General features: G+C 45.8%; 112 non-coding genes across 112 annotated transcripts; all 112 read right to left on the bottom strand.

The window, feature by feature from the left end:
* Positions 1-13106: 13106 nt before the first annotated feature.
* Positions 13107-13178, bottom strand: trnaq-uug (transfer RNA glutamine (anticodon UUG)). The gene has a single exon. It is a non-coding gene; the product is annotated as a tRNA-Gln (tRNA).
* A 1881-nt stretch (positions 13179-15059) lies between these two features.
* trnaq-uug (transfer RNA glutamine (anticodon UUG)) lies at positions 15060-15131 on the bottom strand. The gene has a single exon. It is a non-coding gene; the product is annotated as a tRNA-Gln (tRNA).
* An 892-nt stretch (positions 15132-16023) lies between these two features.
* Positions 16024-16095, bottom strand: trnaq-uug (transfer RNA glutamine (anticodon UUG)). The gene has a single exon. It is a non-coding gene; the product is annotated as a tRNA-Gln (tRNA).
* A 416-nt stretch (positions 16096-16511) lies between these two features.
* On the bottom strand, positions 16512-16583 carry trnaq-uug (transfer RNA glutamine (anticodon UUG)). Its single transcript has one exon. It is a non-coding gene; the product is annotated as a tRNA-Gln (tRNA).
* A 395-nt stretch (positions 16584-16978) lies between these two features.
* trnaq-uug (transfer RNA glutamine (anticodon UUG)) lies at positions 16979-17050 on the bottom strand. The gene has a single exon. It is a non-coding gene; the product is annotated as a tRNA-Gln (tRNA).
* A 404-nt stretch (positions 17051-17454) lies between these two features.
* trnaq-uug (transfer RNA glutamine (anticodon UUG)) lies at positions 17455-17526 on the bottom strand. The gene has a single exon. It is a non-coding gene; the product is annotated as a tRNA-Gln (tRNA).
* A 412-nt stretch (positions 17527-17938) lies between these two features.
* On the bottom strand, positions 17939-18010 carry trnaq-uug (transfer RNA glutamine (anticodon UUG)). The gene has a single exon. It is a non-coding gene; the product is annotated as a tRNA-Gln (tRNA).
* A 415-nt stretch (positions 18011-18425) lies between these two features.
* Positions 18426-18497, bottom strand: trnaq-uug (transfer RNA glutamine (anticodon UUG)). The gene has a single exon. It is a non-coding gene; the product is annotated as a tRNA-Gln (tRNA).
* Positions 18498-18916: 419 nt separating this feature from the next.
* Positions 18917-18989, bottom strand: trnaq-uug (transfer RNA glutamine (anticodon UUG)). The gene has a single exon. It is a non-coding gene; the product is annotated as a tRNA-Gln (tRNA).
* Positions 18990-19408: 419 nt separating this feature from the next.
* Positions 19409-19480, bottom strand: trnaq-uug (transfer RNA glutamine (anticodon UUG)). The gene has a single exon. It is a non-coding gene; the product is annotated as a tRNA-Gln (tRNA).
* A 419-nt stretch (positions 19481-19899) lies between these two features.
* trnaq-uug (transfer RNA glutamine (anticodon UUG)) lies at positions 19900-19971 on the bottom strand. The gene has a single exon. It is a non-coding gene; the product is annotated as a tRNA-Gln (tRNA).
* A 416-nt stretch (positions 19972-20387) lies between these two features.
* On the bottom strand, positions 20388-20459 carry trnaq-uug (transfer RNA glutamine (anticodon UUG)). Its single transcript has one exon. It is a non-coding gene; the product is annotated as a tRNA-Gln (tRNA).
* Positions 20460-20863: 404 nt separating this feature from the next.
* On the bottom strand, positions 20864-20935 carry trnaq-uug (transfer RNA glutamine (anticodon UUG)). Its single transcript has one exon. It is a non-coding gene; the product is annotated as a tRNA-Gln (tRNA).
* Positions 20936-21346: 411 nt separating this feature from the next.
* On the bottom strand, positions 21347-21418 carry trnaq-uug (transfer RNA glutamine (anticodon UUG)). Its single transcript has one exon. It is a non-coding gene; the product is annotated as a tRNA-Gln (tRNA).
* Positions 21419-21837: 419 nt separating this feature from the next.
* Positions 21838-21909, bottom strand: trnaq-uug (transfer RNA glutamine (anticodon UUG)). Its single transcript has one exon. It is a non-coding gene; the product is annotated as a tRNA-Gln (tRNA).
* A 419-nt stretch (positions 21910-22328) lies between these two features.
* trnaq-uug (transfer RNA glutamine (anticodon UUG)) lies at positions 22329-22400 on the bottom strand. The gene has a single exon. It is a non-coding gene; the product is annotated as a tRNA-Gln (tRNA).
* Positions 22401-22788: 388 nt separating this feature from the next.
* Positions 22789-22860, bottom strand: trnaq-uug (transfer RNA glutamine (anticodon UUG)). The gene has a single exon. It is a non-coding gene; the product is annotated as a tRNA-Gln (tRNA).
* Positions 22861-23767: 907 nt separating this feature from the next.
* On the bottom strand, positions 23768-23839 carry trnaq-uug (transfer RNA glutamine (anticodon UUG)). Its single transcript has one exon. It is a non-coding gene; the product is annotated as a tRNA-Gln (tRNA).
* A 415-nt stretch (positions 23840-24254) lies between these two features.
* Positions 24255-24326, bottom strand: trnaq-uug (transfer RNA glutamine (anticodon UUG)). The gene has a single exon. It is a non-coding gene; the product is annotated as a tRNA-Gln (tRNA).
* Positions 24327-24741: 415 nt separating this feature from the next.
* Positions 24742-24813, bottom strand: trnaq-uug (transfer RNA glutamine (anticodon UUG)). The gene has a single exon. It is a non-coding gene; the product is annotated as a tRNA-Gln (tRNA).
* A 416-nt stretch (positions 24814-25229) lies between these two features.
* On the bottom strand, positions 25230-25301 carry trnaq-uug (transfer RNA glutamine (anticodon UUG)). The gene has a single exon. It is a non-coding gene; the product is annotated as a tRNA-Gln (tRNA).
* A 404-nt stretch (positions 25302-25705) lies between these two features.
* Positions 25706-25777, bottom strand: trnaq-uug (transfer RNA glutamine (anticodon UUG)). Its single transcript has one exon. It is a non-coding gene; the product is annotated as a tRNA-Gln (tRNA).
* Positions 25778-26193: 416 nt separating this feature from the next.
* trnaq-uug (transfer RNA glutamine (anticodon UUG)) lies at positions 26194-26265 on the bottom strand. Its single transcript has one exon. It is a non-coding gene; the product is annotated as a tRNA-Gln (tRNA).
* Positions 26266-26680: 415 nt separating this feature from the next.
* trnaq-uug (transfer RNA glutamine (anticodon UUG)) lies at positions 26681-26752 on the bottom strand. Its single transcript has one exon. It is a non-coding gene; the product is annotated as a tRNA-Gln (tRNA).
* Positions 26753-27170: 418 nt separating this feature from the next.
* trnaq-uug (transfer RNA glutamine (anticodon UUG)) lies at positions 27171-27242 on the bottom strand. The gene has a single exon. It is a non-coding gene; the product is annotated as a tRNA-Gln (tRNA).
* A 416-nt stretch (positions 27243-27658) lies between these two features.
* trnaq-uug (transfer RNA glutamine (anticodon UUG)) lies at positions 27659-27730 on the bottom strand. The gene has a single exon. It is a non-coding gene; the product is annotated as a tRNA-Gln (tRNA).
* A 404-nt stretch (positions 27731-28134) lies between these two features.
* Positions 28135-28206, bottom strand: trnaq-uug (transfer RNA glutamine (anticodon UUG)). Its single transcript has one exon. It is a non-coding gene; the product is annotated as a tRNA-Gln (tRNA).
* Positions 28207-28622: 416 nt separating this feature from the next.
* trnaq-uug (transfer RNA glutamine (anticodon UUG)) lies at positions 28623-28694 on the bottom strand. Its single transcript has one exon. It is a non-coding gene; the product is annotated as a tRNA-Gln (tRNA).
* Positions 28695-29109: 415 nt separating this feature from the next.
* On the bottom strand, positions 29110-29181 carry trnaq-uug (transfer RNA glutamine (anticodon UUG)). The gene has a single exon. It is a non-coding gene; the product is annotated as a tRNA-Gln (tRNA).
* Positions 29182-30579: 1398 nt separating this feature from the next.
* On the bottom strand, positions 30580-30651 carry trnaq-uug (transfer RNA glutamine (anticodon UUG)). The gene has a single exon. It is a non-coding gene; the product is annotated as a tRNA-Gln (tRNA).
* Positions 30652-31066: 415 nt separating this feature from the next.
* On the bottom strand, positions 31067-31138 carry trnaq-uug (transfer RNA glutamine (anticodon UUG)). The gene has a single exon. It is a non-coding gene; the product is annotated as a tRNA-Gln (tRNA).
* A 412-nt stretch (positions 31139-31550) lies between these two features.
* On the bottom strand, positions 31551-31622 carry trnaq-uug (transfer RNA glutamine (anticodon UUG)). Its single transcript has one exon. It is a non-coding gene; the product is annotated as a tRNA-Gln (tRNA).
* A 415-nt stretch (positions 31623-32037) lies between these two features.
* trnaq-uug (transfer RNA glutamine (anticodon UUG)) lies at positions 32038-32109 on the bottom strand. Its single transcript has one exon. It is a non-coding gene; the product is annotated as a tRNA-Gln (tRNA).
* Positions 32110-32507: 398 nt separating this feature from the next.
* trnaq-uug (transfer RNA glutamine (anticodon UUG)) lies at positions 32508-32579 on the bottom strand. Its single transcript has one exon. It is a non-coding gene; the product is annotated as a tRNA-Gln (tRNA).
* A 415-nt stretch (positions 32580-32994) lies between these two features.
* Positions 32995-33066, bottom strand: trnaq-uug (transfer RNA glutamine (anticodon UUG)). The gene has a single exon. It is a non-coding gene; the product is annotated as a tRNA-Gln (tRNA).
* Positions 33067-33482: 416 nt separating this feature from the next.
* Positions 33483-33554, bottom strand: trnaq-uug (transfer RNA glutamine (anticodon UUG)). Its single transcript has one exon. It is a non-coding gene; the product is annotated as a tRNA-Gln (tRNA).
* A 398-nt stretch (positions 33555-33952) lies between these two features.
* Positions 33953-34024, bottom strand: trnaq-uug (transfer RNA glutamine (anticodon UUG)). The gene has a single exon. It is a non-coding gene; the product is annotated as a tRNA-Gln (tRNA).
* Positions 34025-34439: 415 nt separating this feature from the next.
* trnaq-uug (transfer RNA glutamine (anticodon UUG)) lies at positions 34440-34511 on the bottom strand. The gene has a single exon. It is a non-coding gene; the product is annotated as a tRNA-Gln (tRNA).
* A 416-nt stretch (positions 34512-34927) lies between these two features.
* Positions 34928-34999, bottom strand: trnaq-uug (transfer RNA glutamine (anticodon UUG)). The gene has a single exon. It is a non-coding gene; the product is annotated as a tRNA-Gln (tRNA).
* A 404-nt stretch (positions 35000-35403) lies between these two features.
* On the bottom strand, positions 35404-35475 carry trnaq-uug (transfer RNA glutamine (anticodon UUG)). The gene has a single exon. It is a non-coding gene; the product is annotated as a tRNA-Gln (tRNA).
* Positions 35476-35891: 416 nt separating this feature from the next.
* trnaq-uug (transfer RNA glutamine (anticodon UUG)) lies at positions 35892-35963 on the bottom strand. Its single transcript has one exon. It is a non-coding gene; the product is annotated as a tRNA-Gln (tRNA).
* A 408-nt stretch (positions 35964-36371) lies between these two features.
* Positions 36372-36443, bottom strand: trnaq-uug (transfer RNA glutamine (anticodon UUG)). Its single transcript has one exon. It is a non-coding gene; the product is annotated as a tRNA-Gln (tRNA).
* A 416-nt stretch (positions 36444-36859) lies between these two features.
* trnaq-uug (transfer RNA glutamine (anticodon UUG)) lies at positions 36860-36931 on the bottom strand. The gene has a single exon. It is a non-coding gene; the product is annotated as a tRNA-Gln (tRNA).
* A 404-nt stretch (positions 36932-37335) lies between these two features.
* On the bottom strand, positions 37336-37407 carry trnaq-uug (transfer RNA glutamine (anticodon UUG)). The gene has a single exon. It is a non-coding gene; the product is annotated as a tRNA-Gln (tRNA).
* Positions 37408-37822: 415 nt separating this feature from the next.
* On the bottom strand, positions 37823-37894 carry trnah-aug (transfer RNA histidin (anticodon AUG)). Its single transcript has one exon. It is a non-coding gene; the product is annotated as a tRNA-His (tRNA).
* Positions 37895-38306: 412 nt separating this feature from the next.
* trnaq-uug (transfer RNA glutamine (anticodon UUG)) lies at positions 38307-38378 on the bottom strand. The gene has a single exon. It is a non-coding gene; the product is annotated as a tRNA-Gln (tRNA).
* A 404-nt stretch (positions 38379-38782) lies between these two features.
* Positions 38783-38854, bottom strand: trnaq-uug (transfer RNA glutamine (anticodon UUG)). Its single transcript has one exon. It is a non-coding gene; the product is annotated as a tRNA-Gln (tRNA).
* Positions 38855-39269: 415 nt separating this feature from the next.
* On the bottom strand, positions 39270-39341 carry trnaq-uug (transfer RNA glutamine (anticodon UUG)). The gene has a single exon. It is a non-coding gene; the product is annotated as a tRNA-Gln (tRNA).
* A 412-nt stretch (positions 39342-39753) lies between these two features.
* Positions 39754-39825, bottom strand: trnaq-uug (transfer RNA glutamine (anticodon UUG)). The gene has a single exon. It is a non-coding gene; the product is annotated as a tRNA-Gln (tRNA).
* Positions 39826-40240: 415 nt separating this feature from the next.
* Positions 40241-40312, bottom strand: trnaq-uug (transfer RNA glutamine (anticodon UUG)). Its single transcript has one exon. It is a non-coding gene; the product is annotated as a tRNA-Gln (tRNA).
* Positions 40313-40716: 404 nt separating this feature from the next.
* Positions 40717-40788, bottom strand: trnaq-uug (transfer RNA glutamine (anticodon UUG)). The gene has a single exon. It is a non-coding gene; the product is annotated as a tRNA-Gln (tRNA).
* A 415-nt stretch (positions 40789-41203) lies between these two features.
* Positions 41204-41275, bottom strand: trnaq-uug (transfer RNA glutamine (anticodon UUG)). Its single transcript has one exon. It is a non-coding gene; the product is annotated as a tRNA-Gln (tRNA).
* Positions 41276-41687: 412 nt separating this feature from the next.
* On the bottom strand, positions 41688-41759 carry trnaq-uug (transfer RNA glutamine (anticodon UUG)). The gene has a single exon. It is a non-coding gene; the product is annotated as a tRNA-Gln (tRNA).
* Positions 41760-42174: 415 nt separating this feature from the next.
* Positions 42175-42246, bottom strand: trnaq-uug (transfer RNA glutamine (anticodon UUG)). The gene has a single exon. It is a non-coding gene; the product is annotated as a tRNA-Gln (tRNA).
* Positions 42247-42635: 389 nt separating this feature from the next.
* Positions 42636-42707, bottom strand: trnaq-uug (transfer RNA glutamine (anticodon UUG)). Its single transcript has one exon. It is a non-coding gene; the product is annotated as a tRNA-Gln (tRNA).
* A 419-nt stretch (positions 42708-43126) lies between these two features.
* On the bottom strand, positions 43127-43198 carry trnaq-uug (transfer RNA glutamine (anticodon UUG)). Its single transcript has one exon. It is a non-coding gene; the product is annotated as a tRNA-Gln (tRNA).
* Positions 43199-43613: 415 nt separating this feature from the next.
* trnaq-uug (transfer RNA glutamine (anticodon UUG)) lies at positions 43614-43685 on the bottom strand. Its single transcript has one exon. It is a non-coding gene; the product is annotated as a tRNA-Gln (tRNA).
* Positions 43686-44089: 404 nt separating this feature from the next.
* trnaq-uug (transfer RNA glutamine (anticodon UUG)) lies at positions 44090-44161 on the bottom strand. Its single transcript has one exon. It is a non-coding gene; the product is annotated as a tRNA-Gln (tRNA).
* A 415-nt stretch (positions 44162-44576) lies between these two features.
* Positions 44577-44648, bottom strand: trnaq-uug (transfer RNA glutamine (anticodon UUG)). The gene has a single exon. It is a non-coding gene; the product is annotated as a tRNA-Gln (tRNA).
* Positions 44649-45060: 412 nt separating this feature from the next.
* Positions 45061-45132, bottom strand: trnaq-uug (transfer RNA glutamine (anticodon UUG)). The gene has a single exon. It is a non-coding gene; the product is annotated as a tRNA-Gln (tRNA).
* A 412-nt stretch (positions 45133-45544) lies between these two features.
* Positions 45545-45616, bottom strand: trnaq-uug (transfer RNA glutamine (anticodon UUG)). Its single transcript has one exon. It is a non-coding gene; the product is annotated as a tRNA-Gln (tRNA).
* Positions 45617-46031: 415 nt separating this feature from the next.
* Positions 46032-46103, bottom strand: trnaq-uug (transfer RNA glutamine (anticodon UUG)). The gene has a single exon. It is a non-coding gene; the product is annotated as a tRNA-Gln (tRNA).
* A 389-nt stretch (positions 46104-46492) lies between these two features.
* On the bottom strand, positions 46493-46564 carry trnaq-uug (transfer RNA glutamine (anticodon UUG)). The gene has a single exon. It is a non-coding gene; the product is annotated as a tRNA-Gln (tRNA).
* Positions 46565-46983: 419 nt separating this feature from the next.
* On the bottom strand, positions 46984-47055 carry trnaq-uug (transfer RNA glutamine (anticodon UUG)). Its single transcript has one exon. It is a non-coding gene; the product is annotated as a tRNA-Gln (tRNA).
* Positions 47056-47470: 415 nt separating this feature from the next.
* trnaq-uug (transfer RNA glutamine (anticodon UUG)) lies at positions 47471-47542 on the bottom strand. The gene has a single exon. It is a non-coding gene; the product is annotated as a tRNA-Gln (tRNA).
* Positions 47543-47958: 416 nt separating this feature from the next.
* On the bottom strand, positions 47959-48030 carry trnaq-uug (transfer RNA glutamine (anticodon UUG)). The gene has a single exon. It is a non-coding gene; the product is annotated as a tRNA-Gln (tRNA).
* Positions 48031-48445: 415 nt separating this feature from the next.
* trnaq-uug (transfer RNA glutamine (anticodon UUG)) lies at positions 48446-48517 on the bottom strand. Its single transcript has one exon. It is a non-coding gene; the product is annotated as a tRNA-Gln (tRNA).
* Positions 48518-48929: 412 nt separating this feature from the next.
* Positions 48930-49001, bottom strand: trnaq-uug (transfer RNA glutamine (anticodon UUG)). Its single transcript has one exon. It is a non-coding gene; the product is annotated as a tRNA-Gln (tRNA).
* Positions 49002-49416: 415 nt separating this feature from the next.
* Positions 49417-49488, bottom strand: trnaq-uug (transfer RNA glutamine (anticodon UUG)). The gene has a single exon. It is a non-coding gene; the product is annotated as a tRNA-Gln (tRNA).
* A 412-nt stretch (positions 49489-49900) lies between these two features.
* trnaq-uug (transfer RNA glutamine (anticodon UUG)) lies at positions 49901-49972 on the bottom strand. Its single transcript has one exon. It is a non-coding gene; the product is annotated as a tRNA-Gln (tRNA).
* A 415-nt stretch (positions 49973-50387) lies between these two features.
* trnaq-uug (transfer RNA glutamine (anticodon UUG)) lies at positions 50388-50459 on the bottom strand. Its single transcript has one exon. It is a non-coding gene; the product is annotated as a tRNA-Gln (tRNA).
* Positions 50460-50863: 404 nt separating this feature from the next.
* trnaq-uug (transfer RNA glutamine (anticodon UUG)) lies at positions 50864-50935 on the bottom strand. The gene has a single exon. It is a non-coding gene; the product is annotated as a tRNA-Gln (tRNA).
* Positions 50936-51351: 416 nt separating this feature from the next.
* On the bottom strand, positions 51352-51423 carry trnaq-uug (transfer RNA glutamine (anticodon UUG)). The gene has a single exon. It is a non-coding gene; the product is annotated as a tRNA-Gln (tRNA).
* A 411-nt stretch (positions 51424-51834) lies between these two features.
* On the bottom strand, positions 51835-51906 carry trnaq-uug (transfer RNA glutamine (anticodon UUG)). Its single transcript has one exon. It is a non-coding gene; the product is annotated as a tRNA-Gln (tRNA).
* Positions 51907-55633: 3727 nt separating this feature from the next.
* Positions 55634-55705, bottom strand: trnaq-uug (transfer RNA glutamine (anticodon UUG)). The gene has a single exon. It is a non-coding gene; the product is annotated as a tRNA-Gln (tRNA).
* Positions 55706-56139: 434 nt separating this feature from the next.
* trnaq-uug (transfer RNA glutamine (anticodon UUG)) lies at positions 56140-56211 on the bottom strand. Its single transcript has one exon. It is a non-coding gene; the product is annotated as a tRNA-Gln (tRNA).
* Positions 56212-56622: 411 nt separating this feature from the next.
* trnaq-uug (transfer RNA glutamine (anticodon UUG)) lies at positions 56623-56694 on the bottom strand. The gene has a single exon. It is a non-coding gene; the product is annotated as a tRNA-Gln (tRNA).
* Positions 56695-57083: 389 nt separating this feature from the next.
* On the bottom strand, positions 57084-57155 carry trnaq-uug (transfer RNA glutamine (anticodon UUG)). Its single transcript has one exon. It is a non-coding gene; the product is annotated as a tRNA-Gln (tRNA).
* A 411-nt stretch (positions 57156-57566) lies between these two features.
* On the bottom strand, positions 57567-57638 carry trnaq-uug (transfer RNA glutamine (anticodon UUG)). The gene has a single exon. It is a non-coding gene; the product is annotated as a tRNA-Gln (tRNA).
* A 407-nt stretch (positions 57639-58045) lies between these two features.
* Positions 58046-58117, bottom strand: trnaq-uug (transfer RNA glutamine (anticodon UUG)). Its single transcript has one exon. It is a non-coding gene; the product is annotated as a tRNA-Gln (tRNA).
* Positions 58118-58524: 407 nt separating this feature from the next.
* trnaq-uug (transfer RNA glutamine (anticodon UUG)) lies at positions 58525-58596 on the bottom strand. Its single transcript has one exon. It is a non-coding gene; the product is annotated as a tRNA-Gln (tRNA).
* A 415-nt stretch (positions 58597-59011) lies between these two features.
* Positions 59012-59083, bottom strand: trnaq-uug (transfer RNA glutamine (anticodon UUG)). Its single transcript has one exon. It is a non-coding gene; the product is annotated as a tRNA-Gln (tRNA).
* An 899-nt stretch (positions 59084-59982) lies between these two features.
* trnaq-uug (transfer RNA glutamine (anticodon UUG)) lies at positions 59983-60054 on the bottom strand. Its single transcript has one exon. It is a non-coding gene; the product is annotated as a tRNA-Gln (tRNA).
* Positions 60055-60953: 899 nt separating this feature from the next.
* On the bottom strand, positions 60954-61025 carry trnaq-uug (transfer RNA glutamine (anticodon UUG)). The gene has a single exon. It is a non-coding gene; the product is annotated as a tRNA-Gln (tRNA).
* A 407-nt stretch (positions 61026-61432) lies between these two features.
* Positions 61433-61504, bottom strand: trnaq-uug (transfer RNA glutamine (anticodon UUG)). The gene has a single exon. It is a non-coding gene; the product is annotated as a tRNA-Gln (tRNA).
* A 392-nt stretch (positions 61505-61896) lies between these two features.
* trnaq-uug (transfer RNA glutamine (anticodon UUG)) lies at positions 61897-61968 on the bottom strand. Its single transcript has one exon. It is a non-coding gene; the product is annotated as a tRNA-Gln (tRNA).
* Positions 61969-62387: 419 nt separating this feature from the next.
* On the bottom strand, positions 62388-62459 carry trnaq-uug (transfer RNA glutamine (anticodon UUG)). Its single transcript has one exon. It is a non-coding gene; the product is annotated as a tRNA-Gln (tRNA).
* Positions 62460-62878: 419 nt separating this feature from the next.
* Positions 62879-62950, bottom strand: trnaq-uug (transfer RNA glutamine (anticodon UUG)). The gene has a single exon. It is a non-coding gene; the product is annotated as a tRNA-Gln (tRNA).
* Positions 62951-63357: 407 nt separating this feature from the next.
* trnaq-uug (transfer RNA glutamine (anticodon UUG)) lies at positions 63358-63429 on the bottom strand. Its single transcript has one exon. It is a non-coding gene; the product is annotated as a tRNA-Gln (tRNA).
* Positions 63430-63818: 389 nt separating this feature from the next.
* Positions 63819-63890, bottom strand: trnaq-uug (transfer RNA glutamine (anticodon UUG)). Its single transcript has one exon. It is a non-coding gene; the product is annotated as a tRNA-Gln (tRNA).
* A 409-nt stretch (positions 63891-64299) lies between these two features.
* On the bottom strand, positions 64300-64371 carry trnaq-uug (transfer RNA glutamine (anticodon UUG)). The gene has a single exon. It is a non-coding gene; the product is annotated as a tRNA-Gln (tRNA).
* A 396-nt stretch (positions 64372-64767) lies between these two features.
* On the bottom strand, positions 64768-64839 carry trnaq-uug (transfer RNA glutamine (anticodon UUG)). Its single transcript has one exon. It is a non-coding gene; the product is annotated as a tRNA-Gln (tRNA).
* Positions 64840-65258: 419 nt separating this feature from the next.
* On the bottom strand, positions 65259-65330 carry trnaq-uug (transfer RNA glutamine (anticodon UUG)). The gene has a single exon. It is a non-coding gene; the product is annotated as a tRNA-Gln (tRNA).
* A 396-nt stretch (positions 65331-65726) lies between these two features.
* trnaq-uug (transfer RNA glutamine (anticodon UUG)) lies at positions 65727-65798 on the bottom strand. Its single transcript has one exon. It is a non-coding gene; the product is annotated as a tRNA-Gln (tRNA).
* Positions 65799-66207: 409 nt separating this feature from the next.
* Positions 66208-66279, bottom strand: trnaq-uug (transfer RNA glutamine (anticodon UUG)). The gene has a single exon. It is a non-coding gene; the product is annotated as a tRNA-Gln (tRNA).
* A 396-nt stretch (positions 66280-66675) lies between these two features.
* trnaq-uug (transfer RNA glutamine (anticodon UUG)) lies at positions 66676-66747 on the bottom strand. Its single transcript has one exon. It is a non-coding gene; the product is annotated as a tRNA-Gln (tRNA).
* A 419-nt stretch (positions 66748-67166) lies between these two features.
* On the bottom strand, positions 67167-67238 carry trnaq-uug (transfer RNA glutamine (anticodon UUG)). The gene has a single exon. It is a non-coding gene; the product is annotated as a tRNA-Gln (tRNA).
* A 396-nt stretch (positions 67239-67634) lies between these two features.
* Positions 67635-67706, bottom strand: trnaq-uug (transfer RNA glutamine (anticodon UUG)). The gene has a single exon. It is a non-coding gene; the product is annotated as a tRNA-Gln (tRNA).
* A 409-nt stretch (positions 67707-68115) lies between these two features.
* trnaq-uug (transfer RNA glutamine (anticodon UUG)) lies at positions 68116-68187 on the bottom strand. Its single transcript has one exon. It is a non-coding gene; the product is annotated as a tRNA-Gln (tRNA).
* A 396-nt stretch (positions 68188-68583) lies between these two features.
* trnaq-uug (transfer RNA glutamine (anticodon UUG)) lies at positions 68584-68655 on the bottom strand. Its single transcript has one exon. It is a non-coding gene; the product is annotated as a tRNA-Gln (tRNA).
* Positions 68656-69074: 419 nt separating this feature from the next.
* Positions 69075-69146, bottom strand: trnaq-uug (transfer RNA glutamine (anticodon UUG)). Its single transcript has one exon. It is a non-coding gene; the product is annotated as a tRNA-Gln (tRNA).
* Positions 69147-69542: 396 nt separating this feature from the next.
* Positions 69543-69614, bottom strand: trnaq-uug (transfer RNA glutamine (anticodon UUG)). Its single transcript has one exon. It is a non-coding gene; the product is annotated as a tRNA-Gln (tRNA).
* Positions 69615-70023: 409 nt separating this feature from the next.
* trnaq-uug (transfer RNA glutamine (anticodon UUG)) lies at positions 70024-70095 on the bottom strand. The gene has a single exon. It is a non-coding gene; the product is annotated as a tRNA-Gln (tRNA).
* Positions 70096-70491: 396 nt separating this feature from the next.
* On the bottom strand, positions 70492-70563 carry trnaq-uug (transfer RNA glutamine (anticodon UUG)). Its single transcript has one exon. It is a non-coding gene; the product is annotated as a tRNA-Gln (tRNA).
* Positions 70564-70982: 419 nt separating this feature from the next.
* On the bottom strand, positions 70983-71054 carry trnaq-uug (transfer RNA glutamine (anticodon UUG)). The gene has a single exon. It is a non-coding gene; the product is annotated as a tRNA-Gln (tRNA).
* Positions 71055-71450: 396 nt separating this feature from the next.
* trnaq-uug (transfer RNA glutamine (anticodon UUG)) lies at positions 71451-71522 on the bottom strand. The gene has a single exon. It is a non-coding gene; the product is annotated as a tRNA-Gln (tRNA).
* Positions 71523-71931: 409 nt separating this feature from the next.
* Positions 71932-72003, bottom strand: trnaq-uug (transfer RNA glutamine (anticodon UUG)). The gene has a single exon. It is a non-coding gene; the product is annotated as a tRNA-Gln (tRNA).
* A 396-nt stretch (positions 72004-72399) lies between these two features.
* trnaq-uug (transfer RNA glutamine (anticodon UUG)) lies at positions 72400-72471 on the bottom strand. Its single transcript has one exon. It is a non-coding gene; the product is annotated as a tRNA-Gln (tRNA).
* A 419-nt stretch (positions 72472-72890) lies between these two features.
* On the bottom strand, positions 72891-72962 carry trnaq-uug (transfer RNA glutamine (anticodon UUG)). The gene has a single exon. It is a non-coding gene; the product is annotated as a tRNA-Gln (tRNA).
* A 396-nt stretch (positions 72963-73358) lies between these two features.
* On the bottom strand, positions 73359-73430 carry trnaq-uug (transfer RNA glutamine (anticodon UUG)). The gene has a single exon. It is a non-coding gene; the product is annotated as a tRNA-Gln (tRNA).
* A 409-nt stretch (positions 73431-73839) lies between these two features.
* On the bottom strand, positions 73840-73911 carry trnaq-uug (transfer RNA glutamine (anticodon UUG)). Its single transcript has one exon. It is a non-coding gene; the product is annotated as a tRNA-Gln (tRNA).
* A 396-nt stretch (positions 73912-74307) lies between these two features.
* trnaq-uug (transfer RNA glutamine (anticodon UUG)) lies at positions 74308-74379 on the bottom strand. The gene has a single exon. It is a non-coding gene; the product is annotated as a tRNA-Gln (tRNA).
* Between the last annotated feature and the right edge of the window lie 40363 nt (positions 74380-114742).

Raw genomic sequence — 114742 nt, 5'->3', positions numbered from 1 at the left:
TACTGTAATATTCTGCATTTGGCCATAGGTTCTCATCCACACCAAATCTTATGTCATGTAAGGCAATACACCTAGGAAAGAATCTTCTGGCATGCCTGATCCATCCCTGGCAATGCCCAGGCATCCAGCATTAATTGTGTCCAGGAGGGACATTTGATCATGTGGATGGTGGTCATACAGTAAACCTTCCACCTCCATGAGGAAAATAATGATTCTATGGGGTTGAGGAATGGAGAGTAAGGTGGGAAGAAAAGTGACACCATTCTGGGATGGGCTGCGAACCACTCAGTGACTTCACAGGAGTGGTGACATGCCACATTGTCCCATACAAATGTTGGCTTTCTTCTCTCTGCATCCTTTTCCTCACCTAGCACAACCCTTTCTGGAGAGATCATTTTATAGCATTAAATGTTTTTATTCTAAATATATTTCATTACAATATTACTGAGAAGTTGTTTTGTCTGACATAAACCTCTGGGGCAAAGATAACAGAGGAGATGGACACATGGTGAGACTGAGGGGGGTTACACTGTCTCCAGGAGTCCCTTACAGCAGGGGGAGAGACAAAGGGAGAGAGAGCGAAAGAGAGAGGAAGAGAGAAAAGGGGGAGGAAGACAGAGAAATGGAGAAAGAGAGAAGTAGAGGTAGAGAGAGAAGGGCAGAAAGAAAGACAGAAGGAGAGAAAGAGGAAGGAGACAGAGGCAGCGAGAACAATTTACAAGGAGAGAGAGGGGAGAGAGAAGGACGGGAGAGAGAGATAGAGAGAAAATACAAAAAGAGAAAGTGGGGAGAGAGGAAGACAGAAAGGGATTGAGAAAAGGGGAGAGAAAAGAAGAGAGAGACAAATAGGAGGGAAGAAGGTAGAAAGAGGAGGATGAGAGAGAGAGAGAGAGAGAGAGAGAGAGAGAGAGAGAGGGGGGGGGGAAGGTGACAGAGAGATAATTAAAGATAGTCTGTGACATTCATTGTGAGCTTTGGCAGAAAGTAGAAAGACTTGGACTTGCTTCATATATACATTCTTAAATGTTAACAATGTTATTCTCTTTTCTTTTTGTAACTGATGGAATGTATTACATATGTAGAAAAGTGATATGAAGCTCTTCTTTTTGACAACAGGCCCTCACTCCTCAACTCCACACAGCATTCCTGCTGTCTGATGTCTATCTGTCTGTCAGCCTGTTCTGGAGAAACCATTTCATGTATGAGGAAATGCAGTGGTTTGGAGTTTGACGCTGCCAGTAGAAATGTTGGGCGTTGCCAAGATTTGTAGGTCCCATGACCATGATAAGAATGATGGGGAAAGAGACAGGAATTATTAAACAAACAAGGAAATAGATTCTGTTTTATTTTAAGCTCTACTTAATGGGGTGTATATACATTCAGTATAATTCTGAATTCCAAACATACATATATGTTTACGTATTTTTTTTATCCTATGTAAGATTTTGAAGTTTTGTTCCTATTCTGAGGATCTTTAATAAACCCCTTGTTTTTGTTCTCCCCGGTGTCCTCGCACTATTTTGAACTGTCCCCCTGAGGGCTGTGTAGCCTCTCATGGCGTCACACTATAGACAATACTCTGTCAACCATGTATAACTATGAATATAGGTATGTATGTAGGTGTGTGTGTGTGTGTGTGTGTGTGTGTGTATGTATGATTGGAAGGAACAAGTGATGAGTATGAACATAAATAATCGAACATGTTTTGATGTTCCATCCTGCATCATAATTAAAGGTATCTATGCTAGCAAGGTGTTGTGTGTATGTTGTTTGACGCAAGCTGCAACCAAATGCTAACACAAACAAACAGGTAAATCCTAGAACACACATGGTACAGTGGTGACCTCTGACCCTAACCCATGTGGTGAGAAGAGGAGCGTTCTCACCCACTTTGTCACAGGCTTCTTTCCAATTATATATCCAAACATGCCAGTGAAGCACTTGACATTTAAAGTAGCTATTGGGAGTAAAAAGAAGTGAAAGATGGAGAGAGAGAGAGAGAGAGAGAGAGAGACAGAGACAGAGACAGAGACAGAGACAGAGAGGGCTGAGGCTGGACTGTTTTACAATACTTGGGTCACATTTTCTCTTTAACATGGAGCTAAACTGTGGATACGTTTTCATTGCTTGGGCACAAAATACATTCATTGACAACATCTTTCAAATCAAATGAATTATTTTCTCACTCAGACACAACCACCATCAAAACTTGATGTACCAATGTTGTGGAAAAATGCAGAATCACTTATTAAAAGTACGAAATGCCTTCATTTACGTCACGTTACAATTGATTAATTGGACCAAACTGCAACAGAGCGTGCTAACCAAGTCTGTTCCCAGTCTGACAAACTCCTCATCGATCAGACACACATTTTAAAACAAAACCCCCACAAAGAACTGAGCACTTTCTCAGACGATATATCTCAAACTGTGTTTTCTTCTTAAACTGAGCTCCACAGTTTACACCAAGGTCAGAGGTCACACCGGTTAACCATCTCTTCCCTGCATCCATCAACTGGTTTGTGGTCTTAACTTAGGAGCTACGTTCCACAACTAGAAGTACAATTTCCTGTGACTAGCATAAACACACCTTCATAACTAAATACAATGAGCTATTACATAGTTAAACATGACTTGATCTCAGACTAAATGATAAACATATCATTCATTTAAAGAAGATACTATAAAGGGAGAGAAAGAGAGTGGTGTTTCTCCTAATAATGAACAAAGAAGCTTCTAATTCATATTAAAACATTAATTTTACACAACCTAAAATGTCATATCAGGGGAGAGGAGGTGGGGGGAGAGAGTAGATGAGGAGGGTGGAGAGAGAGGAGGTGTGGGGAGAGAGGAGATAAGGAGGGTGGGGAGAGAGAGGGGGTGGGGGGAGAGAGTAGATAAGGAGGGTGGAGAGAGAGGAGGTGGGGGGAGAGAGTAGATAAGGAGGGTGGGGAGAGAGAGGGGGTGGGGGGAGAGAGTAGATAAGGAGGGTGGAGAGAGAGGAGGTGGGGGGAGAGAGGAGATAAGGAGGGTGGGGAGAGAGGAGGTGGAGGGAGAGAGTAGATAAGGAGGGTGGAGAGAGAGGAGGTGGGGGGAGAGAGGAGAGGGGGGGGTCACACTAGACACTGTGGGCCTCATTTATCAAGCCGTTTGCGCCCGTTTCCAGGTGTTAATTGTTCGCAAAGACTGACTTAACCGATACGGGGTATTTATAAACAGGGCACATGCGCTTATTGCCTGATGAGTGTCAAGTTTGATAAATACTACGCAAAATGAGGAAGCATAGCGGGCGCTATTACCGAACTCGCATAAACAGACGCAGCGTAAACTACGCCATGAGGGCCACAGTCAGTTAGACCCCCCCCCCCTTTCCCAACACCCCTCTTTATCACTCACAGTGAGTTAGTGGGTGGGTAGAAAGGAGGTGGTGGTAGAGAGGAGGTGGTGGAAGAGAGGAGGTGGTGGTAGAGAGGAGGTGGTGGTAGAGAGGAGGTGGTGGTAGAGAGGAGGTGGTGGTAGAGAGGAGGTGGTGATAGAGAGGAGGTGGTGGAAGAGAGGAGGTGGTGGTAGAGAGGAGGTGGTGGTAGAGAGGAGGTGGTGGTAGAGAGGAGGCGGTGGTAGAGAGGAGGCGGTGGTAGAGAGGAGGCGGTGGGTAGAGAGGAGGCGGTGGGTAGAGAGGAGGTGGTGGTAGAGAGGAGGTGGTGGTAGAGAGGAGGTGGTGTGAGAGGAGGTCAGGGAGGAAGAGGATCACACTAGACACACACAGTGTCTAAGTGTATAAGTGGGTAATAGTGTCCCATTACTGGTCCTAAATGTAGTGTTTACATTGTGTGTGTGTGTGTGTGTGTACATGTGTGTGCGTGTGCATGTGTGTGTGTACATGTGTGTGTACGTGTGTGTGTGTGTGTGTGTAGGACCACTGGGTCACCATTGAACATCTTCTATCATCCTGTCTAAAACATATTTGTTTCTCCTTATTTAGGCAGTCAGACACTATTTAGTTCATCACATTCAGTGGAACTGACATCAAAGACAGCATTGTTGTTTGTCAACAATGAAAACAAAACAATCATTCAACACACACCAATACTTACAAACACTCGGGGATATCATTTACAACTGTATACAGTTCAATCTTCAATGACATCTATGTGAGCACAGTGTGTGAGTGTGTGAGTGGGCTATGCTACCTGACACAGGGACACTGAGGAGTCAGAATAAACACTGAACCCAGGATAGAGGGGCTCAGTGAATGTGCTGTGGAATGTGTGCAGGTGGATCAGTGTGTCAGAGGAGACTGTGTAGAAGGACAGAGTGCCGGCCGGCCAGTCCAGATACACTCCTACTCTGTGGGAGCTGGAGGGGGGGGGCACGTATGACAGTGCCCTTCTTATTGTGACAGGCATAGTAACTGTTACCACCACACTGCAGACTCCAGGACTGGTTATTGGATCCAAGCTCAGAGTCAGGACCCCCCCCTCTCCTGCTGATTCCTTTATATGTCACTGCTATATAAACCCATCCTCCACTCCACTCTGCCTCCCAGTAACAGCGCCCAGACAGACCCTCTCTACACAGCACCTGTTGATAGTTCTCAAATCTCTCTGGGTGATCAGGATACGGCTGCTCCTCTCTCCTACATGTCACCTTTCTGTTCTCCTCAGACAGAGAGAGTCCTCTCCATGCTGTGTTTGTGTCCAGTGTGAGCTCACAGGCATCTGATGGGGGAGACCAAGACACAATATATTACTGATCATCATCATTCACATTAGAATGTCTCCCTCTTCCTGCCCTCCTCCTTTCATCCCCCCCCCCACCTCCCTTATCTACTCCTGTACTACGGTACTTAGGAATGATTTGCTCGACCTGATGTGAGTTTCCTCCAGGAATACAAATTTGAACTAGCCCACTAGGCGGTATCACATGACTTATATTTGATACTAAACAGAAACACTTTACTATACATTTATTAATATATTGTGATATCCATGATATGGCAAAATCCATAGCATGGCACAACTCAATACCGGTATTCGGTATTTATAGCGCCGCCTATCAAGCTGAGCCTATGGGCTGAGAACACGGCGATGGGTGATATGGCGAGCTGCCCGAGTGCCATGCCTGAACCTGCTTCACTCATTCACTGGAATTAGACATTCTCATGCATGCAGGCGAGTATACAAAAAATTTCTGAAAGATAAACAACAACTGCAACAGCAAAAGAGAGACAATAGGGGTTATGCGCAACATTCTTCCGGGTTCTACAAAACAGATATAACTACTTCCGGCCGGCCGCTATTGAGGTAAACACAGGTAGTAAAGGCCACCTTCTATAGCCGGTGTTTAAAGGAGCTACCCTTAATTACAATTTCCCATGTACACAGTATTGCCAAACAGACGTCCAGATCCCCGAGTACCCTGTTAGACAAAGTATTTACGTTTTACACTTCCTCATTTATTCATATTTATGAAGTTATTATGTAGCTTTTGCTAATGCCACCGGATATAGCGATTGTGTTAGCTAACATGACAGTACTAGGCTAGTTAGTTTAGACTTGTATGCTATCAGTAGTTTAGCCTTTTATTTTTGCTCGCAGACGATTAAAACAGTCAAACGAAGACTGCATTTCAGCAATGGGGTTATAATACCAACAGTATAAATACTACGATGTCCTGTGTGTTTATGCTGGTCAACCGTTAGGTAATTCATCTCTGACTGTAGGTCTAACGTGTCGAATGTAGACTGCTGTTCTGACAGGTGTTTCAGATTTCTAAAACATTGTTAGAATAATAATAAAAGTACTGAATGGATGAATGTTGTATCTTCTTGTCCACCAGTTTCAAACAAAGACAGGTTGATAGGTACTGTCAGTGTCAGAGCAGCTTGTCACAGGTCCATGCAGAATAATAAAAAAAGCTTGAGAGTAGGCTAATGTTTAGGGATGGGTTTACTAGACCAATTCTTAATTCAGCGGTATCTGAATAGTAGCAACATTCACTTCAAAAACACTTCAAAGGATACATCAGTATCAATATTTGTCTAATTGTCTCTTTGTGTGTTCTACACAGTTAGTGCTACGTGATATGTACTGTATATGTATGTAAGAGTTAGGTTATGTATGCAGCAATACAAATAGTAAATTGGTCAAAGAAAGTATTGTGATCTAAGGTCAGAAACATTTTGAGGTGCAGCGTAATATAATGGAGACTCCGTTTATTGTCTTCTTCTGACAACCGTCTGGTGGTCCCACCGCTCAAGAGCGCCCAGTCCCAGCACAAGCTCTTCTCCTGTCTGGCCCCCAAATGGTGGAATCAATTCCCCACCCCCGTCAGAGACACTGACTGTCTCCCCACGTTTAAGAAAAGGCTCAAGACACACTTGTTCCAGTACTTAGGAATGATTGGCTGGACCTGATCTTAGTTTCCTTCAGGATCACAATGACTCTTATTGAGACTTGTTGCTCTTGTTGGTTAGTTGTAATTGACTTAAAGTTATTGTACTCACTGTGAATTATATTATTGTTGCTTGCTTTTTCTACAGGTACACTCTTGCACTTCTGAGGTTCATGTTGTTTAATCGTAACTTGTCTAACTACGTGCTTTTATGGTTCTTCCCTTTGGGACTTATTTGGTTTTTCATAATGTATGCTTCATGTTTTGGCTACCTGCAATGTTTGGAGCTATCTCGTTATGATCAGTGACCTATGCACTTTTATAAATCTCTCTCTTGGAAGTCGCTTTGGATAAAAGCGTCTGCTAAATGCATAAATGTAAATGTAACTCTCCCTCCAACGTCAACCGTTGAAAAGTTCCATAGTCTTTGAGTCTTTTACCAAATGATGGACTGGAAAGGGGGAAGTGAACGTATGGACCAAAAGACTGGGGGTGGCATGTTTTGGATAGGAGATTGATAATGACCATCAGGTCATTGGCAGTAGGATGATTGGATGAAGATTGGGCTGATGTATTTGTCATATGAATGGTGTTTCTGCCTATATAAATTCGAAAATATTCAATAAGTGTGGAGCTCATGTGTATATTCAAATTAATTTCAAAAGAAACTTGTAATACAAAAAAAGTTACTTTTCATGTATACGTTTTATTGTGGTAGGAGTAAAGAAAAAAAAAAAGCCTATTTGGGTGTATTTGGGGCATTTTCGATAAGTGTATAGCTCATTTGCATATTAACATTCATTTTTTCAAAGAAACTTGTAATACAAAAATGTTTTACTTGTCATGGGTAGTTTCAGAGTGTACAGTTTCATTTTGATAAGAGTAAAGGAAAAACAGGGTATATGCAGGAATCCTGAAGTTAATTTCAATACCTTTTTAAGACTTTTTGAAGACCTTCTCAAAATATTTTAAGACCTGATTGCCACTTCAAGTTCTAATCTGCAAAAAACCTTAAACTTAAGAAAACATTTGTAGTTTGCAAATAAATCTATAGAGCACAACCATACAACAGAACTCAGATAAGCTCGGAAGAAACAAAGCTCAAAATAATAAATTAAAGAATAGAAGGCAAGGTTTATAGAAATATTTGAATGTTTGAGTTCAGTGAGCGGTGATTCACCGCAGTATTGAGACACCTGGGGGGTATTCCAAGTAGCGGGTTTAGTGAAAACTTTGAGTTGTTTAACCCTGAAAAGAGGCATACTCCGAGTTCCACGTTCCAGAAAGAGAGGTAACGAAACTTTTTGGTAAGTTTCCATGGTAACTTACTCCTTGAAACTAACCTGCTCGCTAGCAGGTTTTCCATGCCAAACTCTGCGTTTCTTCATCGATAGTGTTACTCGCCGTGGATTTGCACTCAGAATTGACCAAATGCCTTTTGCCACTGAAATAAAGACAAATAATTGAAATTGTATTTGGTCTTCTTTATTGCCTACAAATAGAAATCTAACAATGAGTAGCATATTTCTATCGGCTATTGTTCCTACAATTTACATGATTCATATGATTCCTACAATTTACATGATGTAGGCTACCGTCCTGTAACTGTTGTTTCAGCAAATCTATTTCAACATTGTTGGGGGTCAATATATTGGCCAAACAACCTAAACTAATTCCCCTATGGTTTGAAGGAAGATGGGAAACTGAACAATGTATTAACATTAACCAAATAATGCCAATACCAATGGAATTACAGTTATTTGACTCTTTGGGTTAAATCAGAGCAGGAATGGTCAAATTAAGGTTAAATAATATAATAATTTCATCATATTGCAAATGAATGCAATCAATTAATTTAACCAGAGATAGAAAGCCTGAGGTGAGGAAGAAGGAGTAGGCCTAGGACAAGCCAGAGCTGAGGAGAAGGTCTCAGGAGATCAAGAATCCACAGAACAATGCTTCACAATTCCATTTATACCCAAGAACAACTACAATCACACCAGAATCTTGACCCTTACTTATCAACATGTCTAGCAATGCTACAGTAAGTTACAAAGATGTGAGATCCATCAAGTTGAGACTCCATCCAGTAACTCCATATTTTACCATAAGAGAGGTGGGGGCAGGTGGATAGCCTTACAATATCAGCCTTTATTCTTCTGCCCTATGTACAACATCTCTTGGTCAAAATAGAAATTCAGCAAATTCAATAATTAATATTAATGTAGGTTATTGTTCCTACAATTAACATCACCTGTGACCATGCATCCTCTCGTAACTGGTGTTCCAGTAAATCTTTTTCGAGATTAGCCTTTATTCTTCTACCCTAAATCGGCTTACTCCATCTCTTGGTCAGTTTTTGGCACTTTCTTCGCGAGGTTGTAATAATAATAATAATAATAATTCATTTTATTTGAGGGCGCCTTTCAAAGCACCCAAGGTCACCTTACAGGGCATATTTAAAAAACAAAATCAACAATGATAAAAAAACAATAACAAGACACATTAAAACAATTAACACAGGGGTGGTGAGATGTGTGGTAGACAATGAATTATATGGAATATGACAGTTTGAAAAGATGGGTTTTTAGATGGGTCTTGAATGTGGAAAGAGTGTCGGAGTTACGAATGACAGGTGTGAGGGCATTCCAGAGGTGGGGGGCAGATCGGCTGAATGCCCTGGACCCCATGGTAACCAGACGGGCGGGTGGAACAGTAAGTTGAGTGGAAGAGGAGGACCGGAGAGTGCGGGTGGGGGTGTTGAAGTGTAGGAGTTCACAGATGTATGGAGGGGCGAGGTTGTGGAGGGCCTTGAAGGTGAGGAGCAGAATCTTGTAGTGGATGCAGGTTTTGACCGGGAGCCAGTGAAGCTGCTGAAGGACAGGAGTGATGTGATTAATGGAGGGGGTTCTGGTGATGATACGGGCGGCAGAGTTCTGGACCAGTTGGAGTTTACGGATGGACTTGAGGGGGAGACCGAAGAGGAGGGAGTTACAATAATCAATGCGGGAAGTGACCAGGGTGTGAACCAAGATGGCTGTGCTATGGGGTGTGAGGGATGGGCGGAGGCGGTTGATGTTGCGGAGATGGTAATAGGCAGACCTGGTGATGTTATTGATGTGTGCTTGGAATGAAAGTGTGCTGTCGAGGATGACACCCAGACTCTTAACCTGAGGGGAGGGGGAGACTGAGGTGTTGTCGATAGTGATGGAAAAGCTGTCAGGTTTTGTGAGGGTTGATTTGGTGCCGATGAGGAGAATTTCTGTTTTATTGCTGTTGAGTTTGAGGAAGTTGCAGGTGAACCAGGATTTTATTTCTTGTAGGCAATCGGAGAGGGAGGTGGGAGGAAGGGTAGAAGTGGGCTTGGTGGATATGTAGAGCTGGGTGTCATCCACGTAGCAGTGAAAATGGATGTTGAATTTACGGAAAATATGGCCAAGGGGAAGTAGATAGATGATGAACAGGAGGGGGCCTAGGACAGAACCCTGGGGAACACCGGTAGTGACTGGAAGTGACTGGGATTTGAAAGTTTTGAGTTGGATGAACTGAGTGCGGCCGGAGAGATATGATTTAAACCAGTGCAGGGGTGTGTCAGTGATACCAATGGAGGCCAGTCTGTCAAGGAGGATGTTGTGTGAAATGGTGTCGAAGGCCGCACTCAGATCAAGGAGGATGAGAATGGTGAGATGTCCAGAGTCTGCTGCCATGAGAAGGTCATTGGTGATTTTAACAAGGGCTGTTTCTGTGCTGTGGAGGGGGCGGAAACCAGATTGAAATTGTTCATAAAGATTATTGAAGGATAAGTGAACTTGAACCTGAGATGCTATTGTTTTTTCCAGAATTTTTGATATGAAAGGGAGATTTGAGATTGGACGGAAGTTGATGAGGTTGTTGGGGTCAGCACCAGGGGCCTGTACTACGAATCAAGATTTGGCGTTAGCGAGGTAACTTCAGGTTCAACCCAGGGTTGTCTGTACTACGACGGTGGATCACTTGTTACTGGGGTAGATCGCCATGGTAACATATGCTGAACGGCTAACCTGGTCGGGAGCAGGATAAGTTGGAGATCAGAGATCAACCGGTATGAAAACCCCGCCCATTAACTAATTCTTGACGATAATGTTGTCACCGTTCATAGTAGATCCTGTGCAGCTTGGTGCGCTGATACTGTAGTGAGAGGTGCGTTCAGAAGAGCCAGAACATTTAGAGACTGACAAAACCCTTTTGCATTCCCTCATGAGTATCTTTCTGAAAGATATAGATTCTTAGCAGAGGGAATTATGTATATTGCCAGCTTCTTGAGCCGTAGTTTGCCAATGCGACGCATTGAAGCTGTGCACTCAGTCCCACAGACTAAATGCATAGCGTTTCGTTATTTCGCTATGGGTAGCTAGTTTTATAGTGTGGGTGATGCGGAGAACCTGAGCAAGAACACGGTCTGCCGCGCAATTTTGAACAGATTTTATGATGAAAAATATATATCCAAAGTGCCCTTTGTAAAAACTTTGGACTCCTAATATGTTGACAAAATGAAAGGAGGTTTTTCACTCAATGTTCTGATTTCTGTTCTGGAAATGTATGCAAATAATATCATATTTTACAACGTCATAATTTGCTCATTTAAACATAGGCCTACATTTACAGGAAACTAGTAATGAAAACATTATTTGAAATACTATTAGTTATCAACTTGGGAGGTTTCATGTTGTATGTTATCCCTATTCACTGTGTCTCCCCTTAACCCTTTTGTCCTTGGGTTCCTTTGACCCATTTTCTAATCATTTCCATATCAGAAATTGGGGTTTCTTTCAACCAAAACCTTTCAAACCAAAAAGAACAATGGGTATCTGTACAAAGCTCTTCACAAGTGATACATAAATGATCATTTCACTACTTTCATTGATTTTTGATGTTTCATTCACTTTTATAGCATTTTTCAAAAATAATAAATAGGACATTGAAAGAGAGAAGTGGTGAAAACCCCCACTAAAGATTCAAAAGGCACAACAAAAAAGACACAAAAAGGTATAAAAATATCAAAACGTAGACAAAAGTTTAACAAATACATCCTCACGTGTTCTCCCTCCCCTAGGAACAGGAAAAATATGTCAGTGTAACTAAGTTTAGTGTCGTTCAGTCAATTACTATCTCTTCTCATATTCCAGTTTTTCTGTCTCCAGCCTTGTTTTTTTTATTAAAAACCTTATAATCGAGCTCCAGGGTTCTTTTATACAGGGCCCTCACACTGTCTGCTCCAACCTGAAACAAATGAAGAACATTGTCCCTTTGCAAGGCACACTTGGAGAAAGTTGAAAGTGTCCATTTGACTACTGTGGTTTTTTGCTTATACCTTGTGTCTTTGTCTTGGCCTTGAAGTGGAGGCCCTAGGCTCAGGGGGAGGAAGAAGTTCCTCTTCCTGCTGAGTTCAACACCATAGAAATGTAATCAATTGAGTCATATTTGAAATTAGCACTTTAAGGACTTGTGTCTTATGTTGAGACCACCACAATTAGTAAGTCATTACAGACACTTCAATCACAGTCACACGTTCACACACTCTCACCATCTGTGTTGCAAGTGGTAAATAAAACTCAAAGGTGTACCCCCAAAATGAGCAGGCAGACACAGTTTCTTGATCATCTAGGACCTCTACTTGAGAAAGTAAATGGTATATTTCATCCATATTCAGCAACCACATATGGCATACTTACTGGCGTATGACTATTAGTTTCACTGTTACCTCTGTATGGCACAGTGGGACGACAGTGGGTGGTGGCAGCAACACCACTGTATTTCCTGTCACTGCAGAGAACAGTAATACATTTCACTCCTACAATATTCATAAATAATTGTTGAATGAACATGGTCACATAGATTAATTGAAACATACATATGCCTGGGCTTCCAACCTGCTGCCACCAGTTGCCTAATTTTTCTTCCTGTTGGCTGCAGGCAATTTCATTGTTCTATAGGCCTTTTGTAGCTATGCAATTTCCTACAAAAGGGACTAATTCAGGCAATTCAGCCTTGTACTTGTTGGCCTTAAAATATGTGCAAGTATTGCCTACTGCTACTTATCGTTTTGAATTATGCTTTTATATTTATTTAGCATTTGCTCCCACGATCGTTTGCCACTGCAGGGTTGCAACTAAAATAATACAGCAACAAAAGCTTAACGTTGTGGAATGCACCCGTGTAATTATGGTCACATCTTCAATAAGTCATGTAGCTTACGCATTTACAGCGTATACTATTTTTTTCCAGCTTGGCAGCAGCGACTTTGTTGAAATTTGCCTGTATTATGTCTGTATTCCAGATATGGTTGTATTACAATATTTCACGCAGGAGGAGTAGACAAAGTTTGTAAGATTGTCTGCTCCTCCTCCGTGAAATATGCGGCTCTTGTTTTGTCCATGTTTGCGATTGGACATACGGTTCAAACACCGCCCCTTTATGTGAACGCGCACGTCTCTTGATTGGAAAGATCTGGATTGAGTTAGAGAGTTGAGAACCGCCGTCGTAGTACCGCTTATCGTGACTGCAATTGTTAGGCTTCGTGTAGCCGGGTAACTGAAAGTAATCCAGAGCATGTTGATCTTGCTTCGTAGTACAGGCCCCAGGACACTGATAAGAAGGGAATCGAGCTAATGACAGCATAATGCACTGTAGACTTCTGCCTTGGCTGTATTTTTTTAGGCACTGACATTGCCTGTAGGTTCCACCGAGATTTGAACTCTGATCACTGGATTCAAAGTCCAGAGCGCTGACCATTACACCATGGAACCCCTACTTGCAGATTGTCGAAAGATAATATTGAAAGCGACCATAGTTGGACGGGAGCGCTAAGTGGCGGAGGGGCGAAGGGTGGGTCCATGGGCGGGTCTGACTGAGAAGCAACCTCGCTAACAACCATTCTCCTCTACTTGCCACTATGCCCCTGGCTAGTAAACCGTCCAAAGTCGCTGCAAAAATCACAAGCTTCCATCGAAAAGACCCCCTTTGTCCAAACAGAATGTCAATCACTCCAGACTGGACCTGCCAATGACTCCAGACTGGACCTGCCAATGAAGCCAGCAACACCAACTAATACCTTCAGATGGACCACCAGGACACTGATAAGAAGGGAATCGAGCTAATGACAGCATAATGCACTGTGGACTTCTGCCTTGGCTGTATTTTTTTAGTCACTGACATTGCCTGTAGGTTCCACCGAGATTTGAACTCGGATCACTGGATTCAAAGGCCAGAGCACTGACCATTACACCATGAAACCCCTACTTGCAGATTGTCGAAAGATAATATCGAAAGCGACCATATTTGGACGGGAGCGCTAAGTGGCGGAGGGGCGAAGGGTGGGTCCATGGGCGGGTCTGACTGAGAAGCAACCTCGCTAACAACCATTCTCCTCTACTTGCCACTATGCCCCTGGCTAGTAAACCGTCCGAAGTCGCTGCAAAAATTGCAAGCTTCCTTTGAGAACACCCCCTTTGTCCAAACAGAACGTCAATCACTCCAGACTGGACCTGCCAATCACTCCAGACTGGACCTGCCAATGAAGCCAGCAACACCAACTAATACCTTCAGATGGACCACCAGGACACTGATAGGAAGGGAATCGAGCTAATAAACAGCATAATGCACTGTGGACTTCTGCCTTGGCTGTATTTTTTTAGGCACTGACATTGCCTGTAGGTTCCACCGAGATTTGAACTCGGATCACTGGATTCAAAGGCCAGAGCACTGACCATTACACCATGGAACCCCTACTTGCAGATTGTCGAAAGATAATATCGAAAGCGACCATATTTGGACGGGAGCGCTAAGTGGCGGAGGGGCGAAGGGTGGGTCCATGGGCGGGTCTGACTGACAAGCAACCTCGCTAACAACCATTCTCCTCTACTTGCCACTATGCCCCTGGCTAGTAAACCGTCCAAAGTCGCTGCAAAAATCACAAGCTTCCATCGAGAAGACCCCCTTTGTCCAAACAGAATGTCAATGACTCCAGACTGGACCTGCCAATGACTCCAGACTGGACCTGCCAATGAAGCCAGCAACACCAACTAATACCTTCAGATGGACCACCAGGACACTGATAGGAAGGGAATCGAGCTAATGACAGCATAATGCACTGTGGACTTCTGCCTTGGCTGTATTTTTTTAGGCACTGACATTGCCTGTAGGTTCCACCGAGATTTGAACTCGGATCACTGGATTCAAAGGCCAGAGCACTGACCATTACACCATGGAACCCCTACTTGCAGATTGTCGAAAGATAATATCGAAAGCGACCATATTTGGACGGGAGCGCTAAGTGGCGGAGGGGCGAAGGGTGGGTCCATGGGCGGGTCTGACTGAGAAGCAACCTCGCTAACAACCATTCTCCTCTACTTGCCACTATGCCCCTGGCTAGTAAACCGTCCAAAGTCGCTGCAAAAATCACAAGCTTCCATCGAGAAGACCCCCTTTGTCCAAACAGAATGTCAATGACTCCAGACTGGACCTGCCAATGACTCCAGACTGGACCTGCCAATGAAGCCAGCAACACCAACTAATACCTTCAGATGGACCACCAGGACACTGATAAGAAGGGAATCGAGCTAATGACAGCATAATGCACTGTAGACTTCTGCCTTGGCTGTATTTTTTTAGTCACTGACATTGCCTGTAGGTTCCACCGAGATTTGAACTCGGATCACTGGATTCAAAGTCCAACGCTCTGACCATTACACCATGGAACCCCTACTTGCTGATTGTCGAAAGATAATATCGAAAGCGACCATATTTGGACGGGAGCGCTAAGTGGCGGAGGGGCGAAGGGTGGGTCCATGGGCGGGTCTGACTGAGAAGCAACCTCGCTAACAACCATTCTCCTCTACTTGCCACTATGCCCCTGGCTAGTAAACCGTCCAAAGTCGCTGCAAAAATCGCAAGCTTCCTTTGAGAACACCCCCTTTGTCCAAACAGAACGTCAATCACTCCAGACTGGACCTGCCAATCACTCCAGACTGGACCTGCCAATGAAGCCAGCAACACCAACAAATATCTTCAGATGGACCACCAGGACACTGATAGGAAGGGAATCGGGCTAATAACAGCGGACTTCTGCCTTGGCTGTATTTTTTTAGGCACTGACATTGCCTGTAGGTTCCACCGAGATTTGAACTCGGATCACTGGATTCAAAGGCCAGAGCACTGACCATTACACCATGGAACCCCTACTTGCAGATTGTCGAAAGATAATATCGAAAGCGACCATATTTGGACGGGAGCGCTAAGTGGCGGAGGGGCGAAGGGTGGGTCCATGGGCGGGTCTGACTGAGAAGCAACCTCGCTAACAACCATTCTCCTCTACTTGCCACTATGCCCCTGGCTAGTAAACCGTCCAAAGTCGCTGCAAAAATCACAAGCTTCCATCGAGAAGACCCCCTTTGTCCAAACAGAATGTCAATCACTCCAGACTGGACCTGCCAATCACTCCAGACTGGACCTGCCAATGAAGCCAGCAACACCAACTAATACCTTCAGATGGACCACCAGGGCACTGATAGGAAGGGAATCGAGCTAATGACAGCATAATGCACTGTGGACTTCTGCCTTGGCTGTATTTTTTTAGTCACTGACATTGCCTGTAGGTTCCACCGAGATTTGAACTCAGATCACTGGATTCAAAGTCCAGAGCGCTGACCATTACACCATGGAACCCCTACTTGCATATTGTCGAAAGATAATATCGAAAGCGACCATAGTTGGACGGGAGCGCTAAGTGGCGGAGGGGCGAAGGGTGGGTCCATGGGCGGGTCTGACTGAGAAGCGACCGCGCTAACAACCATTCTCCTCTACTTGCCCCTATGCCCCTGGCTAGTAAACCATCCAAAGTCGCTGCAAAAATCACAAGCTTCCATCGAGAAGACCCCCTTTGTCCAAACAGAATGTCAATGACTCCAGACTGGACCTGCCAATCACTCCAGACTGGACCTGCCAATGAAGCCAGCAACACCAACTAATACCTTCAGATGGACCACCAGGACACTGATAAGAAGGGAATCGAGCTAATGACAGCATAATGCACTGTAGACTTCTGCCTTGGCTGTATTTTTTTAGTCACTGACATTGCCTGTAGGTTCCACCGAGATTTGAACTCAGATCACTGGATTCAAAGTCCAGAGCTCTGACCATTACACCATGGAACCCCTACTTGCTGATTGTCGAAAGATAATATCGAAAGCGACCATAGTTGGACGGGAGCGCTAAGTGGCGGAGGGGCGAAGGGTGGGTCCATGGGCGGGTCTGACTGAGAAGCAACCTCGCTAACAACCATTCTCCTCTACTTGCCACTATGCCCCTGGCTAGTAAACCGTCCAAAGTCGCTGCAAAAATTGCAAGCTTCCTTTGAGAACACCCCCTTTGTCCAAACAGAACGTCAATCACTCCAGACTGGACCTGCCAATGAAGCCAGCAACACCAACAAATATCTTCAGATGGACCACCAGGACACTGATAAGAAGAAGGGAATCGAGCTAATGACAGCATAATGCACTGTGGACTTCTGCCTTGGCTGTTTTTTTTAGTCACTGACATTGCCTGTAGGTTCCACCGAGATTTGAACTCGGATCACTGGATTCAAAGTCCAGAGTGCTGACCATTACACCATGGAACCCCTAGTGATTGGTGAAAGGTAATATCGAAAGCGACCATATTTGGACGGGAGCGCTGAGGGGCGAAGGGTGGGTCCATGGGCGGGTCTGACTGAGAAGCAACCTCGCTAACAACCATTCTCCTCTACTCGCCACTATGCCCCTGGCTAGTAAACCGTCCAAAGTCGCTGCAAAAATAACAAGCTTCCATCGAGAAGACCCCCTTTGTCCAAACAGGCTGTCAATCACTCCAGACTGGACCTGCCAATCACTCCAGACTGGACCTGCCAATCAGTCCAGCCACGCCAACAAATAACTTCAGATGGACCACCAGGACACTGATAAGAAGGGAATCGAGCTAATGACAGCATAATGCACTGTGGACTTCTGCCTTGGCTGTATGTTTTTAGTCACTGACATTGCCTGTAGGTTCCACCGAGATTTGAACTCGGATCACTGGATTCAAAGTCCAGAGTGCTGACCATTACACCATGGAACCCCTAGTGATTGTGGAAAGATAATATCGAAAGCAACCATATTTGGACGGGAGTGCAAAGTGGCGGAGGGGCGAAGGGTGGGTCCATGGGCGGGTCTGACTGAGAAGCAACCTCGCTAACAACCATTCTCCTCTACTCGCCACTATGCCCCTGGCTAGTAAACCGTCCAAAGTCGCTGCAAAAATCACAAGCTTCCATCGAGAAGACCCCCTTTGTCCAAACAGGCTGTCAATCACTCCAGACTGGACCTGCCAATCACTCCAGACTGGACCTGCCAATCAGTCCAGCCACGCCAACAAATATCTTCAGATGGACCACCAGGACACTGATAAGAAGGGAATCGAGCTAATGACAGCATAATGCACTGTGGACTTCTGCCTTGGCTGTATTTTTTTAGTCACTGACATTGCCTGTAGGTTCCACCGAGATTTGAACTCGGATCACTGGATTCAAAGTCAAGAGTGCTGACCATTACACCATGGAACTCCTCCTTGCAGATTGTCGAAAGATAATATCGAAAGCGACCATATTTGGACGGGAGCGCTAAGTGGCGGGGGGCGAAGGGTGGGTCCATGGGCGGGTCTGACTGAGAAGCAACCTCGCTAACAACCATTCTCCTCTACTTGCCACTATGCCCCTGGCTAGTAAACCGTCCAAAGTCGCTGCAAAAATCACAAGCTTCCATCGAGAAGACCCCCTTTGTCCAAACAGAATGTCAATCACTCCAGACTGGACCTGCCAATCACTCCAGACTGGACCTGCCAATGAAGCCAGCAACACCAACTAATACCTTCAGATGGACCACCAGGACACTGATAGGAAGGGAATCGAGCTAATGACAGCATAATGCACTGTGGACTTCTGCCTTGGCTGTATTTTTTTAGTCACTGACATTGCCTGTAGGTTCCACCGAGATTTGAACTCAGATCACTGGATTCAAAGTCCAGAGCGCTGACCATTACACCATGGAACCCCTACTTGCATATTGTCGAAAGATAATATCGAAAGCGACCATAGTTGGACGGGAGCGCTAAGTGGCGGAGGGGCGAAGGGTGGGTCCATGGGCGGGTCTGACTGAGAAGCAACCGCGCTAACAACCATTCTCCTCTACTTGCCCCTATGCCCCTGGCTAGTAAACCATCCAAAGTCGCTGCAAAAATCACAAGCTTCCATCGAGAAGACCCCCTTTGTCCAAACAGAATGTCAATCACTCCAGACTGGACCTGCCAATCACTCCAGACTGGACCTGCCAATCAATCCAGCCACGCCAACAAATATCTTCAGATGGACCACCAGGACACTGATAAGAAGAAGGGAATCGAGCTAATGACAGCATAATGCACTGTGGACTTCTGCCTTGGCTGTATTTTTTTTGTCACTGACATTGCCTGTAGGTTCCACCGAGATTTGAACTTCGGATCACTGGATTCAAAGTCCAGAGTGCTGACCATTACACCATGGAACTCCTCCTTGCAGATTGTGGAAAGATAATATCGAAAGCGACCATATTTGGACGGGAGCGCTAAGTGGCGGAAGGGCGAAGGGTGGGTCCATGGGCGGGTCTGACTGAGAAGCAACCTCGCTAACAACCATTCTCCTCTACTTGCCACTATGCCCCTGGCTAGTAAACCATCCAAAGTCGCTGCAAAAATCACAAGCTTCCATCGAGAAGACCCCCTTTGTCCAAACAGAATGTCAATCACTCCAGACTGGACCTGCCAATCACTCCAGACTGGACCTGCCAATCAATCCAGCCACGCCAACAAATATCTTCAGATGGACCACCAGGACACTGATAAGAAGAAGGGAATCGATCTAATGACAGCATAATGCACTGTGGACTTCTGCCTTGGCTGTATTTTTTTTGTCACTGACATTGCCTGTAGGTTCCACCGAGATTTGAACTCGGATCACTGGATTCAAAGTCCAGAGTGCTGACCATTACACCATGGAACTCCTCCTTGCAGATTGTGGAAAGATAATATCGAAAGCGACCATAGTTGGACGGGAGCGCTAAGTGGCGGAGGGGCGAAGGGTGGGTCCATGGGCGGGTCTGACTGAGAAGCAACCTCGCTAACAACCATTCTCCTCTACTTGCCACTATGCCCCTGGCTAGTAAACCATCCAAAGTCGCTGCAAAAATCACAAGCTTCCATCGAGAAGACCCCCTTTGTCCAAACAGAATGTCAATCACTCCAGACTGGACCTGCCAATCACTCCAGACTGGACCTGCCAATCAATCCAGCCACGCCAACAAATATCTTCAGATGGACCACCAGGACACTGATAAGAAGAAGGGAATCGATCTAATGACAGCATAATGCACTGTGGACTTCTGCCTTGGCTGTATTTTTTTTGTCACTGACATTGCCTGTAGGTTCCACCGAGATTTGAACTCGGATCACTGGATTCAAAGTCCAGAGTGCTGACCATTACACCATGGAACCCCTAGTGATTGGTGAAAGGTAATATCGAAAGCGACCATATTTGGACGGGAGCGCTAAGTGGCGGAGGGGCGAAGGGTGGGTCCATGGGCGGGTCTGACTGAGAAGCAACCTCGCTAACAACCATTCTCCTCTACTCGCCACTATGCCCCTGGCTAGTAAACCGTCCAAAGTCGCTGCAAAAATCACAAGCTTCCATCGAGAAGACCCTCCTTTGTCCAAACAGAATGTCAATCACTCGAGACTGGACCTGCCAATCACTCCAGACTGGACCTGCCAGTTAATCCAGCCACGCCAACAAATATCTTCAGATGGACCACCAGGACACTGATAAGAAGAAGGGAATCGAGCTAATGACAGCATAATGCACTGTGGACTTCTGCCTTGGCTGTATTTTTTTAGTCACTGACATTGCCTGTAGGTTCCACCGAGATTTGAACTCGGATCACTGGATTCAAAGTCCAGAGTGCTGACCATTACACCATGGAACCCCTAGTGATTGGTGAAAGGTAATATCGAAAGCGACCATATTTGGACGGGAGCGCTGAGGGGCGAAGGGTGGGTCCATGGGCGGGTCTGACTGAGAAGCAACCTCGCTAACAACCATTCTCCTCTACTCGCCACTATGCCCCTGGCTAGTAAACCGTCCAAAGTCGCTGCAAAAATCACAAGCTTCCATCGAGAAGACCCCCTTTGTCCAAACAGGCTGTCAATCACTCCAGACTGGACCTGCCAATCACTCCAGACTGGACCTGCCAATCAGTCCAGCCACGCCAACAAATAACTTCAGATGTACCACCAGGACACTGATAAGAAGGGAATCGAGCTAATGACAGCATAATGCACTGTGGACTTCTGCCTTGGCTGTATTTTTTTAGTCACTGACATTGCCTGTAGGTTCCACCGAGATTTGAACTCGGATCACTGGATTCAAAGTCCAGAGTGCTGACCATTACACCATGGAACCCCTAGTGATTGTGGAAAGATAATATCGAAAGCGACCATATTTGGACGGGAGTGCAAAGTGGCGGAGGGGCGAAGGGTGGGTCCATGGGCGGGTCTGACTGAGAAGCAACCTCGCTAACAACCATTTTCCTCTACTTGCCACTACGCCCCTGGCTAGTAAACCGTCCAAAGTCGCTGCAAAAATCACAAGCTTCCATCGAGAAGACCCCCTTTGTCCAAACAGGCTGTCAATCACTCCAGACTGGACCTGCCAATCACTCCAGACTGGACCTGCCAATCAGTCCAGCCACGCCAACAAATAACTTCAGATGGCCCACCAGGACACTGATAAGAAGGGAATCGAGCTAATGACAGCATAATGCACTGTGGACTTCTGCCTTGGCTGTATTTTTTAGTCACTGACATTGCCTGTAGGTTCCACCGAGATTTGAACTCAGATCACTGGATTCAAAGTCCAGAGTGCTGACCATTACACCATGGAACCCCTACTTGCAGATTGTCGAAAGATAATATCGAAAGCGACCATATTTGGACGGGAGCGCAAAGTGGTGGAGGGGCGAAGGGTGGGTCTATGGCCGGGTCTGACTGAGAAGCAACCTCGCTAACAACCATTCTCCTCTACTTGCCACTATGCCCCTGGCTAGTAAACCATCCAAAGTCGCTGTAAAAATCAAAAGCTTCCATCGAGAAGACCCCCTTTGTCCAAACAGAATGTCAATCACTCCAGACTGGACCTGCCAATCACTCCAGACTGGACCTGCCAATCAATCCAGCCACGCCAACAAATATCTTCAGATGGACCACCAGGACACTGATAAGAGGAAGGGAATCGAGCTAATGACAGCATAATGCACTGTGGACTTCTGCCTTGGCTGTATTTTTTTAGTCACTGACATTGCCTGTAGGTTCCACCGAGATTTGAACTCGGATCACTGGATTCAAAGTCTAGAGCGCTGACCATTACACCATGGAACCCCTACTTGCAGATTGTCGAAAGATAATATCGAAAGCGACCATATTTGGACGGGAGCGCTAAGTGGCGGAGGGGCGAAGGGTGGGTCCATGGGCGGGTCTGACTGAGAAGCAACCTCGCTAACAACCATTCTCCTCTACTTGCCCCTATGCCCCTGGCTAGTAAACCATCCAAAGTCGCTGCAAAAATCACAAGCTTCCATCGAGAAGACCCCCTTTGTCCAAACAGAATGTCAATCACTCCAGACTGGACCTGCCAATCACTCCAGACTGGACCTGCCAATCAATCCAGCCACGCCAACAAATATCTTCAGATGGACCACCAGGACACTGATAAGAAGAAGGGAATCGAGCTAATGACAGCATAATGCACTGTGGACTTCTGCCTTGGCTGTATTTTTTTAGTCACTGACATTGCCTGTAGGTTCCACCGAGATTTGAACTCGGATCACTGGATTCAAAGTCCAGAGTGCTGACCATTACACCATGGAACCCCTAGTGATTGGTGAAAGGTAATATCGAAAGCGACCATATTTGGACGGGAGCGCTAAGTGGCGGAGGGGCGAAGGGTGGGTCCATGGGCGGGTCTGACTGAGAAGCAACCTCGCTAACAACCATTCTCCTCTACTCGCCACTATGCCCCTGGCTAGTAAACCGTCCAAAGTCGCTGCAAAAATCACAAGCTTCCATCGAGAAGACCCCCTTTGTCCAAACAGGCTGTCAATCACTCCAGACTGGACCTGCCAATCAGTCCAGCCACGCCAACAAATAACTTCAGATGGCCCACCAGGACACTGATAAGAAGGGAATCGAGCTAATGACAGCATAATGCACTGTGGACTTCTGCCTTGGCTGTATTTTTTAGTCACTGACATTGCCTGTAGGTTCCACCGAGATTTGAACTCGGATCACTGAATTCAAAGTCCAGAGTGCTGACCATTACACCATGGAACCCCTACTTGCAGATTGTCGAAAGATAATATCGAAAGCGACCATATTTGGACGGGAGCGCAAAGTGGTGGAGGGGCGAAGGGTGGGTCTATGGCCGGGTCTGACTGAGAAGCAACCTCGCTAACAACCATTCTCCTCTACTTGCCACTATGCCCCTGGCTAGTAAACCATCCAAAGTCGCTGTAAAAATCAAAAGCTTCCATCGAGAAGACCCCCTTTGTCCAAACAGAATGTCAATCACTCCAGACTGGACCTGCCAATCACTCCAGACTGGACCTGCCAATCAATCCAGCCACGCCAACAAATATCTTCAGATGGACCACCAGGACACTGATAAGAGGAAGGGAATCGAGCTAATGACAGCATAATGCACTGTGGACTTCTGCCTTGGCTGTATTTTTTTAGTCACTGACATTGCCTGTAGGTTCCACCGAGATTTGAACTGGGATCACTGGATTCAAAGTCTAGAGTGCTGACCATTACACCACGGAACCCCTACTTGCAGATTGTCGAAAGATAATATCGAAAGCGACCATATTTGGACGGGAGCGCTAAGTGGCGGAGGGGCGAAGGGTGGGTCCATGGGCGGGTCTGACTGAGAAGCAACCTCGCTAACAACCATTCTCCTCTACTTCCCCCTATGCCCCTGGCTAGTAAACCGTCCAAAGTCGCTGCAAAAATCACAAGCTTCCATCGAGAAGACCCCCTTTGTCCAAACAGAATGTCAATCACTCCAGACTGGACCTGCCAATCACTCCAGACTGGACCTGCCAATCAGTCCAGCCACGCCAACAAATATCTTCAGATGGACCACCAGGACACTGATAAGAAGGGAATCGAGCTAATGACAGCATAATGCACTGTGGACTTCTGCCTTGGCTGTATTTTTTTAGTCACTGACATTGCCTGTAGGTTCCACCGAGATTTGAACTCGGATCACTGGATTCAAAGTCCAGAGTGCTGACCATTACACCATGGAACCCCTAGTGATTGTGGAAAGATAATATCGAAAGCGACCATATTTGGACGGGAGTGCAAAGTGGCGGAGGGGCGAAGGGTGGGTCCATGGGCGGGTCTGACTGAGAAGCAACCTCGCTAACAACCATTCTCCTCTACTTGCCCCTATGCCCCTGGCTAGTAAACCATCCAAAGTCGCTGCAAAAATCACAAGCTTCCATCGAGAAGACCCCCTTTGTCCAAACAGAATGTCAATCACTCCAGACTGGACCTGCCAATCACTCCAGACTGGACCTGCCAGTTAATCCAGCCACGCCAACAAATATCTTCAGATGGACCACCAGGACACTGATAAGAAGAAGGGAATCGAGCTAATGACAGCATAATGCACTGTGGACTTCTGCCTTGGCTGTATTTTTTTTGTCACTGACATTGCCTGTAGGTTCCACCGAGATTTGAACTCGGATCACTGGATTCAAAGTCCAGAGTGCTGACCATTACACCATGGAACCCCTAGTGATTGTGGAAAGATAATATCGAAAGCGACCATATTTGGACGGGAGTGCAAAGTGGCGGAGGGGCGAAGGGTGGGTCCATGGGCGGGTCTGACTGAGAAGCAACCTCGCTACCAACCATTTTCCTCTACTTGCCACTATGCCCCTGGCTAGTAAACCGTCCAAAGTCGCTGCAAAAATCACAAGCTTCCATCGAGAAGACCCCCTTTGTCCAAACAGAATGTCAATCACTCCAGACTGGACCTGCCAATCACTCCAGACTGGACCTGCCAATCAATCCAGCCACGCCAACAAATATCTTCAGATGGACCACCAGGACACTGATAAGAGGAAGGGAATCGAGCTAATGACAGCATAATGCACTGTGGACTTCTGCCTTGGCTGTATTTTTTTAGTCACTGACATTGCCTGTAGGTTCCACCGAGATTTGAACTCGGATCACTGGATTCAAAGTCCAGAGTGCTGACCATTACACCATGGAACCCCTAGTGATTGGTGAAAGGTAATATCGAAAGCGACCATATTTGGACGGGAGCGCTAAGTGGCGGAGGGGCGAAGGGTGGGTCCATGGGCGGGTCTGACTGAGAAGCAACCTCGCTAACAACCATTCTCCTCTACTCGCCACTATGCCCCTGGCTAGTAAACCGTCCAAAGTCACTGCAAAAATCACAAGCTTCCATCGAGAAGACCCCCCTTTGTCCAAACAGAATGTCAATCACTCCAGACTGGACCTGCCAATCACTCCAGACTGGACCTGCCAGTTAATCCAGCCACGCCAACAAATATCTTCAGATGGACCACCAGGACACTGATAAGAAGAAGGGAATCGAGCTAATGACAGCATAATGCACTGTGGACTTCTGCCTTGGCTGTATTTTTTTAGTCACTGACATTGCCTGTAGGTTCCACTGAGATTTGAACTCGGATCACTGGATTCAAAGTCCAGAGTGCTGACCATTACACCATGGAACCCCTAGTGATTGGTGAAAGGTAATATCGAAAGTGACCATATTTGGACGGGAGCGCTGAGGGGCGAAGGGTGGGTCCATGGGCGGGTCTGACTGAGAAGCAACCTCGCTAACAACCATTCTCCTCTACTCGCCACTATGCCCCTGGCTAGTAAACCGTCCAAAGTCGCTGCAAAAATCACAAGCTTCCATCGAGAAGACCCCCTTTGTCCAAACAGGCTGTCAATCACTCCAGACTGGACCTGCCAATCACTCCAGACTGGACCTGCCAATCAGTCCAGCCACGCCAACAAATAACTTCAGATGGACCACCAGGACACTGATAAGAAGGGAATCGAGCTAATGACAGCATAATGCACTGTGGACTTCTGCCTTGGCTGTATTTTTTTAGTCACTGACATTGCCTGTAGGTTCCACCGAGATTTGAACTCGGATCACTGGATTCAAAGTCCAGAGTGCTGACCATTACACCATGGAACCCCTAGTGATTGGTGAAAGGTAATATCGAAAGCGACCATATTTGGACGGGAGCGCTAAGTGGCGGAGGGGCGAAGGGTGGGTCCATGGGCGGGTCTGACTGAGAAGCAACCTCGCTAACAACCATTCTCCTCTACTCGCCACTATGCCCCTGGCTAGTAAACCGTCCAAAGTCGCTGCAAAAATCACAAGCTTCCATCGAGAAGACCCCCCTTTGTCCAAACAGAATGTCAATCACTCCAGACTGGACCTGCCAATCACTCCAGACTGGACCTGCCAGTTAATCCAGCCACGCCAACAAATATCTTCAGATGGACCACCAGGACACTGATAAGAAGAAGGGAATCGAGCTAATGACAGCATAATGCACTGTGGACTTCTGCCTTGGCTGTATTTTTTTAGTCACTGACATTGCCTGTAGGTTCCACCGAGATTTGAACTCGGATCACTGGATTCAAAGTCCAGAGTGCTGACCATTACACCATGGAACCCCTAGTGATTGTGGAAAGATAATATCGAAAGCGACCATATTTGGACGGGAGCGCTAAGTGGCGGAGGGGCGAAGGGTGGGTCCATGGGCGGGTCTGACTGAGAAGCAACCTCGCTAACAACCATTCTCCTCTACTTGCCCCTATGCCCCTGGCTAGTAAACCATCCAAAGTCGCTGCAAAAATCACAAGCTTCCATCGAGAAGACCCCCTTTGTCCAAACAGAATGTCAATCACTCCAGACTGGACCTGCCAATCACTCCAGACTGGACCTGCCAATCAATCCAGCCACGCCAACAAATATCTTCAGATGGACCACCAGGACACTGATAAGAAGAAGGGAATCGAGCTAATGACAGCATAATGCACTGTGGACTTCTGCCTTGGCTGTATTTTTTTAGTCACTGACATTGCCTGTAGGTTCCACCGAGATTTGAACTCGGATCACTGGATTCAAAGTCCAGAGTGCTGACCATTACACCATGGAACCCCTACTTGCACATTGTCGAAAGATAATATAGAAAGCGACCATATTTGGACGGGAGCGCAAAGTGGTGGAGGGGCGAAGGGTGGGTCTATGGCCGGGTCTGACTGAGAAGCAACTTGCTAACAACCATTCTCCTCTACTTGCCACTATGCCCCTGGCTAGTAAACCATCCAAAGTCGCTGCAAAAATCAAAAGCTTCCATCGAGAAGACCCCCTTTGTCCAAACAGAATGTCAATCACTCCAGACTGGACCTGCCAATCACTCCAGACTGGACCTGCCAATCAATCCAGCCACGCCAACAAATATCTTCAGATGGACCACCAGGACACTGATAAGAGGAAGGGAATCGAGCTAATGACAGCATAATGCACTGTGAACTTCTGCCTTGGCTGTATTATTTTAGTCACTGACATTGCCTGTAGGTTCCACCGAGATTTGAACTCGGATCACTGGATTCAAAGTCCAGAGTGCTGACCATTACACCATGGAACCCCTAGTGATTGGTGAAAGGTAATATCGAAAGCGACCATATTTGGACGGGAGCGCTAAGTGGCGGAGGGGCGAAGGGTGGGTCCATGGGCGGGTCTGACTGAGAAGCAACCTCGCTAACAACCATTCTCCTCTACTCGCCACTATGCCCCTGGCTAGTAAACCGTCCAAAGTCGCTGCAAAAATCACAAGCTTCCATCGAGAAGACCCCCCTTTGTCCAAACAGAATGTCAATCACTCCAGACTGGACCTGCCAATCACTCCAGACTGGACCTGCCAGTTAATCCAGCCACGCCAACAAATATCTTCAGATGGACCACCAGGACACTGATAAGAAGAAGGGAATCGAGCTAATGACAGCATAATGCACTGTGGACTTCTGCCTTGGCTGTATTTTTTTAGTCACTGACATTGCCTGTAGGTTCCACTGAGATTTGAACTCGGATCACTGGATTCAAAGTCCAGAGTGCTGACCATTACACCATGGAACCCCTAGTGATTGGTGAAAGGTAATATCGAAAGTGACCATATTTGGACGGGAGCGCTGAGGGGCGAAGGGTGGGTCCATGGGCGGGTCTGACTGAGAAGCAACCTCGCTAACAACCATTCTCCTCTACTCGCCACTATGCCCCTGGCTAGTAAACCGTCCAAAGTCGCTGCAAAAATCACAAGCTTCCATCGAGAAGACCCCCTTTGTCCAAACAGGCTGTCAATCACTCCAGACTGGACCTGCCAATCACTCCAGACTGGACCTGCCAATCAGTCCAGCCACGCCAACAAATAACTTCAGATGGACCACCAGGACACTGATAAGAAGGGAATCGAGCTAATGACAGCATAATGCACTGTGGACTTCTGCCTTGGCTGTATTTTTTTAGTCACTGACATTGCCTGTAGGTTCCACCGAGATTTGAACTCGGATCACTGGATTCAAAGTCCAGAGTGCTGACCATTACACCATGGAACCCCTAGTGATTGGTGAAAGGTAATATCGAAAGCGACCATATTTGGACGGGAGCGCTAAGTGGCGGAGGGGCGAAGGGTGGGTCCATGGGCGGGTCTGACTGAGAAGCAACCTCGCTAACAACCATTCTCCTCTACTCGCCACTATGCCCCTGGCTAGTAAACCGTCCAAAGTCGCTGCAAAAATCACAAGCTTCCATCGAGAAGACCCCCCTTTGTCCAAACAGAATGTCAATCACTCCAGACTGGACCTGCCAATCACTCCAGACTGGACCTGCCAGTTAATCCAGCCACGCCAACAAATATCTTCAGATGGACCACCAGGACACTGATAAGAAGAAGGGAATCGAGCTAATGACAGCATAATGCACTGTGGACTTCTGCCTTGGCTGTATTTTTTTAGTCACTGACATTGCCTGTAGGTTCCACCGAGATTTGAACTCGGATCACTGGATTCAAAGTCCAGAGTGCTGACCATTACACCATGGAACCCCTAGTGATTGTGGAAAGATAATATCGAAAGCGACCATATTTGGACGGGAGCGCTAAGTGGCGGAGGGGCGAAGGGTGGGTCCATGGGCGGGTCTGACTGAGAAGCAACCTCGCTAACAACCATTCTCCTCTACTTGCCCCTATGCCCCTGGCTAGTAAACCATCCAAAGTCGCTGCAAAAATCACAAGCTTCCATCGAGAAGACCCCCTTTGTCCAAACAGAATGTCAATCACTCCAGACTGGACCTGCCAATCACTCCAGACTGGACCTGCCAATCAATCCAGCCACGCCAACAAATATCTTCAGATGGACCACCAGGACACTGATAAGAAGAAGGGAATCGAGCTAATGACAGCATAATGCACTGTGGACTTCTGCCTTGGCTGTATTTTTTTAGTCACTGACATTGCCTGTAGGTTCCACCGAGATTTGAACTCGGATCACTGGATTCAAAGTCCAGAGTGCTGACCATTACACCATGGAACCCCTACTTGCACATTGTCGAAAGATAATATAGAAAGCGACCATATTTGGACGGGAGCGCAAAGTGGTGGAGGGGCGAAGGGTGGGTCTATGGCCGGGTCTGACTGAGAAGCAACCTTGCTAACAACCATTCTCCTCTACTTGCCACTATGCCCCTGGCTAGTAAACCATCCAAAGTCGCTGTAAAAATCAAAAGCTTCCATCGAGAAGACCCCCTTTGTCCAAACAGAATGTCAATCACTCCAGACTGGACCTGCCAATCACTCCAGACTGGACCTGCCAATCAATCCAGCCACGCCAACAAATATCTTCAGATGGACCACCAGGACACTGATAAGAGGAAGGGAATCGAGCTAATGACAGCATAATGCACTGTGGACTTCTGCCTTGGCTGTATTTTTTTAGTCACTGACATTGCCTGTAGGTTCCACCGAGATTTGAACTGGGATCACTGGATTCAAAGTCTAGAGTGCTGACCATTACACCATGGAACCCCTACTTGCAGATTGTCGAAAGATAATATCGAAAGCGACCATATTTGGACGGGAGCGCAAAGTGGTGGAGGGGCGAAGGGTGGGTCTATGGCCGGGTCTGACTGAGAAGCAACCTCGCTAACAACCATTCTCCTCTACTTGCCACTATGCCCCTGGCTAGTAAACCATCCAAAGTCGCTGTAAAAATCAAAAGCTTCCATCGAGAAGACCCCCTTTGTCCAAACAGAATGTCAATCACTCCAGACTGGACCTGCCAATCACTCCAGACTGGACCTGCCAATCAATCCAGCCACGCCAACAAATATCTTCAGATGGACCACCAGGACACTGATAAGAGGAAGGGAATCGAGCTAATGACAGCATAATGCACTGTGGACTTCTGCCTTGGCTGTATTTTTTTAGTCACTGACATTGCCTGTAGGTTCCACCGAGATTTGAACTGGGATCACTGGATTCAAAGTCTAGAGTGCTGACCATTACACCACGGAACCCCTACTTGCAGATTGTCGAAAGATAATATCGAAAGCGACCATATTTGGACGGGAGCGCTAAGTGGCGGAGGGGCGAAGGGTGGGTCCATGGGCGGGTCTGACTGAGAAGCAACCTCGCTAACAACCATTCTCCTCTACTTGCCCCTATGCCCCTGGCTAGTAAACCGTCCAAAGTCGCTGCAAAAATCACAAGCTTCCATCGAGAAGACCCCCTTTGTCCAAACAGAATGTCAATCACTCCAGACTGGACCTGCCAATCACTCCAGACTGGACCTGCCAATCAGTCCAGCCACGCCAACAAATATCTTCAGATGGACCACCAGGACACTGATAAGAAGGGAATCGAGCTAATGACAGCATAATGCACTGTGGACTTCTGCCTTGGCTGTATTTTTTTAGTCACTGACATTGCCTGTAGGTTCCACCGAGATTTGAACTCGGATCACTGGATTCAAAGTCCAGAGTGCTGACCATTACACCATGGAACCCCTAGTGATTGTGGAAAGATAATATCGAAAGCGACCATATTTGGACGGGAGTGCAAAGTGGCGGAGGGGCGAAGGGTGGGTCCATGGGCGGGTCTGACTGAGAAGCAACCTCGCTAACAACAATTCTCCTCTACTTGCCCCTATGCCCCTGGCTAGTAAACCATCCAAAGTCGCTGCAAAAATCACAAGCTTCCATCGAGAAGACCCCCTTTGTCCAAACAGAATGTCAATCACTCCAGACTGGACCTGCCAATCACTCCAGACTGGACCTGCCAATTAATCCAGCCACGCCAACAAATATCTTCAGATGGACCACCAGGACACTGATAAGAAGAAGGGAATCGAGCTAATGACAGCATAATGCACTGTGGACTTCTGCCTTGGCTGTATTTTTTTAGTCACTGACATTGCCTGTAGGTTCCACCGAGATTTGAACTCAGATCACTGGATTCAAAGTCCAGAGTGCTGACCATTACACCATGGAACCCCTAGTGATTGGTGAAAGGTAATATCGAAAGCGACCATATTTGGACGGGAGCGCTAAGTGGCGGAGGGGCGAAGGGTGGGTCCATGGGCGGGTCTGACTGAGAAGCAACCTCGCTAACAACCATTCTCCTCTACTCGCCACTATGCCCCTGGCTAGTAAACCGTCCAAAGTCGCTGCAAAAATCACAAGCTTCCATCGAGAAGACCCCCTTTGTCCAAACAGGCTGTCAATCACTCCAGACTGGACCTGCCAATCACTCCAGACTGGACCTGCCAATCAGTCCAGCCACGCCAACAAATATCTTCAGATGGACCACCAGGACACTGATAAGAAGGGAATCGAGCTAATGACAGCATAATGCACTGTGGACTTCTGCCTTGGCTGTATTTTTTTAGTCACTGACATTGCCTGTAGGTTCCACCGAGATTTGAACTCGGATCACTGGATTCAAAGTCCAGAGTGCTGACCATTACACCATGGAACCCCTAGTGATTGTGGAAAGATAATATCGAAAGCGACCATATTTGGACGGGAGTGCAAAGTGGCGGAGGGGCGAAGGGTGGGTCCATGGGCGGGTCTGACTGAGAAGCAACCTCGCTAACAACCATTCTCCTCTACTTGCCCCTATGCCCCTGGCTAGTAAACCATCCAAAGTCGCTGCAAAAATCACAAGCTTCCATCGAGAAGACCCCCTTTGTCCAAACAGAATGTCAATCACTCCAGACTGGACCTGCCAATCACTCCAGACTGGACCTGCCAGTTAATCCAGCCACGCCAACAAATATCTTCAGATGGACCACCAGGACACTGATAAGAAGAAGGGAATCGAGCTAATGACAGCATAATGCACTGTGGACTTCTGCCTTGGCTGTATTTTTTTAGTCACTGACATTGCCTGTAGGTTCCACCGAGATTTGAACTCGGATCACTGGATTCAAAGTCCAGAGTGCTGACCATTACACCATGGAACCCCTGTTGATTGGTGAAAGGTAATATCGAAAGCGACCATATTTGGACGGGAGCGCTGAGGGGCGAAGGGTGGGTCCATGGGCGGGTCTGACTGAGAAGCAACCTCGCTAACAACCATTCTCCTCTACTTGCCACTATGCCCCTGGCTAGTAAACCATCCAAAGTCGCTGCAAAAATCACAAGCTTCCATCGAGAAGACCCCCTTTGTCCAAACAGAATGTCAATCACTCCAGACTGGACCTGCCAATCACTCCAGACTGGACCTGCCAATCAATCCAGCCACGCCAACAAATATCTTCAGATGGACACTGATAAGAAGAAGGGAATCGATCTAATGACAGCATAATGCACTGTGGACTTCTGCCTTGGCTGTATTTTTTTTGTCACTGACATTGCCTGTAGGTTCCACCGAGATTTGAACTCGGATCACTGGATTCAAAGTCCAGAGTGCTGACCATTACACCATGGAACCCCTAGTGATTGTGGAAAGATAATATCGAAAGCGACCATATTTGGACGGGAGTGCAAAGTGGCGGAGGGGCGAAGGGTGGGTCCATGGGCGGGTCTGACTGAGAAGCAACCTCGCTACCAACCATTTTCCTCTACTTGCCACTATGCCCCTGGCTAGTAAACCGTCCAAAGTTGCTGCAAAAATCACAAGCTTCCATCGAGAAGACCCCCTTTGTCCAAACAGAATGTCAATCACTCCAGACTGGACCTGCCAATCACTCCAGACTGGACCTGCCAATCAATCCAGCCACGCCAACAAATATCTTCAGATGGACCACCAGGACACTGATAAGAGGAAGGGAATCGAGCTAATGACAGCATAATGCACTGTGGACTTCTGCCTTGGCTGTATTATTTTAGTCACTGACATTGCCTGTAGGTTCCACCGAGATTTGAACTCGGATCACTGGATTCAAAGTCCAGAGTGCTGACCATTACACCATGGAACCCCTAGTGATTGGTGAAAGGTAATATCGAAAGCGACCATATTTGGACGGGAGCGCTAAGTGGCGGAGGGGCGAAGGGTGGGTCCATGGGCGGGTCTGACTGAGAAGCAACCTCGCTAACAACCATTCTCCTCTACTCGCCACTATGCCCCTGGCTAGTAAACCGTCCAAAGTTGCTGCAAAAATCACAAGCTTCCATCGAGAAGACCCCCCTTTGTCCAAACAGAATGTCAATCACTCCAGACTGGACCTGCCAATCACTCCAGACTGGACCTGCCAGTTAATCCAGCCACGCCAACAAATATCTTCAGATGGACCACCAGGACACTGATAAGAAGAAGGGAATCGAGCTAATGACAGCATAATGCACTGTGGACTTCTGCCTTGGCTGTATTTTTTTAGTCACTGACATTGCCTGTAGGTTCCACCGAGATTTGAACTCGGATCACTTGATTCAAAGTCCAGAGTGCTGACCATTACACCATGGAACCCCTAGTGATTGGTGAAAGGTAATATCGAAAGTGACCATATTTGGACGGGAGCGCTGAGGGGCGAAGGGTGGGTCCATGGGCGGGTCTGACTGAGAAGCAACCTCGCTAACAACCATTCTCCTCTACTCGCCACTATGCCCCTGGCTAGTAAACCGTCCAAAGTCGCTGCAAAAATCACAAGCTTCCATCGAGAAGACCCCCTTTGTCCAAACAGGCTGTCAATCACTCCAGACTGGACCTGCCAATCACTCCAGACTGGACCTGCCAATCAGTCCAGCCACGCCAACAAATAACTTCAGATGGACACTGATAAGAAGAAGGGAATCGAGCTAATGACAGCATAATGCACTGTGGACTTCTGCCTTGGCTGTATTTTTTTTGTCACTGACATTGCCTGTAGGTTCCACCGAGATTTGAACTCGGATCACTGGATTCAAAGTCCAGAGTGCTGACCATTACACCATGGAACCCCTAGTGATTGTGGAAAGATAATATCGAAAGCGACCATATTTGGACGGGAGTGCAAAGTGGCGGAGGGGCGAAGGGTGGGTCCATGGGCGGGTCTGACTGAGAAGCAACCTCGCTACCAACCATTTTCCTCTACTTGCCACTATGCCCCTGGCTAGTAAACCGTCCAAAGTCGCTGCAAAAATCACAAGCTTCCATCGAGAAGACCCCCTTTGTCCAAACAGAATGTCAATCACTCCAGACTGGACCTGCCAATCACTCCAGACTGGACCTGCCAATCAATCCAGCCACGCCAACAAATATCTTCAGATGGACCACCAGGACACTGATAAGAGGAAGGGAATCGAGCTAATGACAGCATAATGCACTGTGGACTTCTGCCTTGGCTGTATTTTTTTAGTCACTGACATTGCCTGTAGGTTCCACCGAGATTTGAACTCGGATCACTGGATTCAAAGTCCAGAGTGCTGACCATTACACCATGGAACCCGTAGTGATTGGTGAAAGGTAATATCGAAAGCGACCATATTTGGACGGGAGCGCTAAGTGGCGGAGGGGCGAAGGGTGGGTCCATGGGCGGGTCTGACTGAGAAGCAACCTCGCTAACAACCATTCTCCTCTACTCGCCACTATGCCCCTGGCTAGTAAACCGTCCAAAGTTGCTGCAAAAATCACAAGCTTCCATCGAGAAGACCCCCCTTTGTCCAAACAGAATGTCAATCACTCCAGACTGGACCTGCCAATCACTCCAGACTGGACCTGCCAGTTAATCCAGCCACGCCAACAAATATCTTCAGATGGACCACCAGGACACTGATAAGAAGAAGGGAATCGAGCTAATGACAGCATAATGCACTGTGGACTTCTGCCTTGGCTGTATTTTTTTAGTCACTGACATTGCCTGTAGGTTCCACCGAGATTTGAACTCGGATCACTGGATTCAAAGTCCAGAGTGCTGACCATTACACCATGGAACCCCTAGTGATTGGTGAAAGGTAATATCGAAAGTGACCATATTTGGACGGGAGCGCTGAGGGGCGAAGGGTGGGTCCATGGGCGGGTCTGACTGAGAAGCAACCTCGCTAACAACCATTCTCCTCTACTCGCCACTATGCCCCTGGCTAGTAAACCGTCCAAAGTCGCTGCAAAAATCACAAGCTTCCATCGAGAAGACCCCCTTTGTCCAAACAGGCTGTCAATCACTCCAGACTGGACCTGCCAATCACTCCAGACTGGACCTGCCAATCAGTCCAGCCACGCCAACAAATAACTTCAGATGGACCACCAGGACACTGATAAGAAGGGAATCGAGCTAATGACAGCATAATGCACTGTGGACTTCTGCCTTGGCTGTATTTTTTTAGTCACTGACATTGCCTGTAGGTTCCACCGAGATTTGAACTCGGATCACTGGATTCAAAGTCCAGAGTGCTGACCATTACACCATGGAACCCCTAGTGATTGGTGAAAGGTAATATCGAAAGCGACCATATTTGGACGGGAGCGCTAAGTGGCGGAGGGGCGAAGGGTGGGTCCATGGGCGGGTCTGACTGAGAAGCAACCTCGCTAACAACCATTCTCCTCTACTCGCCACTATGCCCCTGGCTAGTAAACCGTCCAAAGTCGCTGCAAAAATCACAAGCTTCCATCGAGAAGACCCCCCTTTGTCCAAACAGAATGTCAATCACTCCAGACTGGACCTGCCAATCACTCCAGACTGGACCTGCCAATGAAGCCAGCCACGCCAACAAATATCTTCAGATGGACCACCAGGACACTGATAAGAAGAAGGGAATCGAGCTAATGACAGCATAATGCACTGTGGACTTCTGCCTTGGCTGTATTTTTTTAGTCACTGACATTGCCTGTAGGTTCCACCGAGATTTGAACTCGGATCACTGGATTCAAAGTCCAGAGTGCTGACCATTACACCATGGAACCCCTAGTGATTGGTGAAAGGTAATATCGAAAGCGACCATATTTGGACGGGAGCGCTGAGGGGCGAAGGGTGGGTCCATGGGCGGGTCTGACTGAGAAGCAACCTCGCTAACAACCATTCTCCTCTACTCGCCACTATGCCCCTGGCTAGTAAACCGTCCAAAGTCGCTGCAAAAATCACAAGCTTCCATCGAGAAGACCCCCCTTTGTCCAAACAGAATGTCAATCACTCCAGACTGGACCTGCCAATCACTCCAGACTGGACCTGCCAATGAAGCCAGCCACGCCAACAAATATCTTCAGATGGACCACCAGGACACTGATAAGAAGAAGGGAATCGAGCTAATGACAGCATAATGCACTGTGGACTTCTGCCTTGGCTGTATTTTTTTAGTCACTGACATTGCCTGTAGGTTCCACCGAGATTTGAACTCGGATCACTGGATTCAAAGTCCAGAGTGCTGACCATTACACCATGGAACCCCTAGTGATTGGTGAAAGGTAATATCGAAAGCGACCATATTTGGACGGGAGCGCTAAGTGGCGGAGGGGCGAAGGGTGGGTCCATGGGCGGGTCTGACTGAGAAGCAACCTCGCTAACAACCATTCTCCTCTACTCGCCACTATGCCCCTGGCTAGTAAACCGTCCAAAGTCGCTGCAAAAATCACAAGCTTCCATCGAGAAGACCCCCCTTTGTCCAAACAGAATGTCAATCACTCCAGACTGGACCTGCCAATCACTCCAGACTGGACCTGCCAATGAAGCCAGCCACGCCAACAAATATCTTCAGATGGACCACCAGGACACTGATAAGAAGAAGGGAATCGAGCTAATGACAGCATAATGCACTGTGGACTTCTGCCTTGGCTGTATTTTTTTAGTCACTGACATTGCCTGTAGGTTCCACCGAGATTTGAACTCGGATCACTGGATTCAAAGTCCAGAGTGCTGACCATTACACCATGGAACCCCTAGTGATTGGTGAAAGGTAATATCGAAAGCGACCATATTTGGACGGGAGCGCTGAGGGGCGAAGGGTGGGTCCATGGGCGGGTCTGACTGAGAAGCAACCTCGCTAACAACCATTCTCCTCTACTCGCCACTATGCCCCTGGCTAGTAAACCGTCCAAAGTCGCTGCAAAAATCACAAGCTTCCATCGAGAAGACCCCCTTTGTCCAGACAGGCTGTCAATCACTCCAGACTGGACCTGCCAATCACTCCAGACTGGACCTGCCAATCAGTCCAGCCACGCCAACAAATAACTTCAGATGGACCACCAGGACACTGATAAGAAGGGAATCGAGCTAATGACAGCATAATGCACTGTGGACTTCTGCCTTGGCTGTATTTTTTTAGTCACTGACATTGCCTGTAGGTTCCACCGAGATTTGAACTCGGATCACTGGATTCAAAGTCCAGAGTGCTGACCATTACACCATGGAACCCCTAGTGATTGTGGAAAGATAATATCGAAAGCAACCATATTTGGACGGGAGTGCAAAGTGGCGGAGGGGCGAAGGGTGGGTCCATGGGCGGGTCTGACTGAGAAGCAACCTCGCTAACAACCATTCTCCTCTACTTGCCCCTATGCCCCTGGCTAGTAAACCATCCAAAGTCGCTGCAAAAATCACAAGCTTCCATCGAGAAGACCCCCTTTGTCCAAACAGAATGTCAATCACTCCAGACTGGACCTGCCAATCACTCCAGACTGGACCTGCCAATTAATCCAGCCACGCCAACAAATATCTTCAGATGGACCACCAGGACACTGATAAGAAGAAGGGAATCGAGCTAATGACAGCATAATGAACTGTGGACTTCTGCCTTGGCTGTATTTTTTTAGTCACTGACATTGCCTGTAGGTTCCACCGAGATTTGAACTCAGATCACTGGATTCATAGTCCAGAGTGCTGACCATTACACCATGGAACCCCTAGTGATTGGTGAAAGGTAATATCGAAAGCGACCATATTTGGACGGGAGCGCTAAGTGGCGGAGGGGCGAAGGGTGGGTCCATGGGCGGGTCTGACTGAGAAGCAACCTCGCTAACAACCATTCTCCTCTACTCGCCACTATGCCCCTGGCTAGTAAACCGTCCAAAGTCGCTGCAAAAATCACAAGCTTCCATCGAGAAGACCCCCTTTGTCCAAACAGGCTGTCAATCACTCCAGACTGGACCTGCCAATCACTCCAGACTGGACCTGCCAATCAGTCCAGCCACGCCAACAAATATCTTCAGATGGACCACCAGGACACTGATAAGAAGGGAATCGAGCTAATGACAGCATAATGCACTGTGGACTTCTGCCTTGGCTGTATTTTTTTAGTCACTGACATTGCCTGTAGGTTCCACCGAGATTTGAACTCGGATCACTGGATTCAAAGTCCAGAGTGCTGACCATTACACCATGGAACCCCTGTTGATTGGTGAAAGGTAATATCGAAAGCGACCATATTTGGACGGGAGCGCTGAGGGGCGAAGGGTGGGTCCATGGGCGGGTCTGACTGAGAAGCAACCTCGCTAACAACCATTCTCCTCTACTCGCCACTATGCCCCTGGCTAGTAAACCGTCCAAAGTCGCTGCAAAAATCACAAGCTTCCATCGAGAAGACCCCCTTTGTCCAAACAGGCTGTCAATCACTCCAGACTGGACCTGCCAATCACTCCAGACTGGACCTGCCAATCAGTCCAGCCACGCCAACAAATAACTTCAGATGGACCACCAGGACACTGATAAGAAGGGAATCGAGCTAATGACAGCATAATGCACTGTGGACTTCTGCCTTGGCTGTATGTTTTTAGTCACTGACATTGCCTGTAGGTTCCACCGAGATTTGAACTCGGATCACTGGATTCAAAGTCCAGAGTGCTGACCATTACACCATGGAACCCCTAGTGATTGTGGAAAGATAATATCGAAAGCAACCATATTTGGACGGGAGTGCAAAGTGGCGGAGGGGCGAAGGGTGGGTCCATGGGCGGGTCTGACTGAGAAGCAACCTCGCTAACAACCATTCTCCTCTACTCGCCACTATGCCCCTGGCTAGTAAACCGTCCAAAGTCGCTGCAAAAATCACAAGCTTCCATCGAGAAGACCCCCTTTGTCCAAACAGGCTGTCAATCACTCCAGACTGGACCTGCCAATCACTCCAGACTGGACCTGCCAATTAATCCAGCCACGCCAACAAATATCTTCAGATGGACCACCAGGACACTGATAAGAAGAAGGGAATCGAGCTAATGACAGCATAATGAACTGTGGACTTCTGCCTTGGCTGTATTTTTTTAGTCACTGACATTGCCTGTAGGTTCCACCGAGATTTGAACTCAGATCACTGGATTCAAAGTCCAGAGTGCTGACCATTACACCATGGAACCCCTAGTGATTGGTGAAAGGTAATATCGAAAGTGACCATATTTGGACGGGAGCGCTAAGTGGCGGAGGGGCGAAGGGTGGGTCCATGGGCGGGTCTGACTGAGAAGCAACCTCGCTAACAACCATTCTCCTCTACTCGCCACTATGCCCCTGGCTAGTAAACCGTCCAAAGTCGCTGCAAAAATCACAAGCTTCCATCGAGAAGACCCCCTTTGTCCAAACAGGCTGTCAATCACTCCAGACTGGACCTGCCAATCACTCCAGACTGGACCTGCCAATCAGTCCAGCCACGCCAACAAATATCTTCAGATGGACCACCAGGACACTGATAAGAAGGGAATCGAGCTAATGACAGCATAATGCACTGTGGACTTCTGCCTTGGCTGTATTTTTTTAGTCACTGACATTGCCTGTAGGTTCCACCGAGATTTGAACTCTGATCACTGGATTCAAAGTCCAGAGTGCTGACCATTACACCATGGAACCCCTAGTGATTGTGGAAAGATAATATCGAAAGCGACCATATTTGGACGGGAGTGCAAAGTGGCGGAGGGGCGAAGGGTGGGTCCATGGGCGGGTCTGACTGAGAAGCAACCTCGCTAACAACCATTCTCCTCTACTTGCCCCTATGCCCCTGGCTAGTAAACCATCCAAAGTCGCTGCAAAAATCACAAGCTTCCATCGAGAAGACCCCCTTTGTCCAAACAGAATGTCAATCACTCCAGACTGGACCTGCCAATCACTCCAGACTGGACCTGCCAGTTAATCCAGCCACGCCAACAAATATCTTCAGATGGACCACCAGGACACTGATAAGAAGAAGGGAATCGAGCTAATGACAGCATAATGCACTGTGGACTTCTGCCTTGGCTGTATTTTTTTAGTCACTGACATTGCCTGTAGGTTCCACCGAGATTTGAACTCGGATCACTGGATTCAAAGTCCAGAGTGCTGACCATTACACCATGGAACCCCTGTTGATTGGTGAAAGGTAATATCGAAAGCGACCATATTTGGACGGGAGCGCTGAGGGGCGAAGGGTGGGTCCATGGGCGGGTCTGACTGAGAAGCAACCTCGCTAACAACCATTCTCCTCTACTCGCCACTATGCCCCTGGCTAGTAAACCGTCCAAAGTCGCTGCAAAAATCACAAGCTTCCATCGAGAAGACCCCCTTTGTCCAAACAGGCTGTCAATCACTCCAGACTGGACCTGCCAATCACTCCAGACTGGACCTGCCAATCAGTCCAGCCACGCCAACAAATAACTTCAGATGGACCACCAGGACACTGATAAGAAGGGAATCGAGCTAATGACAGCATAATGCACTGTGGACTTCTGCCTTGGCTGTATGTTTTTAGTCACTGACATTGCCTGTAGGTTCCACCGAGATTTGAACTCGGATCACTGGATTCAAAGTCCAGACTGCTGACCATTACACCATGGAACCCCTAGTGATTGTGGAAAGATAATATCGAAAGCAACCATATTTGGACGGGAGTGCAAAGTGGCGGAGGGGCGAAGGGTGGGTCCATGGGCGGGTCTGACTGAGAAGCAACCTCGCTAACAACCATTCTCCTCTACTCGCCACTATGCCCCTGGCTAGTAAACCGTCCAAAGTCGCTGCAAAAATCACAAGCTTCCATCGAGAAGACCCCCTTTGTCCAAACAGGCTGTCAATCACTCCAGACTGGACCTGCCAATCACTCCAGACTGGACCTGCCAATTAATCCAGCCACGCCAACAAATATCTTCAGATGGACCACCAGGACACTGATAAGAAGAAGGGAATCGAGCTAATGACAGCATAATGAACTGTGGACTTCTGCCTTGGCTGTATTTTTTTAGTCACTGACATTGCCTGTAGGTTCCACCGAGATTTGAACTCAGATCTCTGGATTCAAAGTCCAGAGTGCTGACCATTACACCATGGAACCCCTAGTGATTGGTGAAAGGTAATATCGAAAGCGACCATATTTGGACGGGAGCGCTAAGTGGCGGAGGGGCGAAGGGTGGGTCCATGGGCGGGTCTGACTGAGAAGCAACCTCGCTAACAACCATTCTCCTCTACTCGCCACTATGCCCCTGGCTAGTAAACCGTCCAAAGTCGCTGCAAAAATCACAAGCTTCCATTGAGAAGACCCCCTTTGTCCAAACAGGCTGTCAATCACTCCAGACTGGACCTGCCAATCACTCCAGACTGGACCTGCCAATCAGTCCAGCCACGCCAACAAATATCTTCAGATGGACCACCAGGACACTGATAAGAAGGGAATCGAGCTAATGACAGCATAATGCACTGTGGACTTCTGCCTTGGCTGTATTTTTTTAGTCACTGACATTGCCTGTAGGTTCCACCGAGATTTGAACTCGGATCACTGGATTCAAAGTCCAGAGTGCTGACCATTACACCATGGAACCCCTAGTGATTGTGGAAAGATAATATCGAAAGCGACCATATTTGGACGGGAGTGCAAAGTGGCGGAGGGGCGAAGGGTGGGTCCATGGGCGGGTCTGACTGAGAAGCAACCTCGCTAACAACCATTCTCCTCTACTTGCCCCTATGCCCCTGGCTAGTAAACCGTCCAAAGTTGCTGCAAAAATCACAAGCTTCCATCGAGAAGACCCCCTTTGTCCAAACAGAATGTCAATCACTCCAGACTGGACCTGCCAATCACTCCAGACTGGACCTGCCAATCAGTCCAGCCACGCCAACAAATAACTTCAGATGGACCACCAGGACACTGATAAGAAGAAGGGAATTGAGCTAATGACAGCATAATGCACTGTGGACTTCTGCCTTGGCTGTATGTTTTTAGTCACTGACATTGCCTGTAGGTTCCACCGAGATTTGAACTCGGATCACTGGATTCAAAGTCCAGAGTGCTGACCATTACACCATGGAACCCCTAGTGATTGGTGAAAGGTAATATCGAAAGTGACCATATTTGGATGGGAGCGCTAAGTGTCGGAGGGGCGAAGGGTGGGTCCATGGGCGGGTCTGACTGAGAAGCAACCTCGCTAACAACCATTCTCCTCTACTTGCCCCTATGCCCCTGGCTAGTAAACCATCCAAAGTCGCTGCAAAAATCACAAGCTTCCATCGAGAAGACCCCCTTTTTCCAAACAGGATGTCAATCACTCCAGACTGGACCTGCCAATGAAGCCAGCAACACCAACAAATATCTTCAGATGGACCACCAGGACACTGATAAGAAGGGAATCGAGCTAATGACAGCATAATGCACTGTGGACTTCTGCCTTGGCAGTATTTTTTTTGGCAGTGACATTGCCTGTAGGTTCCACCGAGATTTGAACTCGGATCACTGGATTCAAAGTCCAGAGGGATGACCATTACACCATGGAACCCCTGCTTGCAGGTTGTCGAAAGATAATATCGAAAGCGACCATATTTGGACGGGAGCGCTAAGTGGCGGAGGGGCGAAGGGTGGGTCCATGGGCGGGTCTGACTGAGAAGCAACCTCGCTAACAACCATTCTCCTCTACTTGCCACTATGCCCCTGGCTAGTAAACCGTCCAAAGTCGCTGCAAAAATCACAAGCTTCCATCGAGAAGACCCCCTTTGTCCAAACAGAATGTCAATCACTCCAGACTGGACCTGCCAATCACTCCAGACTGGACCTGCCAATCAATCCAGCCACGCCAACAAATATCTTCAGATGGACCACCAGGACACTGATAAGAAGAAGGGAATCGAGCTAATGACAGCATAATGCACTGTGGACTTCTCCCTTGGCTGTATTTTTTTAGTCACTGACATTACTTGTAGGTTCCACCGAGATTTGAACTCGGATCACTGGATTCAAAGTCCAGAGTGCTGACCATTACACCATGGAACCCCTAGTGATTGGTGAAAGGTAATATCGAAAGCGACCATATTTGGACGGGAGCGCTAAGTGGCGGAGGGGCGAAGGGTGGGTCCATGGGCGGGTCTGACTGAGAAGCAACCTCGCTAACAACCATTCTCCTCTACTTGCCCCTATGCCCCTGGCTAGTAAACCATCCAAAGTCGCTGCAAAAATCACAAGCTTCCATCGAGAAGACCCCCTTTGTCCAAACAGAATGTCAATCACTCCAGACTGGACCTGCCAATCACTCCAGACTGGACCTGCCAGTTAATCCAGCCACGCCAACAAATATCTTCAGATGGACCACCAGGACACTGATAAGAAGAAGGGAATCGAGCTAATGACAGCATAATGCACTGTGGACTTCTGCCTTGGCTGTATTTTTTTAGTCACTGACATTGCCTGTAGGTTCCACCGAGATTTGAACTCGGATCACTGGATTCAAAGTCCAGAGTGCTGACCATTACACCATGGAACCCCTGTTGATTGGTGAAAGGTAATATCGAAAGCGACCATATTTGGACGGGAGCGCTGAGGGGCGAAGGGTGGGTCCATGGGCGGGTCTGACTGAGAAGCAACCTCGCTAACAACCATTCTCCTCTACTCGCCACTATGCCCCTGGCTAGTAAACCGTCCAAAGTCGCTGCAAAAATCACAAGCTTCCATCGAGAAGACCCCCTTTGTCCAAACAGGCTGTCAATCACTCCAGACTGGACCTGCCAATCACTCCAGACTGGACCTGCCAATCAGTCCAGCCACGCCAACAAATAACTTCAGATGGACCACCAGGACACTGATAAGAAGGGAATCGAGCTAATGACAGCATAATGCACTGTGGACTTCTGCCTTGGCTGTATGTTTTTAGTCACTGACATTGCCTGTAGGTTCCACCGAGATTTGAACTCGGATCACTGGATTCAAAGTCCAGAGTGCTGACCATTACACCATGGAACCCCTAGTGATTGTGGAAAGATAATATCGAAAGCAACCATATTTGGACGGGAGTGCAAAGTGGCGGAGGGGCGAAGGGTGGGTCCATGGGCAGGTCTGACTGAGAAGCAACCTCGCTAACAACCATTCTCCTCTACTCGCCACTATGCCCCTGGCTAGTAAACCGTCCAAAGTCGCTGCAAAAATCACAAGCTTCCATCGAGAAGACCCCCTTTGTCCAAACAGGCTGTCAATCACTCCAGACTGGACCTGCCAATCACTCCAGACTGGACCTGCCAATCAGTCCAGCCACGCCAACAAATAACTTCAGATGGACCACCAGGACACTGATAAGAAGAAGGGAATCGAGCTAATGACAGCATAATGCACTGTGGACTTCTGCCTTGGCTGTATGTTTTTAGTCACTGACATTGCCTGTAGGTTCCACCGAGATTTGAACTCGGATCACTGGATTCAAAGTCCAGAGTGCTGACCATTACACCATGGAACCCCTAGTGATTGTGGAAAGATAATATCGAAAGCAACCATATTTGGACGGGAGTGCAAAGTGGCGGAGGGGCGAAGGGTGGGTCCATGGGCGGGTCTGACTGAGAAGCAACCTCGCTAACAACCATTCTCCTCTACTCGCCACTATGCCCCTGGCTAGTAAACCGTCCAAAGTCGCTGCAAAAATCACAAGCTTCCATCGAGAAGACCCCCTTTGTCCAAACAGGCTGTCAATCACTCCAGACTGGACCTGCCAATCACTCCAGACTGGACCTGCCAATCAGTCCAGCCACGCCAACAAATAACTTCAGATGGACCACCAGGACACTGATAAGAAGGGAATCGAGCTAATGACAGCATAATGCACTGTGGACTTCTGCCTTGGCTGTATGTTTTTAGTCACTGACATTGCCTGTAGGTTCCACCGAGATTTGAACTCGGATCACTGGATTCAAAGTCCAGAGTGCTGACCATTACACCATGGAACCCCTAGTGATTGTGGAAAGATAATATCGAAAGCAACCATATTTGGACGGGAGTGCAAAGTGGCGGAGGGGCGAAGGGTGGGTCCATGGGCGGGTCTGACTGAGAAGCAACCTCGCTAACAACCATTCTCCTCTACTCGCCACTATGCCCCTGGCTAGTAAACCGTCCAAAGTCGCTGCAAAAATCACAAGCTTCCATCGAGAAGACCCCCTTTGTCCAAACAGGCTGTCAATCACTCCAGACTGGACCTGCCAATCACTCCAGACTGGACCTGCCAATCAGTCCAGCCACGCCAACAAATAACTTCAGATGGACCACCAGGACACTGATAAGAAGGGAATCGAGCTAATGACAGCATAATGCACTGTGGACTTCTGCCTTGGCTGTATGTTTTTAGTCACTGACATTGCCTGTAGGTTCCACCGAGATTTGAACTCGGATCACTGGATTCAAAGTCCAGAGTGCTGACCATTACACCATGGAACCCCTAGTGATTGTGGAAAGATAATATCGAAAGCAACCATATTTGGACGGGAGTGCAAAGTGGCGGAGGGGCGAAGGGTGGGTCCATGGGCGGGTCTGACTGAGAAGCAACCTCGCTAACAACCATTCTCCTCTACTTGCCCCTATGCCCCTGGCTAGTAAACCATCCAAAGTCGCTGCAAAAATCACAAGCTTCCATCGAGAAGACCCCCTTTTTCCAAACAGAATGTCAATCACTCCAGACTGGACCTGCCAATCACTCCAGACTGGACCTGCCAATTAATCCAGCCACGCCAACAAATATCTTCAGATGGACCACCAGGACACTGATAAGAAGAAGGGAATCGAGCTAATGACAGCATAATGCACTGTGGACTTCTGCCTTGGCTGTATTTTTTTAGTCACTGACATTGCCTGTAGGTTCCACCGAGATTTGAACTCGGATCACTGGATTCAAAGTCCAGAGTGCTGACCATTACACCATGGAACCCCTAGTGATTGGTGAAAGGTAATATCGAAAGTGACCATATTTGGATGGGAGCGCTAAGTGTCGGAGGGGCGAAGGGTGGGTCCATGGGCGGGTCTGACTGAGAAGCAACCTCGCTAACAACCATTCTCCTCTACTCGCCACTATGCCCCTGGCTAGTAAACCGTCCAAAGTCGCTGCAAAAATCACAAGCTTCCATCGAGAAGACCCCCTTTGTCCAAACAGGATGTCAATCACTCCAGACTGGACCTGCCAATGAAGCCAGCAACACCAACAAATATCTTCAGATGGACCACCAGGACACTGATAAGAAGGGAATCGAGCTAATGACAGCATAATGCACTGTGGACTTCTGCCTTGGCAGTATTTTTTTTGGCAGTGACATTGCCTGTAGGTTCCACCGAGATTTGAACTCGGATCACTGGATTCAAAGTCCAGAGGGATGACCATTACACCATGGAACCCCTGCTTGCAGGTTGTCGAAAGATAATATCGAAAGCGACCATATTTGGACGGGAGCGCTAAGTGGCGGAGGGGCGAAGGGTGGGTCCATGGGCGGGTCTGACTGAGAAGCAACCTCGCTAACAACCATTCTCCTCTACTTGCCACTATGCCCCTGGCTAGTAAACCGTCCAAAGTCGCTGCAAAAATCACAAGCTTCCATCGAGAAGACCCCCTTTGTCCAAACAGAATGTCAATCACTCCAGACTGGACCTGCCAATCACTCCAGACTGGACCTGCCAATCAATCCAGCCACGCCAACAAATATCTTCAGATGGACCACCAGGACACTGATAAGAAGAAGGGAATCGAGCTAATGACAGCATAATGCACTGTGGACTTCTCCCTTGGCTGTATTTTTTTAGTCACTGACATTACTTGTAGGTTCCACCGAGATTTGAACTCGGATCACTGGATTCAAAGTCCAGAGTGCTGACCATTACACCATGGAACCCCTAGTGATTGGTGAAAGGTAATATCGAAAGCGACCATATTTGGACGGGAGCGCTAAGTGGCGGAGGGGCGAAGGGTGGGTCCATGGGCGGGTCTGACTGAGAAGCAACCTCGCTAACAACCATTCTCCTCTACTCGCCACTATGCCCCTGGCTAGTAAACCATCCAAAGTCGTTGCAAAAATCACAAGCTTCCATCGAGAAGACCCCCTTTGTCCAAACAGAATGTCAATCACTCCAGACTGGACCTGCCAATCACTCCAGACTGGACCTGCCAATCAATCCAGCCACGCCAACAAATATCTTCAGATGGACCACCAGGACAATGATAAGAAGAAGGGAATCGAGCTAATGACAGCATAATGCACTGTGGACTTCTGCCTTGGCTGTATTTTTTTAGTCACTGACATTGCCTGTAGGTTCCACCGAGATTTGAACTCGGATCACTGGATTCAAAGTCCAGAGTGCTGACCATTACACCATGGAACCCCTACTTGCAGATTGTCGAAAGATAATATCGAAAGCGACCATATTTGGACGGGAGCGCAAAGTGGTGGAGGGGCGAAGGGTGGGTCTATGGCCGGGTCTGACTGAGAAGCAACCTCGCTAACAACCATTCTCCTCTACTTGCCACTATGCCCCTGGCTAGTAAACTGTCCAAAGTCGCTGCAAAAATCACAAGCTTCCATCGAGAAGACCCCCTTTGTCCAAACAGAATTTCAATGACTCCAGACTGGACCTGCCAATGACTCCAGACTGGACCTGCCAATGAAGCCAGCAACACCAACTAATACCTTCAGATGGACCACCAGGACACTGATAAGAAGGGAATCGAGCTAATGACAGCATAATGCACTGTGGACTTCTGCCTTGGCTGTATTTTTTTAGTCACTGACATTGCCTGTAGGTTCCACCGAGATTTGAACTCGGATCACTGGATTCAAAGTCCAGAGTGCTGACCATTACACCATGGAACCCCTAGTGATTGGTGAAAGGTAATATCGAAAGCGACCATATTTGGACGGGAGCGCTAAGTGGCGGAGGGGCGAAGGGTGGGTCCATGGGCGGGTCTGACTGAGAAGCAACCTCGCTAACAACCATTCTCCTCTACTCGCCACTATGCCCCTGGCTAGTAAACCATCCAAAGTCGCTGCAAAAATCACAAGCTTCCATCGAGAAGACCGCCTTTGTCCAAACAGAATGTCAATCACTCCAGACTGGACCTGCCAATCACTCCAGACTGGACCTGCCAATCAATCCAACCACGCCAACAAATATCTTCAGATGGACCACCAGGACACTGATAAGAAGAAGGAAATCGAGCTAATGACAGCATAATGCACTGTGGACTTCTGCCTTGGCTGTATTTTTTTAGTCACTGACATTGCCTGTAGGTTCCACCGAGATTTGAACTCGGATCACTGGATTCAAAGTCCAGAGTGCTGACCATTACACCATGGAACCCCTAGTGATTGGTGAAAGGTAATATCGAAAGCGACCATATTTGGACGGGAGCGCTAAGTGGCGGAGGGGCGAAGGGTGGGTCCATGGGCGGGTCTGACTGAGAAGCAACCTCGCTAACAACCATTCTCCTCTACTCGCCACTATGCCCCTGGCTAGTAAACCGTCCAAAGTCGCTGCAAAAATCACAAGCTTCCATCGAGAAGACCCCCTTTGTCCAAACAGGCTGTCAATCACTCCAGACTGGACCTGCCAATCACTCCAGACTGGACCTGCCAATGAAGCCAGCAACACCAACAAATACCTTCAGATGGACCACCAGGACACTGATAGGAAGGGAATCGGGCTAATGACAGCATAATGCACTGTGGACTTCTGCCTTGGCTGTATTTTTTTAGTCACTGACATTGCCTGTAGGTTCCACCGAGATTTGAACTCGGATCACTGGATTCAAAGTCCAGAGTGCTGACCATTACACCATGGAACCCCTAGTGATTGGTGAAAGGTAATATCGAAAGCGACCATATTTGGACGGGAGCGCTAAGTGGCGGAGGGGCGAAGGGTGGGTCCATGGGCGGGTCTGACTGAGAAGCAACCTCGCTAACAACCATTCTCCTCTACTCGCCACTATGCCCCTGGCTAGTAAACCATCCAAAGTCGCTGCAAAAATCACAAGCTTCCATCGAGAAGACCGCCTTTGTCCAAACAGAATGTCAATCACTCCAGACTGGACCTGCCAATCACTCCAGACTGGACCTGCCAATCAATCCAACCACGCCAACAAATATCTTCAGATGGACCACCAGGACACTGATAAGAAGAAGGAAATCGAGCTAATGACAGCATAATGCACTGTGGACTTCTGCCTTGGCTGTATTTTTTTAGTCACTGACATTGCCTGTAGGTTCCACCGAGATTTGAACTCGGATCACTGGATTCAAAGTCCAGAGTGCTGACCATTACACCATGGAACCCCTAGTGATTGGTGAAAGGTAATATCGAAAGCGACCATATTTGGACGGGAGCGCTAAGTGGCGGAGGGGCGAAGGGTGGGTCCATGGGCGGGTCTGACTAAGAAGCAACCTCGCTAACAACCATTCTCCTCTACTCGCCACTATGCCCCTGGCTAGTAAACCGTCCAAAGTCGCTGCAAAAATCACAAGCTTCCATCGAGAAGACCCCCTTTGTCCAAACAGGCTGTCAATCACTCCAGACTGGACCTGCCAATCACTCCAGACTGGACCTGCCAATGAAGCCAGCAACACCAACAAATACCTTCAGATGGACCACCAGGACACTGATAGGAAGGGAATCGGGCTAATGACAGCATAATGCACTGTGGACTTCTGCCTTGGCTGTATTTTTTTAGTCACTGACATTGCCTGTAGGTTCCACCGAGATTTGAACTCGGATCACTGGATTCAAAGTCCAGAGTGCTGACCATTACACCATGGAACCCCTAGTGATTGGTGAAAGGTAATATCGAAAGCGACCATATTTGGACGGGAGCGCTAAGTGGCGGAGGGGCGAAGGGTGGGTCCATGGGCGGGTCTGACTGAGAAGCAACCTCGCTAACAACCATTCTCCTCTACTCGCCACTATGCCCCTGGCTAGTAAACCATCCAAAGTCGCTGCAAAAATCACAAGCTTCCATCGAGAAGACCGCCTTTGTCCAAACAGAATGTCAATCACTCCAGACTGGACCTGCCAATCACTCCAGACTGGACCTGCCAATCAATCCAACCACGCCAACAAATATCTTCAGATGGACCACCAGGACACTGATAAGAAGAAGGAAATCGAGCTAATGACAGCATAATGCACTGTGGACTTCTGCCTTGGCTGTATTTTTTTAGTCACTGACATTGCCTGTAGGTTCCACCGAGATTTGAACTCGGATCACTGGATTCAAAGTCCAGAGTGCTGACCATTACACCATGGAACCCCTAGTGATTGTGGAAAGATAATATCGAAAGCAACCATATTTGGACGGGAGTGCAAAGTGGCGGAGGGTGGATCCATGGGCGGGTCTGACTGAGAAGCAACCTCGCTAACAACCATTCTCCTCTACTTGCCCCTATGCCCCTGGCTAGTAAACCATCCAAAGTCGCTGCAAAAATCACAAGCTTCCATCGAGAAGACCCCCTTTGTCCAAACAGAATGTCAATCACTCCAGACTGGACATGCCAATCACTCCAGACTGGACCTGCCAATCAGTCCAGCCACGCCAACAAATAACTTCAGATGGCCCACCAGGACACTGATAAGAAGGGAATCGAGCTAATGACAGCATAATGCACTGTGGACTTCTGCCTTGGCTGTATTTTTTTAGTCACTGACATTGCCTGTAGGTTCCACCGAGATCTGAACTCAGATCACTGGATTCAAAGTCCAGAGTGCTGACCATTACACCATGGAACCCCTACTTGCAGATTGTCGAAAGATAATATCGAAAGCGACGATATTTGGACGGGAGCGCAAAGTGGTGGAGGGGCGAAGGGTGGGTCTATGGCCGGGTCTGACTGAGAAGCAACCTCGCTAACAACCATTCTCCTCTACTTGCCACTATGCCCCTGGCTAGTAAACCGTCCAAAGTCGCTGCAAAAATCACAAGCTTCCATCGAGAAGACCCCCTTTGTCCAAACAGGCTGTCAATCACTCCAGACTGGACATGCCAATCACTCCAGACTGGACCTGCCAATCAGTCCAGCCACGCCAACAAATAACTTCAGATGGCCCACCAGGACACTGATAAGAAGGGAATCGAGCTAATGACAGCATAATGCACTGTGGACTTCTGCCTTGGCTGTATTTTTTTAGTCACTGACATTGCCTGTAGGTTCCACCGAGATCTGAACTCGGATCACTGGATTCAAAGTCCAGAGTGCTGACCATTACACCATGGAACCCCTACTTGCAGATTGTCGAAAGATAATATCGAAAGCGACCATATTTGGACGGGAGCGCAAAGTGGTGGAGGGGCGAAGGGTGGGTCTATGGCCGGGTCTGACTGAGAAGCAACCTCGCTAACAACCATTCTCCTCTACTTGCCACTATGCCCCTGGCTAGTAAACCGTCCAAAGTCGCTGCAAAAATCGCAAGCTTCCTTCGAGAAGACCGCCTTTGTCCAAACAGGATGTCAATCACTCCAGACTGGACATGCCAATCACTCCAGACTGGACTTGCCAATCAATCCAGCCGCGCCAACAAATATCTTCAGATGGACCACTGATAAGAAGAAGGGAATCGAGTTAATGACAGCATAATGCACTGTGGACTTCTGCCTTGGCTGTATTATTTTAGTCACTGACATTGCCTGTAGGTTCCACCGAGATTTGAACTCGGATCACTGGATTCAAAGTCCAGAGTGCTGACCATTACACCATGGAACCCCTATTGATTGTCAAAAGATAATATCGAAAGTGACCATATTTGGACGGGAGCGCTAAGTGGCGGAGGGGCGAAGGGTGGGTCTATGGGCGGGTCTGACTGAGAAGCAACCTCGCTAACAACCATTCTCCTCTACTTGCCACTATGCCCCTGGCTAGTAAACCGTCCAAAGTCGCTTTCAAAAATCACAAGCTTCCTTCGTGTACACCCCCTTTGTCCAAACAGAATGTCAATCACTCCAGACTGGACCTGCCAATGAAGCCAGCAACACCAACAAATATCTTCAGATGGACCACTGATAAGAAGAAGGGAATCGAGCTAATCATAATTAGATTAAATTCTACCTTGAACCTATTCTTAGCTAGCATGTGTTTCTTTAGCATTCCTGTTCATTACACTACCCGTAGACGTAGATATGTCACAAAATATATACGGTCTACTTCTAACCTTCACTACCTATCCAGATCTTCTCCACCTGCCCTCTCTCTTTCCTTAGGGCTCTGGAACTGCCAGTCTGCTGTGAACAAGGCAGACTTCATCCTGGCGTTTGCATCCCATGCTTCTCTTCATGCCCTTGCGTTGACAGAGACGTGGATCCGCCCAGAGAACACTGCAACTCCAGCTGCTCTCTCCGTCAACCACTCCTTCACTCACTCACCCCGCTCAACTGGGCGGGGTGGTGGGACAGGTTTGCTTCTTTCCCCACATATTAAATACACATCCACGCCACTCTCTTTTACTGCCAAATCATTTGAACACCATTATGTGATGATAACTAATCCTATCAAAGCATGCTTAATTGTTCTTTATCGCCCACCAGGACCGCTAGCTGACTTTGTGGACGAGCTGGACATGCTCCTCAGCATCCTCCCGGATGATGGAACCCCCCTGATAGTCCTTGGGGACTTCAACATCCACGTCCAAGGAACGCAGGCTGTTGACTTCTTGTCCCTCCTGACTGCCTTTGATTTGACGCTGCTGAGCACACCGGCGACCCACAAGGCAGGCAAACAGCTAAACCTCGTCCTGACACGTAACTGTATCACTGACTTAACCTCTGTAACCCCACTGCACATATCTGATCACTACTTTATCAAATTCTCTGTCTCTCTCCCTCCAACTCCTCCTACCTCCCCTCCCCTCGTAACTTTCCGGCGCAACCTCCGCTCCCTATCCCCCTCCCATTTCTCCTCTGTTGTAACATCCTCCATCCCTCCCATTGACGAGTTCTCGTCCTACCCCACTAACACTGCCACCGACACCCTGTTAACCACGTTAACTGCATCACTTGACTCTCTCTGTCCCCTGTCAACCAGGCCTGCACGATCTTCTCCCTCCTGCCCGTGGCTTACGGATGTTATTCGTGAAAAGCGGTCCACCCTTCGAGCAGCTGAGAGGAGATGGCGCAAGTCCAAAGACGGTCTGGACCTTGATAAGTATCACTCCCTCCTTAAATCCTTCTCTTCTCACATAACTGGTGCTAAAACCCTTTACTTTCTTAACAAAATTAACTCTGCTTCTAACCCCCACAAACTTTTCTCTACCTTCTCCACCCTTCTTAACCCACCTCCCCCACCCCCCCCCCCTCCACTCTGACAGCAGACGACTTCTCCTCCTTCTTTGAGGAAAAAGTCTCCGACATTAGCAGTCGGTTCCCTAAACCCACCTTTCCTACCCCCTCACCTTTCACGACTGACCCAACTAAATGTCTAAACTCTTTCTCTCCCTGTCCGAGTCAGAGCTCTCTGACCTCATTCTCTCTCATCGCCCCACCTCCTGCCCCCTTGATCCTGTCCCCTCCCCTCTCTTTCAAACTATCTCCCCCTCTATCATAACTTTTCTGCTCCATGTCCTAAACTCCTCTCTTACCTCTGGCACCTTCCCCTCTGCCTTCAAACAGGCCAGAGTTGTTCCTCTACTCAAAAAACCCTCCCTTAACCCTGCCGTTCTCCAGAACTACAGACCGGTATCACTGCTACCCTTCTTTTCTAAAACAATTGAACGTGCTGTATCTAACCAACTGTCTAACTTTCTCTCTCAGAACAACCTGCTTGACCCCAACCAATCGGGCTTCAAGACCGGCCACTCCACAGAGACTGCCCTCCTTTCAGTCACCACTGCCCTCCAGTCTGCCAGAGCGGCTTCGAGGTCATCCGTCATCATTCTGCTGGACCTTTCTGCAGCGTTTGACACGGTTAACCACCAGATCCTGCTCTACAGACTTGGAGAGATGGGCATCACTGGCACTGCACTCCAGTGGATCTCATCCTACCTCTCGGGAAGATCCTACCAGGTCTCCTGGGGAGGCAAACTGTCAGACCCCCGCCAGCTCTCCACCGGTGTCCCACAGGGCTCCGTCCTTGGACCCCTCCTCTTCTCTCTGTACACCACCTCACTTGGACCAATCATCACCTCCCATGGCTTCTCCTACCACTGCTACGCTGACGACACCCAGCTGTACCTGTCGTTCCCCCCGACCGATCCGGGGATCTCTGCTAGGATTGAGGCCTGCCTCGCAGACATCTCCGCCTGGATGACCGAGCACCACCTCCAGCTGAACCTCGCCAAAACAGAACTTCTCATCATCCCGGCTAAACCCTCCATCTCCCACGACCTGTCAATCACCCTGGGATCTGCGACGGTGACCTCCTCATCCTCTGCCAGGAACCTTGGGGTTACAATGGATGACGAGCTCTCCTTCACGGCCCACATCGCCGCAGTCTCCCGGTCTTGTAGATTCACCCTCTACAACATCCGAAAGATCAGGAGTTACCTGCCTGAGCACTCCACCCAGCTGCTAGTCCAAGCACTGGTCCTTTCCAAGTTGGACTACTGCAACTCGCTGCTCGCTGGTCTCCCAGCATGTGCAACCCGCCCTCTTCAGAGGATTCAGAATGCAGCGGCCCGCCTGGTCTACAATCTACCCAGACGCTCCCATGTTACCCCGCTCCTCATCTCCCTCCACTGGCTACCCATCAACGCCCGTATCAGATTCAAGACCCTGGTACTGACCTTCCGAGCAGTGAACAGGACTGCACCCATCTACATCAAGTTTCTCCTGCAACCTTACACCCCCACCCGTCACCTACGGTCTTCTTCAGACAACCGCCTGGTGGTCCCACCGCTCAAGACTGCCCGGTCCCAACACAAGCTCTTCTCCTGCCTGGCGCCCCAATGGTGGAACCAGCTCCCCACCTCCATCAGGGACACTGACTGTCTCCCCACCTTCAAGAAAAGGCTCAAGACGCACTTGTTCCGGGAGTACAACGGCACTTAAGAATGCTTGGCTGGACTTGTTAGTTTCCTCCAGGATCACTATGACTCTTATTGAGTGACTTGTTGCTATTGTAGGTTAGATATAACGAAGTTAAGTCTTGTACTTGCTGTGTAATATTTTACTGTTGATTGTTCTTTTACAGGTACAGTCCTGCACTTTTGTGGTTCATGTTGTTTTATTTGTAACTTGTATAACTACATGCTCTTATGGGTCTTCCCTTTTGGCACTTGTTTAGCTTTTTCACAATGTATGCTTCATGTTTTGGCTGCTTGCAATGTTTGGGACTATCTCGTTGTTATGATCAGTGACCTATGCTCTTTTGTAAAGCTCTCTCTTGGAAGTCGCTTTGGATAAAAGCGTCTGCTAAATGAATAAATGTAAATGTAAAGACAGCATAATGCACTGTGGCCTTCTGCCTTGCCTGTATTTTTTTAGTCACTGACATTGCCTGTAGGTTCCACTGAGATTTGAACTTGGATCACTGGATTCAAAGTCCAGAGTGCTGACCATTACACTATGGAACCCCTACTTGCAGGTTGTCGAAAGATAATATCGAAAGTGACCATATTTGGACGGGAGCGCTAAGTGGCGGAGGGGCGAAGGGTGGGTCCATGGGCGGGTCTGACTGAGAAGCAACCTCGCTAACAACCATTCTCCTCTACTTGCCACTATGCCCCTGGCTAGTAAACCGTCCAAAGTCGCTGCAAAAATCGCAAGCTTCCTTCGAGAAGACCGCTTTTGTCCAAACAGGATGTCAATCACTCCAGACTGGACATGCCAATCACTCCAGACTGGACATGCCAATCACTCCAGACTGGACCTGCCAATCAATCCAGCCACGCCAACAAATATCTTCAGATGGACCACTGATAAGAAGAAGGGAATCGAGCTAATGACAGCATAATGCACTGTGGACTTCTGCCTTGGCTGTATTTTTTTAGTCACTGACATTGCCTGTAGGTTCCACCGAGATTTGAACTCGGATCACTGGATTCAAAGTCCAGAGTGCTGACCATTACACCATGGAACCCCTATTTGCAGATTGTCGAAAGATAATATCGAAAGCGACGATATTTGGACGGGAGCGCAAAGTGGCGGAGGGGCGAAGGGTGGGTCCATGGGCGGGTCTGACTGAGAAGCAACCTCGCTAACAACCATTCTCCTCTACTTGCCACTATGCCCCTGGCTAGTAAACCGTCCAAAGTCGCTGCAAAAATCGCAAGCTTCCTTCGAGAAGACCGCCTTTGTCCAAACAGGATGTCAATCACTCCAGACTGGACATGCCAATCACTCCAGACTGGACCTGCCAATCAATCCAGCCACGCCAACAAATATCTTCAGATGGACCACTGATAAGAAGATGGGAATCGAGCTAATGACATCATAATGCACTGTGGACTTCTGCCTTGGCTGTATTATTTCAGTCACTGACATTGCCTGTAGGTTCCACCGAGATTTGAACTCGGATCACTGGATTCAAAGTCCAGAGTTCTGACCATTACACCATTGAACCCCTAGTGATTGTCAAAAGATAATATCGAAAGTGACCATATTTGGACGGGAGCGCTAAGTGGCGGAGGGGCGAAGGGTGGGTCCATGGGCGGGTCTGACTGAGAAGCAACCTCGCTAACAACCATTCTCCTCTACTTGCCACTATGCCCCTGGCTAGTAAACCGTCCAAAGTCGCTGCAGAAACCACAAGCTTCCTTCGAGTACACCCCCTTTGTCCAAACAGAATGTCAATCACTCCAGACTGGACCTGCCAATGAAGCCAGCAACACCAACAAATATCTTCAGATGGACCAACCGGACACTGATAGGAAGGGAATCAAGCTAATGACAGCATGATAAACTGTGAACTTCTGCCTTGGCTGTATTATTTTAGTCACTGACATTGCCTGTAGGTTCCACCGAGATTTGAACTCAGATCACTGGATTCAAAGTCCAGAGTGCTGACCTTTACACCATGGAACCCCTACTTGCAGATTGTCGAAAGATAATATCGAAAGCGACCATATTTGGACGGGAGCGCAAAGTGGCGGAGGGGCGAAGGGTGGGTCCATGGGCGGGTCTGACTGAGAAGCAACCTCGCTAACAACCATTCTCCTCTACTTGCCACTATGCCCCTGGCTAGTAAACCGTCCAAAGTCGCTGCAAAAATCGCAAGCTTCCTTCGAGAAGACCGCCTTTGTCCAAACAGGATGTCAATCACTCCAGACTGGACATGCCAATCACTCCAGACTGGACCTGCCAATCAATCCAGCCACGCCAACAAATATCTTCAGATGGACCACTGATAAGAAGAAGGGAATCGAGCTAATGACAGCATAATGCACTGTGGACTTCTGCCTTGGCTGTATTATTTTAGTCGCTGACATTGCCTGTAGGTTCCACCGAGATTTGAACTCGGATCACTGGATTCAAAGTCCAGAGTGCTGACCATTACACCATGGAACCCCTAGTGATTGTCAAAAGATAATATCGAAAGTGACCATATTTGGACGGGAGCGCTAAGTGGCGGAGGGGCGAAGGGTGGGTCCATGGGTGGGTCTGACTGAGAAGCAACCTCGCTAACAACCATTCTCCTCTACTTGCCACTATGCCCCTGGCTAGTAAACCGTCCAAAGTCGCTGCAAAAATCGCAAGCTTCCTTCGAGAAGACCGCCTTTGTCCAAACAGGATGTCAATCACTCCAGACTGGACATGCCAATCACTCCAGACTGGACCTGCCAATCAATCCAGCCACGACAACAAATATCTTCAGATGGACCACTGATAAGAAGAAGGGAATCGAGCTAATGACAGCATAATGCACTGTGGACTTCTGCCTTGGCTGTATTATTTTAGTCACTGACATTGCCTGTAGGTTCCACTGAGATTTGAACTCGGATCACTGGATTCAAAGTCCAGAGTGCTGACCATTACACCATGGAACCCCTAGTGATTGTCGAAAGGTAATATCAAAAGCGACGATATTTGGACGGGAGTGCAAAGTGGCGGAGGGTGGGTCCATGGGTGGGTCTGACTGAGAAGCAACCTCGCTAACAACCATTCTCCTCTACTTGCCACTATGCCCCTGGCTAGTAAACCGTCCAAAGTCGCTGCAAAAATTACAAGCTTCCATCGAGAAGACCGCCTTTGTCCAAACAGGATGTCAATCACTCCAGACTGGACATGCCAATCACTCCAGACTGGACCTGCCAATCAATCCAGCCACGCCAACAAATATCTTCAGATGGACCACCAGGACACTGATAAGAAGAAGGGAATCGAGCTAATGACAGCATAATGCACTGTGGACTTCTGCCTTGGTTGTATTTTTTTAATCGCTGACATTGCCTGTAGGTTCCACCGAGATTTGAACTCGGATCACTGGATTCAAAGTCCAGAGTGCTGACCATTACACCATGGAACCCCTAGTGATTGTCAGAAGATAATATCGAAAGTGACCATATTTGGACGGGAGCGCTAAGTGGCGGAGGGGCGAAGGGTGGGTCCATGGGTGGGTCTGACTGAGAAGCAACCTCGCTAACAACCATTCTCCTCTACTTGCCACTATGCCCCTGGCTAGTAAACCGTCCAAAGTCGCTGCAAAAATCGCAAGCTTCCTTCGAGAAGACCGCCTTTGTCCAAACAGGATGTCAATCACTCCAGACTGGACATGCCAATCACTCCAGACTGGACCTGCCAATCAATCCAGCCACGCCAACAAATATCTTCAGATGGACCACCAGGACACTCATAAGAAGAATGGAATCGAGCTAATGACAGCATAATGCACTGTGGACTTCTGCCTTGGCTGTATTTTTTAAATCACTGACATTGCCTGTAGGTTCCACCGAGATTTGAACTCTGATCACTGGATTCAAAGTCCAGAGTGCTGACCATTACACCATGGAACCCCTAGTGATTGTCAAAAGATAATATCGAAAGTGACCATATTTGGACGGGAGCGCTAAGTGGCGGAGGGGCGAAGGGTGGGTCCATGGGTGGGTCTGACTGAGAAGCAACCTCGCTAACAACCATTCTCCTCTACTTGCCACTATGCCCCTGGCTAGTAAACCGTCCAAAGTCGCTGCAAAAATCGCAAGCTTCCTTCGAGAAGACCGCCTTTGTCCAAACAGGATGTCAATCACTCCAGACTGGACATGCCAATCACTCCAGACTGGACCTGCCAATCAATCCAGCCACGCCAACAAATATCTTCAGATGGACCACTGATAAGAAGAAGGGAATCGAGCTAATGACAGCATAATGCACTGTGGACTTCTGCCTTGGCTGTATTATTTTATTCGCTGACATTGCCTGTAGGTTCCACCGAGATTTGAACTCGGATCACTTGATTCAAAGGCCAGAGTGCTGACCAATACACCATGGAACCCCCTACTTGCAGATTGTCGAAAGATAATATCGAAAGCGACCATATTTGGGAGGGAGCGCAAAGTGGTGGAGGGGCGAAGGGTGGGTCTATGGCCGGGTCTGACTGAGAAGCAACCTCGTTAACAACCATTCTCCTCTACTTGCCACTATGCCCCTGGCTAGTAAACCGTCCAAAGTCGCTGCAAAAATTACAAGCTTCCATCGAAAAGACCCCCTTTGTCCAAACAGGATGTCAATCACTCCAGACTGGACCTGCCAATCACTCCAGACTGGACCTGCCAATCAATCCAGCCACGCCAACAAATATCTTCAGATGGACCACCAGGACACTGATAAGAAGAAGGGAATCGAGCTAATGACAGCATAATGCACTGTGGACTTCTGCCTTGGTTGTATTTTTTTAATCACTGACATTGCCTGTAGGTTCCACCGAGATTTGAACTCGGATCACTGGATTCAAAGTCCAGAGTGCTGACCATTACACCATGGAACCCCTAGTGATTGTCAAAAGATAATATCGAAAGTGACCATATTTGGACGGGAGCGCTAAGTGGCGGAGGGGCGAAGGGTGGGTCCATGGGTGGGTCTGACTGAGAAGCAACCTCGCTAACAACCATTCTCCTCTACTTGCCACTATGCCCCTGGCTAGTAAACCGTCCAAAGTCGCTGCAAAAATCGCAAGCTTCCTTCGAGAAGACCGCCTTTGTCCAAACAGGATGTCAATCACTCCAGACTGGACATGCCAATCACTCCAGACTGGACCTGCCAATCAATCCAGCCACGCCAACAAATATCTTCAGATGGACCACTGATAAGAAGAAGGGAATCGAGCTAATGACAGCATAATGCACTGTGGACTTCTGCCTTGGCTGTATTATTTTATTCGCTGACATTGCCTGTAGGTTCCACCGAGATTTGAACTCGGATCACTTGATTCAAAGGCCAGAGTGCTGACCAATACACCATGGAACCCCCTACTTGCAGATTGTCGAAAGATAATATCGAAAGCGACCATATTTGGGAGGGAGCGCAAAGTGGTGGAGGGGCGAAGGGTGGGTCTATGGCCGGGTCTGACTGAGAAGCAACCTCGCTAACAACCATTCTCCTCTACTTGCCACTATGCCCCTGGCTAGTAAACCGTCCAAAGTCGCTGCAAAAATTACAAGCTTCCATCGAAAAGACCCCCTTTGTCCAAACAGGATGTCAATCACTCCAGACTGGACCTGCCAATCACTCCAGACTGGACCTGCCAATCAATCCAGCCACGCCAACAAATATCTTCAGATGGACCACCAGGACACTGATAAGAAGAAGGGAATCGAGCTAATGACAGCATAATGCACTGTGGACTTCTGCCTTGGTTGTATTTTTTTAATCACTGACATTGCCTGTAGGTTCCACCGAGATTTGAACTCGGATCACTGGATTCAAAGTCCAGAGTGCTGACCATTACACCATGGAACCCCTAGTGATTGTCAAAAGATAATATCGAAAGTGACCATATTTGGACGGGAGCGCTAAGTGGCGGAGGGGCGAAGGGTGGGTCCATGGGTGGGTCTGACTGAGAAGCAACCTCGCTAACAACCATTCTCCTCTACTTGCCACTATGCCCCTGGCTAGTAAACCGTCCAAAGTCGCTGCAAAAATCGCAAGCTTCCTTCGACAAGACCGCCTTTGTCCAAACAGGATGTCAATCACTCCAGACTGGACATGCCAATCACTCCAGACTGGACCTGCCAATCAATCCAGCCACGCCAACAAATATCTTCAGATGGACCACTGATAAGAAGAAGGGAATCGAGCTAATGACAGCATAATGCACTGTGGACTTCTGCCTTGGCTGTATTATTTTAGTCACTGACATTGCCTGTAGGTTCCACCGAGATTTGAACTCGGATCACTGGATTCAAAGTCCAGAGTGCTGACCATTACACCATGGAACCCCTAGTAATTGTCAAAAGATAATATCGAAAGTGACCATATTTGGACGGGAGCGCTAAGTGGCGGAGGGGCGAAGGGTGGGTCCATGGGCGGGTCTGACTGAGAAGCAACCTCGCTAACAACCATTCTCCTCTACTTGCCACTATGCCCCTGGCTAGTAAACCGTCCAAAGTCGCTGCAAAAATCACAAGCTTCCTTCGAGTACACCCCCTTTGTCCAAACAGAATGTCAATCACTCCAGACTGGGCCTGCCAATGAAGCCAGCAACACCAACAAATATCTTCAGATGGACCAACAGGACACTGATAGGAAGAAGGGAATCGAGCTAATGACAGCATAATGCACTGTAGACTTCTGCCTTTGCTGTATTTTTTCAGTCACTGACATTGCCTGTAGGTTCCACTGAGAGTTGAACTCGGATCACTGGATTCAAAGTCCAGAGTGCTGACCATTACACCATGGAACCCCTAATTGCAGATTGTCGAAAGATAATATCGAAAGCGACCATATTTGGACGGGAGTGCAAAGTGGCGCAGGGGCGAAGGGTGGGTCCATGGGCGCGTCTGACTGAGAAGCAACCTCGCTAACAACCATTCTGCTCTACTTGCCACTATGCCCCTGGCTAGTAAACCATCCAAAGTCACTGCAAAAATCGCAAGCTTCCTTCGAGAAGACCCCCTTTGTCCAAACAGAATGTCAATCACTCCAGACTGGACCTGCCAATCACTCCAGACTGGACCTGCCAATCAAGCCAGCCACGCCAACAAATATCTTCAGATGGACCACCAGGACACTGATAAGAAGAAGGGAATCGAGCTAATGACAGCATAATGCACTGTAGACTTCTGCCTTGAATGTATTTTCTTTGTCACTGACATTGCCTGTAGGTTCCACCGAGATTTGAACTCAGATCACTGGATTCAAAGTCCAGAGTGCTGACCATTACACCATGGAACCCCTAATTGCAGATTGTCGAAAGATAATATCGAAAGCGACCATATTTGGACGGGAGTGCAAAGTGGCGGAGGGGCGAAGGGTGGGTCCATGGGCGGGTCTGACTGAGAAGCAACCTCGCTAACAACCATTCTCCTCTACTTGCCACTATGCCCCTCGCTAGTAAACCGTCCAAAGTCGCTGCAAAAATTACAAGCTTCCATCGAAAAGACCCCCTTTGTCCAAACAGGATGTCAATCACTCCAGACTGGACCTGCCAATCACTCCAGACTGGACCTGCCAATCAATCCAGCCACGCCAACAAATATCTTCAGATGGACCACCAGGACACTGATAAGAAGAAGGGAATCGAGCTAATGACAGCATAATGCACTGTGGACTTCTGCCTTGGTTGTATTTTTTTAATCACTGACATTGCCTGTAGGTTCCACCGAGATTTGAACTCGGATCACTGGATTCAAAGTCCAGAGTGCTGACCATTACACCATGGAACCCCTAGTGATTGTCAAAAGATAATATCGAAAGTGACCATATTTGGACGGGAGCGCTAAGTGGCGGAGGGGCGAAGGGTGGGTCCATGGGTGGGTCTGACTGAGAAGCAACCTCGCTAACAACCATTCTCCTCTACTTGCCACTATGCCCCTGGCTAGTAAACCGTCCAAAGTCGCTGCAAAAATCGCAAGCTTCCTTCGAGAAGACCGCCTTTGTCCAAACAGGATGTCAATCACTCCAGACTGGACATGCCAATCACTCCAGACTGGACCTGCCAATCAATCCAGCCACGCCAACAAATATCTTCAGATGGACCACTGATAAGAAGAAGGGAATCGAGCTAATGACAGCATAATGCACTGTGGACTTCTGCCTTGGCTGTATTATTTTAGTCACTGACATTGCCTGTAGGTTCCACCGAGATTTGAACTCGGATCACTGGATTCAAAGTCCAGAGTGCTGACCATTACACCATGGAACCCCTAGTAATTGTCAAAAGATAATATCGAAAGTGACCATATTTGGACGGGAGCGCTAAGTGGCAGAGGGGCGAAGGGTGGGTCCATGGGCGGGTCTGACTAAGAAGCAACCTCGCTAACAACCATTCTCCTCTACTTGCCACTATGCCCCTGGCTAGTAAACCGTCCAAAGTCGCTGCAAAAATCACAAGCTTCCTTCGAGTACACCCCCTTTGTCCAAACAGAATGTCAATCACTCCAGACTGGGCCTGCCAATGAAGCCAGCAACACCAACAAATATCTTCAGATGGACCAACAGGACACTGATAGGAAGGGAATCGAGCTAATGACAGCATAATGCACTGTAGACTTCTGCCTTTGCTGTATTTTTTCAGTCACTGACATTGCCTGTAGGTTCCACCGAGATTTGAACTCAGATCACTGGATTCAAAGTCTAGAGTGCTGACCATTACACCATGGAACCCCTAGTAATTGTCGAAAGATAATATCGAAAGCGACCGTATTTGGACGGGAGTGCAAAGTGGCGGAGGGGCGAAGGGTGGGTCCATGGGCGGGTCTGACTGAGAAGCAACCTCGCTAACAACCATTCTCCTCTACTTCCCACTATGTCCGTGGCTAGTGAACCGTCCAAAGTCGCTGCAAAAATCGAAAGCTTCCTTCGAGAACACCCCCTTTGTCCAAACAGAATGTCAATCACTCCAGACTGGACCTGCCAATCACTCCAGACTGGACCTGCCAATCAATCCAGCCACGCCAACAAATATCTTCAGATTGACCACAAGGACACTGATAAGGGAATCGAGCTAATGACAGCATAATGCACTATGGACTTCTGCCTTGGCTGTATTTTTTTAGTCACTGACTTTGCCTGTAGGTTCCACCGAGATTTGAACTCGGATCACTGGATTCAAAGTCCAGAGTGCTGACCATTACACCATGGAACCCCTACTTGCAGATTGCCAAAAGATAATATCGAAAGCGACCATATTTGGACGGGAGCGCGAAGTGGTGGAGGGGCGAAGGGTGGGTCTATGGCCGGGTCTGACTGAGAAGCTACCTCGCTAACAACCATTCTCCTCTACTTGCCACTATGCCCCTGGCTAGTAAACCGTCCAAAGTCGCTGCAAAAATCGCAAGCTTCCTTCGAGAACACCCCCTTTGTCCAAACAGAATGTCAATCACTCCAGACTGGACCTGCCAATCAAGCCATCCACGCCAACAAATATCTTTAGATGGACCACCAGGACACTGATATGAAGAAGGGAATCGAGCTAATGACAGCATAATGCACTGTAGACTTCTGCCTTTGCTGTATTTTTTCAGTCACTGACATTGCCTGTAGGTTCCACTGAGAGTTGAACTCGGATCACTGGATTCAAAGTCCAGAGTGCTGACCATTACACCATGGAACCCCTAATTGCAGATTGTCGAAAGATAATATCGAAAGCGACCATATTTGGACGGGAGTGCAAAGTGGCGCAGGGGCGAAGGGTGGGTCCATGGGCGCGTCTGACTGAGAAGCAACCTCGCTAACAACCATTCTGCTCTACTTGCCACTATGCCCCTGGCTAGTAAACCATCCAAAGTCACTGCAAAAATCGCAAGCTTCCTTCGAGAAGACCCCCTTTGTCCAAACAGAATGTCAATCACTCCAGACTGGACCTGCCAATCACTCCAGACTGGACCTGCCAATCAAGCCAGCCACGCCAACAAATATCTTCAGATGGACCACCAGGACACTGATAAGAAGAAGGGAATCGAGCTAATGACAGCATAATGCACTGTAGACTTCTGCCTTGAATGTATTTTCTTTGTCACTGACATTGCCTGTAGGTTCCACCGAGATTTGAACTCAGATCACTGGATTCAAAGTCCAGAGTGCTGACCATTACACCATGGAACCCCTAATTGCAGATTGTCGAAAGATAATATCGAAAGCGACCATATTTGGACGGGAGTGCAAAGTGGCGGAGGGGCGAAGGGTGGGTCCATGGGCGGGTCTGACTGAGAAGCAACCTCGCTAACAACCATTCTCCTCTACTTGCCACTATGCCCCTGGCTAGTAAACCGTCCAAAGTCACTGCAAAAATCGCAAGCTTCATTCGATAAAACCCTGTATGTCCAAGCAGGCTGTCAATCACTACAGACTGGACCTGCCAATCAAGCCAGCCACGCCAACAAATATCTTTAGATGGACCACCAGGACACTGATAAGAAGAAGGGAATCGAGCTAATGACAGCATAATGCACTGTAGACTTCTGCCTTTGCTGTATTTTTTCAGTCACTGACATTGCCTGTAGGTTCCACCGAGATTTGAACTCAGATCACTGGATTCAAAGTCTAGAGTGCTGACCATTACACCATGGAACCCCTAGTAATTGTCGAAAGATAATATCGAAAGCGACCGTATTTGGACGGGAGTGCAAAGTGGCGGAGGGGCGAAGGGTGGGTCCATGGGCGGGTCTGACTGAGAAGCAACCTCGCTAACAACCATTCTCCTCTACTTCCCACTATGTCCGTGGCTAGTGAACCGTCCAAAGTCGCTGCAAAAATCGAAAGCTTCCTTCGAGAACACCCCCTTTGTCCAAACAGAATGTCAATCACTCCAGACTGGACCTGCCAATCACTCCAGACTGGACCTGCCAATCAATCCAGCCACGCCAACAAATATCTTCAGATTGACCACAAGGACACTGATAAGGGAATCGAGCTAATGACAGCATAATGCACTATGGACTTCTGCCTTGGCTGTATTTTTTTAGTCACTGACTTTGCCTGTAGGTTCCACCGAGATTTGAACTCGGATCACTGGATTCAAAGTCCAGAGTGCTGACCATTACACCATGGAACCCCTACTTGCAGATTGCCAAAAGATAATATCGAAAGCGACCATATTTGGACGGGAGCGCAAAGTGGTGGAGGGGCGAAGGGTGGGTCTATGGCCGGGTCTGACTGAGAAGCTACCTCGCTAACAACCATTCTCCTCTACTTGCCACTATGCCCCTGGCTAGTAAACCGTCCAAAGTCGCTGCAAAAATCGCAAGCTTCCTTCGAGAACACCCCCTTTGTCCAAACAGAATGTCAATCACTCCAGACTGGACCTGCCAATCAAGCCATCCACGCCAACAAATATCTTTAGATGGACCACCAGGACACTGATATGAAGAAGGGAATCGAGCTAATGACAGCATAATGCACTGTAGACTTCTGCCTTTGCTGTATTTTTTCAGTCACTGACATTGCCTGTAGGTTCCACTGAGAGTTGAACTCGGATCACTGGATTCAAAGTCCAGAGTGCTGACCATTACACCATGGAACCCCTAATTGCAGATTGTCGAAAGATAATATCGAAAGCGACCATATTTGGACGGGAGTGCAAAGTGGCGCAGGGGCGAAGGGTGGGTCCATGGGCGCGTCTGACTGAGAAGCAACCTCGCTAACAACCATTCTGCTCTACTTGCCACTATGCCCCTGGCTAGTAAACCATCCAAAGTCACTGCAAAAATCGCAAGCTTCCTTCGAGAAGACCCCCTTTGTCCAAACAGAATGTCAATCACTCCAGACTGGACCTGCCAATCACTCCAGACTGGACCTGCCAATCAAGCCAGCCACGCCAACAAATATCTTCAGATGGACCACCAGGACACTGATAAGAAGAAGGGAATCGAGCTAATGACAGCATAATGCGCTGTAGACTTCTGCCTTGAATGTATTTTCTTTGTCACTGACATTGCCTGTAGGTTCCACCGAGATTTGAACTCAGATCACTGGATTCAAAGTCCAGAGTGCTGACCATTACACCATGGAACCCCTAATTGCAGATTGTCGAAAGATAATATCGAAAGCGACCATATTTGGACGGGAGTGCAAAGTGGCGGAGGGGCGAAGGGTGGGTCCATGGGCGGGTCTGACTGAGAAGCAACCTCGCTAACAACCATTCTCCTCTACTTGCCACTATGCCCCTGGCTAGTAAACCGTCCAAAGTCACTGCAAAAATCGCAAGCTTCATTCGATAAAACCCTGTATGTCCAAGCAGGCTGTCAATCACTACAGACTGGACCTGCCAATCAAGCCAGCCACGCCAACAAATATCTTTAGATGGACCACCAGGACACTGATAAGAAGAAGGGAATCGAGCTAATGACAGCATAATGCACTGTAGACTTCTGCCTTTGCAGTATTTTTTCAGTCACTGACATTGCCTGTAGGTTCCACCGAGATTTGAACTCAGATCACTGGATTCAAAGTCTAGAGTGCTGACCATTACACCATGGAACCCCTAGTAATTGTCGAAAGATAATATCGAAAGCGACCGTATTTGGACGGGAGTGCAAAGTGGCGGAGGGGCGAAGGGTGGGTCCATGGGCGGGTCTGACTGAGAAGCAACCTCGCTAACAACCATTCTCCTCTACTTCCCACTATGTCCGTGGCTAGTGAACCGTCCAAAGTCGCTGCAAAAATCGAAAGCTTCCTTCGAGAACACCCCCTTTGTCCAAACAGAATGTCAATCACTCCAGACTGGACCTGCCAATCACTCCAGACTGGACCTGCCAATCAATCCAGCCACGCCAACAAATATCTTCAGATTGACCACAAGGACACTGATAAGGGAATCGAGCTAATGACAGCATAATGCACTATGGACTTCTGCCTTGGCTGTATTTTTTTAGTCACTGACTTTGCCTGTAGGTTCCACCGAGATTTGAACTCGGATCACTGGATTCAAAGTCCAGAGTGCTGACCATTACACCATGGAACCCCTACTTGCAGATTGCCAAAAGATAATATCGAAAGCGACCATATTTGGACGGGAGCGCAAAGTGGTGGAGGGGCGAAGGGTGGGTCTATGGCCGGGTCTGACTGAGAAGCTACCTCGCTAACAACCATTCTCCTCTACTTGCCACTATGCCCCTGGCTAGTAAACCGTCCAAAGTCGCTGCAAAAATCGCAAGCTTCCTTCGAGAACACCCCCTTTGTCCAAACAGAATGTCAATCACTCCAGACTGGACCTGCCAATCAAGCCATCCACGCCAACAAATATCTTTAGATGGACCACCAGGACACTGATATGAAGAAGGGAATCGAGCTAATGACAGCATAATGCACTGTAGACTTCTGCCTTTGCTGTATTTTTTCAGTCACTGACATTGCCTGTAGGTTCCACTGAGAGTTGAACTCGGATCACTGGATTCAAAGTCCAGAGTGCTGACCATTACACCATGGAACCCCTAATTGCAGATTGTCGAAAGATAATATCGAAAGCGACCATATTTGGACGGGAGTGCAAAGTGGCGCAGGGGCGAAGGGTGGGTCCATGGGCGCGTCTGACTGAGAAGCAACCTCGCTAACAACCATTCTGCTCTACTTGCCACTATGCCCCTGGCTAGTAAACCATCCAAAGTCACTGCAAAAATCGCAAGCTTCCTTCGAGAAGACCCCCTTTGTCCAAACAGAATGTCAATCACTCCAGACTGGACCTGCCAATCACTCCAGACTGGACCTGCCAATCAAGCCAGCCACGCCAACAAATATCTTCAGATGGACCACCAGGACACTGATAAGAAGAAGGGAATCGAGCTAATGACAGCATAATGCGCTGTAGACTTCTGCCTTGAATGTATTTTCTTTGTCACTGACATTGCCTGTAGGTTCCACCGAGATTTGAACTCAGATCACTGGATTCAAAGTCCAGAGTGCTGACCATTACACCATGGAACCCCTAATTGCAGATTGTCGAAAGATAATATCGAAAGCGACCATATTTGGACGGGAGTGCAAAGTGGCGGAGGGGCGAAGGGTGGGTCCATGGGCGGGTCTGACTGAGAAGCAACCTCGCTAACAACCATTCTCCTCTACTTGCCACTATGCCCCTGGCTAGTAAACCGTCCAAAGTCACTGCAAAAATCGCAAGCTTCATTCGATAAAACCCTGTATGTCCAAGCAGGCTGTCAATCACTACAGACTGGACCTGCCAATCAAGCCAGCCACGCCAACAAATATCTTTAGATGGACCACCAGGACACTGATAAGAAGAAGGGAATCGAGCTAATGACAGCATAATGCACTGTAGACTTCTGCCTTTGCTGTATTTTTTCAGTCACTGACATTGCCTGTAGGTTCCACCGAGATTTGAACTCAGATCACTGGATTCAAAGTCTAGAGTGCTGACCATTACACCATGGAACCCCTAGTAATTGTCGAAAGATAATATCGAAAGCGACCGTATTTGGACGGGAGTGCAAAGTGGCGGAGGGGCGAAGGGTGGGTCCATGGGCGGGTCTGACTGAGAAGCAACCTCGCTAACAACCATTCTCCTCTACTTCCCACTATGTCCGTGGCTAGTGAACCGTCCAAAGTCGCTGCAAAAATCGAAAGCTTCCTTCGAGAACACCCCCTTTGTCCAAACAGAATGTCAATCACTCCAGACTGGACCTGCCAATCACTCCAGACTGGACCTGCCAATCAATCCAGCCACGCCAACAAATATCTTCAGATTGACCACAAGGACACTGATAAGGGAATCGAGCTAATGACAGCATAATGCACTATGGACTTCTGCCTTGGCTGTATTTTTTTAGTCACTGACTTTGCCTGTAGGTTCCACCGAGATTTGAACTCGGATCACTGGATTCAAAGTCCAGAGTGCTGACCATTACACCATGGAACCCCTACTTGCAGATTGCCAAAAGATAATATCGAAAGCGACCATATTTGGACGGGAGCGCAAAGTGGTGGAGGGGCGAAGGGTGGGTCTATGGCCGGGTCTGACTGAGAAGCTACCTCGCTAACAACCATTCTCCTCTACTTGCCACTATGCCCCTGGCTAGTAAACCGTCCAAAGTCGCTGCAAAAATCGCAAGCTTCCTTCGAGAACACCCCCTTTGTCCAAACAGAATGTCAATCACTCCAGACTGGACCTGCCAATCAAGCCATCCACGCCAACAAATATCTTTAGATGGACCACCAGGACACTGATATGAAGAAGGGAATCGAGCTAATGACAGCATAATGCACTGTAGACTTCTGCCTTTGCTGTATTTTTTCAGTCACTGACATTGCCTGTAGGTTCCACTGAGAGTTGAACTCGGATCACTGGATTCAAAGTCCAGAGTGCTGACCATTACACCATGGAACCCCTAATTGCAGATTGTCGAAAGATAATATCGAAAGCGACCATATTTGGACGGGAGTGCAAAGTGGCGCAGGGGCGAAGGGTGGGTCCATGGGCGCGTCTGACTGAGAAGCAACCTCGCTAACAACCATTCTGCTCTACTTGCCACTATGCCCCTGGCTAGTAAACCATCCAAAGTCACTGCAAAAATCGCAAGCTTCCTTCGAGAAGACCCCCTTTGTCCAAACAGAATGTCAATCACTCCAGACTGGACCTGCCAATCACTCCAGACTGGACCTGCCAATCAAGCCAGCCACGCCAACAAATATCTTCAGATGGACCACCAGGACACTGATAAGAAGAAGGGAATCGAGCTAATGACAGCATAATGCGCTGTAGACTTCTGCCTTGAATGTATTTTCTTTGTCACTGACATTGCCTGTAGGTTCCACCGAGATTTGAACTCAGATCACTGGATTCAAAGTCCAGAGTGCTGACCATTACACCATGGAACCCCTAATTGCAGATTGTCGAAAGATAATATCGAAAGCGACCATATTTGGACGGGAGTGCAAAGTGGCGGAGGGGCGAAGGGTGGGTCCATGGGCGGGTCTGACTGAGAAGCAACCTCGCTAACAACCATTCTCCTCTACTTGCCACTATGCCCCTGGCTAGTAAACCGTCCAAAGTCACTGCAAAAATCGCAAGCTTCATTCGATAAAACCCTGTATGTCCAAGCAGGCTGTCAATCACTACAGACTGGACCTGCCAATCAAGCCAGCCACGCCAACAAATATCTTTAGATGGACCACCAGGACACTGATAAGAAGAAGGGAATCGAGCTAATGACAGCATAATGCACTGTAGACTTCTGCCTTTGCTGTATTTTTTCAGTCACTGACATTGCCTGTAGGTTCCACCGAGATTTGAACTCAGATCACTGGATTCAAAGTCTAGAGTGCTGACCATTACACCATGGAACCCCTAGTAATTGTCGAAAGATAATATCGAAAGCGACCGTATTTGGACGGGAGTGCAAAGTGGCGGAGGGGCGAAGGGTGGGTCCATGGGCGGGTCTGACTGAGAAGCAACCTCGCTAACAACCATTCTCCTCTACTTCCCACTATGTCCGTGGCTAGTGAACCGTCCAAAGTCGCTGCAAAAATCGAAAGCTTCCTTCGAGAACACCCCCTTTGTCCAAACAGAATGTCAATCACTCCAGACTGGACCTGCCAATCACTCCAGACTGGACCTGCCAATCAATCCAGCCACGCCAACAAATATCTTCAGATTGACCACAAGGACACTGATAAGGGAATCGAGCTAATGACAGCATAATGCACTATGGACTTCTGCCTTGGCTGTATTTTTTTAGTCACTGACTTTGCCTGTAGGTTCCACCGAGATTTGAACTCGGATCACTGGATTCAAAGTCCAGAGTGCTGACCATTACACCATGGAACCCCTACTTGCAGATTGCCAAAAGATAATATCGAAAGCGACCATATTTGGACGGGAGCGCAAAGTGGTGGAGGGGCGAAGGGTGGGTCTATGGCCGGGTCTGACTGAGAAGCTACCTCGCTAACAACCATTCTCCTCTACTTGCCACTATGCCCCTGGCTAGTAAACCGTCCAAAGTCGCTGCAAAAATCGCAAGCTTCCTTCGAGAACACCCCCTTTGTCCAAACAGAATGTCAATCACTCCAGACTGGACCTGCCAATCAAGCCATCCACGCCAACAAATATCTTTAGATGGACCACCAGGACACTGATATGAAGAAGGGAATCGAGCTAATGACAGCATAATGCACTGTAGACTTCTGCCTTTGCTGTATTTTTTCAGTCACTGACATTGCCTGTAGGTTCCACTGAGAGTTGAACTCGGATCACTGGATTCAAAGTCCAGAGTGCTGACCATTACACCATGGAACCCCTAATTGCAGATTGTCGAAAGATAATATCGAAAGCGACCATATTTGGACGGGAGTGCAAAGTGGCGCAGGGGCGAAGGGTGGGTCCATGGGCGCGTCTGACTGAGAAGCAACCTCGCTAACAACCATTCTGCTCTACTTGCCACTATGCCCCTGGCTAGTAAACCATCCAAAGTCACTGCAAAAATCGCAAGCTTCCTTCGAGAAGACCCCCTTTGTCCAAACAGAATGTCAATCACTCCAGACTGGACCTGCCAATCACTCCAGACTGGACCTGCCAATCAAGCCAGCCACGCCAACAAATATCTTCAGATGGACCACCAGGACACTGATAAGAAGAAGGGAATCGAGCTAATGACAGCATAATGCGCTGTAGACTTCTGCCTTGAATGTATTTTCTTTGTCACTGACATTGCCTGTAGGTTCCACCGAGATTTGAACTCAGATCACTGGATTCAAAGTCCAGAGTGCTGACCATTACACCATGGAACCCCTAATTGCAGATTGTCGAAAGATAATATCGAAAGCGACCATATTTGGACGGGAGTGCAAAGTGGCGGAGGGGCGAAGGGTGGGTCCATGGGCGGGTCTGACTGAGAAGCAACCTCGCTAACAACCATTCTCCTCTACTTGCCACTATGCCCCTGGCTAGTAAACCGTCCAAAGTCACTGCAAAAATCGCAAGCTTCATTCGATAAAACCCTGTATGTCCAAGCAGGCTGTCAATCACTACAGACTGGACCTGCCAATCAAGCCAGCCACGCCAACAAATATCTTTAGATGGACCACCAGGACACTGATAAGAAGAAGGGAATCGAGCTAATGACAGCATAATGCACTGTAGACTTCTGCCTTTGCTGTATTTTTTCAGTCACTGACATTGCCTGTAGGTTCCACCGAGATTTGAACTCAGATCACTGGATTCAAAGTCTAGAGTGCTGACCATTACACCATGGAACCCCTAGTAATTGTCGAAAGATAATATCGAAAGCGACCGTATTTGGACGGGAGTGCAAAGTGGCGGAGGGGCGAAGGGTGGGTCCATGGGCGGGTCTGACTGAGAAGCAACCTCGCTAACAACCATTCTCCTCTACTTCCCACTATGTCCGTGGCTAGTGAACCGTCCAAAGTCGCTGCAAAAATCGAAAGCTTCCTTCGAGAACACCCCCTTTGTCCAAACAGAATGTCAATCACTCCAGACTGGACCTGCCAATCACTCCAGACTGGACCTGCCAATCAATCCAGCCACGCCAACAAATATCTTCAGATTGACCACCAGGACACTGATAAGGGAATCGAGCTAATGACAGCATAATGCACTATGGACTTCTGCCTTGGCTGTATTTTTTTAGTCACTGACTTTGCCTGTAGGTTCCACCGAGATTTGAACTCGGATCACTGGATTCAAAGTCCAGAGTGCTGACCATTACACCATGGAACCCCTACTTGCAGATTGCCAAAAGATAATATCGAAAGCGACCATATTTGGACGGGAGCGCAAAGTGGTGGAGGGGCGAAGGGTGGGTCTATGGCCGGGTCTGACTGAGAAGCAACCTCGCTAACAACCATTCTCCTCTACTTGCCACTATGCCCCTGGCTAGTAAACCGTCCAAAGTCGCTGCAAAAATCGCAAGCTTCCTTCGAGAACACCCCCTTTGTCCAAACAGAATGTCAATCACTCCAGACTGGACCTGCCAATCAAGCCATCCACGCCAACAAATATCTTTAGATGGACCACCAGGACACTGATATGAAGAAGGGAATCGAGCTAATGACAGCATAATGCACTGTAGACTTCTGCCTTTGCTGTATTTTTTCAGTCACTGACATTGCCTGTAGGTTCCACTGAGAGTTGAACTCGGATCACTGGATTCAAAGTCCAGAGTGCTGACCATTACACCATGGAACCCCTAATTGCAGATTGTCGAAAGATAATATCGAAAGCGACCATATTTGGACGGGAGTGCAAAGTGGCGCAGGGGCGAAGGGTGGGTCCATGGGCGCGTCTGACTGAGAAGCAACCTCGCTAACAACCATTCTGCTCTACTTGCCACTATGCCCCTGGCTAGTAAACCGTCCAAAGTCACTGCAAAAATCGCAAGCTTCATTCGATAAAACCCTGTATGTCCAAGCAGGCTGTCAATCACTACAGACTGGACCTGCCAATCAAGCTAGCCACGCCAACAAATATCTTTAGATGGACCACCAGGACACTGATAAGAAGAAGGGAATCGAGCTAATGACAGCATAATGCACTGTAGACTTCTGCCTTTGCTGTATTTTTTTAATCACTGACATTGCCTGTAGGTTCCACCGAGATTTGAACTCGGATCACTGGATTCAAAGTCCAGACCATTACACCATGGAACCCCTACTTGCAGATTGTCGAAAGATAATATCGAAAGCGATGATATTTGGACGGGAGCGCAAAGTGGCGGAGGGGCGAAGGGTGGGTCCATGGGCGGGTCTGACTGAGAAGCAACCTCGCTAACAACCATTCTGCTCTACTTGCCACTATGCCCCTGGCTAGTAAACCGTCCAAAGTCACTGCAAAAATCGCAAGCTTCCTTCGAGAAGACCCCCTTTGTCCAAACAGAATGTCAATCACTCCAGACTGGACTTGCCAATCACTCCAGACTGGACCTGCCAATGAAGCCAGCAACACCAACTAATACCTTCAGATGGACCACCAAGACACTGATAAGAAGGGAATCGAGCTAATGACAGCATAATGCACTTCTGCCTTGGGGGTCTACAAATGGCCCACCATTACCCCTAGGTGGCATTACAGGCCACGCCTTAATGTATAAAGATATAAGGCTTTCTGGAATGGATAAGCTCACCAAGCCCCCTTCCTTCACTTACTGGCTTGAAAGAAAGGCCCTTGTGGATATTGATGGTATTACATTTCAGATTTGGTATCCCACTGGTAATTCTGCAGCATTGATTTTTCTATACACTTACAATTTGTCAAGAACAAACATGTTTCCATGGTTCGCAGTGTTTGGAGGAATCCGCCATGACTGCTTGCAGTTTTATTTATTGGGTGTGCTTTGCCTTCGGCAAGGGCACAACCATTGTTATCTCACATATATATTATTATTTATTCATTTTCCCACCCCTAAAACTTTGTCAATATTTGGACTACATAGGCAACATAGGTGTCAAAAGTTTCGTCTTGGTAGCGATTGAGTTGCTCGTATCGGGATTTACGTTCCGTTGCACGGTTTAGTAGAAATTAAGTTTTTGTGACGAAAAGTGAAGCTAACGGTGGCTAACTTGCTAGCCACAGTCACTGACACCACTAACGTCACTAAAATCCTAGTCACTGACGCCACTAACGTCACTAACGTCACAAAACTCGCGTGACTATCTCTAGCAGAACATTAGTTTAGCAGCTTGTTAACTTCTGGGAGATGGCTAGGCTTAGGCTAACTTCTTTACAGCAAGGCAGCTGCAGAAACGCCACAAACAAAGAGGCCTTGGTGACAACTATTTGCTCATTTTACTTTGTGATATGACACACAATTGTGATGTGTAATGTACAATATAAGGTAATATTATTAAGAAAGTACATCTACTTTCGGAAACGGTAGTCTACAATTTCACTGAAGCATTAGCATCATGACATTAGCCTCTGTTGCCCGGGCAACACATATTACTGCGGTTTATGATGCATCTGTTTTCAATCGTTAAAATAAACATTACTCACAAATACATTTTCGTTGTAGGATTTATTATGACATTAGATTACAACCTAACGATTTGTTGGTGAAATTATCATTACCAGTGGTTTCAAACCAGTGTAGCTCACTGCAACGCTGTACTGTAGCCTAGTCTAGAAGAACGCTAGTAGCGTAAGCTAAAAAAAACATCTCCACACTGCAGCTGTTGACAGCTCGTAGGATGTCAAACGGCGGCTCATGTTCGGCACTACCCCTTACTTCAAAAGTCTTTCAATAGGTGAACCTATCTGACTAGTGACTACTAACCTGAACTCCATTGCCACAGCCTAAACTTTGTCAATCTGTTCATGAAAATAATTCATTTCTGCCTAGACTGTACAACGGAAGTAACGTTAAATCGAATTAAACCAACGCAATCGCTACCAAGACAGGCTAGTAAGTAGTAGTAGCCTACAATTTACCGGGGCAGCTTCTCCACACAGCAGGGCTATATCGCATTTTGCCTTGTTACTGACAATGATCGCTACCACTGACATTTTTATGAATGAGTGATTTTCCCCTAACTAAATGTCAAGCTTATTCACGTTTTTGGGGGCATATTTTCAGTTAGCAGATGGTACTATTTTAATCGCTATTCCATCTGAGATAGCAACTGCTGGTACGTCGTTGTTAAAATAAGCTTCAAAGGGGGTTCTTTATTAATGAATGAATGCAATATGAGTAGGCTAAATGCCTGAAAATATCACGAGAAGGGAAAAACTTGCAATGACATTTAAGTCATAGAGATTAGGTCAATTTTTACACTGGTCTGCCAAATGTTTTCGTTTTACATTGTGATATGAAACACGTTTGTGAAATGTAGCTAGCTAGCTACATATGATAGCTCTATAGCTACTACGCTGATATTATTAGAGCTAAGCTAGTAGATCTACTTTCGGAAACAGTGGCCTGCTATTTCACAGAGGAGTTAGCTCTAGCTGTTACCCCAGCACGTCTGCTACTATCTGCAGTGTTACCAAGTGTTAGACCTAGCTATAGCTAACTTGCTACCTTGTTAGTCTTCCGTTCCAGACCTCTTCTGGGAGGTACTGTACAAATCGTCCAGCCACCAGCTAGTGCCGTAGTGATAGTCAGTTAGCTAAAAAAAAAATCTAGCTAGTCTAGTCAGCTTTGTTGTATTTGTTAGAATACAAAGTGATTATTTAAAGTCAAGTAGCTAAGTGAAATGTTCAGTTTTCACATAACAACAGACCAGGATGGTTTACAAAGATGCCTTTTCCATTCATACGTCTGAGCTTACTTTTAAATAACAGAAAACATTAATATATGGAGTTTAGATGGTTTTATGAATCAATAAGTCCTACACCAGCTTGCAATCCACTTGGGTCGGGAGTCGGGACCCACCACTTGAGAAACACGGTCTTACACATAAGTAGACTAACTGTAATATTAGACGTCCCATAGCCTACAATTGACCCTTTAAATATAGCAAAGATGGGTGTTGATTTTTTAATCCTTAATGTATTGTGTAAAATTAGCTACATTATGCTGATGTCTTTCTAACCCGGTGCAACAGGTGCCCTGAGAGGATTAAGGAGTTGAAGAAGCAGATGCTGTGTCTTCCTCTTGTTGGGCAACCAACAAGTTGTTTATCTGATTACAATTTAATAAGTTACCTAGCGCTGCATCTTCATGAGCTACATTTGGCCTCCTTCTCTTCCAACCAACCAGTATCACCTCTCCTCCATCTGAGTGATGCATGTAATTTTTACAAACTTATTATCAAGGGAACACAATGGTCAGAACTGCAGTCATACACTTAAATGCTTTTTTAAATATGTAAACACCAGAAGACTATGGGCAGCTGGGGCAGCCGCAAGCACACCCTCACAATTTCCCCAGAAATTGTATGCTCTCTAGTTTTATTTTTTATTATTATTGTTTATTTTCGCGCCCCTAAGGCTCAGTCACTATTTGTACTACATAGACAAAGTTGATGTCAAAAGGTTCGTCTTGGTCACGATTGCGTTGGTTCTATTGGAATTTGTGTTCCGTTGCACGGTTTAGGTTTTAATTAAGTTTTTGTGGCAAAAGTGAAGCTAACGGTGGCTAACTTGCTAGCCACAGTCACTGACGTCACTAACGTCACAAAATATCGCGTGACTACCTCTAGCAGAACATTAGTTTAGCAGCTTGTTAACTCTGGGAGTAATTACTCTTGGCCTATACTATCAATGTTTCAGGATTCTAAAAACTGTTTACCATTTCATATAAATTCGGAAATGCAATACCAACAAGATCCACATGGGCTTTGGTTAATGTTGGGTAGTTACTCTTGGCCTGTACTATCAATGTGTCAGGATTTGGAGACCTTTTTACCATTGAATACAAAATAGGAAATGCAAGGACACCAAGGTCCTCAAGGGCCTATGCTGGTATTCAAGGAATGAGTGGGGGCTTGGTCAGCCCACACAGTCCTGATATGTTGCGTGTGTGTCTTGCCAAGCCCACGTGTTTGTCAAGGGAAGAATGAGTGTGTGAGAATTTGGAGCACATGCGGGGAGGAGCAGGGGACACATTTCATTAAAATTTCCCCAGAAATTAGCCAAGCATGCATGTTTCAAATATTCACCAACCATCGACCTTTCATCTCACAGTAACTTTTTCCAAGATTTGGTTACTAAACATTCTCTTCTTATGAACTTGTGAATGAATCTGAGTATCAGTTTTTGACTGGCTGATGTGTAAAGCATTATTTTAGCGTTAGCGATAAGTTCAATTTGCTTTATATCAATCATTTTTGGAAATATGAAGTTGCTTTTGCACATGGTAACATGTTGTGTCTTCTATCGATATACCAAGTTTATTGTTGATATCTAAAAGATTTGCTAAGATATAACTTCACATCCTGTTTGGCGGCTTTTTTAATGGATTTGATTGGCTGTACCGGACAAACGGTTGTGGAGATCAAAATGATTTTTGATAACTTTTGTGAGGCTTGGTCTGAAGATAATCCCCGCCAAATTTGGTGAAGATTGGACAACATGTGTAGGAGGAGTAGAGAATATACATTTTTCAATGAATTCAAACTGGCGGCCGCATCAATTCGGCTATTATTACAAATTATGAGTCACACATGGGATGTGCCAAGGTATCATGACACAAAGGAATCACTTAATAAGGGCAAACAATTCAATAGTTATTGGCCAAAACACATTTTCGTTTCCTGTGGCCACGCCCAGTGATCAAATGACACCAAATTCTGTGGACATCCTCACAAAAGGGTTTTGAGTCATCTTATCAAGTTTGGTGTAGACATCTCAAAGATTTGCTGAGATTTGATCCAATTTCCTGTTTGGTTGCTTTGTTGCTGATTTTGATTGGCTGTACCGGACAAACGGTTTTGAAAATCAAAAGTGATACCTGAATGAAGGTTGATCTGACGATGATGTGAGCAAATTCTGCGGAAGATTGGAAAAAAATTGTAGGAGGAGTAGGCTTTCAAAGGTTTTTGATAAAACCGGAAATGGCTAAAAAATCAATATAACCGGAAATTGACTCGTCTTGATCCAGGGAATCCAATGGTACCTCATTTTTGAAAATCAGTCATACGGTTCAAAAGTTACGTATGTAAAGTCCAACTTTGACATGAAACTTGGTAAGTTGGACCAGGAGACTGTCCTTGAGTGTGCCGAATTTCTCAAAAAGTTACCATATGGTTCTAGGGGGTTCCTTTGACTCCCGTTGCACAAGAATAAAAATAAATATAGCTGCAAGCAGCAATGGAGGGGCCAAGCAGTCCAGAGCAGGACAAGGCCTCCATAGAACTTGCGCAACAATTAAGTCACAGCAACCGGTTGCACTCATGCAACACACCAAGTTTGGTTGAAATATCTGTTTGCGTTCAAGAGTACTGAGTGTAAAAAAAAAAAAAATTCTGGTATAAAACCACAGGCCTCCTCAGCTCCTAGTGGGAACAAAGGAACCATAGTTTGGTAATGATCGGACACAAATGGTTGCTGAGTTATGCTCTCACGTGTCTTTTGCGGCTTCGCCGCCACCTTTGATCAGCTCTACCGAACAAACGATTTTGAAAATTGAAAATCCATCCAACTTCTTTGTGAAGTGTGGTCTGATCATCTGTGCCAAATTTAGTAAACATTGGACAAAATTTGGGGCGTATAAGAGGTTTTTACACTTTTCCATTAAATCCAAAATGGCAGCCGCGGCAATTCGGTTATTATGAAATATTATCAATGGTCAAGCTTGATATCTCACAAGACATCAACAGACAAAGAAATTACTTTATTAAGGTAAAAACTTCAACAGTTATTAGCCAAAACACGCTAATGCTTCCGGCCACGCCCCCTTTTAGTCACATGACACAATTTTTGGAGGACATCCTTAGAATAAAGTTCCGAGACGGCGTACCAACTTTGGTGTCACTGCCTCAAAGAACTGTTGAGATAAGACTTCACTTCCTGTTTGGCGGCTTTTCTGCTGAATTTGATTGGCTGTACCGAACAAACGGTTTTGAAAATCAAATATCCTTCGATATGTTTTGTGCGGCTTAGTCTGAAGATCATCTCTGGTAATTTTTAAGAAGATTTGACAAAAATTGTAGGAGGAGTAGGCTTTCAAAGGTTTTTGATAAAACCGGAAATGGCGGACACTCTATATAACCGGAAACTGACGCCATGGTGTGCATTGAACTCGGCTTGATTCACGGAATCCAACAGTATCTCATTTTTGAAAATGGGTCATACGGTTCAAAAGTTGCGTGTGTAAACATAAGTCCAACTTTGACCCGTTGGTGGCGCTAGTGCCCAAGTATGGGACATGAAACTTTATGAATTGGACCAGGGGACTGTCCCCAATAAGTGTGCCAAATTTCAAAACTTTCGACCATGCGCTTATGGGGGCTGCCATAGACACCCAGTCCTAAGAATAATAATAATAACTAGAGAGCATACAATTTCTGGGGAAATTGTGAGGGTGTGCTTGTGGCTGCCCCAGCTTTCCATACACTCCTGGTGTTTACATATTTCAAAAAGCATTTAAGTGTATGACTACAGTTCTGACCATTGTGTTCCCTTGATAATAAGTTTGTAAAAATGACATGCATCACTCAGATGGAGGAGAGGTGATACTGGTTGGTTGGAAGAGAAGGAGGCCAAATGTAGCTTATGAAGATGCAGCGCTAGATAACTTATTAAATTGTAATCAGATATAAACAACTTGTTGGTTGCCCTATTATGTCCTATTATCCTCCTATCATCGCCCTATTATGTAATTTGAACGCCCTGAACGGCATCATTTGAGTAATGAGGGCAAGCGTAGGCTTATTGATTACTTAAAAAACGTTAAGTTTCATTATGCATCATAGAGGAGCCTAGTTAGAGAAGGATTTAGCAGTTTAATATTAGAAGCCTATTTTATTAATAATTTTCAGAGTAACCTCAAACCTTTCTTTTGTTTCTTTGACCTTACATTTTCTTTGAGGGCTTAGTGGTCTCGGTTTAACATCATTATTTATAGCGACATAATTACCGGACACTGTTAGCTCGCAATGTAGACAAAGAATGCCCCTGCAACAAAGTTGTAACTTGGTAACAAGTAGCCAGCTAGAAACCGAGCAGAAGTTTGTAGCCATATAAAGGCCTATAAATATAGGCTACTTGATTTGGCTGCAAGATTCGCTGATTTTGAGTGTCCAAGATATGATGGATTCTGATCTGGATCAACAGTCTAGCCATGTAGCTAAGGCTTGTCCGGGAAGAGTACATTTTTTTTTTACGGCAAGTCTGGAAGATCAATTTAGGCTAGTGCTACTTGCCCCGATGCACTGGACAAGTTATTAAAACTCAAACAAAATAAAATGCAATGTTAGGCCTACTTCACGTTATGTGCCACTCGTTACGTCTATCGATTTTATTTGAGCGAATTCTGCATCAGTAAAACCACCAACCCAAGATCTCTACAGACCAGCTAATTTCCTGCTCAACACTTCAACGGGGGCTTATTACTTGAAAGATGAATTAGGCTATTTACGGTCGTCTCAGTTACACCATGAGGGGTGGGAAATACTGTGATTTGCTTAAGAAGGCAAATGGCTAGTAAAACATAACATTTCATAATAATTTCAATAAATCAAGCAGCGCAGCAAGACCCAGTAAAATGTATATCCTACAGCTAAGCAAGGCTGAAGCAGGCTGACATTAATTATTTTCATGAACAGACAAAGTTTTGACATTGACAAAGTTTAGGCTGTGGCAATGAAGTTCAGGTTAGTAGTCAGATACTTTCACCTATTGAAAAACTTTTGAGTAAGGGGAAAGCCAAACATGTTCCGTCGCCGTTTGACTTTCTAAACATCTCTAAAGAGATGTTTTTGTTAGCTACTCATTAGTGTCTCGGGTAGGCTACAGCGTTGCAGTGAGCCGCCACACTGATTTGAAACCACAGGTAATGGTCATTTCACCAACAAATCGTTTATTAATGTCAAAATAAATCCTACAACAAAAACGTATTTGTGAGGAATGTTTATTTTAACGATTGAAAACAGATGCATCATGACCACTGTAGTATGTGTTGCCCAAGCAACAGAGGCTAATGTCATGATGCTAATGCTTCAGTGAAATAGTAGACTACCGTTTCCGAAAGTAGATGTGGGCCTACTTACTTAATAATATCAGCTAATATTGTACATTACATTTCACAATTATGTTTCACACCACAAAGTAAAATGATTAAATACAACCCTGGCCTCTTTGCTTGTGGCGTTTCTGCAGCTGCCTTGCAGATTAGTATCCCCCAAGTTAACAGATGGGAAACTAATGTTCTGCTAGAGATAGTCACGCGAGTTTTCGTGACGTTGGTGACGTTAGTGGCGTCAGTGACTGTGGCTAGCAAGTTAGCCACCGTTAGCTTCACTTTTTGCCACAAAAACGTAATTTCTACTTAAACCGTGCAATGGAACATATATCCCAATACAACCAACGCAATCGCTACCGAGACGAACCTTTTGACATCGCCGTTGTCTATGTAGTCCAAATATTGAGGCATCCTTAGGGGGGCGAAAAGAAACAATAAATAATAAATAATATATATGTGAGATAACAATGGTTTGTGCTCGCCGAAGGCAAGCACACCCCAAATATAGCTGCAAGCAGCAATGGAGGGGCCAAGCAGTCCAGAGCAGGACAAGGCCTCCATAGCACATGCGCAACAATGAAGTCACAGCAACCTGTTGCACTCATGCAACACACCAAGTTTGGTTGAAATATCTGTTTGCGTTCAAGAGTACTGAGTGTTCAAATTTTTATTTTTTTCTGGTATAACACCACAGGCCTCCTCTGCTCCTCATGGGAACGAAGGAGACGAAGTTTGGTGATGATCAGACACATTTTTGCTGAGTTATGCTCTCACGTGTCTTTTGCAGCTTCGCTGCCGCATTTGATCAGCTCTAACGAACAAACGGTTTTGAAAATGGAAAATCCATGCAACACCTTTGTGAAGCTTGGTCTGAAGATCATCTGTGCCAAATTTAGTCAACATTGGACAAAATTTGGGGCGTGCAAAAGGTTTTTACACTTTTCCATGAAATCCAAAATGGCGGCCGCGTCAATTCGGTTATTATGAAATATTATCAATGGCCAGGCTTGATATCTCACAAGACATCAAGAGACAAAGAAATTACTTTATTAAGGTAAACACTTCCATAGTTATTAGCCAAAACACGTTTATGCTTCCGGCCACGCCCCCTTTTAGTCACATGACACCATTTTTGGAGGACATCCTTAGAATAAAGTTCCGAGTAGGCCTAACAACTTTGGTGTCACTGCTTCAAAGAACTGCTGAGATATGGCTTCACTTCCTGTTTGACGGCTTTTCTGCAGAATTTGATTGGCTGTACTGGACAAACGGTTTGGTAAATCAAATATCCTTCGATAACTTTTGTGAGGCTTGGTCTGAAGATCATCTGTGGCAATTTTGAAGAAGATTCGAATTTGGTAATGGTGGGCCATTTGTGGTGTGGTAGTTACTCTTGGCCTATACTATCAATGTTTCAGGATGTTTTTAACTTTTTACCATTGCATACAAAATCGGAAATGCAATACCAACAAGATCCACATGGGCTTTTGTTAAAGTGTTGTTGTTACTCTTGGCCTTTACTATCAATGTTTCAGGATTTGGAGAACTTTTTACCATGGCAAACAAAATCTGAAATGCAATACCATCAAGATCCACATGGCCTTTGCAAAAGACCAAGGAACACTCTCCTGAAATGTTGCGTGTGCGTCTTGCCAAGCCCGCGCGTGTGTCAAGGGAAGACCTATGGGTAATAGTGGGCCATTTGTGGTGTGGTAGTTACTCTTGGTCTATACTATCAATGTTTCAGGATTTTTATAACTTTTTACCATTGTATACAAAATCGGAAAAGCAATACCAACAAGATCCACATGGGCTTTTTGTTAAAGTGTTTCTTTGCCTATACTATCTATGTTTCAGGATTTTGAGACCTTTTTACCATTGCATACAAAATCGGAAATGCAATACCATCAAGAGCCACATGGGCCTTTTTTTCAAGCCAATAAGTGAAGGGAGGGGGCTTGGTGAGCCTATCCATTCCAGAAAGCCTTGTATATTTGTGCTTTTTGGCGTGGCCTGTAGCGCCACCTATGGGTAATGGTGGGCCATTTGTGGTGTGGTAGTTACTCTTGGTCTATACTATCAATGTTTCAGGATTTTTATAACTTTTTACCATTGCATACAAAATCGGAAATGCAATACCAACAAGATCCACATGGGCTTTTGTTAAAGTGTTTCTCGGCCTACACTATCAATGTTTCAGGATTTGAGACCTTTTTACCATTGCATACAAAATCGGAAATGCAATACCATCAAGAGCCACATGGGCCTTTGCTAAAGACCAAGGAATGAGTGGGGGCTTGGTCAGCCCACACTCTCCTGAAATGTTGCGTGTGCGTCTTGGCCGCGCGTGTGTCAAGGGAAGGCTGAGTGTGATTTTTGGAGCACGCGCGGGGAGGAGCAAGGGAGACATTCATTGGAAATTTGCCTAGAAATTAGCCAAGCAAGCATGTTTCAAATATTCACCAAAAATCGACCTTTCATCTTACAGTCAACTTTTTCACAGATTTGTGTTATGAACATTCTCAAGAGTTTTCATATGAACTTGTGATTGAATCAGAGTATCAGTTTTTGAATGGCTGATGTGTAAAGCATAATTTTAGCGTTAGCGATAAGTTCAATTTGCTTTATATCAATCATTTTTTGAGATATGAATTTGCCTTTGCACATGGTAACATGTTGTAGTGTCTTCCTCCGATCTACCAAGTTTAGTGTTGATATCTCAAAGATTTGCTGAGACATGACTTCACATCCTGTTTGGCGGCTTTTCTGATGAATTTGATTGGCTGTACCGGACAGACGGTTATGAGGATCAAAATTCCTTTGATAACTTTTGTGAGGCTTGGTCTGAAGATCATCTCTGGTGATTTTGAAGAAGATATGACAAAAATTGTAGGAGGAGTAGGCTTTCAAAGGTTTTTGATAAAACCGGAAATGGCGGGAAATCTATATAACCGGAAATTAACGCCATGGTGTGCGTTGAACTCGGCTTGATCCAGGGAATCCAATGGTACCTCATTTTTGAAAATGAGTCATACGGTTCAAAAGTTGCGTGTGTAAACACAAGTCCAACTTTGACCCATTGGTGGCGCTAGAGTGGTCTAATGGGAGACATGAAACTTGGTGTAGGTATAGAAGAAACTGTCCTTAATGAGTGTGCCAAATTTCACAAAAAGTTGTCAATGGGGTCTAGGGGCTGCCATTGACTCCCATGGTACAAGAATTACAAATAATAAAACCACCAATAACAATAGGTTTCCTCCTTACGGAGGAATCCTAAATATAACTGCAAGCAGTAATGGCGGATTCCTCCAAACATTGTGAACCATTGAACATTTTTTATTCTTGACAAATTGTAACTGTATAGAAAAATCAATGCTGCTGACTTACCAAGGGGATACCAAATCTGACCAATTCCAAATATAGCTGCAAGCAGCAATGAGGTGGCCAAGCAGTCAAATAACCCAGAAAACATTTTAGACATCCTCAGAAGAGGGTAACAAGTACACGCAGCAAGTTTGGTGTGAATCCATCAAAGATTTGCTGAGATACAACCCAACTTCCTGTTTGCTGGCTTAACGGCACATTTTGATTGCCTGTACCGGAAAAACGGTTTCGAAAATCAGAAAACCATGTGTTAGCTTTTGTGAGGCTTGGTCTGAAGATAATCTCTGCTAAATTTGGTGAAGATTTGACAACATGTGTAGGAGGAGTACAGAAAAAACGTTTTTCAATGAATTAAAAATGGCGGCCGCATAAATTCGGCTATTATCACAAATTATTATGAGTCACACAAGGGATGTCCCAAGATATCATGAGACAAAGGAATCACTCAATAAAGGCAAACAAATCAATAGTTATTGGCCAAAACACACTTTTGCTTCCTGCGGCCACGCCCAGTGATCACGTGACACCAAATTGTGTAGATATCCTCAATCATCAGTTCCGAGTCATCATACCAAGTTTGGTGTTGATATCTAAAAGATTTGCTGAGATATGACTTCACTTCCTGTTTGGCTGCTTTTCTGCTGAATTTGATTGGCTGTACCGGACAAACGGTTGTGAGGAACAAAATTCTAATCGATAACTTTTGTGAGGCTTGGTCTGAAAATCCTCTCTAGTAATTTTGAAGAAGATTGGAAAACAATTGTAGGAGGAGTAGGCTTTCAAAGGTTTTTGATAAAACCGGAAATTGCGGAAAATCTATATAACCGGAAATTGACGCCATAGGGTGCGTTGAACTTGTCTTGATCCAGGGAATCCAAAGGTACCTCATTTTTGAAAATCAGTCATACGGTTCAAAAGTTACGTGTGTAAACACAAGTCCAACTTTGACCCGTTGGTGGCGCTAGAGTGGTCTAATGGGAGACATGAAACTTGGTGTAAGTATAGAAGTAACTGTCCTTAATGAGTGTGCCAAATTTCTCAAAAAGTTACCATATGGTTCTAGGGGCTGCCATTGACTTCCATGGTACAAGAATAAAAAAAAGAATAAAAAATATAACTGCAAGCAGTAATGGCGGATTCCTCCAAACACTGCGAACCATTGAAAAATGTTTATTTTTGACAAATTGTAACTGTATAGAAAAATGTATGCTGCAGAATTACCAATGGCATACCAAATCTGAAATGCAATACCATCAAGATCCACAAGGGCCTTTATTTCAAGCCAGTAAGTGAAGGAAGGGGGCTTGGTGAGCTTATCCATTCCAGAAAGCCTTGTATCTTTATGCATTAAGGCGTGGCCTGTAGCGCCACCTATGGGTAATGGTGGGCCATTTGTGGTGTGGTAGTTACTCTTGGCCTATACTATTAATGTTTCAGGATTTTAAAAACTTTTTACCATTGCATATAAAATCGGAAATGCAATACCAACAGGATCCACATGGGCTTTGGGTAAAGTGTGGTAGTTACTCTTGGCCTGTACTGTCAATGTGTCAGGATTTGGAGACCTTTTTACTATTGCATACAAAGTAGGAAATGCAATGACACCAAGGTCCTCAAGGGCCTATGCTGATATTCAAGGAATGAGTGGGGGCTTGGTCAGCCCACACAGTCCTGATATGTTGCGTGTGTGTCTTGCCAAGCCCGCGCGTGTCAAGGGAAGAATGAATGTGTGAGAATTTGGAGCATGCGCGGGGAGGAGCAGGGGACACATTTCATTGTAAATTTCCCTAGAAATTAGCCAAGCATGCATGTTTCAAAGATTCACAAAAATCGACCTTTCATCTTAGAGTCAACTTTTTCTCAGATTTGTGTACTAAACATTCTCAAGAGTCTTCATATGAACTTGTTTGACTGGCTTACGTGTAAAGCATTGCGAACCATTGAAAAATGTATATTCTTGACAAATTGTAACTGTATAGAAAAATCAATGCTGCAGAATTTCCAATGGGATACCAAATCTGAAATGCAATAACATCAAGATCCACAAGGGCCTTTATTTCAAGCCAAGAAGTGAAGTCAATCGGTTGTATGGGCTGCCATAGACTCCTAGACCTAAGTATAAATATAAATCCCCTGACAATGAAACGTTATCGTTACTATTATGATTATACTGCTAGACAGCTACTGTGGCATACCTGGCTTCGCTAAACAGATAATCCAGTGTCACGACATGCTTGATGACTGGATTTGATCCTACTACCTTGCATTCCGAAGCAGCACGTCTTATCCCAGTGAGCTATTCTCTCTGCTGGAAAATCATGTGTTCGGTTACATTATAAAAAAAAGGAAGCCGTTTCTCCCGTGGCGAGCTTTGTCAGATTTGACCCGAGAATAAACAACTGTAATTCAGTCATATTTTGACATATCAAGGTGATTGTAGTAGGAAGATGATTAGATGACATGCTCGTGATGACATTATCAAAGTTTCGTCTCCATACGGTAAACCGTCGCAGAGACAAGGCCTCACGTCCGCTTTGGCGTGCTCCTTGTCAAAATCATTGGCGCGTTACTCGTGAACGGTTTGACTTATCGATAAACTTTTGATAACTTTTTGTCGGCATGGTCTGAAGATGATCTGTTGCGATTTTCATGAAAATCGGATTAACGGCCTAGGAGGAGTTCAAAAAGTTGGCATTTCTTAAAATACAAATGACGTAAAAACCATCATGATGACAATGACGTCACAGGGTTCAATCGAATCGTCTGCATCCAAGGAATCCAATGATACCTCAATGAAGAAAAATGGTCTCACGGTTCAAAAGTTGTGGGCGTAAACGCACCTCCAACTTTCACGCCTTGGTGGCGCTATAGTGCTTCAGGGATCGACATGAAACTTGGTGACGATAATCAGGAGACCGTTCCAAATCAGTGTGCCAAATTTCAAAACTTCGCACCAATCGGTTGTATGGGCTGCCATAGACTCCTAGTCCTAAGTATAAATATAAATCCCCTGACAATAAAACATTATTGTTACTATTATGATTATACTGCTAGACAGCTACTGTGGCATACCTGGCTTCGCTAAACAGATAATCCAGTGTCACGACATGCTTGACGACTGTGGCTGGATTCGATCCTACGACCTTGCGTTCCAAAGCAGCACGTCGTATCCCTGTGAGCTATTCTCGCTGCTGGAAAATGCTGTGTTCGGTAACTTTATAAAAAACAGGAAGCCGTTACTCCCGCGCGAGCTTTGTCAGATTTGACCCAAGAATAAACAGCTGTAATTCAGTCATATTTTGACATATCAAGGTGATTGTAGTAGGAAGATGATTACATGACATGCTCGTGATGACATTTCCAAAGTTTCGACTCCATACGGTAAACCGTCACAGAGACAAGGCCTCACGTCCGCTTTGGCGTGCTCTTTGTCTAAATCGTTTGCGCGTTACTCGTGAACGGTTTGACTCATCAATACAATTTTGATAACTTTTTGTCGGCATGGTCTGAAGATGATCTGTTGCGATTTTCATGAAAATCGGATTAACGGCCTAGGAGGAGTTCAAAAAGTTGGCATTTCTTAAAATACAAATGACGTAAAAACCATCATGACGACAATGACGTCACAGGGTTCAATCGAATCGTCTGCATCCAAGGAATCCAATGATACCTCAATGAAGAAAAATGGTCTCACGGTTCAAAAGTTGTGGGCGTAAACGCACCTCCAACTTTCACGCCTTGGTGGCGCTATAGTGCTTCAGGGATCGACATGAAACTTGGTGACGATAATCAGGAGACCGTTCCAAATCAGTGTGCCAAATTTCAAAACTTCGCACCAATCGGTTGTATGGGCTGCCATAGACTCCTAGTCCTAAGTATAAATATAAATCCCCTGACAATAAAACGTTATTGTTACTATTATGATTATACTGCTAGACAGCTACTGTGGCATACCTGGCTTCGCTAAACAGATAATCCAGTGTCACGACATGCTTGATGACTGTGGCTGGATTCGATCCTACGACCTTGCATTCCGAAGCAGCACGTCTTATCCCAGTGAGCTATTCTCTCTGCTGGAAAATCTTGTGTTCGGTTACATTATAAAAAAAAGGAAGCCGTTTCTCCCGTGGCGAGCTTTGTCAGATTTGACCCGAGAATAAACAGCTGTAATTCAGTCATATTTTGACATATCAAGGTGATTGTAGTAGGAAGATGATTAGATGACATGCTCGTGATGACATTATCAAAGTTTCGTCTCCATACGGTAAACCGTCGCAGAGACAAGGCCTCACGTCCGCTTTGGCGTGCTCCTTGTCAAAATCGTTGGCGCGTTACTCGTGAACGGTTTGACTTATCGATAAACATTTGATAACTTTTTGTCGGCATGGTCTGAAGATGATCTGTTGCAATTTTCATAAAAATCGGATTAACGGCCTAGGAGGAGTTCAAAAAGTTGGCATTTCTTAAAATACAAATGACGTAAAAACCATCATGACGACAATGACCTCACAGGGTTCAATCGAATCGTCTGCATCCAAGGAATCCAATGATACCTCAATGAAGAAAAATGGTCTCACGGTTCAAAAGTTGTGGGCGTAAACGCACCTCCAACTTTCACGCCTTGGTGGCGCTATAGTGCTTCAGGGATCGACATGAAACTTGGTGACGATAATCAGGAGACCGTTCCAAATCAGTGTGCCAAATTTCAAAACTTCGCACCAATCGGTTGTATGGGCTGCCATAGACTCCTAGTCCTAAGTATAAATATAAATCCCCTGACAATAAAACGTTATTGTTACTATTATGATTATACTAATAGACAGCTACAGTGGCATACCTGGTTTCGCTAAACAGATAATCCAGTGTCACGACATGCTTGACGACTGTGGCTGGATTCGATCCTACTACCTTGCGTTCCAAAGCAGCACGACGTATCCCTGTGAGCTATTCTCGCTGCTGGAAAATGCTGTGTTCGGTAACTTTATAAAAAACAGGAAGCCGTTACTCCCGCGGCGAGCTTTGTCAGATTTGACCCAAGAATAAACAGCTGTAATTCAGTCATATTTTGACATATCAAGGTGATTGTAGTAGGAAGATGATTACATGACATGCTCGTGATGACATTTCCAAAGTTTCGACTCCATACGGTAAACCGTCACAGAGACAAGGCCTCACGTCCGCTTTGGCGTGCTCTTTGTCTAAATCGTTTGCGCGTTACTCGTGAACGGTTTGACTCATCAATACAATTTTGATAACTTTTTGTCGGCATGGTCTGAAGATGATCTGTTGCGATTTTCATGAAAATCGGATTAACGGCCTAGGAGGAGTTCAAAAAGTTGGCATTTCTTAAAATACAAATGACGTAAAAACCATCATGACGACCATGACGTCACAGGGTTCAATCGAATCGTCTGCATCCAAGGAATCCAATGATACCTCAATGAAGAAAAATGGTCTCACGGTTCAAAAGTTGTGGGCGTAAACGCACCTCCAACTTTCACGCCTTGGTGGCGCTATAGTGCTTCAGGGATCGACATGAAACTTGGTGACGATAATCAGGAGACCGTTCCAAATCAGTGTGCCAAATTTCAAAACTTCGCACCAATCGGTTGTATGGGCTGCCATAGACTCCTAGTCCTAAGTATAATAATAATAATAATAATAATAATAAAACTAACAGTTACAATAGGTGCCACAGCAGCTTCGCTGCTGCTTGGCCCCTAATAATAAAACTAACAGTTACAATAGGTGCCACAGCAACTTCGCTGCTGCTTGGCCCCTAAATATAGCTGCAAGCAGCAATGAAGGGGCCAAGCAGCATTCAATATGGAAATTCAGTAGCTAAAGAAACACATCATAAAACAGTCATGTCATTTTGAGACAAAATGCACTGGCTAGATGTAGCAGCGTTGTATCTACAAAGCACAATAAATCCACTTCTTCTCGACTATAAATCCCATGACAATGAAATGTTACTGTTACTAATACGATTATACTAATAGACAGCTACAGTGGCATACCTGGTTTCGCTAAACAGATAATCCAGTGTCACGACATGCTTGACGACTGTGGCTGGATTCGATCCTACGACCTTGCGTTCCAAAGCAGCACGACGTATCCCTGTGAGCTATTCTCGCTGCTGGAAAATGCTGTGTTCGGTAACTTTATAAAAAACAGGAAGCCGTTACTCCCGCGGCGAGCTTTGTCAGATTTGACCCAAGAATAAACAGCTGTAATTCAGTCATATTTTGACATATCAAGGTGATTGTAGTAGGAAGATGATTACATGACATGCTCGTGATGACATTTCCAAAGTTTCGACTCCATACGGTAAACCGTCACAGAGACAAGGCCTCACGTCCGCTTTGGCGTGCTCTTTGTCTAAATCGTTTGCGCGTTACTCGTGAACGGTTTGACTCATCAATACAATTTTGATAACTTTTTGTCGGCATGGTCTGAAGATGATCTGTTGCGATTTTCATGAAAATCGGATTAACGGCCTAGGAGGAGTTCAAAAAGTTGGCATTTCTTAAAATACAAATGACGTACAAACCATCATGACGACCATGACGTCACAGGGTTCAATCGAATCGTCTGCATCCAAGGAATCCAATGATACCTCAATGAAGAAAAATGGTCTCACGGTTCAAAAGTTGTGGGCGTAAACGCACCTCCAACTTTCACGCCTTGGTGGCGCTATAGTGCTTCAGGGATCGACATGAAACTTGGTGACGATAATCAGGAGACCGTTCCAAATCAGTGTGCCAAATTTCAAAACTTCGCACCAATCGGTTGTATGGGCTGCCATAGACTCCTAGTCCTAAGTATAATAATAATAATAATAATAATAATAAAACTAACAGTTACAATAGGTGCCACAGCAGCTTCGCTGCTGCTTGGCCCCTAATAATAAAACTAACAGTTACAATAGGTGCCACAGCAACTTCGCTGCTGCTTGGCCCCTAAATATAGCTGCAAGCAGCAATGAAGGGGCCAAGCAGCATTCAATATGGAAATTCAGTAGCTAAAGAAACACATCATAAAACAGTCATGTCATTTTGAGACAAAATGCACTGGCTAGATGTAGCAGCGTTGTATCTACAAAGCACAATAAATCCACTTCTTCTCGACTATAAATCCCATGACAATGAAATGTTACTGTTACTAATACGATTATACTAATAGACAGCTACAGTGGCATACCTGGTTTCGCTAAACAGATAATCCAGTGTCACGACATGCTTGACGACTGTGGCTGGATTCGATCCTACGACCTTGCGTTCCAAAGCAGCACGACGTATCCCTGTGAGCTATTCTCGCTGCTGGAAAATGCTGTGTTCGGTAACTTTATAAAAAACAGGAAGCCGTTACTCCCGCGGCGAGCTTTGTCAGATTTGACCCAAGAATAAACAGCTGTAATTCAGTCATATTTTGACATATCAAGGTGATTGTAGTAGGAAGATGATTACATGACATGCTCGTGATGACATTTCCAAAGTTTCGACTCCATACGGTAAACCGTCACAGAGACAAGGCCTCACGTCCGCTTTGGCGTGCTCTTTGTCTAAATCGTTTGCGCGTTACTCGTGAACGGTTTGACTCATCAATACAATTTTGATAACTTTTTGTCGGCATGGTCTGAAGATGATCTGTTGCGATTTTCATGAAAATCGGATTAACGGCCTAGGAGGAGTTCAAAAAGTTGGCATTTCTTAAAATACAAATGACGTACAAACCATCATGACGACCATGACGTCACAGGGTTCAATCGAATCGTCTGCATCCAAGGAATCCAATGATACCTCAATGAAGAAAAATGGTCTCACGGTTCAAAAGTTGTGGGCGTAAACGCACCTCCAACTTTCACGCCTTGGTGGCGCTATAGTGCTTCAGGGATCGACATGAAACTTGGTGACGATAATCAGGAGACCGTTCCAAATCAGTGTGCCAAATTTCAAAACTTCGCACCAATCGGTTGTATGGGCTGCCATAGACTCCTAGTCCTAAGTATAATAATAATAATAATAATAATAATAAAACTAACAGTTACAATAGGTGCCACAGCAGCTTCGCTGCTGCTTGGCCCCTAATAATAAAACTAACAGTTACAATAGGTGCCACAGCAACTTCGCTGCTGCTTGGCCCCTAAATATAGCTGCAAGCAGCAATGAAGGGGCCAAGCAGCATTCAATATGGAAATTCAGTAGCTAAAGAAACACATCATAAAACAGTCATGTCATTTTGAGACAAAATGCACTGGCTAGATGTAGCAGCGTTGTATCTACAAAGCACAATAAATCCACTTCTTCTCGACTATAAATCCCATGACAATGAAATGTTACTGTTACTAATACGATTATACTAATAGACAGCTACAGTGGCATACCTGGTTTCGCTAAACAGATAATCCAGTGTCACGACATGCTTGACGACTGTGGCTGGATTCGATCCTACGACCTTGCGTTCCAAAGCAGCACGACGTATCCCTGTGAGCTATTCTCGCTGCTGGAAAATGCTGTGTTCGGTAACTTTATAAAAAACAGGAAGCCGTTAATCCCGCGGCGAGCTTTGTCAGATTTGACCCAAGAATAAACAGCTGTAATTCAGTCATATTTTGACATATCAAGGTGATTGTAGTAGGAAGATGATTACATGACATGCTCGTGATGACATTTCCAAAGTCATGTGAACCGTCACAGAGACAAGGCCTCACGTCCGCTTTGGCGTGCTCTTTGTCTAAATCGTTTGCGCGTTACTCGTGAACGGTTTGACTCATCAATACAATTTTGATAACTTTTTGTCGGCATGGTCTGAAGATGATCTGTTGCGATTTTCATGAAAATCGGATTAACGGCCTAGGAGGAGTTCAAAAAGTTGGCATTTCTTAAAATACAAATGACGTAAAAACCATCATGACGACAATGACGTCACAGGGTTCAATCGAATCGTCTGCATCCAAGGAATCCAATGATACCTCAATGAAGAAAAATGGTCTCACGGTTCAAAAGTTGTGGGCGTAAACGCACCTCCAACTTTCACGCCTTGGTGGCGCTATAGTGCTTCAGGGATCGACATGAAACTTGGTGACGATAATCAGGAGACCGTTCCAAATCAGTGTGCCAAATTTCAAAACTTCGCACCAATCGGTTGTATGGGCTGCCATAGACTCCTAGTCCTAAGTATAATAATAATAATAATAATAATAATAAAACTAACAGTTACAATAGGTGCCACAGCAGCTTCGCTGCTGCTTGGCCCCTAATAATAAAACTAACAGTTACAATAGGTGCCACAGCAACTTCGCTGCTGCTTGGCCCCTAAATATAGCTGCAAGCAGCAATGAAGGGGCCAAGCAGCATTCAATATGGAAATTCAGTAGCTAAAGAAACACATCATAAAACAGTCATGTCATTTTGAGACAAAATGCACTGGCTAGATGTAGCAGCGTTGTATCTACAAAGCACAATAAATCCACTTCTTCTCGACTATAAATCCCATGACAATGAAATGTTACTGTTACTAATACGATTATACTAATAGACAGCTACAGTGGCATACCTGGTTTCGCTAAACAGATAATCCAGTGTCACGACATGCTTGACGACTGTGGCTGGACTCGATCCTACGACCTTGCGTTCCAAAGCAGCACGACATATCCCTGTGAGCTATTCTCGCTGCTGGAAAAAGCTGTGTTCGGTAACTTTATAAAAAACAGGAAGCCGTTACTCCCGCGGCGAGCTTTGTCAGATTTGACCCAAGAATAAACAGCTGTAATTCAGTCATATTTTGACATATCAAGGTGATTGTAGTAGGAAGATGATTACATGACATGCTCGTGATGACATTTCCAAAGTTTCGACTCCATACGGTAAACCGTCACAGAAACAAGGCCTCACGTCCGCTTTGGCGTGCTCTTTGTCTAAATCGTTTGCGCGTTACTCGTGAACGGTTTGACTCATCAATACAATTTTGATAACTTTTTGTCGGCATGGTCTGAAGATGATCTGTTGCGATTTTCATGAAAATCGGATTAACGGCCTAGGAGGAGTTCAAAAAGTTGGCATTTCTTAAAATACAAATGACGTACAAACCATCATGACGACCATGACGTCACAGGGTTCAATCGAATCGTCTGCATCCAAGGAATCCAATGATACCTCAATGAAGAAAAATGGTCTCACGGTTCAAAAGTTGTGGGCGTAAACGCACCTCCAACTTTCACGCCTTGGTGGCGCTATAGTGCTTCAGGGATCGACATGAAACTTGGTGACGATAATCAGGAGACCGTTCCAAATCAGTGTGCCAAATTTCAAAACTTCGCACCAATCGGTTGTATGGGCTGCCATAGACTCCTAGTCCTAAGTATAATAATAATAATAATAATAATAATAAAACTAACAGTTACAATAGGTGCCACAGCAGCTTCGCTGCTGCTTGGCCCCTAATAATAAAACTAACAGTTACAATAGGTGCCACAGCAACTTCGCTGCTGCTTGGCCCCTAAATATAGCTGCAAGCAGCAATGAAGGGGCCAAGCAGCATTCAATATGGAAATTCAGTAGCTAAAGAAACACATCATAAAACAGTCATGTCATTTTGAGACAAAATGCACTGGCTAGATGTAGCAGCGTTGTATCTACAAAGCACAATAAATCCACTTCTTCTCGACTATAAATCCCATGACAATGAAATGTTACTGTTACTAATACGATTATACTAATAGACAGCTACAGTGGCATACCTGGTTTCGCTAAACAGATAATCCAGTGTCACGACATGCTTGACGACTGTGGCTGGATTCGATCCTACGACCTTGCGTTCCAAAGCAGCACGACGTATCCCTGTGAGCTATTCTCGCTGCTGGAAAATGCTGTGTTCGGTAACTTTATAAAAAACAGGAAGCCGTTAATCCCGCGGCGAGCTTTGTCAGATTTGACCCAAGAATAAACAGCTGTAATTCAGTCATATTTTGACATATCAAGGTGATTGTAGTAGGAAGATGATTACATGACATGCTCGTGATGACATTTCCAAAGTTTCGACTCCATACGGTAAACCGTCACAGAGACAAGGCCTCACGTCCGCTTTGGCGTGCTCTTTGTCTAAATCGTTTGCGCGTTACTCGTGAACGGTTTGACTCATCAATACAATTTTGATAACTTTTTGTCGGCATGGTCTGAAGATGATCTGTTGCGATTTTCATGAAAATCGGATTAACGGCCTAGGAGGAGTTCAAAAAGTTGGCATTTCTTAAAATACAAATGACGTACAAACCATCATGACGACCATGACGTCACAGGGTTCAATCGAATCGTCTGCATCCAAGGAATCCAATGATACCTCAATGAAGAAAAATGGTCTCACGGTTCAAAAGTTGTGGGCGTAAACGCACCTCCAACTTTCACGCCTTGGTGGCGCTATAGTGCTTCAGGGATCGACATGAAACTTGGTGACGATAATCAGGAGACCGTTCCAAATCAGTGTGCCAAATTTCAAAACTTCGCACCAATCGGTTGTATGGGCTGCCATAGACTCCTAGTCCTAAGTATAAATATAAATCCCCTGACAATAAAACGTTATTGTTACTATTATGATTATACTGCTAGACAGCTACTGTGGCATACCTGGCTTCGCTAAACAGATAGTCCAGTGTCACGACATGCTTAATGACTGTGGCTGGATTCGATCCTACGACCTTGCATTCCGAAGCAGCATGTCTTATCCCAGTGAGCTATTCTCTCTGCTGGAAAATCATGTGTTCGGATACATTATAAAAAAAAGGAAGCCGTTTCTCCCGTGGCGAGCTTTGTCAGATTTGACCCGAGAATAAACAGCTGTAATTCAGTCATATTTTGACATATCAAGGTGATTGTAGTAGGAAGATGATTACATGACATGCTCGTGATGACATTATCAAAGTTTCGTCTCCATACGGTAAACCGTCGCAGAGACAAGGCCTCACGTCCGCTTTGGCGTGCTCCTTGTCAAAATCGTTTGCGCGTTACTCGTGAACGGTTTGACTCATCAATACAATTTTGATAACTTTTTGTCGGCATGGTCTGAAGATGATCTGTTGCGATTTTCATGAAAATCGGATTAACGGCCTAGGAGGAGTTCAAAAAGTTGGCATTTCTTAAAATACAAATGACGTAAAAACCATCATGACAATGACGTCACAGGGTTCAATCGAATCGTCTGCATCCAAGGAATCCAATGATACCTCAATGAAGAAAAATGGTCTCACGGTTCAAAAGTTGTGGGCGTAAACGCACCTCCAACTCTCACGCCTTGGTGGCGCTATAGTGCTTCGGGGATCGACATGAAACTTGGTGACGATAATCAGGAGACCGTTCCAAATCAGTGTGCCAAATTTCAAAACTTCGCACCAATCGGTTGTATGGGCTGCCATAGACTCCTAGTCCTAAGTATAAATATAAATCCCCTGACAATGAAACGTTATCGTTACTATTATGATTATACTGCTAGACAGCTACTGTGGCATACCTGGCTTCGCTAAACAGATAATCCAGTGTCACGACATGCTTGATGACTGGATTCGATCCTACTACCTTGCATTCCGAAGCAGCACGTTTTATCCCAGTGAGCTATTCTCTCTGCTGGAAAATCATGTGTTCGGTTACATTATTAAAAAAAGGAAGCCGTTTCTCCCGTGGCGAGCTTTGTCAGATTTGACCCGAGAATAAACAGCTGTAATTCAGTCATATTTTGACATATCAAGGTGATTGTAGTAGGAAGATGATTAGATGACATGCTCGTGATGACATTATCAAAGTTTCGTCTCCATACGGTAAACCGTCGCAGAGACAAGGCCTCACGTCCGCTTTGGCGTGCTCCTTGTCAAAATCGTTGGCGCGTTACTCGTGAACGGTTTGACTTATCGATAAACTTTTGATAACTTTTTGTCGGCATGGTCTGAAGATGATCTGTTGCGATTTTCATGAAAATCGTGTTAACGGCCTAGGAGGAGTTCAAAAAGTTGGCATTTCTTAAAATACAAATGACGTAAAAACCATCATGACGACAATGACGTCACAGGGTTCAATCGAATCGTCTGCATCCAAGGAATCCAATGATACCTCAATGAAGAAAAATGGTCTCACGGTTCAAAAGTTGTGGGCGTAAACGCACCTCCAACTCTCACGCCTTGGTGGCGCTATAGTGCTTCGGGGATCGACATGAAACTTGGTGACGATAATCAGGAGACCGTTCCAAATCAGTGTGCCAAATTTCAAAACTTCGCACCAATCGGTTGTATGGGCTGCCATAGACTCCTAGTCCTAAGTATAAATATAAATCCCCTGACAATAAAACGTTATTGTTACTATTATGATTATACTGCTAGACAGCTACTGTGGCATACCTGGCTTCACTAAACAGATAGTCCAGTGTCACGACATGCTTAATGACTGTGGCTGGATTCGATCCTACGACCTTGCATTCCGAAGCAGCATGTCTTATCCCAGTGAGCTATTCTCTCTGCTGGTAAATCATGTGTTCGGATACATTATAAAAAAAAGGAAGCCGTTTCTCCCGTGGCGAGCTTTGTCAGATTTGACCCGAGAATAAACAGCTGTAATTCAGTCATATTTTGACATATCAAGGTGATTGTAGTAGGAAGATGATTACATGACATGCTCGTGATGACATTATCAAAGTTTCGTCTCCATACGGTAAACCGTCGCAGAGACAAGGCCTCACGTCCGCTTTGGCGTGCTCCTTGTCAAAATCGTTTGCGCGTTACTCGTGAACGGTTTGACTCATCAATACAATTTTGATAACTTTTTGTCGGCATGGTCTGAAGATGATCTGTTGCGATTTTCATGAAAATCGGATTAACGGCCTAGGAGGAGTTCAAAAAGTTGGCATTTCTTAAAATACAAATGACGTAAAAACCATCATGACAATGACGTCACAGGGTTCAATCGAATCGTCTGCATCCAAGGAATCCAATGATACCTCAATGAAGAAAAATGGTCTCACGGTTCAAAAGTTGTGGGCGTAAACGCACCTCCAACTCTCACGCCTTGGTGGCGCTATAGTGCTTCGGGGATCGACATGAAACTTGGTGACGATAATCAGGAGACCGTTCCAAATCAGTGTGCCAAATTTCAAAACTTCGCACCAATCGGTTGTATGGGCTGCCATAGACTCCTAGTCCTAAGTATAAATATAAATCCCCTGACAATGAAACGTTATCGTTACTATTATGATTATACTGCTAGACAGCTACTGTGGCATACCTGGCTTCGCTAAACAGATAATCCAGTGTCACGACATGCTTGATGACTGGATTCGATCCTACTACCTTGCATTCCGAAGCAGCACGTTTTATCCCAGTGAGCTATTCTCTCTGCTGGAAAATCATGTGTTCGGTTACATTATTAAAAAAAGGAAGCCGTTTCTCCCGTGGCGAGCTTTGTCAGATTTGACCCGAGAATAAACAGCTGTAATTCAGTCATATTTTGACATATCAAGGTGATTGTAGTAGGAAGATGATTAGATGACATGCTCGTGATGACATTATCAAAGTTTCGTCTCCATACGGTAAACCGTCGCAGAGACAAGGCCTCACGTCCGCTTTGGCGTGCTCCTTGTCAAAATCGTTGGCGCGTTACTCGTGAACGGTTTGACTTATCGATAAACTTTTGATAACTTTTTGTCGGCATGGTCTGAAGATGATCTGTTGCGATTTTCATGAAAATCGTGTTAACGGCCTAGGAGGAGTTCAAAAAGTTGGCATTTCTTAAAATACAAATGACGTAAAAACCATCATGACGACAATGACGTCACAGGGTTCAATCGAATCGTCTGCATCCAAGGAATCCAATGATACCTCAATGAAGAAAAATGGTCTCACGGTTCAAAAGTTGTGGGCGTAAACGCACCTCCAACTCTCACGCCTTGGTGGCGCTATAGTGCTTCGGGGATCGACATGAAACTTGGTGACGATAATCAGGAGACCGTTCCAAATCAGTGTGCCAAATTTCAAAACTTCGCACCAATCGGTTGTATGGGCTGCCATAGACTCCTAGTCCTAAGTATAAATATAAATCCCCTGACAATGAAACGTTATCATTACTATTATGATTATACTGCTAGACAGCTACTGTGGCATACCTGGCTTCGCTAAACAGATAATCCAGTGTCACGACATGCTTGATGACTGGATTCGATCCTACTACCTTGCATTCCGAAGCAGCACGTTTTATCACAGTGAGCTATTCTCTCTGCTGGAAAATCATGTGTTCGGTTACATTATTAAAAAAAGGAAGCCGTTTCTCCCGTGGCGAGCTTTGTCAGATTTGACCCGAGAATAAACAGCTGTAATTCAGTCATATTTTGACATATCAAGGTGATTGTAGTAGGAAGATGATTAGATGACATGCTCGTGATGACATTATCAAAGTTTCGTCTCCATACGGTAAACCGTCGCAGAGACAAGGCCTCACGTCCGCTTTGGCGTGCTCCTTGTCAAAATCGTTGGCGCGTTACTCGTGAACGGTTTGACTTATCGATAAACTTTTGATAACTTTTTGTCGGCATGGTCTGAAGATGATCTGTTGCGATTTTCATGAAAATCGGATTAACGGCCTAGGAGGAGTTCAAAAAGTTGGCATTTCTTAAAATACAAATGACGTAAAAACCATCATGACGACAATGACGTCACAGGGTTCAATCGAATCGTCTGCATCCAAGGAATCCAATGATACCTCAATGAAGAAAAATGGTCTCACGGTTCAAAAGTTGTGGGCGTAAACGCACCTCCAACTCTCACGCCTTGGTGGCGCTATAGTGCTTCGGGGATCGACATGAAACTTGGTGACGATAATCAGGAGACCGTTCCAAATCAGTGTGCCAAATTTCAAAACTTCGCACCAATCGGTTGTATGGGCTGCCATAGACTCCTAGTCCTAAGTATAAATATAAATCCCCTGACAATGAAACGTTATTGTTACTATTATGATTATACTGCTAGACAGCTACTGTGGCATACCTGGCTTCACTAAACAGATAGTCCAGTGTCACGACATGCTTAATGACTGTGGCTGGATTCGATCCTACGACCTTGCATTCCGAAGCAGCATGTCTTATCCCAGTGAGCTATTCTCTCTGCTGGTAAATCATGTGTTCGGATACATTATAAAAAAAAGGAAGCCGTTTCTCCCGTGGCGAGCTTTGTCAGATTTGACCCGAGAATAAACAGCTGTAATTCAGTCATATTTTGACATATCAAGGTGATTGTAGTAGGAAGATGATTACATGACATGCTCGTGATGACATTATCAAAGTTTCGTCTCCATACGGTAAACCGTCGCAGAGACAAGGCCTCACGTCCGCTTTGGCGTGCTCCTTGTCAAAATCGTTTGCGCGTTACTCGTGAACGGTTTGACTCATCAATACAATTTTGATAACTTTTTGTCGGCATGGTCTGAAGATGATCTGTTGCGATTTTCATGAAAATCGGATTAACGGCCTAGGAGGAGTTCAAAAAGTTGGCATTTCTTAAAATACAAATGACGTAAAAACCATCATGACAATGACGTCACAGGGTTCAATCGAATCGTCTGCATCCAAGGAATCCAATGATACCTCAATGAAGAAAAATGGTCTCACGGTTCAAAAGTTGTGGGCGTAAACGCACCTCCAACTCTCACGCCTTGGTGGCGCTATAGTGCTTCGGGGATCGACATGAAACTTGGTGACGATAATCAGGAGACCGTTCCAAATCAGTGTGCCAAATTTCAAAACTTCGCACCAATCGGTTGTATGGGCTGCCATAGACTCCTAGTCCTAAGTATAAATATAAATCCCCTGACAATGAAACGTTATCGTTACTATTATGATTATACTGCTAGACAGCTACTGTGGCATACCTGGCTTCGCTAAACAGATAATCCAGTGTCACGACATGCTTGATGACTGGATTCGATCCTACTACCTTGCATTCCGAAGCAGCACGTTTTATCCCAGTGAGCTATTCTCTCTGCTGGAAAATCATGTGTTCGGTTACATTATTAAAAAAAGGAAGCCGTTTCTCCCGTGGCGAGCTTTGTCAGATTTGACCCGAGAATAAACAGCTGTAATTCAGTCATATTTTGACATATCAAGGTGATTGTAGTAGGAAGATGATTAGATGACATGCTCGTGATGACATTATCAAAGTTTCGTCTCCATACGGTAAACCGTCGCAGAGACAAGGCCTCACGTCCGCTTTGGCGTGCTCCTTGTCAAAATCGTTGGCGCGTTACTCGTGAACGGTTTGACTTATCGATAAACTTTTGATAACTTTTTGTCGGCATGGTCTGAAGATGATCTGTTGCGATTTTCATGAAAATCGTGTTAACGGCCTAGGAGGAGTTCAAAAAGTTGGCATTTCTTAAAATACAAATGACGTAAAAACCATCATGACGACAATGACGTCACAGGGTTCAATCGAATCGTCTGCATCCAAGGAATCCAATGATACCTCAATGAAGAAAAATGGTCTCACGGTTCAAAAGTTGTGGGCGTAAACGCACCTCCAACTCTCACGCCTTGGTGGCGCTATAGTGCTTCGGGGATCGACATGAAACTTGGTGACGATAATCAGGAGACCGTTCCAAATCAGTGTGCCAAATTTCAAAACTTCGCACCAATCGGTTGTATGGGCTGCCATAGACTCCTAGTCCTAAGTATAAATATAAATCCCCTGACAATGAAACGTTATCATTACTATTATGATTATACTGCTAGACAGCTACTGTGGCATACCTGGCTTCGCTAAACAGATAATCCAGTGTCACGACATGCTTGATGACTGGATTCGATCCTACTACCTTGCATTCCGAAGCAGCACGTTTTATCACAGTGAGCTATTCTCTCTGCTGGAAAATCATGTGTTCGGTTACATTATTAAAAAAAGGAAGCCGTTTCTCCCGTGGCGAGCTTTGTCAGATTTGACCCGAGAATAAACAGCTGTAATTCAGTCATATTTTGACATATCAAGGTGATTGTAGTAGGAAGATGATTAGATGACATGCTCGTGATGACATTATCAAAGTTTCGTCTCCATACGGTAAACCGTCGCAGAGACAAGGCCTCACGTCCGCTTTGGCGTGCTCCTTGTCAAAATCGTTGGCGCGTTACTCGTGAACGGTTTGACTTATCGATAAACTTTTGATAACTTTTTGTCGGCATGGTCTGAAGATGATCTGTTGCGATTTTCATGAAAATCGGATTAACGGCCTAGGAGGAGTTCAAAAAGTTGGCATTTCTTAAAATACAAATGACGTAAAAACCATCATGACGACAATGACGTCACAGGGTTCAATCGAATCGTCTGCATCCAAGGAATCCAATGATACCTCAATGAAGAAAAATGGTCTCACGGTTCAAAAGTTGTGGGCGTAAACGCACCTCCAACTCTCACGCCTTGGTGGCGCTATAGTGCTTCGGGGATCGACATGAAACTTGGTGACGATAATCAGGAGACCGTTCCAAATCAGTGTGCCAAATTTCAAAACTTCGCACCAATCGGTTGTATGGGCTGCCATAGACTCCTAGTCCTAAGTATAAATATAAATCCCCTGACAATGAAACGTTATCGTTACTATTATGATTATACTGCTAGACAGCTACTGTGGCATACCTGGCTTCGCTAAACAGATAATCCAGTGTCACGACATGCTTGATGACTGGATTCGATCCTACTACCTTGCATTCCGAAGCAGCACGTTTTATCCCAGTGAGCTATTCTCTCTGCTGGAAAATCATGTGTTCGGTTACATTATTAAAAAAAGGAAGCCGTTTCTCCCGTGGCGAGCTTTGTCAGATTTGACCCGAGAATAAACAGCTGTAATTCAGTCATATTTTGACATATCAAGGTGATTGTAGTAGGAAGATGATTAGATGACATGCTCGTGATGACATTATCAAAGTTTCGTCTCCATACGGTAAACCGTCGCAGAGACAAGGCCTCACGTCCGCTTTGGCGTGCTCCTTGTCAAAATCGTTGGCGCGTTACTCGTGAACGGTTTGACTTATCGATAAACTTTTGATAACTTTTTGTCGGCATGGTCTGAAGATGATCTGTTGCGATTTTCATGAAAATCGGATTAACGGCCTAGGAGGAGTTCAAAAAGTTGGCATTTCTTAAAATACAAATGACGTAAAAACCATCATGACGACAATGACGTCACAGGGTTCAATCGAATCGTCTGCATCCAAGGAATCCAATGATACCTCAATGAAGAAAAATGGTCTCACGGTTCAAAAGTTGTGGGCGTAAACGCACCTCCAACTCTCACGCCTTGGTGGCGCTATAGTGCTTCGGGGATCGACATGAAACTTGGTGACGATAATCAGGAGACCGTTCCAAATCAGTGTGCCAAATTTCAAAACTTCGCACCAATCGGTTGTATGGGCTGCCATAGACTCCTAGTCCTAAGTATAATAATAATAATAATAATAATAATAAAACTAACAGTTACAATAGGTGCCACAGCAGCTTCGCTGCTGCTTGGCCCCTAATAATAAAACTAACAGTTACAATAGGTGCCACAGCAACTTCGCTGCTATTTGGCCCCTAAATATAGCTGCAAGCAGCAATGAAGGGGCCAAGCAGCATTCAATATGGAAATTCAGTAGCTAAAGAAACACATCATAAAACAGTCATGTCATTTTGAGACAAAATGCACTGGCTAGATGTAGCAGCGTTGTATCTACAAAGCACAATAAATCCACTTCTTCTCGACTATAAATCCCATGACAATGAAATGTTACTGTTACTAATACGATTATACTAATAGACAGCTACAGTGGCATACCTGGTTTCGCTAAACAGATAATCCAGTGTCACGACATGCTTGACGACTGTGGCTGGATTCGATCCTACGACCTTGCGTTCCAAAGCAGCACGTCGTATCCCTGTGAGCTATTCTCGCTGCTGGAAAATGCTGTGTTCGGTAACTTTATAAAAAACAGGAAGCCGTTACTCCCGCGGCGAGCTTTGTCAGATTTGACCCGAGAATAAACAGCTGTAATTCAGTCATATTTTGACATATCAAGGTGATTGTAGTAGGAAGATGATTAGATGACATGCTCGTGATGACATTATCAAAGTTTCGTCTCCATACGGTAAACCGTCGCAGAGACAAGGCCTCACGTCCGCTTTGGCGTGCTCCTTGTCAAAATCGTTGGCGCGTTACTCGTGAACGGTTTGACTTATCGATAAACTTTTGATAACTTTTTGTCGGCATGGTCTGAAGATGATCTGTTGCAATTTTCATAAAAATCGGATTAACGGCCTAGGAGGAGTTCAAAAAGTTGGCATTTCTTAAAATACAAATGACGTAAAAACCATCATGACGACAATGACCTCACAGGGTTCAATCGAATCGTCTGCATCCAAGGAATCCAATGATACCTCAATGAAGAAAAATGGTCTCACGGTTCAAAAGTTGTGGGCGTAAACGCACCTCCAACTTTCATGCCTTGGTGGCGCTATAGTGCTTCAGGGATCGACATGAAACTTGGTGACGATAATCAGGAGACCGTTCCAAATCAGTGTGCCAAATTTCAAAACTTCGCACCAATCGGTTGTATGGGCTGCCATAGACTCCTAGTCCTAAGTATAAATATAAATCCCCTGACAATGAAACGTTATCGTTACTATTATGATTATACTGCTAGACAGCTACTGTGGCATACCTGGCTTCGCTAAACAGATAATCCAGTGTCACGACATGCTTGATGACTGGATTCGATCCTACTACCTTGCATTCCGAAGCAGCACGTTTTATCCCAGTGAGCTATTCTCTCTGCTGGAAAATCATGTGTTCGGTTACATTATTAAAAAAAGGAAGCCGTTTCTCCCGTGGCGAGCTTTGTCAGATTTGACCCGAGAATAAACAGCTGTAATTCAGTCATATTTTGACATATCAAGGTGATTGTAGTAGGAAGATGATTAGATGACATGCTCGTGATGACATTATCAAAGTTTCGTCTCCATACGGTAAACCGTCGCAGAGACAAGGCCTCACGTCCGCTTTGGCGTGCTCCTTGTCAAAATCGTTGGCACGTTACTCGTGAACGGTTTGACTTATCGATAAACTTTTGATAACTTTTTGTCGGCATGGTCTGAAGATGATCTGTTGCGATTTTCATGAAAATCGGATTAACGGCCTAGGAGGAGTTCAAAAAGTTGGCATTTCTTAAAATACAAATGACGTAAAAACCATCATGACGACAATGACGTCACAGGGTTCAATCGAATCGTCTGCATCCAAGGAATCCAATGATACCTCAATGAAGAAAAATGGTCTCACGGTTCAAAAGTTGTGGGCGTAAACGCACCTCCAACTCTCACGCCTTGGTGGCGCTATAGTGCTTCGGGGATCGACATGAAACTTGGTGACGATAATCAGGAGACCGTTCCAAATCAGTGTGCCAAATTTCAAAACTTCGCACCAATCGGTTGTATGGGCTGCCATAGACTCCTAGTCCTAAGTATAATAATAATAATAATAATAATAATAAAACTAACAGTTACAATAGGTGCCACAGCAGCTTCGCTGCTGCTTGGCCCCTAATAATAAAACTAACAGTTACAATAGGTGCCACAGCAACTTCGCTGCTATTTGGCCCCTAAATATAGCTGCAAGCAGCAATGAAGGGGCCAAGCAGCATTCAATATGGAAATTCAGTAGCTAAAGAAACACATCATAAAACAGTCATGTCATTTTGAGACAAAATGCACTGGCTAGATGTAGCAGCGTTGTATCTACAAAGCACAATAAATCCACTTCTTCTCGACTATAAATCCCATGACAATGAAATGTTACTGTTACTAATACGATTATACTAATAGACAGCTACAGTGGCATACCTGGTTTCGCTAAACAGATAATCCAGTGTCACGACATGCTTGACGACTGTGGCTGGATTCGATCCTACGACCTTGCGTTCCAAAGCAGCACGTCGTATCCCTGTGAGCTATTCTCGCTGCTGGAAAATGCTGTGTTCGGTAACTTTATAAAAAACAGGAAGCCGTTACTCCCGCGGCGAGCTTTGTCAGATTTGACCCGAGAATAAACAGCTGTAATTCAGTCATATTTTGACATATCAAGGTGATTGTAGTAGGAAGATGATTAGATGACATGCTCGTGATGACATTATCAAAGTTTCGTCTCCATACGGTAAACCGTCGCAGAGACAAGGCCTCACGTCCGCTTTGGCGTGCTCCTTGTCAAAATCGTTGGCGCGTTACTCGTGAACGGTTTGACTTATCGATAAACTTTTGATAACTTTTTGTCGGCATGGTCTGAAGATGATCTGTTGCAATTTTCATAAAAATCGGATTAACGGCCTAGGAGGAGTTCAAAAAGTTGGCATTTCTTAAAATACAAATGACGTAAAAACCATCATGACGACAATGACCTCACAGGGTTCAATCGAATCGTCTGCATCCAAGGAATCCAATGATACCTCAATGAAGAAAAATGGTCTCACGGTTCAAAAGTTGTGGGCGTAAACGCACCTCCAACTTTCATGCCTTGGTGGCGCTATAGTGCTTCAGGGATCGACATGAAACTTGGTGACGATAATCAGGAGACCGTTCCAAATCAGTGTGCCAAATTTCAAAACTTCGCACCAATCGGTTGTATGGGCTGCCATAGACTCCTAGTCCTAAGTATAAATATAAATCCCCTGACAATAAAACGTTATTGTTACTATTATGATTATACTGCTAGACAGCTACTGTGGCATACCTGGCTTCGCTAAACAGATAATCCAGTGTCACGACATGCTTGATGACTGTGGCTGGATTCGATCCTACGACCTTGCATTCCGAAGCAGCACGTCTTATCCCAGTGAGCTATTCTCTCTGCTGGAAAATTATGTGTTCGGTTACATTATTAAAAAAAGGAAGCCGTTTCTCCCGTGGCGAGCTTTGTCAGATTTGACCCGAGAATAAACAGCTGTAATTCAGTCATATTTTGACATATCAAGGTGATTGTAGTAGGAAAATGATTAGATGACATGCTCGTGATGACATTATCAAAGTTTCGTCTCCATACGGTAAACCGTCGCAGAGACAAGGCCTCACGTCCGCTTTGGCGTGCTCCTTGTCAAAATCGTTGGCGTGTTACTCGTGAACGGTTTGACTTATCGATAAACTTTTGATAACTTTTTGTCGGCATGGTCTGAAGATGATCTGTTGCAATTTTCATGAAAATCGGATTAACGGCCTAGGAGGAGTTCAAAAAGTTGGCATTTCTTAAAATACAAATGACGTAAAAACCATCATGACGACAATGATGTCACAGGGTTCAATCGAATCGTCTGCATCCAAGGAATCCAATGATACCTCAATTAAGAAAATCGGTCTCACAGTTCAAAAGTTGTGGGCGTAAACGCACCTCTAACTTTCACGCCTTGGTGGCGCTATAGTGCTTCAGGGATCGACATGAAACTTGGTGACAATAATCAGGAGACCGTTCCAAATCAGTGTGCCAAATTTCAAAACTTCGCACCAATCGGTTGTATGGGCTGCCATAGACTCCTAGTCCTAAGTAGAAATATAAATCCCCTGACAATGAAATGTTATCGTTACTATTATGATTATACTGCTAGACAGCTACTGTGGCATACCTGGCTTCGCTAAACAGATAATCCAGTGTCACGACATGCTTGATGACTGGATTCGTATGGAGGACTAAATGTGCCAAAATTAAATAAATAAATAAATAAATACTTAAATAAATAAATACTTAAATAAATAAATACTTAAATAAATAAATACTTAAATAAATAAATAGACATCTCTTAAGTGATGTTATTGTTAACATGTGGCCTGTTCTCAGTCACGTTCATTGAAGCAAGCGCATGAGCAGGTAGAGGGTCAGAGAAGTGTGTGTGTTTTGGTTGTACCAGCACCGTTCTACACAGCTCCACACCAGTCATAAACCATTACAAGTTACGTTTTAGGGCCATTTAAACATGTTCAGGAACAAACTGTGTTTTATAAAGCCTAAAACACTGCAGTTCCATGAGGACAGTTCTATCAAATGGCTTAGGCCTATGTCCCGCCTCTTTACATTTAAAATGAAATGCGCATTTCATTTTAAATGTAAAGAGGCGGGACATAAGCAGTTTTATCAAAGTCCCGCCTCTTTACATTTAAAATGAAATGCGCATTTCATTTTAAATGTAAAGAGGCGGGACATAGGCCTAAGCCATTTGATAGAACTGTCCTCATGGAACTGCAGTGTTTTAGGCTTTATAAAACACAGTTTGTTCCTGAACATGTTTAAATGGCCCTAAAACGTAACTTGTAATGGTTTATGACTGGTGTGGAGCTGTGTAGAACGGTGCTGGCACAACCAAGACGCACACACTTCTCTGACCCTCTACCTGATCATGGCTTGCTTCAATGAACGTGACTGAGGACAGGCCACATGTTAACAAGAACATATCTGGTTCAATCGTTTTCAAAGTGGACCATTTGCGTTTCAATAAGATTGAATATGTCTTGATTGACAGCTCAGGTCTGACAGTTTGCTATCAAACACAGTGTCCAATCACAGTGCTCCAAGAGTAAAACATTGCAGTCCAATAAGGACAGGTCTGTACAACTGCTTATGTCCCGCCTCTTTACATTTAAAATGAAATGCGCATTTCATTTTAAATGTAAACCCGCCTCTTTACATTTAAAATGAAATGCACATTTCATTTTAAATGTAAAGAGGCGGGACTTTGATAAAACAGCTTATGTCCCGCCTCTTTTCAAAGGAAAAGAAATGCTTATTTCATTTTAAATGAAAAGAGGCGGGACATAAGCCATTTGATAGAACTGTCCTCATGTTTTTTCCTGAAAATGTTTAAATGGCCCTAAAACGTAACCTGTAATGGTTTATGCCTGGTGTGGAGCTGTAGAACGGTGCTGGCAGCCTGGCACAACCAAAACGCACACACTTCTCTGACCCTCTACCTGATCATGCGCTTGCTTCAATAAACGTGACTGTGAACAGGCCACATGTTAACAATAACATCACTTAAGAGATTTCTATTTATTTATTTAAGTATTTATTTATTTAAGTATTTATTTATTTAAGTATTTATTTATTTATTTATGTATTTAATTTTGGCACATTTAGTCCTCCATAGATTCGACCCTACTACCTTGCATTCCGAAGCAGCACGTCTTATCCCAGTGAGCTATTCTCTCTGCTGGAAAATCATGTGTTCGGTTACATTATTAAAAAAAGGAAGCCGTTTCTCCCGTGGCGAGCTTTGTCAGATTTGACCCGAGAATAAACAGCTGTAATTCAGTCATATTTTGACATATCAAGGTGATTGTAGTAGGAAGATGATTAGATGACATGCTCGTGATGACATTATCAAAGTTTCGTCTCCATACGGTAAACCGTCGCAGAGACAAGGCCTCACGTCCGCTTTGGCGTGCTCCTTGTCAAAATCGTTGGCGCGTTACTCGTGAACGGTTTGACTTATCGATAAACTTTTGATAACTTTTTGTCGGCATGGTCTGAAGATGATCTGTTGCGATTTTCATGAAAATCGGATTAACGGCCTAGGAGGAGTTCAAAAAGTTGGCATTTCTTAAAATACAAATGACGTAAAAACCATCATGACGACAATGACGTCACAGGGTTCAATCGAATCGTCTGCATCCAAGGAATCCAATGATACCTCAATGAAGAAAAATGGTCTCACGGTTCAAAAGTTGTGGGCGTAAACGCACCTCCAACTCTCACGCCTTGGTGGCGCTATAGTGCTTCGGGGATCGACATGAAACTTGGTGACGATAATCAGGAGACCGTTCCAAATCAGTGTGCCAAATTTCAAAACTTCGCACCAATCGGTTGTATGGGCTGCCATAGACTCCTAGTCCTAAGTATAAATATAAATCCCCTGACAATGAAACGTTATCGTTACTATTATGATTATACTGCTAGACAGCTACTGTGGCATACCTGGCTTCGCTAAACAGATAATCCAGTGTCACGACATGCTTGATGACTGGATTCGATCCTACTACCTTGCATTCCGAAGCAGCACGTTTTATCCCAGTGAGCTATTCTCTCTGCTGGAAAATCATGTGTTCGGTTACATTATTAAAAAAAGGAAGCCGTTTCTCCCGTGGCGAGCTTTGTCAGATTTGACCCGAGAATAAACAGCTGTAATTCAGTCATATTTTGACATATCAAGGTGATTGTAGTAGGAAGATGATTAGATGACATGCTCGTGATGACATTATCAAAGTTTCGTCTCCATACGGTAAACCGTCGCAGAGACAAGGCCTCACGTCCGCTTTGGCGTGCTCCTTGTCAAAATCGTTGGCGCGTTACTCGTGAACGGTTTGACTTATCGATAAACTTTTGATAACTTTTTGTCGGCATGGTCTGAAGATGATCTGTTGCGATTTTCATGAAAATCGGATTAACGGCCTAGGAGGAGTTCAAAAAGTTGGCATTTCTTAAAATACAAATGACGTAAAAACCATCATGACGACAATGACGTCACAGGGTTCAATCGAATCGTCTGCATCCAAGGAATCCAATGATACCTCAATGAAGAAAAATGGTCTCACGGTTCAAAAGTTGTGGGCGTAAACGCACCTCCAACTCTCACGCCTTGGTGGCGCTATAGTGCTTCGGGGATCGACATGAAACTTGGTGACGATAATCAGGAGACCGTTCCAAATCAGTGTGCCAAATTTCAAAACTTCGCACCAATCGGTTGTATGGGCTGCCATAGACTCCTAGTCCTAAGTATAATAATAATAATAATAATAATAATAAAACTAACAGTTACAATAGGTGCCACAGCAGCTTCGCTGCTGCTTGGCCCCTAATAATAAAACTAACAGTTACAATAGGTGCCACAGCAACTTCGCTGCTATTTGGCCCCTAAATATAGCTGCAAGCAGCAATGAAGGGGCCAAGCAGCATTCAATATGGAAATTCAGTAGCTAAAGAAACACATCATAAAACAGTCATGTCATTTTGAGACAAAATGCACTGGCTAGATGTAGCAGCGTTGTATCTACAAAGCACAATAAATCCACTTCTTCTCGACTATAAATCCCATGACAATGAAATGTTACTGTTACTAATACGATTATACTAATAGACAGCTACAGTGGCATACCTGGTTTCGCTAAACAGATAATCCAGTGTCGCGACATGCTTGACGACTGTGGCTGGATTCGATCCTACGACCTTGCGTTCCAAAGCAGCACGTCGTATCCCTGTGAGCTATTCTCGCTGCTGGAAAATGCTGTGTTCGGTAACTTTATAAAAAACAGGAAGCCGTTACTCCCGCGGCGAGCTTTGTCAGATTTGACCCGAGAATAAACAGCTGTAATTCAGTCATATTTTGACATATCAAGGTGATTGTAGTAGGAAGATGATTAGATGACATGCTCGTGATGACATTATCAAAGTTTCGTCTCCATACGGTAAACCGTCGCAGAGACAAGGCCTCACGTCCGCTTTGGCGTGCTCCTTGTCAAAATCGTTGGCGCGTTACTCGTGAACGGTTTGACTTATCGATAAACTTTTGATAACTTTTTGTCGGCATGGTCTGAAGATGATCTGTTGCGATTTTCATGAAAATCGGATTAACGGCCTAGGAGGAGTTCAAAAAGTTGGCATTTCTTAAAATACAAATGACGTAAAAACCATCATGACGACAATGACGTCACAGGGTTCAATCGAATCGTCTGCATCCAAGGAATCCAATGATACCTCAATTAAGAAAATCGGTCTCACAGTTCAAAAGTTGTGGGCGTAAACGCACCTCTAACTTTCACGCCTTGGTGGCGCTATAGTGCTTCAGGGATCGACATGAAACTTGGTGACAATAATCAGGAGACCGTTCCAAATCAGTGTGCCAAATTTCAAAACTTCGCGCCAATCGGTTGTATGGGCTGCCATAGACTCCTAGTCCTAAGTAGAAATATAAATCCCCTGACAATGAAACGTTATCGTTACTATTATGATTATACTGCTAGACAGCTACTGTGGCATACCTGGCTTCGCTAAACAGATAATCCAGTGTCACGACATGCTTAATGACTGGATTCGATCCTACTACCTTGCATTCCGAAGCAGCACGTCTTATCCCAGTGAGCTATTCTCTCTGCTGGAAAATCATGTGTTCGGTTACATTATTAAAAAAAGGAAGCCGTTTCTCCCGTGGCGAGCTTTGTCAGATTTGACCCGAGAATAAACAGCTGTAATTCAGTCATATTTTGACATATCAAGGTGATTGTAGTAGGAAGATGATTAGATGACATGCTCGTGATGACATTATCAAAGTTTCGTCTCCATACGGTAAACCGTCGCAGAGACAAGGCCTCACGTCCGCTTTGGCGTGCTCCTTGTCAAAATCGTTGGCGCGTTACTCGTGAACGGTTTGACTTATCGATAAACTTTTGATAACTTTTTGTCGGCATGGTCTGAAGATGATCTGTTGCGATTTTCATGAAAATCGGATTAACGGCCTAGGAGGAGTTCAAAAAGT

This window comes from Hypomesus nipponensis, chromosome 28, assembly GCF_054491055.1.
Source record: "Hypomesus nipponensis isolate SF chromosome 28, ASM5449105v1, whole genome shotgun sequence".
NCBI lineage: Eukaryota > Metazoa > Chordata > Actinopteri > Osmeriformes > Osmeridae > Hypomesus > Hypomesus nipponensis.
Note: the sequence above shows the minus strand (reverse complement) of the source record. Positions and strands in the feature narration are given on the sequence as shown.